The sequence below is a fragment of the Tachyglossus aculeatus genome, chromosome 2 (genome assembly GCF_015852505.1).
Source record: "Tachyglossus aculeatus isolate mTacAcu1 chromosome 2, mTacAcu1.pri, whole genome shotgun sequence".
Taxonomy (NCBI): domain Eukaryota; kingdom Metazoa; phylum Chordata; class Mammalia; order Monotremata; family Tachyglossidae; genus Tachyglossus; species Tachyglossus aculeatus.
Window position 1 is genome coordinate 106,534,468 of NC_052067.1, and position 118,220 is coordinate 106,652,687.

Genomic DNA, 118,220 nt, shown 5'->3' on the forward strand with positions numbered 1-118,220 from the left:
TACAGATGAGGGAACTAAGGCACAGAGAAGTGACTTGCCCAAAGTCACACAGCTGACAATTGGCAGAGCCAGGATTTGAACCCATGACCTCTGACTCCAAAGCCCCTGCTCTTTCCACTGAGCCACGCTGCTTCTAGTAGAGAAGCAGTATGGCCTAGTGGATAGAGCATAGGCTCCAGAGTCAGAAGGATGTGGGTTCTAATACTGGCTCCACCACTTGGCCGCTATGTGACCTTGGGCAAGTCACTTAACTTTTCTGGGCCTCAGCTGCCTCATTTGAAAAATGGGGATTACTACTGTGAGCTCCATGTGGGACTGGGATTGTGTCCAACTTGATTAGTTAGTAACTACCCTAGGGCTAGATACAGTGCCTGGCACATAGTAAGCACTTAACAAATACCACAGCCATTATTACTCTACACACAGTACGCATTCACTAAATACCGCTGATTGATTGATCTTTCACTAAATCACACAGCCTGGCCCAACTTTGCAATATTGATTCCACACCTAGAGAGTCCACCTGCTGAAAGTAGTGCTATCCTTCCGGGGTGATGACCGTTCTCATAATAATAATAATAATAATAATTGTGGCATTTGTTAAGCTCTTACTATGTGCCAAGCACTGTACTAAGCACTGGGGTGGATACAAACAAATTGGGTTGGACACAGTCCCTGTCCCACGTGGGGCTCAGTGTGTCAATCCCCATTTCACAGATGAGGTAACTGAGGCACATAGAAGTGAAATGACTTGCCCAGGGTCACACAGCAGACAAGTGACAGAGCCAGGATTAGAACCCATGACCTTCTGACTCCCACACCTGAGCTCTATCCACTATATCACCCAATGCCCCAGCTTCTCTCAGTAACCATTCCTATGTTTAACAGAGGGACAGTCTTCCTTGTAGTACCAAAGCCAACCCCTCTCCAAAAAATTTAACCTATTTTTTTTTGGCTTCGTTCTTGCTAAAGTAAAAAGAGAACCAGTCACCGGACTCTGGATAGATATGAAAGCTTTCACTAAATTCCCTGACAACTTCTTCCCTAAAACAAACGTTAGCTGCTCCTTCAGCCTTTCCTCCTTAATCTAACTTTATAACCCCCTCCTCTTCTAGGACCCAAGAGAGAGACAATCTGTTGAATAGATTCTTGTGTTCTACGGGGTCCAACATAATCTGCTTCGCAATTAGAGACTGCTCCCATTCGCCCTACCAGCCACCTTGCAATGACTGTTACTTTACAGGGGGGACTGGAAGAGAGTGTGGTTGACTCAGTGCATGCCATCACTACGACTACACAAACAATTCCAATGTGGGTTCTGCTGGAAGTAGTCCTTCCTTTCCCTTCTTAACGACCGATGTCTCAGTAATGCTCTCATGAATGGCCAGGAAACAGAGAAAGATACCTATAGTATTTTCATGGGCACAGTGTGCAAGAGATTAAATTAATGATTACAATCTTACAATCAGCAGCGGAATCTTCAAACTGAAAGCCAGTTCTATGCTTTGCTCTATGGCTGCCTAGACACAGAGATAAATAGAGCAGAGCTATTTCCTCAGAAACCAAATTCTCTCAGAAAGTGACCCAAGGGACTGGCTGTTTTGCAATCTCCTCAGTCACTTTTAGCCCTAGCCTGTACATAGCAAAATAATCATTTCCAGGTATCCCACTCATTACAGATGATTTTTCTGCCCCCCGACTGTGTCAAGGGGACACTCCATATCCACAACTTTGGTCATGGGGTACAGCCATAACCACACCCTGGGCATCACCCCTAACACGGGAAGAGAGAGCTTGTTTTCTGACAGCTGTGACTTCAGATGCTGGCAACAGTAAGAGAAAGAGAGACAGAGAGAGAGCCAGAGAGAGAGAGAAGGAGAGAGAGGAGAGAGAGAAGGAAAGAGAGAGAGAGAAGGAGAGAGAGAGAGAAAGAAAGAGAGAGAGAGAGTGATTAATCTGATCAGGCGCTACTCCATCCCTGACCAGCTGTCTATTTTCTAACCTATGACAGTCTGTTCCAATAGGCCTCAGCGTGGTAATGTCCTCCTCCTCCTACTTGGATTGTGAGCCACATGTGGGATAGGGACTGTGTCTGGCCTGACTGATTTGTATCGATCCCAGCACTTAGAATAGTGTTCAACATGTAGTAAGCACTTAACAAATACCATCAAAAAAATGATGGACCCCAAGGATGGAACTATCACAGAGACCAGCTCTGTGGCCAGCACATTGGGTGAGCATTATCCAGTCAATCAATCAATCTATCTATCATATTTAGTGAGTGCTTACTGTGTGCAGAGGACTGTACCCAGCTAGAGATCCTGCTTGGGGCTTTATCTTGGTACATATGGCACTTTTGGGGTGCTGATACTACTTAAATAGCTCATAATTGAAGAAGATAATGCGAGAGGAATTATTTCACATTTTTTAGGTTGCCAGCACAAGCCTACCAAGCCCAAAGGCATAATGGTAGTAAGATAGTAGGCTAGGTGCTTTACACAAATTATCAAAAAGACTCAGTCTCTCCCACTACAAGGATTCAATGGTCATATAAAATATCACTGAAAAGCAAACTGCCCAGAACTGATAAGTCCCAACATCCAAGTGTTCTCCAAGTCTGCAAGGCAATAGCAGAGGGGAGAAGACATTACCTCGCTCCTTCTGCCTGATCTACTCCAGGACAGGCTTCACTTCATACAAGGCCTCTACCTCAGTCAGGCTCTCCTTGGTTCTTTGTAGTGTATTGTCTGACTCATTTCTCCCTGCTCAAGTTTCATTCATTTTTGCCATTCTGAATGGAGTTCCCCTTCCATTTCCTGTGCTTGGGGATTTAGCCAAAACTCATTTCCTTTTACCTCTTCTAACCACTTGAAAGCCTTCATAGAACTACTTGTTCATTTAAAAGAGCTGTAGAGAAGTCTCCCCCTCATTCTGAAGTTTCCACGTTACCCTAGCCGAAATCACTTCCTCTCAAAGTGATGGCTGATTAAAAGTCTCCGCTTTCATGAATTTTCCAAGGAAGTAGCCATACCTCTTTCTTCCTAGCCCAGCTGCCCCCTACTTCTGCTTCTTCCTCACTCACCCCCTTTCCCCACCCTCTGAGTTCACTTGGCCTGCTTCTTCGGTGCACCTACTCATAATTTTATCCTATCTTATGACTTTCCACAGTTCCAAAGCTCTGGCCCTCATTGCTGCTGCCACTTCCAGTCAGTCAGTCAGTCAGTCAATCATATTTATCGAGCTCTTACTGTGTGCTTATTGTACAAAGCACTTGGGAGAGTACAATATAACAATATAATACATTCCCTGCCCACAACGACCTTACAGTCTAAAGCAGGAGACAGACATCAATATAAATAAATAAATTACAACTGTGTATGTGAGTGCTGCGGGGCTGGGAGGGGGGATGAGTAAAGGGAGCAAGTCAGGTTGATGCAGAAGGGAAGTGAAGAAAAGGAAAAGAGGGCTTAGTCAGGAAAGGTATCTTGGGCAGCAGAGTGAAGTTTTGACTGAAGTATGGAGAGACAAGAGGCTAGGAGGTTAGCAAGGAACTGATACAATAATCAAGGTGCTATGGGATGAGGGATTGGATTAATGTGGCAGCAGTTTGGATGGAGAGGAAAGGGTGAATTTTAGTGGCATTGTGAAGGCCTTACAGACAGGACTTAGTTATGGATTGAATATGTGGGTTGAATGAGAGAGAGGAGTATAAGATAATGCCAAGGTTATGGGCTCATGAGACAGTAAGGATGGTGGTACAGTCTACAGTGATGTGAAAGTCAGAGGGAGGGCAGGGTTTGGGTGGAAAAAAAAAGAAGTTCTGTTTTAAACGTGTTAAGTTTGAGGTGATGGGAGGACATCCAAGTAGGGATATCTTGAAAGCAGGAGAAAATGTGAGACTGCAGAGAGAGAGAGAGATCAGGGCTGGAGATGTATTTTTGGCTATCATCCACAAAGAGGTGGTAGTTAAAGCCATGTGAGTGAATGAGTTCTCCAAAGGAGTGGGTGTAGATGGCAAATAGAAGGGGATCCAGAACTGAACCTTGGGCTAGTTAGGAGGTGGGAAGGAGAGAAGGAGCATGTGAAAGAGACTGAGAATGAGCTGCCAGAGATCAGGGAGGAGATCCAGGAGAGGACAGTGTCAGTGAAGCCAAGGTTGGATAATGTTTCCAGGACCAGGGCATGGTCGACAGTGTTGAAGGCAGCTGAGAGGTAGAGGAGGATTAGGCTGCAGTAGAGGTGAATTTGGCAAGAAGGAGATAATCTGTGACCTTTGAGGGGGCTGTTTCTGTGGAATGAAGGGGACAGAAGCCAGATTGGAGGGGATCAAGGAGGTAATTGGAGGAGCAGAACTTGACAGCAGGTATAGACAACTCACTCAAGGAGTTTGGAGAGGAATGGTAGGAGGGAGATGGGACAATAACTGGAGGGAGCTATGGGGTCAAGGGAGGATTTATATAGGACAGTGGAAATGTTTGAAAGCAGTAGGGAAGAAGCCACTGGAGAGCAATCAGTTTAATATGGCAGTTGAGAAGGAAAGAAGGGAGGGAGCAAAAGTGTTTTGATAAGGTGTGAATGAATGGAGTTCTTTGTGCAGATAGAATAAATGGATTTTGAGAGAAGGCAGGAATTCTCCTAGAGTTACTGCCGGGAAGGATGGGAGAGTTGAAGAAGGGGCAGTAGGGGCAAGGGACTGGGGAGTGATGGAGGAGATTTTAGGGGGATCATGCCTGATAGTGTCAATTTTCTCATATAGGTGGCCCAGTAGGCCACTTACATTGAAGCAGGTAAATAAAGTAGGTGGCCAGGGGTAGGAGAGGTGGCAGGGAGTTTGAGGAGGGAGTTAAATGCTTGGAACAACTGGCCAGGGCAATGGACATGGGTGTCAATAACGATAGAGAAATAATTTTGCCAGGCAAAGGAGAGGGCAAAGTTAAATGATAATAATGGCATTTGTTAAGCACTTACTATGTGCCAAGCACTGTTCTAAGCACTGGGGAGGATACAAGGTGATCAGGTTGTCCCACGTGGGGCTCACAATCATAATCCCCATTTTACAGATGAGGTAACTGAGGCTCCGAGAAGTTAAGTGACTTGCCCAAGGTCACACAGCAGACATGTGGCAGAGCTGGGATTCAAACCCCTGACCTCTGACTCCAAAGCCCATGCTCTTTCCACTGAGCCACACTGCTTCTGTAAAAGTTAAAGCATGCAAGGATAAACTTGAAGTGATCAAAGTTGGCCTGCTATCTAGATTTCTGGCATCAGCGCTCTGCTCTGCCCTCCTCTACAGGCTAGCGCTCTTTGTCTTCTGGGAATGCAATTTCGGTGGGGCAAGGACTAGACAGGAAAGGATGCCAAGGGGGCACATGCACAGCAGCTGCAGAAAGGAGGAGGAGAATAAAATTATGAGAAGAAGGTGGAGGGAAGAAGATCTGAGGCTTTCCATTAGATTGCAAGCCCCCGGAGGGTATGAAACATGTACTTGTTCATAATTTACTTTGCCAAGTGCTTAGTATGGCATTCTTCACTCTATGGACACTCAATAAATATTATTGATTGTTTAAATGAATGATTTTGATGTAGACATCATACATGGTCCAAGACAACTCTATTGTACTCTCCCAAGCACTTAGTACAGTGCTTTGCACACAGTAAATGCCCAATAAATACTATTGAATGAATGAATGAAAACTAGATTCTCAGTTTCAAACTTTTTTTTGGAGGGGAATGGTTCTTCTGCTCTTTTCCTATATTCCCAACTGATGCAGCTTGCTCATTCTTACAGTCTCATGGAAAGTAGTTCCTCTCAGGCAGACTTTGCCAACATTTTCACAACTATTCTCTAAAAGTAATTTTTTTCTTTGAAAAATAGTGGTAATTCCTCCCCCATGAGTTCATTATACTTTGCATGCTGGATAGTATTTTGCTTTTCTCGTTCATCTATATCATTTGCAAACTTTAAATAAAAAACGAATCCAAAACATTTGCTAGTTTTCTAAAGGGAACTCTTTTCTCCTTCCCCCTTGGCTGACCAAAACTGATTTGTTAAACTGAGTCATGTGTATCAGGTTTGCTTTTCCATATCTTAAATTAATGATTTTTCCACAGAAAAAGCAGACTTTTTTCATCTTAATGATGAAGGCTTCGTATCATTTTTTAAACTGTACTATTTTTTTCCCCACAGTCAACAGGACCCAGCTTCATAGTTGCCCATATTCAGATTCTAAATGAAAACTTCAAATTTTCACTCTTCTTATAATCCCTAGTAACATTCCCCAGGCACCATTACAGCAGCAAGTAGGAGCATGACAACTGAGTCAGTGACTTTGGTGAGCAGACAGAGAGAGCCACTCCAGCTTTGCTCCTTGCTGCAGGAGAGAGAAAGCCGCCTAGATGTAAATGAGCTACTCAAGTCAGCCAAAATGTAGAAGCCGTTTTTTCTTCTTCAAAACAGGTTTGTGGCCCAGTTTTCAGCAGCTGGTCCTAAAACTGTTTCAAGTTGAACTAGTAAGCTCTTTGTAGGCTGGGATCACATGAACCAACTTACGGTAGTGTACTTTTCCAAGAACTAACACACTGCTCTGCACACAGTAATTACTCAGTAGATACCACTGATTGATTAGAAGAGATGTCCTTAGGCCTGGTAAACTATCACAGTAGGCACGCAGAACAGTGCTACACACACAACTGTCACTAAGTCAATCTTTTTGATAATGATGATGACAATGGTGCTGACAAAGATGACCAAATTTTGAGACAATAATAATAATGATGATAATAATAATAATATTTATGGTATTTTTTAAGCACTTACTATGTGCCCAACACTATTCTAAGTACTGGGGTAGATACAAGGTAATTAGGTTGGACACAGTCCCTGTCCCACATGGGACTCACAGTCTAAATTCCTATTTTACAGGTGAGGTAACTGAGGCACAGAGAAGTAAGTGACATCCAGACAGGTGGCAGAGCCGGGTTTAGAACCTACATCCTCTGGCTCCTAAACTCTTATTCTTTTCACTAGGCCATGCTGCTTCTCTCCTGGGGAAAGTTCTTCTTGGATAATCATGTGTACACTAGGAGCTTAGCACATTCATTTATTCAATCATATTTATTGAGCACTTCCTGTTTGCAGAGCACTGTACTAAGCTCTTGGAAAGTACAATATAGCAATGAAGAGAGAATCCCTGACCACAACGGGCTTGCAGTCTGGAGGAGGGGGAAACAGACATCAAAACAAGTAAACAGGCATCAATATAAATAAGTAGAATTACAGGTATATGCATATATACATAAGTGCTGTGGGGTGGGGAGGTGGGGGAAGAGCAAAGGGAGTGAGTTGAGGTGACACAGGAGGGAGGGGGAGCTGAGGAAAGGGGGGCTTAGTCTGGGAAGGTCTCTTGGAGGAGGTGCACCTTTAGTAGGGCTTTGAAGAGGGGAAGAGTGATTGGTGGATTTGAGGAGGGAGGACATTCCAAGCCAGAGGTACGACATGTGCCAGGGGTCAATGGCAAGACAGGAGAGATCGAGGCACAGTGAGAAGATTAGCACAAGAGGAGCGGAGTGTGTGGGCTGGGATGTAGAAGGAGAGAAGGGAGGTGAGCTCATGTTTATTGACAGGCTGGGATGATTAATTTAGTGACGGCACAGTGGTGCAATGGAATCAATACTTTGTCTTAACTGATCTCTCAAGACTCCCAGTCCCATGCTTCTTCCACAATGCCACATTGCCTCCCAAATTCCTCTCCTAACATAATGACTTTCTTCTCAACCACACAGCAGTAGCAAAACTAACAGCAGCCTCTTTCAATATGCGGGAAAGTTATCCACCTAGTTAATGGCTCAGATCAATGGATGGGTTTCAAAGCTGATTTCAGATTGGGTGGCAAACAAATTATTTTCACCTCTTTTGTTTTCCACCAAAGCAATGATGCAAGTGGAATATCATTTCTTGTGGTCTAAGTAAACTAATGGGTAATTTCACTTTGGTTTCTAGGTTCTCAGAATTCAGAGCATCAGAAAAAGTTATAAGACTTTCTCTACCTGTTATACTCATTTTTGCTCAGGCTGGCATTCTGTTCTGTGGAAACTAGAGCAAAATTTGGTATCTGCCAATGTGTAGCATAAGTGAAAGAATGATCCTGAATTGTTATTGGGAGAATAGTTAATTTCCCTAGGGTGCATGAGTGAGGTGGTCCTACATTTTCTGAAATGTGAGGGCCTATAAATGTATTTGTTAGGCTGAAAAATCCAAAATTGTAACAAGACCATTCCATATCATGTGCACAAAAAGGTTGTTTTTTGTAATGCTGATATGTGCACTCTCCCAAGTGCTTTGCGCAGTGTTCTGCACACAATAAGCATTAAATAAATGTGATTGATGGATTGATTGATTAATTGATTGATTAGCATTTGCCTGGCCTGTTGCTATTCCAAATTGGCCTCTTGGGCTCCTGATTATTCCCAAGCCTTTCTGATGGTTCCTTTCTCTCTGTTTTCAAACACATCAGCATGCCTCATATCCCAGCAAACCCCCTCTCCAGTTCCTATGCCATCTCACCATATCCCTCCTATTAGTCCTTTCCAAACTCCTCGTGCAATTTGTTTACACTCACTTTCTCCACTTTCTCTTCTCCAACTCATGCCTTGACCCTCTACAATCTCACTTCCTCTCTTCCATTCCACTGAAACTGCTTTCTCTTAGCACCAATGACATAAAGTGTTTAGTACAGTGCTCTGCACACAGTAAGCACTCAATAAAAACCACTAATTGACTGATTGACTAATTGCCAAATCTAATGGACTTGAGTTTGTCCTAATCCCATTTGACTTCTCTGCTGTCTCCGACATTGTGGATCATCCCAGTCTCCTGGAAAGACCATCTAATCTTAATTTCCCTGACACAATCTTTTCCTGATCTTCCTCCTAACTTTCTTAGTCTCTTTCACTGGTTCTTCCTCTGCTTCCCATCTCTTATCTGTGGGTGTCCTTCAAAGCTCAGTTCTCTGTCCCCTTCTATTCTCTATCTACACCCACTCCCTTGGGGAACTCATTGCTCCAAAGGCTTCAACTACCACCTTTATGTTAGTGACACCCAAACCTGTCTCAATAGCTCCAATTTCTCTCTGCAATCTTGCATCTTCTCCTAATTCCAAGACAAGACTTGGATGTCTTGTTGGCACATCAACCTCGACAGATCCAAAACTGAACTCTTCATCTTCTCTCCCATATCCTCGCCAAAGCCGCTCCTCCATCTAACTTTTCCATCGTTGTTGTCAACACCACCATCATCTGTATCTTTCAAACCTGCAACCTGGGTAGTATCCTCAGTATTCTGCACACAGTAAGCTCTCAATAAATACGATGGATTGACTCTTCTCTCTCTTTCAACCTCCATATTGAATATGTCACTAAACTATTTAAGTTCTCCTTTACATCTCCAGAAGAAATGCTTCTTCTCCCACCAAACTGCCACCATGCTTGTCCAAGCAATTATCATATCCTGACTCAATTAATGCATAAGCTTCCTCCCTGACTTTCCTGTCTTTGATACCTCTCTTCTCCAATCTAAATGTCACTCTTCTGTCCAGGCCATTTTTTAAATATATAATAATAATTACAGTACTTGTTAAGTGCTTACTATGTGCCAAGCACTGTTCTAAGCACTGGAGTAGATACAAGTTAATCAGGTTGGACACAGTCCCTGTCAGACATGGGGTTCACACTCCCCATTTTACAGATGAGGTAACTGAGACCCAAAGAAGTTAAGTGATTTGCCCAAGGCAGAGCCAGGATTAGAACCTAGGGCCTTCTGACTCCCAGGCCTGTGCTCTATTTACTAGGCCACAGCTCTTTATGTTACTTTTAACAACTAAAAATAAATATTATTATAATTTCAATGTTACTGCCAGAGAAAAAGCAAAAGAAAACTTTCAGATGAAAATAAGGCAGCATACAATACATAAACTTTAGCAAAATAGCAGAGCTGCTTTACTCCAAAGTAAATCAGGAGACTCGAAGTCTATAGCTAAAATGTTAGTCCGACAGGAACATGATGGTTCAGATAAAGGGAACTCGACCATTGTTTTCTTCCTGAAGACTTCTCTATTTTTTGTGGCATTCATTAAGTACTTGCTATGTGCCAAGCACTATGTTAAGCACTGGAATAGGTACAATACAATCGGATCAGACATAGGCTCTGTCCTACAAGGAGCTCACAGTCTAAGAGAAACATGAAGGAGAACTGGTATTTTATCCCCATTTTACAGATGAGAAAACTGAAGCACAGAGAAGTTAAGTGATGACTTGCCCAAAGTCACACAGCTGGTCTCCTGATTCCCAGTCCTATGCTCTTTCCCCAAGGCCATGCTACATCTCTGGAAGCTTTAGGCTCTTTTCTGAAAGATAGAACTACATGTTGTTGCCTGCCATACTTGTAGCAGGTTCCACTAAATGCAAAATTCACCTCTGATGTATTTGGGCCCAAAAAGACCATGTGGCACCCACAGTCTTGACCACACTAGGCATTGTGCACTCATGTGAGCACACGCACATACACACATAGACACCCAAAAACATACTGCCTTTTGCTGTGCTGGCAGGTTTGTTGCTTACAGTGCCAGCCACTGTTTCTCTAATGCCTTCTTTCTCATGATCAATACAAAGTCTTCTTAAGAACTGCTCCCTTCTTAACTGCAGTGCATCCTGGACTCCCTGGAAAAATTAACTCCCGATTTCAGCTTGGATGCAACAGTGTCTGGAGCTTTGATTTATTGTACCCTAAAATTGTTCCTTCCATTCTCCTCACATGTTTCAACCAAGTGTGGAGGAGAGAGTACCTTGAATTCTGAGATACTGTCTTCATTCTAAGACTTCGTTTATTGTCAGTTAATAATGCTTATTGAGCACTTATTGTGGGGAGAAACCTTTACTAAGAGCTTGGGAGAATACAAAAAATTAGTAATCAATCAATCAATGGTATTTATTGAGCACCCAAACACTGTCCTTCCCATCACTTTCCCATCACTGTAGACATTATTACCACCCTTCCTGTCTCACATGCCTGTAACCTTGACATTATCCTTGACTCCTCTTTTTCATTCAACCCACATATTCAATGAATCACTAAATCCTGTGGGTCTCACCTTCACAACATTGCTAAAATCCACCTTTCCTCTCCATCCAAACTGCTACCATGTTAATCCAAGCATATATCCTATCCCGCCTTGATTACTGTATCAGCCTCCTTGCTGAACTCCTTGCCTCCTGTCTCTCCCCACTCCAGTCCATACTTCACTCTGCTGCCCAGATCATTTTCCTACAAAAGTATTCCAGACCATGTTTCCCCCTTTCCCCAAGAAACACCAGTTGTTGCCCATCCACTCCTGCATGAAACAAAAAGTCCTCACCATTGGCTTTAATGCACACAATCGCCTTCACCCCTCCTACCTCACCTCACTATTCTCCTACTTCAGCCCAGTATCCAAACTTCGCTCCTCTAGTGCTAACCTTCTCACTGTGCCTCAATCTCACCTGTCTCCCCACTGACCCCTGGCCCTGGAAGCCCTCCCTCATATCTGACAGGAAATTATTCTCCCCCACTTCAAAGCCTTATTGAAGAAACACCTCCTTTAAGAGTCCTTCCCTGACTAAGGCCTCCTTTCCTCTACTTCCACTCCCTTTTGCATCATCCTGACTTGCTCCCTTTATTGATCCTCCCACCCAGGCCCACAGAACTTCTGTTTATATCTGTAATTTACTTATTTATCTATTTATATTAATGTTTGTCTGTCCCCAACCCCCAGGCTGTGAACTCGTTGTGGGCAGGGAATGTGCCTGTTTGTTGTTATTTAGTATTCTCCCAAGTGCTTAGTACAGTGTTTTGCACACAGTAAGTACTCAGGAAATATGATTGAGTGAATGAATGAATGAATGAACACAGTGTAGAAAACTGCACTAAGTGCTTTAGAGTGTACAATACAATAGAGCAATAACTATGGTATTTGCTAAGCACTCACTATGTGTTAAGCATTGTACTAAGCACTGGGGTTACAAGGTAATTGGATCAGATACAGTCCTTGTCCTAATGGAGCTCTAAGGAGGAGGGAGAACAGGTATTGAATCCCCATTTTAAAGTTAAGAAAACGGAAGCACAGAAAAGTTAAGTGACTTACCCAAGGTCCTGCAGCAGACAAGTGACAAATCTGGATTCCATGCCCACAAGGAATTTACAATCTAGAGGGGGAGACAGACATTAAGATAAATTACAGATAGGAGAAATGGCAGAGTATAAGGATATGTTTGAGGCTGAGGTGAAGATCAAGTGTTTAAGGGGATACAAATCCAAATGCATAGGCAAAACAAAGGAAGGGTGAGTAAGAGGAATGAGGGCTTTGTCAGAGAAGGCTTCTTGGAGGAGGTGTAATTTTAGAAGGGATTTAGAACATGGGGATTGAGGTGGCCTGTCAAATACAAATGGGAAGAAAGTTCCAGCCAAGAGGAAGAGCATGGGAAAGGGTCTACAGCGAGATAATTATGATGATGATAATGATATTTGTTAAGTGCTTACTATGTGTCAAGTACTGTTCTAAGCACTGGGGTAGATTACTGGGGTAGATTGGACACAGTCCCCATCCAACAGGGGCTCACAGGCTAAATCCCCAGTTTACAGATGAGGTAACTGAGGCACAAAGAAGCTAAGTGACTTACCTAAGGTCACACAGTTAGAGAAGCAGCATGGCTTAGTGGAAAGAGCAAGGGCTTGAAAGTCAGAGGTCATGGGTTCTATCCCAGCTCAGCCACTTGTCAGCTGTGTGACTTTGGGCAAGTCATTTCACTTCTCTGTGTCTCAGTGACGTCATCTGTAAAATGGGGATTAAGACTGTGAGCCCCACGTGGGACAACCAGATTAGCTTGTATCTACTCCAGCACTTAGAACAGTGATTGGCATATAGTAAGCATTTAACAAATGCTATTATTATTATTATTATTATTATTATTATTATTATTATTATTATTATTATTAGGTATGGCCAGAATTAGAACCCAGGTCCTTCTGACTTCCAGGCCCATGTTCTATCCATTAGGCCATACTGCTTTCCCTATGAGGTCAAGGTACAACGAATAGGTTAACATTACAGGAGTGACGTTTGTGGGCTGCATTGTAATAGATCAGCGAAATAAGGTTGGATGGGGAGAACTGATTGTGTACCTTGAATCATATGATAAAGAGTTTCTGTTTGATGTGGAGATGGGTGGGCAAAAATAGGAGGTTTTTTTGGAGAGGGGAGATATGGACTAAACTTATTTTTAGAAAACTTATCTGGGCAGCAGAGTGAAATATGGACTGAAGTGAGGGGAGTAAGGAAGTTCGGAGGTCAGCCAGGAGGCTGATGCAGTAATCGAGGCAGGATATGATAAGTGCTTAGGTCAGTGTAGTAGAATTGTGTGGAGGCAAAACTGACAGGACTTGGTGACAGATTGCCTATGTGGGTTAAATGAGAGAGATGAGTCCAGAATAATGTCAAGGGTACTGGCTTGTGAGACAGGGAGGATAACAGTCTTGTCAGTGATGGGAAAAATCTAAGGGAGGTTAGGTTTGGGTTAGAAAATGAGGAATTCTGTTTGGGACATGCTAAATTTGAAGTGTCAATGGCACATCCAGGTAGAGATGTTTTGCAGACAGGAGGAAATGTAGGACTGCAGAGAATCAGAGAAGTCAGGGCTGGAGAGGTAGAATGGTAGTTACATAGAGATGGGAGGGAAGCCATGGGAGCAAATGACTTCTTCCGGGAAATGGGTGTAGTTGGAGAAAATAATAATAATAATAATAATAATAATAATAATAATAATAATAATGGTATTTATTAAGCGCTTACTATGTGCAAGGCACTTTTCTAAGAATAATCCCTGTCCTCAAGAAATTTATAATCTAGTCTGTCAGTCAATCAGTCAATAGTATTTATTGAGTGCTTACTGTGTGCCAAGCACTGTACTAAGTGCTTGGTAGAGTACAGTAAAACAATGCAACAGACCTATTCCCTGCCCAAAAGGAATTTACCATCTATAATCTAGTAAGGAGACAGATACTACAATGAGTTTTAGATAGGAGGAAGCGATGAAGTATGAAGATATGCTTTTAAATCCTTAGGGAATGAAAGGTGGACAACACTACAGCTTCATAGATATGAAGCATGGTCTGAAGCCCAATACCATTTTACAATAACACTCTGTTTGACAGTCTCTTAAAGGTTGTGCTGGACTTTATTCAGTTAAAGTTGGTTTCAGATGATAACCAAGATAACTGGGCATTTCAGGACAAGGTGAAGGAGGTTGCATAGATCCAAATGCAGTTTGCCATCTGACCCTCCCAAAATGATCAACCCCTGGGTCATCCAAAATGACACCCATACCAGACGCCTCATCAAAATGGCCTCTAAAAATACTTAATGTCTCCACTGATCCCCTTCTCCTTACCAAATGTGCAAGAGTCATCTTTTGTTTTTTCTACTATAGGTTTCTCCAACTCCCTAACTACCCCTAACAACTGCCCCACTGTCTTCCAGCAAAGAAAGGGATCATCTGAAAGGGACCTTTGTATTTTCCTTATGTGTTTCCTTTTAATCTATTTAAGCCTTAGGGGGCCACAAAGAAGCAGAACACTTCTTGATTCAGGGAGTCCACACCTGCAAGTGGCTGAGTGCTACTGCTCTGGGCTCTAGTAGAGGCTGGGAGCCATTTTATGGGGAAGATTATGCGGGTGGTCAGGTCTGAGCTCAGATCTTCCCACCCCAGAGAAGGAGGTCAAGATGGCAGGTAATTAATTAATTAACTAATTAATGATGGTATTTCATAAGCGTTTACTATGTGCAAAGCACTGTTCTAAGCACTGGGGGGGATACAAGGTCATCAGGTTGTCCCATGTGGGGCTCACAGTCTTAATCCCCATTTTGCAGATGAGGTAACTGAGGCACAGACAAGTTAAGTGACTTGCCCAAAGTCACATATCTGACAAGTGGCAGAGAGGGGATTAGAACTCATGACCTCTGACTCCCAAGCCCGTGCTCTTTCCACTGAGCCACACTGTTTCTGAGCCATGCCAGATAAGCTGGCAGGAGTCTGAGGGAGGGCATTCCAGGCCAGGGGGAGGATGTGGGCTGGGGGTCGACGGCAGGACAGGTGAGAACAAGGCATAGTGAAGAGGTTAGCAGCAGAGGAGCAGAGGGTGCAGGCTGGGCTGTGGAAGGAAAGAAGGGAGGTGAGGTAGGAGGGGGCGAGGTGATGGAGAGCCTTGAAGCCAAGAGTGAGGAGTTTTTGCCCGATGCGTAGGTTGATTGGTAGCCACTGGAGATTTTTGAGGAGAGGAGTAACATGCCCAGAGTGTTTCTGCACAAACATGATCCGGGCAGCAGCGTGAAGTATAGATTGAAGTGGGAGAGACAGGAGAATGGGAGATCAGAGAAGAGGCTGATGCAGTAATCCAGTTGGGATAGGATGAGAGATTGAATGAGCAGGGTAGCAGTTTGGATGGAGAGGAAAGGGCGGATCCTGTCAATGTTGAGGAGGTGAGACCGGCAGGTTTTGGTGACAGATTGGATGTGAGGGATGAACGAGAGAGCAGAGTCGAGGATGACACCAAGTTTGCGGGCTTGTGAGATGGGAAGGATGGTAGTGTCGTCAACAGTGATGGGAAAGTCAGGGAGAGGGCAGGGTTTGGGAGGGAAGATAAGTTCAGTCTTGGACATATTGAGTTTTAGATGGCGGGCAGACATCCAGATGGAGATGTCTTGAAGACAGGAGGGGACACGAGCCTGAAGGGAGGGAGAGAGAGCAGCGGTAGAGATGTAGGTTTGGATGTCGTCAGCGTAGAGATGACAGTTGAACCCGTGGGAGCGAATGACTTCACCAAGGGAGTGAGTGTAGATAGAGAACAGAAGGGGACCAAGAACTGACCCTTGAGGAACCCCTACAGTAAGGGGATGGGAGGGGGAGGAGGAGCCCACAAAAGAGACTGAGAATGAACAGCCAAAGAGATAAGAGGAGAACCAGGAGAGGACAGAGTCTGTGAAGCCAAGGTTGGATAGCATGTTGAGGGGAAGGGGGTGGTCCACAGTGTCAAAGGCAGCTGAGAGGTCGAGGAGGATTAGGATATAGTAGGAGCCATTGGATTTGGCAAGGAGGAGGTCATTGGTGACCTTTGAAAGGGCAGTTTCTGTGGAATGTAGGGGATGGAAGCCAGATTGGACAGGATCGAGGAGAGAGTTGGCATTGAGGAATTCGAGGCAGCGCATGTAGACGACTTGTTCAAGGAGTTTGGAAAGGAATGGTAGGAGGGAGATAGGGTGATAACTAGAAGGTGAGGTGGGGTCAAGAGAGGGGTTTTTTTTAGGATGGGAGAGACATGGGCATGTTTGAAGGCAGAGGGGAAGGAACCAGTGATGATAATGAGGATGAGGATATCCACCCCTTTCAAATCCACCAGACCACAGCTCTTACCATTTTCAAATCCCTTCTGTAATCACCTCTCTCCAGAAGATCTTCCCCAATTATTTGTTTTTCCCCTAAATTTTATCCCCACACTACTTCAGCTTTTTGTACCTACTTACCTACTTTTTACGCCTTCTTACAGTCCACAGCATTTCTGTCCATATGGAATCAGGCAGAAACTCCTCACCCTGGGCTTCAAGGCTGTCCATCACCTCGCCCCCTCCTACCTCACCTCCCTTCTCTCCTTCTACAGCCCAGTCCGCACCCTCCGCTCCTCCACCGCTGATCTCCTCACCGTACTTCGCTCTCGCCTGTCCCGCCATCGACCCCCGGCCCACGTCATCCCCCGGGCCTGGAATGCCCTCCCTCTGCCCATCCGCCAAGCTAGCTCTCTTCCTCCCTTCAAGGCCCTGCTGAGAGCTCACCTCCTCCAGGAGGCCTTCCCAGACTGAGCCCCTTCCTTCCTCTCCCCCTCGTCCCCCTCTCCATTCCCCCATCTTACCTCCCTCCCTTCCCCACAGCACCTGTATATATGTATATATGTTTGTACATATTTTTTACTCTATTTATTTAATTTATTTGTACATATCTATTCTATTTATTTTATTTTGTTAGTATGTTTGGTTTTGTTCTCTGTCTCCACCTTTTAGACTGTGAGCCCACTGTTGGGTAGGGACTGTCTCTATATGTTGCCAATTTGTACTTCCCAAGCGCTTAGTACAGTGCTCTGCACATAGTAAGCGCTCAATAAATACAATTGATGATGATGATGATAATTATGTCAACTACTATTTAAGTAGTAACTCATTTACATATACCTTATTCTCTTCTTCTATCTGTAAGTTATTTTGCATCTATCTTCCTCATTAGACTGTAAACTACTTGAAGGCAGGGATAATGCCCACCAATTCCATTGCATTCTCCCAAGCGCTTAGTACAGTGTCCCCAGAGGGCTCTCAATAAATACTTTTGACCAACTGATAGATAGATAAGCTCCTAAATCAACTTCTTGTCCTTCCTAAGGGAGATAACAATAATAGTAATAATAATAATTGTGTATTTATTAAACCCTTATTATATGCTAAGCACTGTACTAAGTGCTGAGGTAGATATGAGATAATCAGGTTCCACATGGGGCTCACAGTCTAAGAAGGAGGGAGGATAGGCACTGAATCCCCATTTTGCAGTTCAGGAAACTGAGGCACAACTGCCTGAGGTTGCACAGCAGGTATGTGGTTTAGAATTAGAATCCATTTCCTCCGACTCCCAGGCCCACATTCTTTCCATTAGGCCATGCTGCTTCTTTATAATATTGATGACAATATTCTAAATAGAGGCACAGAAATAGTCCAAATTTCCACCGGACCTGTGTATTGTGTTTCTACACAAAATTTGTATTTGCAAATTTTCAGAAATTACCAGGTCTTAATTTCCAGAATCATACAAACCCTTATTTTTTAGAGCAGTAACTTGAAACAAAACTTTGAAATTACAGTTTTTTCAGTATTTATAAGATCAAATTAGATGTTATGGTATGTCATTGGGTTTTATTTAATGTGAAAATCTCACAACAAAAAGTGAATAATTGCACCTAACAATTTCTCATAGAGATCAGCTGAGTTGCTTGTTGTAACCACTTTTCCGTTTCTAACTTACCACTTTACTAGACAAGTGTTTTTTTAACACTATTTTCTGGTAAAGGAAGTGGCAGAAGCATAATTATTGAACGCTGTCTATGCATTGTTCTATTGTACAAATGAAACCTAGCTCATGTGGTTTGAAGATTCTAGCAGCAATTATGAAAAATGAAAAAAGAATTACAGGCACCACAACCTGCTATAAAATAAAGGTTTGGCTGTTTAGTTTTTTCATAATTCATATTCTTTTTAGGTCTTCCTTATTAATGTACTTAGGTTTGCAGAATTTTAATGAATAAACAAAATGACTCAAACAGCCTTTCCCTACCACTGAACAGCAAAACAGAAAGCGTATCAATATTTTACGTGGATGAACCTCAGAAATAGTGTATTGCGAGATGACCTAGAAGTCCCTTCCTGTCTGTTGCTTCTTCAGTGATCATAATGAGGATTAATAATAATAATACTGATGGCATTTATTAAGCGCTATGTGCAAAACACTGTTCTAAGCTTAGTGGGAAGATAATGTGTCTATCAATTCTGTTTATATTGTACTCTCCCAAGTGCTTAGTACAGTCCTCTGCACACAGTAAGCACTCATAAATATGATTAATTGGTTGGAACAAGAGCCGGAATTCCACCTTTGATGTTCCAGCTCCTCGAATGTACTATCCCTCGTTATTATATTCAATCGTATTTACTGAGCGCTCACTGTGTGCAGAGCACTGTACTAAGTGCTTGCACTGTACTAAGTGCTTAATTACATGAATTTTGCATTCATTTAAACAAAATGCCTAATAATAATAGTGATAATATTTATTTAACTCTTACTGTGTGCTGAGCACTGTACTAACTGCTGGGAGAGAATACCCAGGTGGGAATTAGACACTGTCCCTGTCCCTTGAGGGCTTCATAATTTAAGAGTGTAAATGGGGAGAAGGGATTGGAAACAGACACATCAGGAATGATGAAATATTGAAACACAACACAAAGAAATATACAGAATAGGCACAAAGTGTCCTCAGGAACAGAATGACCTGAGAGCCCGTGAGAAAGATTTTATCTCTGGCCTGAAGCGCCCAGGCCCTCAGTGTCAGAAGGGAAATGTGGTTGTTGCAACAATGCTTTTGTAAGCAGCAGTGGGCCGCAGGAGCAGCTTTAATCTGCAGCCCAGCATGCACGGGAGAAGACTAGTATAGGTGTTTGCTAAATTCATATGCTGCTGACACTTTCATATTTGACATAGGTTATTAACACTTCAGGAGACAGAAAACCAACAGTTAGGAATTTTAAATAATTAAGGCAATTGAATCATTTTAACTTATCTTGATTCCAAACCCTCTTCCTTATCATGTGAAATGTTTGAATTCACTTCTGGGTCTTGATAATATATTTTATTGTTTTTCAGACTTCTCCCTTTGGTGATTCCATTCTATCACTATAAGAAAGGGAGATGATTTGTACTTTTGGGTTCTAGCTCTGTACTAGGTAATTTTCCCATCACTGGAAACAGCATCTGAATCTCTTCGTCTAATCTCATATTTGTAATTTGGATTTGTCTTTCATTCATTCATTCATTCAATCGTATTTATTGAGCGCTTACTGTGTGCAGAGCACTGTACTAAGCACTTGGGAAGTACAAGTTGGCAACATATAGAGACGATCCCTACCCAACAGTGGGCTCACAGTCTAGAAGGGGGAGACAGAGAACAAAACAAAACATATTAACAAAGTAAAATAAATAGAATAAATATGTACAAATAAAATAAATAAATAAATAGAGCAATAAATACATACAAACATATATACATATATACAGGTGCTGTGGGGAGGGGAAGGAGGTAAGGCGGGGATGGGAAGGGGGAGGAGGGGGAGAGGAAGAAGGGAGCTCAGTCTGGGAAGGCCTCCTGGAGGAGGTGAGCTCTCAGTAGGCCTTTGAAGGGAGGAAGAGAGCTAGCTTGGCAGATGTGCGGAGGGAGGGCATTCCAGGCCAGGAGGATGACGTGCGCCGGGGGTCGATGGCGGGAAAGGCGTCTTTGAGACTTTACCACCTTTCACAACTTACATTTCCTTTGACCACAAGTTCTAGCATTTCTTCCTCTGCAAATACTCTAATTTGTATGTGTTTTAATGTCTGCTATCCCATTATAGTGTATTATAGTGTATAAACAAGAGAACATGTCACTTGTTTAGTGCTTTCCTGGTACTTAGTACAATGCATTTAAAAATGGTACTTAAGTGCTTTCTAAGTGCCAGGCACTGATCTAAGGACTAGATTAGAAACAAGATAGACTGGACACAGTTCATGTCCTACAGGGGGCTCAAAGTTTTAATCCCCATTTTACAGATGACATAACTGAAGCACAGAGAAGTTAAGTGATTTGCCCAAGGTTACATAGAAGACAAGTGGTGGAGGCAGGATTAGAACCCAGGTCATCTGACACCCAGACCAGTTCTCTTTCCATTAGGCCATGCTGCTTCTCAATCTGTAATTCATTTTCATGTCTGTATACCCACCTAGACTGTAAGCTCTGTGGAGGAAGAGTTCATGCCTGACAACTCTAACTGTACTCTCCCAAACATTTGGTACTGTGCTCTGCATACAGTAAGTGCTTAAAGAATATCAGTGACTGATTGGTTGCTTGATTGATTGAGACATTGTGGCATGTGGCTGTGTATCTAATGTAAATGTATAACGATAAGCAAACAAATTATACTTTCTCATAGGGATCAGCTGAAGTAGCTATTGTAACCACTTTTCTGTTTCTATCTGACCACTTTACTTGAAAAGTGATTTTTTTTAGCATCTCTGCTGGGAAAGGAAGTGGCAAAAGCATAACTGTTGAACACCATCTACATAGTGTTCTGTTGCTGTACACATCAAACCCACCTCACATGGTTTGAAGGACCTGGCAGCTATGTAAAATGAAAAAAGAATTTCAGGCACCACAGTTTATCACAAAATAAAGGTTTAGGTTTGTTTGTTTTCAAAATTCACATCATGTCTTCTTAGCCCTTCTGTGGTAATATATTTAACTTTTGCCAAATTTTTAAAAATAAACAAAATAATACTGACAATCCATTCTCCACTACTGAACACCAAAATAGAAAGTATCTTAGATATTTTAGGTGGATGAATGTGAGAAACTGCACAAATGGCTGCCTGGTAATTCTTTAATGAACATAACATCTTGTCTTGGCATTTCCTACTGCATATGGCCCAAAACGAAACTGATGGAATGCTTCAAGGAGCCAATGTGGTGCCTTTATGTGGTCCAGATCACTCAACCATGGAGAAGATTGGACAACCCTAGAAATCTGTAGACCTTTTGTTTGGTCCAGAGCCCAGTACTACATTCCTGTCCTGTATTTGACAGTTTCCCAAAAGTTGTTCTGGCCTTCTAGATTTTCTTTCCTATTTCCTAGTATATCATTGCGTCGTTGTTGAGTTTGCTGCCTAAGTGCCAGAATCTGTGACTTTTTAAACAGTATTTGTTAAGAGCTAAGAGTTAAGTGCCAGGCACTTTACTAAGCACTGAGATAGATACACAATAACCAGGTTAGATACAGTCCACATCCCACGTGGAGCTCAGTCTTAATCCCCATTTTACAGATGAGGCAATTGAGTTACAGAAAAGTTAAGTGACTTGCCCAAGATCACAAAGCAGACAAGTGGAGGAGCCAGGATTAGAACCCAGGTCCTTCGGACTCCCAGGCCCATTTTCTCTCCACTAGGCCCCGCTGCTTATTAGCTCTGTACTGACAATATAAATATTTGGCTGTGGGCTTGGCTTTTCAGGGCATGCTGATACAGCACCTCAATTTTCTTTAGACTTTTGTCTTCAACTCATACATCTGTGCATCTTCTTGGATGTGTGCCTCAAGGATGTGTCATCTGCTTACAGTGATGCTTGAATGACTGTTTCTAGGATTTTGGTCCATGTGAGAGTCTGTTGAGGTGGGAAAAGTTTCCCAGAGGCTCAAAAGCATATCATAACACCCACATCAAGATCTCTTGCTGCATCCTCCAGAATGGCTGAATAAAACAAATAGAACAGAGCTATCTCCACTGCACATCCCTGCTTTCTTCACTGGCAGTGGGGAATAACTCAGACACAGTAATCTCAGCTCTAACGCACCCAGCCATGTCATCATGAAGTCATCTCAGAATCTTGATGAACTTTCTAGGGCAGCCAAATTTGCTTAGTAATTTTTAGAACCCAGATCGACTTATGGTATGAAACGTTCTGGTAAGGTCTCTGAAGAGTGCGAAGAGGCCTTGGTAATATACTTCCTCTGTATCTGATGTGCAAGTAGAGATTGTGTCCCCTCTGCAACTGTAGCCTGAAATCATACTGCAAACCCCAGAATGTCTGGTGAATGTTATTCTTTAGCATCCATTCATTCAACCATATTTATTGAGTGCTTACTGTGTGCAGAGCACTGTACTAAGCACTTGGGAAGTACAAATAGGCAACATATAGAGATGGTCCCTATCCAACAACGGGCTCACAGCCTAGAGCAGCCAATCCAGGAGGACCCTAAGCTCTTACCGGCGATGGAAAACAGTGTAATACCTTGATAATTGCCGCAAGTCTGATCTTTCGCTTTCTTCTTGAGGATGGTGACAATGGTAGTAGCTTTGAGATATTGCAAGATTTTCCCAGTAGTCCATCTGTTGAGGAAGAGTTTGTGCAAAGTGCGCAAGTAGGCTCCTGAAGTGACTTCTCCAATAGCTGGGTAAAAGTTCCAGTTCCTCACAGAGTAGAAGGTTTTGTACAATTTATAGAGCCTTGGTAGAGCAAAACAAATGGTAATTAATAATAATGATAATAGTAATTGTGGTATTTGTTAAGCATTTACTATATGCCAGGCACTGTTTTAAGCACTGGGATAGATACAAGGTGATTGGGTGGACCCAGTCCCTGTCCCACTTGGGGCTCACAGCCTTAATCCCATTTTACAGATGAGGGGACTGAGGCACAGAGAAGTGAAGTGACTTGCCCAGTGACACACAGTAGACAAGTTGTGGAGTCTGGATTTGAACCCAGGTCCTTCGACTCCCAGGCCCATGCTCTATCCTCTGGGCCATGCTGCAGACTCACCTGGGTATTCTAGGCCCTTTCCCTCTGCAGCTGAGAAAACTACTTTCTTTCTGCACCACTGAGGGCCCCTGTTTCCAAAATGCTTTGTGCACAATGGGCCATGGGGATAAAAGCTATTGCTGCTACACACTCTTGGTTTCCTCCTGACACAGGACAGCCAGACACACTACCTTCCCAGGAGCTGGCACTCACTTTCCTCTGTGCCATCGAAGACACTCTGCCCCATCCTGCCTTCCACCACCCCGGTGGGAGGAAGAAAAACACTTGTAAACACCTGCAGAACACTGGAGGCTGCTCACGTGGTTGCCTTGGCTATGCCTGTGTCTGGGACTAAAATTCTGCTCCTCTAGCCATAACACCTCACTGATTTTCCCTTTTATTTTCTGTATTTGTCCTTGTCCTTTATGTATTTTAATGTTTTATTGTTTCATCACTCCGGATGTGTCTGTCTCCAGTTCCTCTTCTATTACCTACCTTCATAGATTGTGAGCCCCTGAGGGCCAGGGACCATGTCTAATTAGCACTTGTGCATTCTTTCACAGCTCTGCACACAGTAGGTAGTTAAGCTCTTCTGCTTTAGCATCCCACCACCAGTTGTGCTTGTTCATTAATTCAGTTTACAGTCATGGTATAAGTTTCTGAAGGCCTCACTTTTGTCTGAGGACTCAGGTGCTGAAAGATGTTGCTGGTACAATTGATATTTCTCAGCAAGTAGACCTTTTTTATTTTCCAAGTCATTTACATTCAACCAGTCTTGGGTCCTTTTCTTGGTCACATCCAGTATATTGTCAGTATAGCGTAGAACACATATATACACACATATATACAGTCCCCTTCTAGACTGTGTGACCGTTGTTGGGTAGAGACCATCTCTATATGTTGCCGATCTGCACTTCCCAAGGGCTCAGTACTGTGCTCTGCACACAGTAACCGCTCAATAAATACTATTGAATGAGTGAATGAATGAATGAATATACATAAAGTATAGCACACAGTAGGAGCTTAATAAATACTACTGATTGACTGGAGGATCTTGCCTTTCCCCACTACTCCTACAGTGGATAGAGCACAGGCCTGTGGGGCAAAAGGACCTGGATTCTAATCCCCACTCCACCACTTGTCTGCTGTGTGACCCTGGGGAAGTTATTTCACTTATCTAAACCTCAGTTACCTCATCTGTAAAAATGGGAATTAAGACTTTGAGCCCCATAAAAATAATAATGATGGCATTTGTTAAGCACTTACTATGTGTGCTGCGTAGAGGGGGATACAAGGTGATCAGGTTGTCCCATGTGAGGCTCACAGTCTTAATCCCCAGTTTACAGATGAGGTAACTGAGGCCCAGAGAAGTTAAGTGACTTGCCCAAAGTCACAAAGCTGATAAGTGGCAGAACTGGGATTAGAACCCATGACCTCTGGCTCCCAAGCCCGTACTCTTTCCACTGAGCCACGCCCATATGGGGCAGGAACTGTGTCCAACCTGATTTGCTTGTATTCTCCCCTGTGCTTAGTACACTGCCTGGTACATTGTAAGTGCTTAACAAATACCATGAAAAAAGTCCTTATATATCCCTTCAATTCTTGGAACAGTGTTTTGCATACTATATTACAAAATCTATGCTATTACCACTTGCTGCTACTGTGTCTGCTGCTCAGCCTCACTCTCAGGGTTTTTGCAGAGAACACAGCCGGAATTTAAAATTAAAATAATAAAAAAATACAGGGCCCGGAGTACTACCCAGTGGTAGAGCAGAGACCAGAGAAAGAATGTATGTATGCTTTCAAAGAAGCAAGGTGTTGAGATATTTACCTTGTGAGCAAATGTGGTTGAGAAGATTGATGTGTGTTTGCCCATTCACTGTTTAGTAGTAAGGGTAGATCTCTGAGACACTGATGTGTGTCTCTCTCACAGGTCCTGTCTGTTTTTGTTCATTTTTGTGAAGACTTTGCTCATGGAGAGTAGTTGTAGTAATAGTGTTTGAGCAGTCACTGGGTGTGATCCATGGCATATAAATGCTTGGGAAGCACAAAACAAGCAATAGTCATGGCCCATAAAGAGCTTACGCTCTAATAGAGTGACCTAAAATCATTAACAAATGGAGTAATCAAAATAAGTAACCCTGTACAATTGAAAAAAATGTATATAATGAGGGTGATGACAGGTAGGCATATAAGTGTTAGAGATAACCAATGAGTTTTCATTACTTGATATACTGGGAATTCACTGGGAATGGCATATTTGAGGAGGTGGATTTTCACGAGGACTTTTAACATGGGGAGGATTGACGTCTTGTGGATCTGGATAGGGCAGAGAAGACCAAGCCAGGGGAATAGCATGAGTCAGGGGATGGAAGTGGGAGCTGGAGAGTGAGATACAATTAGATGAGTTTGGGAGGACTGAAGAGAGCAGGTTGAGGCATAGCAGGTGGAGAGAGCAGCTATGTAATGTGGAATGAGTTGGCAGAGAGTTTTGAAGTTAATTGTGAGTTTTGGTTCATCTAGAGGGAATAATGGTTTTGAGGAGTGGAGAGGTGTGTGCTGTGTGACACATTAAGAAGATGATTCATACAACAGCATGTATTATATATCAGAGAGGAGATTGGCTGGTGGCAGGGAGACCAGTGAGGAGGGTGATGAACTGGTCTTGTCACTATATGACTAGAGCATCTATCAAAATGATAGATGTTTGGGTGGACAGATAGATGTTCAAGATAACATCAAAGCTAAAGGGTCCTTGGACAGAGAAGATGCCTGAGATAGGAAAGTTAAAAGGAGGAGTGGTTTAGGATACCCTCTCATGATTGCACCTGGAGAGTTTACAGAACTCTACCAGTCTTGGCTGCAGGAGGGAGAGATGAGCAGAGGCACACCCATTTCATTCCTAGCAGGGATAGTCAAGCAGAGGCATATTCACGTCATTCCTAGCTTGGGCAGTGGCTAGCTAGTGGAAGGCAATCTGCTTCAAGTTAAAACTCACCTGTGCTAGACACCCACAGCATGAGAGAGAGTCAAAATGGACACTCAAGTTTACTGCACGGAAGAAGGCAATGGTAAACCACTTCCATATTTTTACCAAGAAAACTCCATAGATACACTACCAGAATGATTGCAGATGGAGAGTGGGATGTCCTGGAAGAGATGTGTACGTAATAATAATAATAGTATTTATTAAGCTCTTACTCTGTGCAAAGCACTGTTCTAAGCACTGGGGAGGTTACAAGGTGATCAGGTTGTCCCACGGGGAGCTCACAGTCTTAATCCCCATTTTACAGTTGAGGTAACTGAGGCACAGAGAAGTTAAGTGACGTGCCCAAAGTCACACAGCTGACAGCTGGGATTTGAACCCATGACCCATGACCATGGGATATGACCCATGACCCATGTCATAGCAACATTAAGTTGCTATGGGTCAGAGATGACTCGACAGCATAAGAAGCAGTATAGAGAAGCAGTGTGGTTTAATGGAAAGAGCACGGGCTTGAGAGTCAGAAAGACATGGGCTCTAATCCCGCTCCGCCACTTATCAGCTGTGTGACCTTGAACAAGTCACTTAACTTCTCTGTGCCTCAGTTACCTCATCAGTAAAATGGGGATTGAGACTGTGAGCCCCATGTGGGACAACCTCATTACCTTGTATCTACCCCAGTTCTTAGAACAATGCTTGGCACATAGTAAGCAATTAACAAATACTATCATTATTATTATGACAAGGCAAGATTTAGGATAGAAGATTAGTTTGGTTTTATATTGAGGTACCAGCAAGACATCCAAGTGGAAAAGTCTTGGAGGCAAGTGGAGATGTGGGATTGCAGATGATAAGAGAGGGTAGAGAGGAAGATTTAGGTGTGCGATTATAGAGCAACCCCAATCATGATTGTGTCTAACAGACTGGTTGCTCCGCTGAAGTGGTCTCTAGCCTGTCCACTCCAGTGTTACATTGTTTGAGACTGTTTGTCACTTTGTCTTCAGTGATATCCAAATCTATCTCTCCAGCCCTGACCTCTGTTCTTCTCTGCAGTATTACATTTCCTCCTGCCTTCAGGACATCTTTATTTGTATCAATCTATCAATCATAGTTTTAGAGTGCTTACTGTGTGCAGCGCAATTCAGTTCAATTCAGTTGTATTTATTGATTGCTTACTGTGTGCAGAGCACTGTACTAAGCGCTTGGGAAAGTACACTACTGTAATAAAGAGAGACAATCCCTGCCCACAGCGAGCTCACAGTTTTTGTGGGGAGGGGAGAGAGACAGACATCAATACAAGGAAAAAGACATCAATATAAATAAATAAAATTACAGATATATACATAAGTGCTGTGGGGTGGGGAGAGGGGGGAAAAGCAAAGGGAACGAATCAGGGTGATGCGGAAGGGAGAAGAAGATGAGGAAAAGTGGGGCTTAATCTGGGAAAGCCTCCTCGAGGAGATGTGCTTTCATTAAAGCTTTGAATGGGAGGGAGAGTAATTGTCTAGCAGATTTGAGGAGGGAGGGATTTCCAGGCCAGAGGTAGGATGTGGACCAGGTGTCGGAGACAGGAGAGATCGAGGCACACGGAGATAGTGAGCACCAGAGGAACGAAGTGCACAGGCTGGGTTGTAGAAGGAGAGAAGGGAGGTGAGGTAATAGAGGCCAAGGTGATGGAGAGCTTTAAAGCAAATGGTGAAAAGTTTTTGCTTGATACGAAGGTGGATAGACAACCACTGGAGATTTTTGAGGAGTGGGGTGACATGCCCTGAATGTTTCTACAGAAAGATAATCCAGGCAGCAGAGTGAAGTATGGACTAGAGAAGGGAGAGGCAGGAGGTTGGGTGTCAGAAAGGAGGCTGATGCAGTAATCTGAGTGGGATAGGATGAGTGACTGTACTACTGTGGTGGTGGTTTGGATGGAGAGAAAAGGGCAGATTTTAGCGATGTTGTGAAGATGAGACTGACAGGAATTGATGATGAATTGTATATGTGGGTAGTAAGCACTTGGAAGAGTACAGTATAACAGAGATGGCAAACATGTTCCCTGCCCACAACTAGCTTATGGTATAGGGGGGGAGACAGGCATCAAAATAAATAAATACATAAATAAATAAATAAATGATGGCTATGTACATAAGTGCTATGGGATTGAGGGAGAGGTGAATAGGGGGTGAAAATCCAAACGCAAGGGCCATTCAGAAGGGAGTGGAAGAAAAGGAAATGAGAGCTTAGTTGGGAATGGCCTCTTGGAGGAGCTGTGCTTTTAATAATGCTTTGAAGGTGGGGAGAGTGATTGTCTGTCAGATATGAAGAGGGAGGGCATTCCAGACCAGAGGCAGGATGTGGGCAAGAGGGCAGTGGCAACTTGGATGACATCAGTGTACAGTAAATAGGATGGCATTAGAAGAGCAAAGTGTGCAGTCTGGGTTTTAGTAGGAAATTAGGGAGGTAGGAGGGGTCAAAATGATTGAGTGCTTTAAAGCCGTTGGTGAGGAGTTTCTGTTTTAATGCTGAGGTGAATGGGCAACCTTTGGAGGTTCTTGAGGAGTAGGGAAACATGGAAACTTGGATGTCCAGCCAATACCTGAAACTTAGCATGTCCAAAGCAGAGCTCCTCATCTTCCCATCCAAACCCTGTTCTCCCTCTAACTTTCCCATCACTATACACAACACTACTATCCTCCGTCTCACAAACCTATAACCTTAACACTATCCTCAATTCATCTTTCTCATTCGACCTACATACTTAATCTACCTCCAAAGCCAGTTGGTTCTACCTTCACAATATCTCTATAATCCACCCTCTCCTGGTCATGTAAGCTATTACTATTCCTATACAAATACTCAGTCTGCCCCACTTTTAAAATGCATCGGGTTCCTTGTTGACCTCCCTGCCTCCTTCTCTCCGAACTCCAGTCCTTAGTTCAGTCCATGTCTCCACACTTTTCAAGATCCATCTACCTTTGTATCAAACAGAATCTCTTTACCACTTGTTTTATACCACTCAATCTGTTCACTCCCTCCTATTTTACATCACTGATTTCCCAGTACAACCCAGGCTGCACACTTTGCTCCTCCAATGCCACTGTACCTCAATTTCACCTATCTTGTCACAAACCCCTTACCCACATCTTCTTTCTGATTTGGAATCTTTCTGACCTGTAACTCCCTTCCCCTTCATATAAGAATAGACCCCTACTCTCCCCACGGTCAAGGCCTTAATGAAATTGCGTCTCTTCCAAGAGGTCTTCCCCAACTAACCCCTCATTTCCCCTACTCCAGCTCCTTTCTGCATCACCTATGCATTTTGATCTGTACCCTTTAAGCACTTGATATTTACATCATCCTCAGTCCCACATCACTTTGGTACATATCTGTAGTTCATATTAATGTCTGCCACTTCTAGCTACTGGTGAGCAGGGAATTTATCTATCAATCCTTTGTGTTGTACTCTCCCAAGTACAGTGTTCTGCACACAGTAATCGCTCAATAAATACCACTGACTGATAGTATCCTCTGCCTCCCTGGCTTGCATGTGACCCTATTCAATTAACCATACAGCAGCTGCTTGGATTTGCTGCTGTCAACCATTCTCCTCACATGACCTTCCCAGGAAAGCTGCGCTGATATGAGCATTGATGCAGTGCTATTGAGCTAACGGAGATCCGGGACCTGATTGTTGGCAATCTTGTCCTGTTCAGTACACTTTATAGTTACCAGTTTTTTTAGTAGATTCAGGGGGTGGACATACTACAGTGGCCTTTTAGCCCTTCAATTTGGTATAATTAGTGATGCCTTGTTACTACATTCTGTCTTGCAATTGGCCATGCTGATGTTTTTAAGGTAGGTTGTTCGGTATTTTTTTCTGTTCTACCTCATAGCATATCCATATCATTCAGTAGGGTACTGCCTAGGTAGCTGAATTATTTGACAGGCTCAAGTTCTACATCACTTGTGAAGATCCTCATTCGTGTGAAAAGTTTCCCTTATTTTCAGTCTCCAATAAGTGGACTGTACTGAACCTGCAATATGTCAGAATTATTCGATATCTTCTGTTGTGTGTGCCTCCAAAGCACAGTACTAAGCTTACAGCAGTTCTTGAACCACTGTCTTAGACTTTTGATGATGTTCATCAAGGAATATGTCCTCTGAAGCAAGGGGCTTACAAGAGTACATTGCAAAAAAAATCCCAAAATATTGAAGGCAAAAATCTCTTTGTCCTCGTGGAAGTACCCAGAGGTACAGGGGGTCTGGCTTTTCCAGTTTTTCATGTGGGAAGGTAGTGGAAAGGTAAATTTTTGTTGGGTTTCCCATGGCTGAGGGCAAGATATAATCATCTCCCAGAGATCAACAGGGCATGAATTGTCAGGTCTTTTATTCTACAGAGAAGTACTGCAAGAGAACATGTGATTTTCACCACTAGCAGCTGTAGTATGTGGAAAACAGGGGTGGAAAGAGGCAGAGGAGGGGAGAAGGGAGACCAGTCAAGAGCCTTCTCTCATGGTTTTAGGAGGACAGAGCTAATTAGCAAGGTGGCTTGGTGCTTCTCTATTACTTGTTTGCATATTTTTATACCCTGTAACTTGGGTACCAACTCAGGCTCATATCCCTTTTCTTCCTCTTCTCTGCAACAATAGTAATAATAATAACAATAATATTGATTATATTTGGCAAGCACTGTATGTACTAAGTGCTGAGGTAGATACAAGATAATCAGGTTAGATAGAGTCTGTACCCCAAATGGGACTGTGATAGTCCTCGAGACTGTAAACTCATAGTGGACAAGGAACCTGTCTAATAATAATAATAACGATGGCATTTGTTAAGCACTTACTATGTGCCAAACACTGTTCTAAGCACTGGGGTAGATACAAGGTAATCAGGTTGTCCCACGTGAGGCTCACGGTCTCAATCCCCATTTTACAGATGAGGCAACTGAGGCAAAGAGAAGTTAAGTGACTTGCCCAAAGTCCCACAGCTGATAAGTGGCAGAGCAGGAATTAGAACCCATGACCTCTGACTCCCAAGCCCTGGCTCTTTCCACTAAACCACACTGCTTATATTACACTCTCCCAAGTGCTTAGTATGGTGCTTTGTACACAGTTAAGCATGCAATAAATACCATTGATTGATTAATAGATTGACATTCCTGAAGTTTTTCAGCCCTAAATCCTGACTAAAGGAGCCCTGAAAATCACTTTAGGAGCACTGGGGCTGTGTCAGTTCTATTTTTCTAATGCAGGTTTGGGGACCTTTTCTCAGTGTATTCCAACTAGCTGCACCCTTATTACTGCCATCCCGTTTTGACTGGATCTCAGTTGTCTTTCCCAGAGGCATAGAGGTCACTGAGGTTAACGTACCACCCCCAATCTGGGGCTCATGGAGAAAGCACACCCTCTGACTCCCATGACTTCCTAGAATCCACATGTCTCCCCGGCAGCCAGAGCCTATCTTAGGCAGGCACCAAGATCGGAGATCTCAATAATGTTTAAGTCTTCTGAAATAACAAAACAAAAACAAAAAAATAATTATGGTTCAAACTGTCTTTCCCTAGCCCTGATATTCTCACCCCAGGACCCAGTGTATTTCCCTGTAATAATAATAATAATAATGGCATTTGTTTAGCACTTGTTTTATGCCAGGCTCTGTACTAAATGCTGGGATGGATACAAGCATATCAAGTTGGACACAGTCCCTGTCCCACACAGGGCTCACAGTCTTCATCCCCATTTTACAGATGTGGTAACTGAGGGAGAGAGAAGTAAAGTGGCTTGCCCAAGGCCACACAGCAGACAAGTGGCAGAGCTGGGAATAGAACCCATGACCTTCTCACTCCCAGGCCCGTGCTCCATATTTATCTGGCCCTTTCCCGTCTTCTAGCTAGGCTTTCTATGTTCCAGCCTCACCTTTCTAACTCTTCAGAAACAGGTTCTCTCAGTGCTTTTTCTCCCCTTCAGAGGCAGAAGCCTCACTCCTCCAGAGTCCTAACACTGGACCGCAAACCTCAAGGAACTCCAATCCTCACCTGGGGTTTTCCTCATTCCCTCCTTGTGTCTGACATCCGTCCGGGGTCCACAGCATGAACTTGTCCTGTGCCTTGCTCTCCCAGGCACATAGTTCACAACCTCTTCAACTCAAATGTGGCTTAAGGTCTTCTTCTCCAACAATTTGACCCCTTATTCCTCCCCCAGTCATTCTCTCTGATTGGCTCAGTTAATCAGAAACTAATCAGAAGTATTTGCATTTTCATCAGGAACAGGAACCACAGAGTAATTCTCCTGGATTTCTTCTCCCTCTCCTTAGTATGGGTGTCAGTGAAACTGGACATCAAAGAGATTCACAGTTTAAAAGGGAGGGAAAACAGATATTGAATCCTCCATTTTAGAGACAGTAAACTGAGGCAAGGAGAAATTAGACTGTGAGCCTACTGTTGGGTAGGGACTGTCTCTATATGTTGCCAACTTGTACTTCCCAAGCGCTTAGTACAGTGCTCTGCACACAGTAAGCGCTCAATAAATACGATTGATGATGATGATGAAATTAAGCACTTGCCCAAGATCACACAGAGGTTAGTGGTGACATTAGGAGTAGAAACAATCAATGGTATTTATTGAGGGTTTACTGTGTGTTCTATGGGGCTGAATGTGGGGTGATTTTCAAGTGCTTAAAAGGTACAGATCCAAGTGCATAGACAACACAGAAGAGAGGGGGTAAGGGAAAAGAAGGCTTAGTTGGGGAATACCTCTTGGAGGAGATATGATCTTAAGAAGTCTTTGAAGGTGGGGAGATTGGTGGTCTTTCTCATATGATGGGGGAGGAAGATCCAGGTCAGAGGGAGGATAATAATAATAATTAATAATTATGGTATTTGTTAAGCTTTTACTATGTGCCAAGCACTATTCTAAGCATTGGATTAGATGCAAGGTAATCAGGTTATCCCATGTGGAGCTCACAGTCTTCAACCCCATTTTACAGATGGGGGAATTGAGGCACAGAGGACTTAAGTGACTTGCCTAAGGTCACACAGCTAAGTGGCAGAGCCAGAATTAGAACTCATGACCTCTGACTCCAAAGCCCGTGCTCTTTCCACTAAGCCATGCTGGTGGTGTAAAGATGGATGGGCAACCTTTTTTAGAAAAATGATCAGGTCAGAAGATTGAAGTATGGACTGGTGTGAGACAGACAGGAGGCAGGGAGGTAAACAAGGAGGCAGATGCAGTAGTCAAGGCAGGATATGGTAAGTGTTTACGTGAGCATAGTAGCAATTTGGAAGGAATGGAAAGGGTGGATTTTAGCAGTGTTGTGGAGGTAGAACTGACAGGATTTGGGGATAGACTGAATATATGGGTTGAATGAAAGAGGTGATTCAAGGATAATGGCAAGGTAATAGGGTGGTTAGATAGGGAGGGTGGAGGTGTTTTCTACAGGAAAAGACATAAGAAAGACAGGTTTTGGGTGTTGCAGATAAGGAGTTCTGAATTGGACTTGTTTAGTTTGAAGTGTTGTCTGGATATCCAAGTAGAGATGTCCTGAGGGTCTCCATCATCCAGACCAGTGTTCTTTCCATTAGGCCACATAAACTCCTTGAGGACAGGGATCATGTCATGCCTACTTACTGTATTATACTCTTTCGAGCACTTAGTATAGTGATCTGCATACAACAGGTGCTCAGTAAATATTATTAATGGTTGATTAATGCTAGACTTGCAGGAAATATTACTGATTGATGTGTGCCCCTCCCTTACTCCCCTGCACCAAGTCCCAGGGGTGTAGGCCCTAAGCGACCTGCAGCAATTTCCCTCCCCCATCTTGCTCGGTCACTGTGCCTCAGAAGGTAAATTACCATCAGATGAATTACTCATACTGTAGATACCTGGGTTTCCCCCACTCAACCCTGGATCAGCAATAGCACATTATGTAGCATGTGAGGCTCACAGCAGCATGAACCAATCTGACAGAAATTACCTAACCGCAAAACCAAAGGCAAGAATTAAGAGTTTCCGTGCTGTTTTAAGACCAGAACGATTTGACATCTGTTCCCCAACTCAAGTGATTTTTCTCTAAAAGGCAGAAATACATGACCTGGCACATCTGGTTTCTCAAGCAGTTTTTCAGCATTGTCTGCGAGACATACTTGATAGTAGCTTGGACTAATAGATAGAGCCCGGGCCTGGGAGTCGGAAGGACCTGGGTTCTAATCCCAGCTCTGCCATTTGTCTACTCTGTGACCCCTGGGCAAGTCACTTCCTCTCTATATCTCAGCCTGGCAGACCACAAGTAATGTAAAGGAACTGCTCTCCTTGAGTGGGGGATTCTGGGAGATTGAGAGGCCAAGAAACATGTTCCCAAATAGCAACAAATGCTGCAAATGACAAATGAAGAAGCGCAGCAAGGAATTGCCCCTACCCCCACTGTTGGGTAGGGACCGTCTCTACATGTTGCCAACTTGTACTTCCCAAGCGCTTAGTACAGTGCTCTGCACACAGTAAGCGCTCAATAAATACGATCGAATGAATGAATGAATACCCCGACACAGTGAGGAATGACTGTGCTTCGTTCTCTTCTCTCCCACGGCTGAGTTCTTGCTCACACCCTGCCCACTACGTAGAACTCTGCTCCCCTTTCATATCCACCCTGCTCTCCCCATCTTCAAAGCCCTTTTGAGATCATATCTCCTCCAGGAGGCCTTCTGTAATCAATCCCTAAGCTCCCCAGTTTAGAGTCTCCAACTGCCACTTCAGCAATTCTGCGGCTCCTAAACATTTATTTCCTACAACCCAGTAGCACCTATTTACTTATGTTAAACTATAACAGTTTATTTATTAAGTTACTAAAGTCTAGGTGGAAAAGCGTATTCAGTTTGAATAGGAAAAGGAAATAGTATAAACTCTCACCAAAAGGTGAATTTGGGAAAATAGGCCCACTGTATCTCTCCTCCCACCCACACTCTATGTTGGCAGTAGTAATGGAAGATTTGTTTGCCTGGTTCTCCTTGCTGACCCCTAGATGAGTCCCAGTTCCCTTCTTCCTCAGGTCAGAAAATGTGATCCAGGCTTTCTCTTCTGAAATGGGGGCTGCCTCAGCCCCTTAATTATGGTACTTGTTGAGCACTTACTATGTGCCAAGCACTGTCCTAAGTACTGGGGCAAATTAATTGGTTGTACATAGTCTTTGTGCCATATGGGGCTCACACTTTTAATCCCATTAAGATGAGGTAACTGAGGCCCAGAGAAGTTAAGTGACTTGCCCAAGGTCACACTGCAGACATGCGGCTGAGATAGAATTAGAACCCAGGACCATTCTCTATCCATTAAGCCAGTCCCTTCCAGTCCAGATAATAATAATAATAATAATGGTGACATTTGTTAAGCACTTACTATGTGCAAAGCACTGTTCTAAGCACTAGGGAAGATTCCTCCAGGACTAGAGAGTGAGGAACATGGGTCTTCATTTGGTAAATCAGACTCCATCACGCTCTCCACAGGTGGGGAACAATTTCCCCTCCAAATTCCCAGAGCCCATGACTTTCTTCTCCTCTTGATTTTGCTCTTTCAACATATTTTATCATTCTTTTTATGTACTTACTAGGCGCTAAGCCCTGTACTAAGGCTTGTGTGCTGGGGTAAACACAAGAAAAGTAGGTGGGACACAGTCTCTGTCCCACATGGAGCTCACAGTCAAAGTGGGAGGGAGGAGGACTTAATCCCCATTTAACAGTTGAGGTAATTGAGGCACAGAGAAGTGAAGTGACTCACCAGAGGTCACATGGCAGACAAGTGGCAGAGCCGTGATTAAGACCCAGAACTGCTGACTCCCAGGTTCGTGCTCTTTCCACTGGGACACCGCTTTCAACCTTGTGAAGTGATGTGTATATCATTGTCCTCTAGCGCATTAATTAGGGGATCTACTAGAAAAAAGAAAAAGTATAGTAAAGGATTATCTGCACATGCGCATCTAAGCACTCATGGAAAAAAACCCTAAAATCCACTGATGAAACAAATTAGATATTTTCCTGGCTTATTTTACAACTCCTCCTCAAGAATGACACATTATTATCATTACCTCATTACCAACTTAACCTATAAGTATCATGTCCAGTTCCAAATCTCAGGTGGCCCCTCACTGTTTCAATGAGTCAATCAATCAAATTTGTTTTTGTTTTTGTTCCCATGTTGCTACACCGTTTTGTTTCATTCCCTCCTTATGTGTCGTTAGGCAGTTCCCACTCTTCCCCCTTTTAATTTTTAGATTCTGAACCTCTCCTCCATCTCCCCCTCAATCTCAGGGACAATGACTTTGTCTAATTCCCAACTGTGTATTCTATCCCAGTGCTTAGTACAGTGCAGAGCACACAGTATCCTAAAAAAAACTATCCCTTAACCTCATGGCACCCTCCAGTTATCACCCTATCTCCCTCCTACCATTCCTCTCCAAACTCCTTGAGCAAGTTGTCTACACTCACTGCCTCCACGTCCTCTTCAACTCTCTCCTTAACCCCTGAAAACCCTCTTCACTCCACAGAAACAGCTATTTCTAAGGTCACAAATGACCTCCTTCTTGAAAAATCCAATAGTTTCTACTCCATCCTAATTTTCTCCAACCTTGATGCTGCCTTAGATACTCTGGGCCATCCGTTTCCCCTGAAAACATTATCCAATTTTGCTGTCACTGACACTGTCCTCTCCTGATTCACCTTCTGTATCTCTAACCACTCCTGCTGCTGATGATGATGGTATTTAAGTGCTTACTATGTACCAAGCACTGTTCTAAGCATTGAGAAAGATGCAAGGTGATCAGGTTGTCCCACGTGAGGCTCACAGTATTAATCCCTAGTTTACAGAGGTAACTGAGGCACAGAGAAGTTAAATGACTTTCCCAAAGTCACACAGCTGACAAGTGGCAGAGCAGGATTAGAACCCATGACCTCTGAATCCCAAGCCAGTGTTCTTTCCACTAAATCACTCTGCTTCTCTGTCTCTTTTGCAGGCTCCCTTTGCTTCCCCCCTCTAATTGTGGGGGTGTCTCAAGGCTCAGTTCTGGGTCCCCTTTTCTTCATTTACACCCATTCCCTTGGATAACTGATCTGCTCCCACAGCTTTAACTACCAACTCTATGTGAATGTTTTTCAAATACATGTCCCCAGTTCTGACCTCCCTCCTTCTCTGCAGTTTCATATTTCCTCCTGTCTTTAGGACATCTCTACTTGGATATCCTGCCAATACCTCAAACTTAACACCTCATCTTCCCACCCAAATATGTCCTCCCACAACTTTCCCATCACTGAGGACAACACCACGATCCTCCCTATCTCACCAGCCCATAATCTTGGCATTATCAACCACTCATCTCTCTCATTCAATCCACGTGCTCAATCCAACATGAAGTTCTTTTGGTTCCACCTTAACATCTGTAGAATCTACCCTTTATTCTCCACCCAAACTGCTGTCAAACTGCTCCAAGCACTTACCATCTTCTGCCTTGATTACTATACATCTTCCCCCCGACCTCCCTGACTCCAGTCTCTTCCCAGCAGTTTATACTTTGCTTTGCTGCCCAGATGATTTATCTAAAAAAAATCATTCCATGTCCACACACTTCTCAAGAACCTCCAGCAGTTGCCCATAAGCTCACTGATCTACTACAACCCAATCTGCAAACTTCACTCCTCTAACACCAATCTACTCTCTGTACTTCAATCTCATCAATCTCCCTTTGCTCATGTCCTCCCTTAGTCCTGGGACTCCCTCCCCCTTCATATCCTACAATTCACCACTTTCCCCACCTTCTAAACCCTCCTAAAATCACATTTCCAAGAGTCCTTCCCTGACGAAGCTCTCATTTCCTCTACCCACCTTCCCTCTGCATCATTCATGTACTTGACTGTGTACCCCATTACTAAGCACTAGGAGAGATACAGGATAATCAGGTAGGACATGGTCCATGTCCCACATTGGAGCCCCAGGTATCCAAGGCACAGAGAAGTTAAGTGGCTTGTCCAGGGTCACGAATAAGGCAAGTGGCGAAGCTGGAATTAGAACCAAGGTCTTTCTGACTTCAGGCCCGTGCTCTATCCACTAGGCAGCACTGTTTCTCAATCACCTGTATACTTGCCTCAGCCCCACAGCACTTATTTACACATCCTACCCTACTATCTCCCCTTTCTGTGATTTATTTTAATATCTGTCTCCTCCTGTAGACCGTAAACTCCTGTAGGCTGGGATTGTGTCTACCGACTCTATTGTACTATGTGCGAGGTGATGGTTATTATTCTAGATTGTGAACCCATTGTGGGATTGTCTCTGTTGCTGAATATAATTCATGCCGCTGCCCAGATTGTCTTTGTCCAGAAACACTCTGGGCATGTTGCTCCCCTGCTCAAAAATCTCCAGTGGCTACCAATCAACCTATGCATCAGGCAGAAACTCCTCACTCTCGGCTTCAAGGCTCTCCATCACCTCGCCCCCTCCTACCTCACCTCCCTTCTCTCCTTCTACAGCCCAGCCCGCAACCTCCACTCCTCCTCTGCTAATCTCCTCACTGTGCCTCGTTCTCGCCTGTCCCACCGTCGACCCCTGACCCACGTCATCCCCCGGGCCTGGAATGCCCTCCCTCCGCACATCCACCAAGCTAGCTCTCTTCCTCTCTTCAAGGCCCTACTGAGAGCTCACCTCCTCCAGGAGACCTTCCCAGACTGAGCCCCCTTCCTTCCTCTCCCCCTCCTCTCCCTCTCCATCCCCCCCGCCTAACCTCCTTCCCCTCCCCACAGCGCCTGTATATATGTATATATGTTTGTATGTATTTATTACTCTACTGATTTATTTTATTTGTACATATTTATTCTATTTATTTTATTTTGTTAATATGTTTTGTTTTGTTCTCTGTCTCACCCTTCTAGACTGTGAGCCCACTGTTGGGTAGGGACCACCTATATATGTTGGGTAGGGACTGTCTATATATGTTGCCAACTTGTACTTCCCAAGCGCTTAGTACAGTGTTCTGCACAAAGTGCTTAATAAATATGATTGAATGAATGAGTGAATTATACTTCCCAAGTGCTTAGTACAGTGCTCTGCACATAGTAAGTGCTCAATAAATACAATTGAATGAATGAATGGAAAGGCCACAAGTCTTGAGAGTCAGAGGATCTGGGTGACTTCGCCACTTGTCTACTGTGTGATCTTGGTCAAGTAACAACTTCTCTCTGCCTCAGTTATCTCATCTGTAAAATAGGCATTAAGACTCTGAGCCCTCTGTGGGACACTGACTGTGTCCAATCTGATCTTCTTGTATCTATCCCAGTGCTACATACAATGCCTGGCACATAGTAACTAACAAATATAATTTTTTCAAAAGAGCTTAGTACAGTGCTTAGTTCTTTTAGACTGTGAGCCCACTGTTGGGTAGGAACTGTCTCTCTATGTTGCCAACTTGTACTTCCCAAGCGCTTAGTACAGTGCGCTGCACACAGTAAGCACTCAATAGATACGATTGATTGATTGATTGATTAGTACACTAAGCACTCAATAAATACCATTGATTGATTCCCAAATCTTTATGTCTGGCCTTAACCTTCACTTCTACCTTAAATTCCTTTCAATAGGCTTCAAAGTTCTCTACCATCTTTCTCTGTTTTGCACTTTGGTTTTCTCCACCCACTATTTCCTATTTGGCACCCTTTGTTCCTTCACCCTCTATTATTCATTGTACCCTCTGTCAACTTCTCCCCCTATTCTGACACTCCCTCCTGCCATGAATACCCCATAATCACAGTTCATCCATCTTCATAACCATTTTCAAAGCCTACCTCCTCCTGGAAGCCTTTCCTAATTATTTCACAACATTCCAGGCACATCAGCCCAACACCCACTTTGAGCACTCATAAATGAACAGTACACTTTATTTATTCATATATTAATTGCATATTTATCTGTGCTTTCAAATTCGTTTTGCTGTTTCATTCTGGAGTGTTTGCACCAATTCCTGCTTTATTTTTCCTCTTCCTCCATAGTTCACAATCTGTGAACAATTGTTGTCTGTCTCCCCATTGAACTGTAAATTCCTTGAAGGTAGAATACATGACTTGCTCTTGTTGTACTGTACCACACACTTAGAACAGTGACTAGCATGCAAAAAACATCCAATAAATGCCATTGACTGATGGATCTGCATCCTGAAAAGTGGCCTTTTACTACTCCATTTTTTCCTTTCAGCCATCTATGAACAAACAATTCCTCCAATCCTGATTAATCAGAAAAAAAGCCTACAATATGGAACTTAGTCAAAGGCCCCCAAATAATCAACTGGTTCCCCTACTTCAACATGCTTGTTGGCCCCTTCAGCAGATTAGAGACATGATTTTGCCTTATTAGATTGTTTTTCCCCACGTGGTCAGTGATCCTAAATTTCAATTCTATTGGAGTAATTACCAAGATTACCTCAAATGTCATACTGGCCTTTTGCACGGTGACCATATGTAGCAGTAAATGAAACCCTCTCCCTGGAGCTTTGCACTCCTCCACACCTTCCCCTCTGCACAAGCTCCTTCATACCTGATCCCAGTAGTGGATTTACCAATTTGTGAAAATATACTGGATGATCATTACAATTTGCTCCAGTTGCTCTGACCTAACAGCTTTAAAAAACAGTTTATGGGTGAGTATTTCTATAACAACAATAACTGTGTTAATTGTTAAGCACTTACTTTGTGCCAGGCAGTGTATTAAGCAAAGCGGCATGGCCTAGAGGAAACAGCACAGGTTTGGGAATCAGAGGAACTGGATTCTAATCCCTCCTCTGCCATATGTCTACTGAGTGACTTTAGGCAAGTCACTTAACTCCCCTGTGGCTCAGTCACCTCATCTATAAAATGGGGATGGAGACTGTGAGCCCTGCGGGATACAGGGACTGTATCCAACCCAATTATCTTGTACCTATCCTGGTGCTTAGCACAGTGCTTAACAAATACCATTATTATTATTACATGGGGCTCAAAGTCTAAATAGGAGGGAGGATAGGCACTGAATCCCCCTTTTGCAGATGAGGGAACTGAGACATAGAGAAGTTAAGTAATTTGCCCAAGGTCACCCAACAGACAAGTGGTAGAGCTGGGACTAGAACTCAGATCTTCTGACTCACAGGTTGGTGCTCTTTCTACTAGGGAAACTGCTCCAATAATCTCTAATATCTTTCTTAAAAAAATGGAATTTGATCACCCTGAAGTACACCTTTAATTTGTCTTACACTTATTTTGTAAATGATTCCCAGGCTCTCGCCTGTAAACTCATTGTGGGCAAGGAATGTGTCCGTTATACTGTGCTCTCCTAAGCACTTAGTACAGTACTTTGCACACAATAAGTGCTCAATAAATATCACTGATTGATGGTGGCTCACTGCTTCACACAAGGAGGCATCTTATAGATGCTATTACCTTTTCCAGAAATAAAAACAAACCAAAACCAACTCAAAGAGATCGATACATGTTTCTGCAATCTTTGTACACAACATGAACAATTTGAATGATTTGTGTTCCATGTTGCCTTTGACTGGAAGCTCCTAAAGCACAGTGGCCCTGTTGGGGTTTTTTTTATGGTATTTGTTAAGCCTTCTGTACCAGGCACTGTAATGAAGTTTGACAGAGTCCCAGTCCCACATGGGGCTCACAGTCTTAATCTGCATTTTACAGGGGAGATAACTGAGGCAGAGAGAAGTTAAGTGACTTTCTCAAGGTCACAGCTGATAAGTGGAAGAGCTGAGTTGAGAATCCAGATCATCTGACTTCTAGGCCCATGCTTTTTTCATTAGGCCTTATCTGTTATGCATAAATTATTCAAAGCACCAAGCATTCTGTGAATGCTTATCATAGAAAAACAACTGATACTAAGAATGGAAGATAGCTCTGAACTTCAGTTCAGCTATTAAGATACTGGGGCCTTGTGATGTGCAGTCATTCCCAGACTAAGCCCCCCTTTTCTTCAGCTCCCTCTCCCCTCCCCATTGCCCCAACTTGCTCTCTTTGCTCTAACCCCCCTCCTCATCCCACAGCACTTGTGTATATATGTACATATCTATAATTCTATTTATTTATATTTTTGCTTGTTTAGTTGTTTTGATGTGTATATATCTATAATTCTATTTATTTATATTGACACCTGTTTACTTGTTTTGATGTCTGTCTCCCCCTTTCTATACTGCAAGTCCAGTATGGGAGGGACTTTCTTCATTGCTGAATTGTACTTTCCAAGGGCTTAGTGCAGTGCTCTGCATACAGTAGGTCTCAATAGATACGAATGAATAAATGAATGAATGAGTGAATGAATGAATGAATGAGTGAATGAATGAATGAATGAATGAATGAATGAATGAATGAATGAAAGAAAAACTATCCTTACCCGTTAGTGGTAGATAATATAGACAAGTAAGTTCCTTGGGGGCAGGGATAGTGTCTAACAAGTTCACTGAATTGTAATCTCATAAACATTTAGTATAGCATTCTACACACAGTAAATGCTCAATAAATATCACTGATTGACTGAAGGAAGAAAATATGTCTACCAACTTTGTACTCAAGTGTTCTATAAGCAGTAAGAGCTCAATAATTGCCTGTGATTGATTGAGAATAATAATGATGATGATAATAATAGTTAAGCACTTACTATTTGTCAAGCACTGTACTAAATGCTGGGGTAGACCCCAAATAATTAAGTCCAACACAGAGTTCACAGTTTAAATAAGAGGGAGAACATTTAAATTCCCATTTTACAAAGGAAACTAAGGTCCAGGAAAGTTAAGTGACTTGCCCAAGTTAACACAGCAGGCAAGAGACAGAGCTAAGATTATAAACCATATCCTCCAACTCCCAGGCCTGTGTTCTTTCCACTAGCCCGCCCTGTTCTCACAAGTAAATGAAGGAATCTACCTTAACTTGAGGAAGCTTTTAATTCCATCCCTTATGCGACCCTCAGGTTCTACTCAACAACTCTACTGATTCCCCTAATGAGGCTTTCCTGGATTTAAAGGGACAAGTAATCAGGAGTTTCTTGATCGCTAAAAAAAATCAATCAGTAGTATTTTTTGAGGGCTTACTATGTGCAGAGCACTGTACTGAGCACTTGGAAGAGTACAATGGAGTTGGTAGACACATTCTCTGCCCCACAATGCAAGTGTTGATTCTGCCCTTTGCAGACAAGCCCTCTGACTTCTTCAGGTTGGTCCAACATTAGCCCAATCAATCAATGGCATTTATTGAGTGCTCACTGCATGCAGAGTACTAAACTAGACACTTGAGAGAGTACAATACAGTAGAGTTGGTAGACATGATCGCTGTTGAGAGAGTACAATACAGTAGAGTTGGTCGAAGTGATCCCTGCCCACAAGGAGCTTGTAGACTGGTGGTAAAGACATTAAAAAGAAATGTAGGAAGGGGAACAACAGAATATAAGGATATGTACCTAAGTGCTGGGTTGGGGGTGAGAATCAAAATGCTGAATAGGTACAGATCCAAGTTGTCTCAAAGAAGTATAATCACTTGCACTCAGGAGATCTGTTGAAGTAGAGGGCCCGAAGGAACCAGGCTACATCCTGAGGATTGGGGTGAGAAGAAGAGGCAGACAGTGGTGTTACATGAGAAGCAGCGTGGCTCAGTGGAAAAAGCCCGGGCTTGGGAGTCAAAGGTCATATGTTCTAATCCCTGCTCCGCCGCTTGTCAGCTGTGTGACCTTGGGTAAGTCACTTAACTTCTCTGTGCCTCAGTTACTTCATCTGTAAAATGGGGATTTAGACTGTGAGCCCATATGGAACAACCTGATTACCTTGTATCTACCCCAGTGCTTAAAACAATGCTTGGCACATAGTAAGCACCTAACAAATGCCAACATTATTATTATTATTATACTTAAAGGGAGACAAAAACTAATTTTTAAAAAGGCTCTGGGAGACCAAGAGCACTACTTTCTTCGCTGCTTAGATATTTTCTTTCTTTTCCTGGAAGCAGTGTTGCCTAGTAGAAAAAGCATGGGCCTGGGAGCCAAAGACCTGGGTTCTAATCCTGGCTTGGCCATTTGTCTGCCATGTGACCTTGGGCAAGTCACTCGACTTCTCTGTGCTTCAGTTCTTTCACCTGCAAAACGGGGATTCAAAACTTGTTCTCCCTCCCACTTGGATTGTGAGCCTCATATAGGGCCTGATAATTTTGTATGAATCTCAGCACTCAGTACTCTCAGCACTTTAGTATCTCAGCACTTAGTATAGTGCTTAACATGTAAAATTTAACAAACACCACAATTACTATTCTGCTTGTCTTAAACAAGCTCATTGTTAATAATGTACCAAGAGAAGCAGCATGGCTTAGTGGAAAGAGCATGGGCTTGGGAGTCAGACGTCATGGATTCTAATCCCAGCTCTGCCACTTGGGTCAGCTGTTGACTTTGGACAAGTCACTTAACTACTCTGTGCCTCAGTTCCCTCAAATGTAACATGGGAATTAAGACTGTGAGCCCCACATGGGACAACCTGATTACCTTGTATCTACCCCAGTGCTTAAAACAGTGCTTGTCACACAGAAAGCGTTTAACAAATACCATCCTTATTATTATTATTACGACTGTACTAAACTCACAGTTTTGTTCTCCGAAGACATGAAACATATTAGCTATATTCTTCACAACTCCTCTGTGCTATTTTTACAAATGCTGTGCCCTTACCTCTATCTCATAAAATCACATTCAATGCCATTCCTGGCAAAATCCATAGTCAATAGTCCATCCACCTCAGAATTCTGTCTCTGACAAGATGCTTGCATCCTTCTACCCCTTCCTCTGAAATTTTCCTCTACCAACCCATCATGGGATTTTCTTCAATCTATGTATTTGACCAGACTTTCTTCAACTACTTGAAGTTGTCGATTGTTTGTTGTCGATTGTCGATTTGTTTCCTGTGGATAATTTCCTGTGGAAACAAATTCTACATTCTTTCGCCATCTACTGGTTAAAAAGGTTTTCCAGTTGTTTGCTTTGGTCCTACTGCATGGGCTAGGTTCTCTGAAACTGATCAGCAAAAAGTATCTGAGGGTAAGAAAATTTGCAGTTACTCCACCAATAATCTCCACTAGTATACCAGTATCTCCACAATTATTGTGTTAATAAAGCACGATTCCTAAAGATGATTGCCTGCTCAAAGGAGCTCAAAAGGTAGCAAAAAAAGCTTAACCATCTGTACAAACTAATAGCCCACAAACATATCCGAGTCCTTGGACCTTGGAGAAGTCATTGGAGAAGGACACCCCTCCAGAGTGACTAGGCTGGAGGGCAGGGAAGGCCTGATGAAAGATGACTTGGAGGATGGTGGGTATTTTTTTGGTGGCATGTGGTATCTCACTTTTTTCCAAAATTTAGTCTTTGCTGATTGGGATTCCTTTGTGAAGTTTCCCGTCCATTGCACTGCTCCGTGCTTCTGTTTAATGAACTTAATGGATTCTGGCAAGCCTGTGTAGTCCTTGATTTTCTCCAGTTCAATCAGAATGACTTTAATTCCATCCTGAATAAGGGCATTATAGACTGCTATCTGTTGTTCCGACGTGTGTTCAAAGAAGCTGTAACTTGATGACTCAGGAACTATAATAATGATTAATCTTCTGCTCAGCTTAATGTTTTCATCAGCAACACTGACCACAGCTGAAAATAATGGGAGAAAAGGTCAACTGTCAGCTAGGGGGTTTCATTATTTAAAATATATATTGTTCTTAATCTCAGTCATTGAAATAATTGGAGTGGGAACGAATGAGAGATCTTAAAGAGCTCATTTTTTAATGAAAATGATACCCACAAATTATTAAAACTTGGTGTGTGGCAGATTTGCATCTGGCCAAGAATAAGATATTAGCTTTATGCTGTATTCCATTTTCAGAGTTAACTAAAGGTGTGCACTTTCACATCTCTTACCCATAACAAGTAACATAGTTTATATCAGTTAGTAATTGAAAACAGTGTTTAACCTCCAAATTAAAGCTTCACTGAAGCTAGAATATATATGCAAGCTTGTATATACACACATATATATGTATATAATATATATATATATATATCATAATGAAGTGAGTCTAATAAACACTATATTAAGCATCTACTTCAACCAGAATGAGATTGCAGATAAAGGCCCTCCAGAAAGCATGCATTTATGGACTTTTTTTATTGGTATTTGTTCAGCGTTTACTATGTGCCAAGCACTGTACTAAGTGCTGGGGTAGATACAAGATAATCAGGTTGGATTCAGTCCCTGTCTCACATGGGGCTCACAGTCTTAATCCCCATTTTACAGATGAGGTGACTGAGTAACAGGGAAGTTAAGTGACTTTTCTAAGGTCACTCACCAGACATATGGCAGATCCAGGATTAGAACCCAGTTCCTTTGACTCCCAGTCCCGGGCTCTTTCTACTAGGTCACACTGCTTCTTAGCAGCATTTGGAAAAATACTCAAAGTACTCTGCAACAGCTTTAAGATTGCCTTGAAGAAAGCTAGTCATCTTACTATCAATCCACCAATGGTATTTATTGAGCACTTACTGTGTGCAGAGCACTTTACTACGTGTTGGGAGAGTACAATACAGCAAAGTTAGTGGATACATTCCTTCCCACAATGAGTTTACAGTCTAGAGGGAGAACAGACATTAATACCAATCAATAGTTTAATATATAATTTATAAATCTGTACATAAATATGGTGAGGTGAATACCAAGTGTTTAGAGTCACATATCCAAGTACATAGAAAATGCAGAAGGGAGAGGAAGCTGGGGAAAAGATAGCTTAATCAGGGAAGGTCTCTTGGAAGAGATGTGACCTTAATAAATATTCCTACCCAGGCTTTGTGACCATTTGGTCCAGTTGTGCAGGAATGGTTAATGATTTCTTTCATTGTGCAACCAATTATCTTTCCTGGGGAAGGGCAGGCTAGTTAAAATGGAAAAGCTGGGAAATGCTCCTTGATTAATGAATTTACAAGACGGCATTAAAGTAAAATTGGCTTTCAATATCAGAACTGTAATTCTGACCTAAATCAATTAGCGAATAGAGTAATAAGGGACACTTGAAGATAAATGTCCTACGAAGAGCTAGGGCCCTTTCTTTTTTAATGAATTCTTAAATTATTGCCTTTTCTCCACTCTGCAATTAGCAGTCAGCAAGGGAGGGATCTTTCCTCTCTTCTATCTTTAGTAAATCTGACATTAAACTAGCTTCATTTCCCAATGCTAATCTCCACGTAAACTTGAAAGGCATTTTTCTTCAATCCTGACTTTCAGGTAGTCATCAAGATGTTGGGCAAGACTAGGAGGAGCCTCCAGGCAGGTTTGATTCAGAGATAAAAACTACTAAAGCAAAACAGTAACCCACTGACAACAAGCAGTGTATGGCCTAGTGGAAAGAGCAGGGCCTGGGAATCAGAGAACCTGGGTTCAAATCCCAACTCTGTTTGCTGGGTGACCCTGACCAAGTCACTTAGCTTCTCTGTGCCTCAGTTTCTTCATCTATAAAAAGGGGATGAAATATCTATTCTTCCTCCTTAAGATGTGAGCTCCATGTGGGACAGGGACTGTGTCCAAACTTGTATCTACCCCAGCACTTAATACAGTGGGGTTTTTTATGGTATTTGTTATTTTCTTGGTATGTAGTAAGTACCTAACAAACACAGTGCTTTGCACATAGTAAGCGCTCCCTTCCTCAAAAATCTCCAGTGGCTACCAATCAACCTACACATCGGGCAAAAACTCCTCACTCTCGGCTTCAAGGCCCTCCATCACCTCGCCCCCTCCTACCTCACCTCCCTTCTTTCTTTCTACAGCCCAGCCAACACCCTCTGCTCCTCTGCCGCTAACCTCCTCACTGTGACTCATTCTCACCTGTCCCGCCTTCGACCCCCGGCCCATGTCCTCCCCCTGGCCTGGAATGCCCTCCCTCCGCAAATCCACCAAGCTAGCTCTCTTCCTCCCTTCAAAGCCCTACTGAGAGCTCACCTCCTCCAGGAGGCCTTCCCAGACTGAGCCCCCCATTCCTCCCCCCCCTCCCCATCCCCCCCACCCTACCTCCTTCCCCTCCCCACAGCACCTTTATATATGTTTGTACAGATTTATTACTCTATTTTACTTGTACATATTTACTATTCTATTTATTTTATTTTGTTAATATGTTTTGTTTTGTTGTCTGTCTCCCCCTTCTAGACTGTGAGTCCGCTGTTGGGTAGGGACTGTCTGTATATGTTGCCAACTTGTACTTATCAAGTGCTAAGTACAGTGCTCTGCATACAGTAAGCGCTCAATAAATACGATTGAATGAATGAATGAATAGTAGTAGTAGTAGTAGTAGTAGTAGTTGCAGTAGTAATACTAGGTAGTAGCTAATTAGGTTGGCCACAGTCTATGTCCCATGTGAAGCTCACATTCTTAATCTCCATTTTATAGATGAGGTCACACTGAGGCACAGAGCAGTTAACTGAGTTGGATAAGTGGCACAGCCAGGAATAAAACCCAGGCCCTTCTGACTACCAGGCCTGTTCTTTATAATAATAATAATAATAATGGCATTTATTAAGCGCTTACTATGTGCAAAGCACTGTTCTAAGCACTGGGGAGGATACAAGTTGATCAGGTTGTCCCACGAGGGGCTCACAGTTTTAATCCCCATTTTACAGATGAGGTAACTGAGGCACAGAGAAGTTAAGTGACTTGCCTAGAGTCACATAGCTGACAAGCGGCAGAGCAGGGATTTGAACCCATGACCTCTGACTTCCAAGCCCGTGCTCTTTCCACTGATCCACGCTGCTTCTTTATCCACTAGGCATGCTGCTTCTCAATAGCCTGGTTCATGTAAAGCAGGGCTGCATATCAGGCCTGGTCCTGTTTGATATAGATACACAGCTACACTGGGAGACATTTAGTAACAATGGATCTAGAATACATTTGTGATTCTCTAGGAAACTCATCTAGTCTCCAGCACCTTTGACTGTCCTTGAGACAGTCATTCAAGGGTTGATGCATGTGGATGACTACATTCTAGCAGGACAGAAAGAAAACAATCAATGGATTGTAAAGCACTTTGCAGAGTCAGTCCAATGTTAGGGATGGATGATCAGTCTGAAGAAATCTGCGGAATTATCCCACCATGGAAATACAAAGATCTGCATTGGCAACACTGAACTGAATGTGGTCACAGAACTGGGTTATGTAGACATGATGTTTGATAACAAAAAGATGGAAAATAGAATCAAGAAACCAGCATATCCCTTGGGAGACTCTCAGTGTGGCAACAATGGAGCATCAGAGAGAACTGAAGGGATCAAAGCTGTAGTACTGCCCAGCACCTACTATATAACTGGGAGATCAGAATGCACAGATCATGCCAACTTCAGATCCCTGAAGAGATTCATCTGCATCACTGATGGGCCATATTCATCGCCAAGGAAAGACAGGATCACACAAAGCCCTGGAACCAAGTTGGTCTACTAATCTGGAAGTTGTATGGGACATGTGAAGAGAATGGATGACAGAAAGATACCAAATAAGTTATCCAACACCTGAAGGACTCTGAAGGACTCCAACACCTGAAGGAGTCTGAAGGACTCATCTCCCTTTCCAAATCTGCATTTCTGTGAGGGCAAGAGGAAAGGTGCTATTGCAGTGAAGAGGAAAGTCTGAGCCTAATGAAGTAGATTTGGGAATCATCCACATAGAGGTAGCTGTTGGAATGTCAAAGGAGGAGAAAGGGGCTCAGAACAGAGCACTGAGGGATAGGGAAGAAGTTCAGGACAATCAAAATGTTGAAACACTGACTTGAGGCTTTAAAGGAGGTTGTGGAGAGTTTTAAGGAAACAATCTGTCCTGGATCAGTCAATAATTTATTTTTAATTAAGCGGCTACTGTGGACAGAGCAATGTACTAAGTGTTTGGGAAAGTACAATATAACAGAGTTGGTAGATACCATCCCTGCCTTCAAGGAACTTACACTCTACAGGGGTGAGACAGATATTAAAATAGATTAGGGAGAGGGGAAATAGTAGAGTATAAGGATATTCACATAAGTATTATGGAGCTGGAGTGAGTATCAAAGTGCTTAAGGGGTTCACAGCCAAGTGCATAATTGACACAGAAGCAAGGGTGGATAGGGAAAATAAAAGACTGAATCTGGGAAGGTCTCTTGAAGGAGATATGATTTTAGGAGAATTTTGAAGGTGGAGAAGAGTAGTAAGTAGCCTGTCAGACAACTGAAAGCTCACCTCCTCCAGGAGGCCTTCCCAGACTGAGCCCCCCTTTTCCTCTGTTCCTCCTTCCCTCTCCATCACCCCTACTTTCTCCCTCTGTTCTACCCCCTCTCCATCCCACAGCACTTGGGTATATTTGTACATATTTATTATTCTATTTATTTTATTACGGATGTATATATGTCTATAATTCTATTTATCTATTTTGATGCTATTGATGCCTGTCTGCTTGTTTTGTTGTCTGTCTCCCCCGCTTCTAGACTGTGAGACCATTGTTGGGTAGTGATTGTCTCTGTTGCTGAACTGTACTTTCCAAACACTTAGTACAGTGCTCTGCATATATTAAGTGCTCAATAACTATGATTTAATGAATTAATGAATAGGAAGGGGGAAGGAGTTCTAGCTTCTGGAGAGAACATGGGCAAGGGGCCAGCTGGGATAGATGAGATTGAAGTACAGAAACTATTCATTCATTCATTCAATCATATTTTTTGAGCACTTACTGTATGCAGAGCACTATACTAAGCGCTTGGGAAGTACAAATCGGCAACTTATAATGCTAGGGAAGCAGAGTGTGCAGGTACAGGGGGAAAGCCAACTTAGTGCCTTAAAATCTGTGGTAAGGAATTTCTATTTAATGTGGAGATGAATGGGAAACTACTGGAGGATTTTGAGGAGTAGGGAGACAAGGACTGAATATTTTTTTCAGAAAAATGATACAGGCAGCAGATTGAAATATGGACTGGAGAGAGATTTCAGGGGGTTCAGCAAAAAGACTGATGCAGTAGTCAGACAAGAAATGATGAATACCTGAATCAGTGTGGTAGCAGTTTGGATGGAGAAGAAAGGGAAAATTCTACAAATGTGACAATAGACCCGACAAGATTTTGTAACAGATTTAATGTGTAGGTTGAATGAGAGAGATAAATTGAGGATAATATCAAGGTTATGAGCTTGTGAGGCAGAGAGGATGGTGGTGCTGTCTACAGTGATAAGAAAGTCACGGAGAGGGCCAGATCTGGGTGTTAAATTGAGGAGGTCTGTTTTGGACATGTTAAGTCCTGAATGGCTGAATTGTTAAACTGCTTTGAGGCAGGGACCTAGAACGGATGTTCTCGAGACCCCTTCCAAAATGATTATCAGTTGCTCAGATTTCTTTGGTAAGACTTTTTAGTTGGCCACCACAATCTGATAAATAAATCTGTTTTTTTTTCCCTCCAAGTTTAGAAGTCAAGCATTGCAGTTTAAGTTCCTTGCTATTTCTCTTTTGATCATTCTATTGCTCTGACCAGAGACATGCTATTTGGTGTCAACATGTAAAAGGAAAACCATCAATAAGCCAGGTTAGTTAACCTAGGGAGAAAATTATATAAAAAAGTAATAACAGTAATAATTGTGCTACTTGCTAAGCACTTAGATTCCAAGCATTGATACAAGGTAGTCAAGTCAGACGTCATCTGCCCCGCAGGGGACTTGAAGAGGGAGGAAGAACAGATATTTGATCCTCATTTTACAGATGAAGAAACTGAGACACAGAGAAGTTAAGTAACATGCTCGAGATTACCAAGCAGGGTCAGTGGGGAAGTCAGAATTAGAACCTAGTCCCACAGAGTACCAGGCCCACGCTTTTTCCATCAGGCCATACTAGACATACCTTGTCCTGGAAAATCATCCCTTCCAAATATAAATAACTTGTATCCACACTGCTTCTCCAAGACACCTGGGAGAATCTGCATCACCAACATATTCAAAGCATGGCTTTGACTTTCTTTATTGGGTTTCGAGTACAGGACATATGCATCATAGAGTTTTCCATCTAAAATAAAACATAACATTCTGAATTACTTTAAATATTAAGAACAATGAAAGGCACTTGCCAGTGACTTTCAACTTTAGTTCATTAACTTCAAAGATGACTCCACATTTGTGAGGGATGAGGGAAGAAACAGAGAAAGTGTGAGGCATCAAGGAAATAATTAGCTTTCTCCCTATGCATCTCAGCTGTGCGTTCAAAGAAAAAAACTTGATAAAAAAATCAATCAATTAATGGTCTTTAATAAGCACTTAACAGTTTGCAGAGAGGGCTGTACTAAACACTTGTGAGAATACAATATAATGGAGTTGGTAGACACATTCCCTGCCTGCAACAAAGTTAACATCTAGAGGAAAAAGGTCAAATGTACTAAGCATTAATCCCAAAGTCAAATTGGTAGAATTGGTACAATTTTGATTTCATCTAGTGTTTACGCTGTTTAAACTTCAATATACAACGTCCACCAAATATCACTATTGTTATTTTTCATATTCTCCCCTATTCACGTTCCAGTTCTAATCTTTTCAGGGGAGGGATGGCAGCTAACCAGAATTTACTCCGTCCTCTTCATGCAAACAACTACCACACTGGTCCAAGCACCCATCACAACCCATCTCAACTGCTGCATGAGCCTCCTCGCTGACCTCCCTGCCTCCAGCATCTCCCCACTCCAGTCCCTACATCACTCTGTTGCCCAGATCATTTTTTCTCAAAAATAATTCTGCACATATCTCCCCACTCCTCAAGTAACTCCAATGTCTACACATCCATCTTTGCACCAAACAGAAACTCCTCGCCCCCAGATTCAGGTCCTTGATCAGCTTTCTCTCCCATAATTATCTATTATCTATTCTACCACAACTCAAAAACCAATTCAACTGTTTCCTCTAATACCAACCTACTCACTGTCAAACCCTAACTCACATCTTCCTTCCTGCTTGGAACTCCCTCCCCTTACATATCTGACAGACCGGCATTCCCCCCGTCTTCAAAGCCCTACTGAAATCGCATCTCCTCCAGGAAGCCTTCTTTGACGAAGCTCTCATTCCTCCCCATCCTATTTTCCTTCCCTCCTTTTTCTCCTATGTACTTGGGTCCTTACCTCTAAGCACTTAAGTAGTCACCCTAAACCCACAGCACTTATTTACATAGCCTTAAACTTGGTTGCTTTTCTAACCCGCAATTTATTTTAATTTCTGTCTCCCCCACTAGACTGCATGCTCCTTGAGAACAGAGGTCCTTCCTACTGACAGCACTGTACTTTTCAAATGCTTAGTGTAGTGCTCTGCACAAGAGCTCAATCAATACCATTGATTGATCTGTTAATATTATGTGATTAAACAGTTCATTTTCTTGGTTTAGGGAATAACTCAGTGATCCTTGGAATGCAAATGCTTATGACAGATGTTTTAGATTACTCAGCATGTAAAGACTTAGAAGAGACATTACTGAAGTCTACACTATCATGAAGTTTGTGGACATAGCAAACCTGGAATTTCATTCACCAAATCTCACAACCCAGGTTTGAGGAGACCCTACTGAATCTTGAGGGTGTATATAGTTGTACTTGTTAATTGAAGATAACATTGCTGAAGGTGAAAATCACTATGAAGGTGTGTGTAGCTGAAAAGGTCAAGGTGAGATTTTATAGCACTAGCCACACTGTACACATAAAAATTTTGCTTCTTGCATAAGGAGATAGAAATCTGGCATTTTAGCCACCAGCTTAGAAAATATTGTATTACCTGTTTTTTCACACGAGTGTAGAGCCCATAAGTTTAAGAAATAGAAGTAGTAATTAATGATTTAAACTTCTAGAGCATGCTTATAATTCAACTCGCTGTATAGTTGCACTGAGGGTTTCCCTTCTCTAGTCCCTTCAATTCAGCAGAGACAGAAAAGGATTGATGTTTCTGGGATTTGATTGCCAATCTTGGGAAGGTGTTGTTTCTTTTCTTGTTTTTTTATACCATGTCATTTCATAGCAATACTAGTCTTTGATTAAAAAAAAATCAATTCCAGTGCCCAAGTGCATTTTTGGGTGTCAATTCTAGAATGTGAGCCAATTGTTGGGTAGGGACCGTCTCTATATGTTGCAGATTTGTACTTCCCAAGTGCTTAGTACAGTGCTCTGCACATAATAAGTGCTCAATAAATATGATTGAATGAATGAAGTTTTCAATGCCTGGTGCTGTTTCCTCTTTTGCCTCCTTGCCTCTGTTTCCCTATGAGGCTTTTGCTAAGAAAGAGCCACTCCCTTCTTGATGGCCATGCACAATGTAGGTCTAGTCTCAGCAATTGACTTCCACTTTATATCTGGGGTGCAGCACTGTCTAAGGTTTCTGTTTTACTGTTCCCTTGAAACACTTCCTCTGCCCTCCTTACTTTGATTTCCCAGTTTTGCCCTCCTTACTTTGATTTCCCAGTTTTGGCTCTCCAAATTGAGTCTTCTTGGGTATCCTGCTGTCATTCCATCTCACATGTCCAACCCAACGTAGCTGTGCTCAGCTTCAATGCTAGGAGAATGACTTGTGCCAGAACTTCATCATTTGTGATCCTGTCCTGACATTTGATGGTGAGTATGGCCCGCAGGTGACACTGAAGGAGCTGCTCAAGGAATGAGTGTGTGTGTGTGTGTGTGTGTGTGTGTGTGTGTGTGTGTGTGTGTGTGAAAGAAAGAGAGAGAGGGGGAGAGAGAGAGAGAGAGGGAGAGAGGGAGGGAGAGATTGAGAGAAAGAGAGGGAGGGAGAGAAAGAGAGGGAGAGAGAGCGAAATCCAGGTGTCAGAGCCACAAAGAAGGTTGGCATACACTATAAATCTGTAGTTTATTCTGGAGCCTGATACAACATTGCTGCCACACTCTGTTCAACAATCTTTTTTCTCAATGGTATTTGTTAAGCACTTAACTATATGCCAGGTACTGTCTTCCAAAAGATGCGCTGGCCTTCTTGATTCTGTTTGCTATGTACCAGTCTAGTATTGCATTGTTGATCAGTGTGATGCCTAGAGACCAGATTTAGGTTTCACTCTGTGTTGACAATATGAATTTTTGATTGTGTGTTTGACTTTTCCAGTGCAGGCTAAACATCATCTCAGTTTTCTTTAGATGTGTTGTCAGAACTTAGCACCAGGCTGATTTGGTGAAGTGGTTTACAAACCCATTGCATATCTTCCTGGGTGAAGGCTTCTAGGCTGCAGTTGTCTCACATAAAGTAATCCTTGAATGACTATTTCTAGGACTTTGGATGATGCTTAAAGTCCATTACAATGGAAGAGGTTCCCAGAGATTCAAAAGTGTGTTCTAACAGTTCCACAACAGATTGTTTTACTTTGCCCTAAGAATGGTTAATGAAGCTTAATTCTTCAAGATATCCTAGTCAGTGCTGTTTATAGAAATTGCCAAACCAGCTTTCTGCAAACTTTGTATGACAAAGTCATCAGACTTTCCGAGCAGGGGCCAGTGGTATTGGTGAGAGGGAGGAGGGCTTTGACCATAAAGTTATGTATGAGATCCAGACCTTCCCAGGTCCAGGAAGGTCTCTTTACCTGCCTTTCATAAAGTCCTGTCTGCAGCCCAGATTGAGCAGTGTGGAGACTGGTGTGTGTTAGTCGTATTTATAGAGCACTTACTGTGTGCAGAACACTGTACTAAGTGTTTGTGAGATGAACCAGGACCCTGGAGGAAGAATTTTACTTTGAAGATGAGATGGAGGTGGAGAAAGGGGAGTGGGGGCAGATGGAAAGGGAAGAGTATTTTCAAATATTTGGGAATTAATAGGGAGACTCCTGCTTTTGACTCTACCTTTCATTTCTTTCTGAAGCATGAGTCAGTCAGTCATCAGTCCGTGCTGAATACTGTCAGGGGCGCTGGAGAAGATGGCTGTTAATTGTCACATTCTAATTAAACAGTATGAATTAAAGTAGTCCTTTTTTTATTCACTTGTTCATTATTCTGTCATCCACTATCATCCAGACCTTCATCTGTATTTTAGGCCAATTCTGGCAACTACAAATAGAGTTGTTTCCTTTAAACCCTTGATATTCACCCTACCCTCAGCATTTATGTACGTATCTGTAATTAATTTTATTATCTGTTTCCTACAGACTGCTCATAGGCAGGTAATGGGTCTACCAACTCTGTTGTATTATATTTTTCCTAAGCCTTTAGTACAGTGTTCTGCATAGAGTAGGCAGTCAATAAATACCATTGATCATTTGATATGAAAGTCAGTGACTGTTTTATCAACTGTTGGGTTATCATGAGGAAACTTAGGCACTGAAAGGTGACTTGGTCCTTGCTTCTCACTACACCCCAGTTGCAATCCCACTCCCACCCAATGCACTTTCCCAAGCACTTAATGCAGTGCTCTGCCCTCAGGAAGTTCTCATTAAATACCACTCATTTACTGATTGAACTGAGTGGCTCTAAAACTTTGAGCAGGAAGCTGAAGAGTATTAAGGCAGCGGGGGGGGGCGTGGGTGTAGAAAGGAGGTGGAAGTATTAGTTCTGGGTTTTTTCTCCAGCTATATAGATGCCCTTCTCTCCCAATGTAGTTGTGCTTCAGACCCCATGCCAGGGTGGGTGGGCACTATAATTTCCGTGATTATCAACCTTCCCTGCCTCCTCCCACAACTCTGACTCAACTATTAATTGTAAACTGGGACAACTTTATTTGTATTCCACAGTTCTCCCCAAAACCTCAAAATAACTTTCAAAAAGTTGAGAGAGTGCATACAATGTTGTCTCTCAATTTCTGACACCCATAGCTTCAGGGTAGTAAATGCAAAATAAACAAAAATAAACGTGTTCAAGCAGTGGGTGGTAGACGTATGAAATTTGCTATTAGAGGAAGTTGTGCAGGCTGAAAACATTAATAGCTTCAAGGGGGGTTTTCACAAATGCATAGATTTGTGATCCCTAAATAGGGTCCTAGAGAAAAATTTGGGTGTTTAGCTGAACCATCCCTAAACACTATGATGCTGTTAAGAAAGATAACAATCATTTGGTTCCTTTAAACATTGTATTGGCCTTACTGGAGATAGAATTCTGGACTAGATGGCATTGCCTGTGGTCCTGAGTACTTATGAAGCATCTTCTACCACCATCTGGTAGTTGTGGTTTGAATTTCGACTTCATACTACATTTTGAAAATGAGACAACATAAACCGAAGAGAATCATCCAGAGTGCCCTCCCTCAGCCTATCCTCAACCTCCCCACTCTTCACTTACTAATCTGAAGATCCACCGTGCAGACCTTTAAAAAGCAATGCTATTTATTGAGCCCTTACTGTGTACAGAGCACTGTACTAAGTGCTTGGGGGAATATAATACAACAGAGTTGGTTGACATTTTCTTCCCTTCAGGCTCGGGTCTCCTCCTGCCTTCAGAACATCTCCATCTGGATATCTGCCCACCATCTAAAACTCAATGTGTCCAAGACTGAACTCCTCATCTTCCCTCCCATACCCTGCCCTCTCCCTGACTTTCCCATCACTGTAGACAGCACTACCATCCTTACCGTCTCAGAAGCCTGCAAACTCGGTGTCATCTCCAACTCTGCTCTCTTGTTCACCCCTCACATCCAATCCATCACCAAAACCTGCCGGTCTCACCTCCGCAACATCACCAAGATCCACTCTTTCCTCTCCATCCAAACTGCTACCCTGCTCGTTCAATCTCTCATCCTATCCTGACTGGATTACTGCATCAGCCTCCACTCTGATTTCCCATCCTCCTGTCTCTCCCCACTCAATCTATACTTCACACTGCTGCCTGGATTCTCTTTGTGCAGAAGCGCTCTGGGCATGTTACTCCCCTCCTCAAAAATCTCCAGTGGCTACCAGTAAAGCTATGCATCAGGCAAAAACTCCTCACTCTCGGCTTCAAGGCTCTCCATCACCTCCGCCCCGTCCTACCTCACCTCCCTTCTCTCCTTCTACAGTCCAGCCCGCACCCTCCGCTCCTCTGCCGCTAACCTCCTCACTGTGCCTCATTCTCACCTGTCCTGCCGTCGACCCCCGGCCCATGTCCTCCCCCTGGCCTGGAATGCCCTCCCTCCGCACATCCACCAAGATAGCTCTCTTCTTCCCTTCAAAGCCCTTGAGAGCTCATCTCCTCCAAGAGGCCTTCCAAGACTGAGCCCCCATTTTCCTCTCCCCCTCCCCATCCCCCTGCTCTACCTCCTTCCCCTCCCAACAGCACCTGTATATACATTTGTACATATTTATAACTGTTTATTTTACTTGTACATATTCACTATTCTATTTTGTCAATGATGTCCAGCACTTAGAACAGTGCTTTGCACATAGTAAGTGCTCAATATCATCATTATTATTATTATTATCTAGCTTTACCTCTGTTTATTCTGATGACTTGACACCTGACCACATGTTTTGTTTTGTTGTCTGTCTCCCCTTTCTAGACTGTGAGCCCATTGTTGGGTAGGGACTATCTCTATATGTTGCCAACTTGTACTTCCCAAGTGCTTAGTGTAGTGCTCTGCACACAGTAAGTGCTCAATAAATACGACTGAATGAATGAATTTTCCCTGCCCAGAAACTGACTTTTCTGAAAGAATGTGCATTTTCATCATCGAGAGTATTTATTCATTCAATCATATTTATTGAGCGCTTACTGTGTGCAGAGCACTGTACTAAGCATTGAGGTCCTAATAGCTGAAGAGATTTGGAACATGAAAAAGACCATTTTCTCTCTCATTGTGTGTGCATATGACAAGGCTGACATTAATGGTGACATCATCAACTCTGACTATTTCATCCCTGTGGGTATGATTAGTGTATTCCACATATATTCTTGAAAAGATGCTAGAATATCAGCTTTAGTTACTTGCCTAATCCAAGTAAGCAGTGTTCCTGATTAGTAGAATGGTCCTTTTGTTCAGAGAGGACAATGCCAAAGGTGAAACTTTATTCATTAGGGTGAGTGTCTTTTGAATAATGATAATAATAATAATAGAATCTCTTCCACATTTTATTCATTTTTCTGTCCCTGCTAATCAGGGGAGTATTGCTCAGACAATAGCGATCAAGAAGGGAAAGGTATGCCCTAGGGCCAGTAGGACGAGCACTTTAATAGTTTTTGCAGTAGTGGTGATGGCTCATACTGTGTCATTCACTCTCTGTCACCTGGTCCCCCTGTGCTCAGGGGTATACATTGCAAGATAACTGGTTGGGAGATAGAGTGCAGTTTGTAGTTTGTAGTTACAGAAGTGTTCTTAACAATTACTTAAGATACCAAAGAGCTGCCTAAAGACACCACTGTCTGCCTCTTCAGCAATCATTCATTCATTCAATCATATTTATTGAGCGCTTACTGTGTGCAGAGCACTGTACTAAGAAGACATGGAGCTGCTCATTTATAAAAGACTCTTGCTTATGGTTAGGTATGGGGAGGGGAAAGGGATATGTTTTGATTTGCATTTCCAGTAGGGATGATGGGTTTTGTTGAGCCATCCACACTCCTGTGCCCAATTCCATGTGAGCCACAACATGTAAGTTGGATGTGAGCCCACTGTTGGGTAGGGACTGTCTCTATATGTTGCCAATTTGTACTTCCCAAGCGCTTATTACGGTGCTCTGCACATAGTAAGCGCTCAATAAATACGATTGATGATGATGATGATGATGTCAGGGATGCCTGGGCTCACAGAAAAGCTAATCTCTAGGAAATTCTTCAGCATTTGACAATATGTCTGCTTCAGTGTTGAGTAAAACTCATATCAGCCATATTGAAGACTGGGATCTTTGGAAAAAAAATACAAAAAACAACCCACCCAAAACAACCTGCAACTTGAGTCATTAAATGGGGCAGATGTTTATTGACCCCAAAACTGAAATGTGTTTCAGTAGTCTCTGGAGAGTTCAAGAAGTGGATGAAGACCCAAAAAGGGGAAAAAAAGATGTGAGTCAGGCAAGCTTTCCTCACATGATAACAGCCACATTGAATTTTGTCTTTAACAAAAATACCATCTGGTCTTCAACAAAAATAACATCTCCCTCCCCTCTCCCAATCCATTCTGTGCTCACCTCCTTTGCCCACTAAGTGGATAATAAGTGTCACACAAGCAAGCAATGGCCCATGTGTTGTGACAGCGATGGAACTGAGAAGTGGGGTTGAGTCCAATGTGATTAAGGGCTGAACAGAATTTAGGTTATTTACATTGGTGCCAGGTTCTACCACATTCCTTTTTATCATTTCTGTCTCCTGGACTTCTTTACCCGACTAGTCTTTCTTGATGAGGCATCTAGTTGAGATGCTTCCATAGATAAGCTTACGGGTAAGCTTTCCAGGTATCACTTCCGGAAAGTCAATTCATCTTCCCCAACCCCTCCTAGAGCCCAAAAGTGGCACCTCATCAATCAATGGTATTTATTGAATGCTTAGGAGAGTACAATATAACAAAGGTGGTAGACATGTCCCCTACCCACAAGGAGCTTACAAAGCACTGTACTAAGCAACTGGTAGATTACAATACAACAGAGTTGGTAGACACATTCTCTGACCAGAGAAAAGGTTTACCTACACATGCCTCCTGTGACAGAAAAGGTAAATCCAAACACCAAGCAGATGAACTAATTCTTTGACAATGAGCCCATTGTGTTACTGGGTCTGATCTGCTTTTATTGCAACTACTCCAAGTCTTGGCACATTGTAAGCCCTTAACAAATACCATTCATTCATCATATTTATTGAGCATTTACTGTGGGCAGAGCACTGTACTAAGCACTTGGGAGAGTACAATGCAACAATCAAACAGGCATTCCCTGCCCATCACAAGCTGGCAGTCTAGATGGGGGGAAGACAGACATTAATATAAAAAATAAATAAAGTACAGCTATATACATTAGTGCTTGTGGGGCTGGGGGAAAGAACAAAAGGAGCAAGTCACTTACCTTGATAATGCCACTATATCCAATGATACCACTATAATAATGATAATGCCACTATAATCATTATGGAGAAGAATAAAGTTCACAGGGGCATGCAACATACCTTCTTTACTCACAATAGTTTGAAAGGTGCTCCGATACCACAGTACAATGTCAATCTTAAAGATCTTATAGATGAATGAGATGGACACCACCATTAACAACATCCCAAAAAGTCCACCCATCATGTATCCCTGTAAATCTGGAGCTGCATAAGACAGAGAAAGAATGACGTACCAAAGTTGATGCTTTTATTAAATTCGGACCAATTCAAGGAAAACATATAGACCCTCAAAGTCTGTAGACTGTTAAAGATACTCTAGAAGTTGATTGGTTTTTGTACATTTTAATGGCAATGCTGAAAGACCCAAGGTAGCCAAAAAGGGAAGAAATGATGGACGGTGGGCCATAGCAGAAGGTGCGTGCCAAATTTGGGCACCTTCAGCTTCTTCCCCAGTAACTCAAAACCATTAGGCAGAGAGTAGCCTTCCACATTCTCTAGCCAGCAGATACCTTCTCCTCCTCCACCTACCAGCCTGGCTGTCTGGGGTATGCTCCAAACCATGAGGGCAGACACCAAAACTAGTGCCATGTCTCCCTTCCACTGAAGAGCCTAAGCTGCTATTAAGATGAACATTTCCAAACACCTTTGTCATTTCACCATGGTGGGAAGGGAACAAGAATGAAATGGAAGAGAGCCTATCACCAGCAGTCCAGGACTAGTCCACTCTACAATTATAATGCCACCTTGTGTATACACTCATTGCCCATCCTTCAGAGGATCACAAGGGCACTTGTGTTTTTCATTAAATATTTCTAAGATGATTAGGCCAGATATATTATCCTTCCCAACTTAGAGATGGGGAAACAGACACAGAAAAGGTGTGCAATGTGCCCAAGTCCACAGGATAAATCAGAGAAAGTCACTGACTGGACCGCAGTAGCAACCCATTATCTCCTTAACCCTAAATCAATCAATCAATCAATCAATCGTCTTTATTGAGCGCTTACTATGTGCAGAGCACTGTACTAAGCACTTGGGAAGTACAAATTGGCATCACATAGAGACAGTCCCTGCCCAACAGTGGGCTCACAGTCTAAAAGGGGGAGACAGAGAACAGAACCAAACATACCAACAAAATAAAATAAGTAGGCTAGAAATGTACAAGTAAAATAAATAAATAAATAAATAAATAGAGTAATAAATATGTACAACCATATATACATATATACAGGTGCTGTGGGGAAGGGAAGGAGGTAAGATGGGGGGATGGAGAGGGGGACGAGGGGGACAGGAAAGAAGGGGCTCAGTCTGGGAAGGCCTCCTGGAGGAGGTGAGCTCTCAGTAGGGCCTTGAAGGGAGGAAGAGAGCAAGCTTGGCGGATGGGCAGAGGGAGGGCATTCCAGGCCCGGGGAATGACGTGGGCCGGGGGTCGATGGCGGGACAGGCGAGAGCGAGGTACAGTGAGGAGATTAGTGGTGGAGGAGCGGAGGGTGCGGGCTGGGCAGTAGAAGGAGAGAAGGGAGGTGAGGTAGGAGGGGGCGAGGTGATGGAGAGCCTTGAAGCCCAGGGTGAGGAGTTTCTGCCTGATGCGCAGATTGATCGGTAGCCATTGGAGGTTTTTGAGAAGGGGAGTAATATGTCCAGAGCGTTTCTGGACAAAGATAATCCGGGCAGCAGCATGAAGTATGGATTGAAGTGGAGAGAGATACGAGGATGGGAGATCAGAGAGAAGGCTAGTGCAGTAGTCCAGACGGGATAGGATGAGAGCTTGAAATCTTCTATTCCTCTCATTTTTCCCTCCCCCAATTACCAGCCCACCCAGTACAAGTGTTTGTACAGTATCTTTGGAAGCAGAGTACTCTGTAAAATACATTTTAATAATGTGTACCGTGAGCCTTCAGTAAATACTGAAGGAGGGAAGGACTGAACCAATAGCCTGAGAGAAGAGCCTCCGGATTAGAAAAATTTTCACCCTTGTAAAAAGCTGCCCATGCTAAGGAATAGAGTAGCTGAGAGACAAAAATAAATCATATTTGCAGTGGCAGTTAGTTACTATTCCTCTCAACACAGCTATAGCATGCCCTTGTGGAAAGAACACAAGCCTGGGAGTCAGAGGACCTAGGTTCTAATCCCAGCTCTGCCTCTTGCCTGCAGTGTGACCATGGTCAAGTCACCTAACTTCTGTGCCTCAGTTTCTCCATTTGTAAAATGGGCCTTAAGTACCCATTCTCTCTCCTACTCAGACTGTGAGTCCCATGTCCAGTAGAGACTGTGTCCAGCCTAATTACCTTCTGTTTACCACCCCAGGTTTAGCACATAGAAAGGACTTAAACACAACACTGGTCACCACTCATTATTATTATCATCATGAGGTAAAAGACTCATTCCATTAAGTACCCAAATAGTTCAATTACCTCTGTGCATCTGTCTGGCCAGAGAGTTGAACAGTCAGCATTACCAAAAATCATCATTAACCAATGACAGTTCGTTCCTACAAGTCCCCAGTTATCTTCGTCTCCCATTTAGAAATCTGTCAAGAATGACCTCCAAATTCTAGGACAGACTTCACAGTCACAATTAATTTTATGCCTTGTCTCTTCCAACATTCTAAAATAAATGATGAATTTCCATTTCTGGTTACCAAGTATTTCTTTCATGAAAATAGTGTACATTCAAAAATGCTGACATGAAATAATTTAGGGAATACTATTATGGTAAAACCAACTGTATCTTCAGCCTAGTATCCAATTTCAGACAGTGGGAATAGAATGTTTGGAAGGATAGTGGTTTCTGCCTTCCTTACATCCATTTGACGGTTTTAAATTGAAGCAATCAATCATATTTATTGAATGCTGAGTGCAGACACTGCATCAAAGGATTGGGAGAGAACAATATAACAGAGTTGTTAGACATATACCCTGTCCAAGTGAAAGGTTTCCTATTCCCTACAGCCTTGCCATTTGGTCTAAATTGTAACCACTTAACTACTCATCCATCCTACCTAGGCTACTGCATCAGCCTAGGAGAAGCAGGATGGCTTAGTGGAAAGAGCACAGGCTCGGGAGTCAGAGGTCATGAGTTCTAATTCCTGCTCCACCACTTATTAGCTGTGTGACTTTGGGCAAGTCACTTAACTTCCCTGTACTTCAGTGACCTCATCTGAAAAATGGGGATTAAGGCTGTGAGCCCCACATGGGACAACCTGATTACCTTATATCTACCCCGGCACTTAGAAAAGTGCTTGGCACATAGTAAGCGCTTAATACCATAATTATTGTTAATTATTATTATTATTATTATCAGCCTCCTTGCTGACCACCCAACCTCCTGTCTATCCCTGGTCCAGTCCATACTTCACTCCGCTGCCTGGATCATCTTTCTGCAGAAATGTTGAGGACATGTCACCTGCCTCCTCAAAAATCCCCAGTGGTTGCCCATCCACCTCTGTATCAAACAGAAACTCTTCACCATTGGCTTTAAAGCACTCCATTAGCTTGCACCCTTCTTCCTCATCTCACTTCTCTCCTTCTACATCCCAGCCAACATACTTTGCTCCTCTACTGCTAACCTTCTCACTGTGCCTCGATTTTGCCTGTCTCACCACCAACTCCTGGCCATGGAACACCATCCTTCCTCAAATCCGACAGACAATTACTCTCCCCACCATTAAACCCTTATTGAAGGCACATATCCTCCAAAAGACCTTACCAGACTAAACTCCATTTTTCCTCATCTCCCAACCCCTTCTGCATCACCCTTTCTCTCTTTGCTCTTCCTCCCCACTCCCTGCCCCATAGCACTTATGTATATATCTGTAATTTTATTTATTTGCATTGATGTCTATCATCCCCTCTAGAGTGTGAACTCATTGTGGGCAGGGAATGTCACTGTTAATTGTTGTACTGTATTTTCCCATGTACTTAGTATGGTGCTCTGCACATGATAAGCACTTAAGCGACTGAATGAATGAATGCATGAATTTTCCCTCTTTGCCCCAACTTTCCCTCCAGCAACCCACTTGGGAGCTTCCATCCCCAGAGGAATCTAAACTTCCTTTAAACTAATGATATTTCTGGTCTATAATTTCCTGTGGTAACAATTTCCATATGCTTATCAACCATTACATTCATTTACTTTCATTTACTTTGAATCTATTACCCTCAATGGGCATCCCTTCAATTTAGTGGAAAATCCAATGTTTGCCTGGTGCACACCCTTCAGGATTGTTGACTTCAAGAATTCTCAGCAAATAGGAAGGGAGGAAAGAGGTGCAGATAATTGGTGACAGCAGGAACAAGACAAGTGAGAGGGAACCTAAGGCAAGCAGTATGGTCTAGTGGAAAGATCATGGGCCTGTGAGTGAGAGGACCTGGGTTCTAATCCCGGCTCTGCTATGTGACCTTGGGCAAGTCACAACTTCTCTATGCCTCAGTTTCCTCATCTGTAGAGTAACGATTAAATCATACTCCCTCCTAGACTGTGAGCCCTAGACTGTGGAACAAGGTCTTTGTCTAACCTGATTAAGTTTGTATTCATCACATCACATAAAACACTGCTTGGCACATAGTATATGGTTAATGAATATCATAAAAAAGAGATGACGAGCAACATTGACAGAATGAGGAGAAGGAATACATAATTGTGGATGTGTACACAACAGCAACATTGAAAAGATTAAAAAGCTCTAGAAAAGGAATAGTTAGGGTCATGGCATTACACTTCCTAGAGCCCAGTGTTCCTATCTGTGCTCTGTAATGGTTTGAGAGAAATGTCTTTCGCATTTTTGTTGACCTAAGTTCTTCTCAAACTCCAGAAATCAAAATCAGCCTGTTCCCAGATGTTTGCTCTTAAATGAATCCTAAATTGAGGGGAATCTCAAGAAAGTACCACGTCCCATTCACAGTCCACAGGTACAGACATAACTAAGACAGCCAGGGTAAAGGAGGGTCTTTTCTTTCATAATGATCTCCAAAGATGCTCACTCATCAGCCTCTCCCAACTCCTCTCAGAACCATCTCATAGTCAAACAAAACCTCTCTTATTGCAGTTTCATCCCATTGTTTTCTCATTTTTGTCCTCTAGACTGTAAGATCCTTGTGAGCAGGGCTCATGCCTGCTGCACTGCATTTTCCCAAATGCTTAGAAAAGTGTTCTGTCCAATAAAAGTCATGGATTGACTATCCAATCACCTGTGGAAAGGGATACCCAACTGGTCATAAACTACTGTATCAAAAGCTTTGAACAGAGAAGCAACATTGCCTAGTGGATAGAGAACAGGCCTGGGAGTCGGAAGGACATGGATTCTAATCCCAGCTCCGCCTCTTCTCTATTATGTGATCTTGGGCATGTCAGTCACTTAACTTCTCTGTGCCTCAGTTACCTCATTTGTAAAATGGTAATCAATACTGTGAGCCCCACAAGGGACATGAACTGTGTACAATGATGTACAACCATGTGCCTGGCACATAAAAAGTGCTTAAATACTATTTTAAAAAGTTTTCACACTTGATTGTTTTAAAATCATCTTGTCATCACCTCTCCTACCTCAGCCCAAACATCCCCTTAATTCTTTTGACGTTTTTTCAGACAACCTAATTTGCACTCCTTAAATCAATTTGGAGCTCTCCTCTGGACCCCCTCTAGTTTCTTCACATCCATTTTAAAATGTTAACAAAATACTCAGGTTATTCACATTACATGACACATCACCATCCTAAATTTAGCCCTAATTTCTATTTTCCTCAGGTGATAGTTTTTTAATAACAATAATAATGATAGTATTTGTTAAGCACTTACTATGTGCCAAGCACGGTTCTAAGCACTGGGGTAGATACAAGGTAATAATAATAATAATAATGATAATGGTGGCATTTGTTAAGCTCCTACTATGTGCAAAGCACTGTTCTAAGCACTGGGGGGTGTACAAGGTGATCAGGCTGTCCCCCATGGGGCTCACAGTCTTCATCTCCATTTTACAGATGAGGGAACTGAGGCTCAGAGAAGTTCAGTGACTTGCCCAAAGTCACACAGCTGACAAGTGACAGAGCTGGGATTAGAACCCACGGCCTCTGACTCCCCAGCCTGTACTCTTGCCACTGAGCCACGCTTTTTCAATAAACACCTTATCACAAAACACATTCCAAACTGAATAGGTCAAGCATTTGATTTCCTTACCTGGAGGTCTTAACATAATGTATGCTGCAGATATTCCAGACAAATGACAGACAAATGGACGGTAATAATCTTCACTTCTCACTTCAGTAAAACTGAGATTCACTGTGTAAAGGCAATACTTCTCACCCTGTGAAGATTTTGTTCTGAGGAAGGAGAGAGAAAATTATTGAGATAGTATATACTCCTCCCACCTTGAAAACCTTATTAAAATCCTATCTCCTCCAAGAGGCCTTCCCCAGCGAAGCCTTTATTCCCCCTAATCACTCTCCCCTCAGCATCACCCTTGCATTTTAAAAACTTGAGATTCACCACCCTCAGCACTTATATACAATTATGTATTTTTTTTTAATGTCCATCTCCCCCTCTAGGCTATAAGTGACTTGTGGGCAGGGAATGTCAACTCTGTTGTAGTCTTCCAAGTGCTTAATACGGTGCTCTGTGCACTGAAAACACAATAAATATGATTGAGTGATGTGCGTATCGGGTTATGAGTTTCCATACATACTCTGAAAGGACAAGGACAGTCCTCCCAAACCCAAGGCAGCAATCACCACCAGACTCAATTTAAGGATGGAAAATTACTTTATGTACCCCATGTGGATTGAAACAAGATTCAGGAAGCTGTCGTGGATTCAGAATCAGAAGACTAGTGTTCTGTCCACAACTCTGCCACTTACCTACTGTATGATCTTTGGTAAGTGACTTAACTTCTCTGTGCCCAGTTCCCTTGTTTGCAAAATGGGGATAAAATATCTGTCCTCCCTCTTAGACTGTAAGCCTCATGTGGTACAGGGACAGTGTCTTATTTGATTGTCCAGTAGCTATTATTATTAGTAGTAATAATAATAATGAGATTTGTTAAGCATGCACTATGCTCCAAGCACTGTACAAGACGCTGGGGTAAATTCAAGATAAGCAGATCCCACATGAAGTTCACAATTTATGTAGGAGGCAGAACAGTGCTTAGAACAGTGCTTTACACATAGTAAGCGCTTAACACATGCCATCATTATTATTACTGTTAACAGGCATCGAATTCCCATTTTGCTGATGAGGTAACTGAAGCACAGAGAAAAGTGACAACTTAAATTAAGGTCACACCAGACATGTGGCAGAGCTGGAATTAGAACCCAGGTCCTGACTCCCAGATCTGTCCTCTTCTCCATAATCCACACTGCTTCCCATTACACTACTAAGAAGTGTTATGTTTGGCATATATTAAGCACTCAATACTATCATTATTCTATAAAGCTAGGCCTTGCCCTCTGCAAGAATGAACAAAACTCCTATAGCTCTTCTGATCCTCCTTAGAAGTCCATAACCATGACTGATTTCAAGCCAAAGTGTGTAAGACAGAAAGTAAAGTCAGCTAGATGGATGGAAAACCCTGGAAGTTTTCCAAGAAGGGCAGGAAGAATAATGTCAGTAGGTCTGCAATAAATGTAAGGAGAGTCAAGAAAGCAACATTAATAAAATACTCTAATAACAGAGCCCTGAATAAGCTCAGGGTATTCCCTTAATGATTCTGAAGGTAGGAAAAGTCAGGATTTGGAGGAGCTGACTAGGAAGGGAGTTCCATGCAGTGGGAAAAGCATGAATAATAGGGGAGAGACAAGAGAGTTAGGAGGAAGGTTCTGAAAGAAAGTCAGCTTGGAAAGAACAAAGTGCAGTGGTGAAGGGTGTTTAATGTGGAGAGATACTGGGCCCTTAAGAAGTCTGGGAGTAGGCAAGTCTCAAAATTGTGCAAGCTTGGCTAACTTCGTTATGGGTCTCTGAACACCCTTGTATATCAATCAATCAATCGTATTTATTGAGCACTTACTGTGTGCAGAGCACTGTACTAAGTGCTTCGGAAGTATAAGTTGGCAACATATAGAGATGATCCCTACCCAACAGTGGGCTCACAGTCTAGAAGGGGGAGACAGAGAACAAAACCAAACATATTAACAAAATAAAATAAATAGAATAGATATGTACAAGTAAAATAGAGTAATAAATATGTACAAACATATATACATATATACAGGTGCTGTGGGGAAGGGAAAGAGGTAGATGGGGGGATGGAGGGGGGATGGGGGGAGAGAAAAGAGGGGGCTTAGTCTGGGAAGGCTTCCTGGAGGAGGTTAGCTCTCAGTAGGGCCTTGAAGGGAGGAAGAGAGATAGGTTGGCAGATGTTGGGAGGGAGGGCATTCCAGGCCAGGGGGATGACATGGGCTGGGGGGTCGACGGCGGGACAGGCGAGAATGAGGCACAGTGAGGAGATTAGCGGGAGAGGAGCGGAGGGTGCGGGCTGGGCTGTAGAAGGAGAGAAGGAAGGTGAGGTAGGAGGGGGCGAGGTGATGGAGAGCCTTGAAGCTGAGGGTGAGGAGTTTCTGCCTGATGCACAGATTGATTGGTAGCCACTGGAGATTTTTAAGGAGGGGAGTAACATGCCCAGAGCGTTTCTGGACAAAGACAATCCAGGCAGTGGCGTGAAGTATGGATTGAAGTGAGGAGAGACATGAGGATCGGAGATCAGAGAGGAGGCTGATACAGTAGTCCAGACGGGATAGGATGAGAGCTTGAAGGAGCAGGGTAGTGGTTTGGATGGAGAGGAAAGGGCGGATCTTGGCAATGTTGAGGAGCTGAGACCGGCAGGTTTTGGTGACGGCTTGGATGTGAGGGGTGAACGAGAGAGCGGAGTCGAGGATGACACCAAGGTTGCGGGCCTGTGAGACGGGAAGGATGGTAGTGCCGTCAACAGTAATGGGAAAGTGAGGGAGAGGGCGAGGTTTGGGAGGGAAGACAAGGAGTTCAGTCTTGGAAATGTTGAGTTTTAGGTGGTGGGCAGACATCCAGATGGAGATGTCCTGAAGGCAGGAGGAGATGTGAGCCTGGAGGGAGGGAGAGAGAGCAGGGGCAGAGACGTAGATTTGGGTGTCATCAGTGTAGAGATGATAGTTGAAGCTGTGGGAGCGAATGAGGTCACCAAGGGAGTGAGTGTAGATCGAGAACAGAAGGGGACCAAGAACTGAACCTTAAGGAACCCCCACAGTAAGGGGATGGGAGGGGGAGGGGGAACCTGCAAAAGAGACTGAGAATGAACGACCGGAGAGATAAGAGGAGAACCAGGAGAGGATGGAGTCTGTGAAGCCAAGGTTGGATAGCGTGTTGAGGAGAAGGGGGTGGTCCACAGTGTCAAAGGCAGTTGAGAGGTCGAGGAGGATTAGGATAGAGTATGAGCCGTTGGATTTGGCAAGCAGGAGGTCATTGGTGACCTTTGAGAGGGCAGTTTCCGTGGAATGTAGGGGACGGAAGCCAGACTGGAGGGGGTCAAGGAGAGAGATGGTAATGAGGAATTCGAGGCAGCGCGTGTAGACGACTCATTCAAGGAGTTTGGAAACGAATGGTAGGAGGGAGATGGGACGATAACTAGAAGGTGAGGTGGGGTCAAGAGAGGTTTTTTTTTAGGATGAGAGAGACATCGGCATGTTTGAAGGCAGAGGGGAAGAAACCAGTGGAGAGTGAGCAGTTGAAGATGGAAGTTAAGGAGGGGAGAAGGGACGGAGCGAGAGATTTCATGAGATGAGATGAGGTGGCCGGAGTAGCACTTGAGAGGAGGGAGGAGAGCGCCTCTGAGGATACTGCTGGGAAGGATGGGACAGTAGCAGAGAGTGTTGAGAGCCGGGGGGTTGGAGAAGGGGGGGGGAGTGACTTTGGGGAGGTCGGACCTGATGGATTTAATTTTATTAATGAAGTAGGAGGCCAGATTGTTGGGGGTGAGGGAAGGAGGAGGGGGAGGAACCGGGGGCCTGAGAAGGGAGTTGAATGTACAGAAGGTTGATCAGCATGGGTGTCAATAAGGGAGGAGAAATAGTTTTGTCTGGCAGAGGAGAGGGCTGATTTAAGGCAGGGAAGGATAAACTTGAAGTGAACGAGGTTGGCATGGTGTTTAGACATTCGCCAGCAGTGTTCGGCAGCTCGAGCGAAGGAGGCGGACAGTGGCAGTGATCCAGGGCTGTGGGTTAGTGGTGCGAGAGCGGCGAAGGGAAAGGGGAGCAAGTGAGTCTAGCTAAGTAGAAAGGGTAGAGTTGAGAGCAGTAATCTGATCATCAAGATTGGGTAGAGAGGACAGGGAGGCGAGGTGGGGTGTGAGGTGCTCAGAAAGATGGATGGGGTCAAGAGAGCGGAGATCTCTGTGAGGGAGTAATATGGATTTACAGGGGAAAGGAGTGTGAGTGAGGAGGCAGGTGAGAAGATTATGATCAGAGAGAGGGATTTCAGAGTTGGTGAGGGTGGACACAGTGCAGCGGTAGGAGATGATGAGGTCGAGGGTATGACCAAGTTGTTGAGTGGGCCAGGTGGGGTGGAGGAAGAGGTTGGCAGCATCAAGGAGAGATAGAAGGCGGGAGGCAGAGGAGTCACCAGGGATATCCATGTGGATGTTGAAGTCTCCGAGGATCAGAGTGGGCACGGAAAAGGAGAGAAGGAAGGTGAGGAAGGGGTCAAAATCTTTAAAGAAGTTGGAGGTGGGGCGGGGGGGGGGGTGGTAGATGACGGCTACAAGAATCTGGAGGGGGTGGTAGAGCTGAATAATGTGGGCTTCAAAGGAAGGGAAGGAAAGGGAAGGGGGAGGAGGGATAGTGCGAAAGTGACACTGGGGGGTGAGAAGGAAACCGACACCTCCTCCTTTTCCGGTGAGTCTGGGGGAGTGGGAGAAGAAGAGGCCTCCACTGGAGAGAGCAGCAGAAGAGACTGTGTCGTTCGGCGACAACCATGTTTCAGTTAGGGCGAGGAGGAGTAGAGAGCTGGAAAGGAATAGGTCCAGGATGAAAGGAATCTTATAACGGAGCGGGGGTTGGTTCCAGAGGCCACACTTGGCAGTAGCTGTCGAGGGAGGGGAGGGAGGGGGAAGAGTGAGAGGGGTGGGGAAGGTTTGGATTGGGATGAGTTGGTGGGGGCCTAGGTGGGGAGAGTGGGAAGAGGGGTGGCAATGGGAAAGGATAACTGGGATGGGGTGGAGGCGGGGAGGAGGGGAGGGAGGGGGCTGGGAGAGAGGAGTGGAGGATTGGTGCTGGTACAGAGGGATCCTGGGTAGGGGGTGAGGGGGAGTGGTCTTGGTGGGGGTGAGGGAGGGAAAAAGCTGGGTGGGAGAGGGGAAGGGGAAGGTGAGGAAAGGGAATGGCAGTTGGGAGCGAAGGAACTGAAAGTTCATGGTGAGGTCAGCAGGGCGAGTGACAGTACAGCGGGAGGTACACACACACACACGCACACACACACACACACACACACACACACACACACACGGTTCTAATCTGCTGTGTGTTCTGTATGACCTGGGGCAAGTTATTCACTTCTCTCTGCCTCAATTACCTCATCTGTAAAATGGAGGTTCAGACTGTGAGCCCCATGTGGGACACAATCTGATTGAACACAATATGGTACTTGGTACAGTGCCTGGCACAAAGTAAATGTTTAAATACCATTTTAAATATATATATATAGAGAGAGATATCTATATTTATATGGGTACAGAACCACTGCTTCTCATGGTCACATCCTTCTTGCCAAATTCAACTGCCTCTACTCCATCCTAATCTTTCTCGACCTCTCAGCTGCCTTCGAAACTGTTGACCACCCCCTTCTCTTGGAAACATTATCCAACCTCGGCTTCACTGACACTGTCATCTTCTGGTTCTGCTATCTCTCTAGCCACTCAATCTCTTTCACAGGCTCCTCCTCTCCCTCCCACCCCCTAACTGTGGGTGTCTTTCAAGGTTCAGTTCTGGGTTTCCTTCTCTTCTCCATCTACACCCACTCCTTTGGAGAACTCATTTGCTTACATGGTTTCAACTACCATCTCTATGCAGATGATACTCTAATCTACAACTCCAGCCCTGATCTCTCCCCTCTCTCCCATCTCACATTTCCTCCTGCCTTCAAGACATCTCTATTTGGGTGCTCTGCCATCACTCACATTTAACATGTCAGAAACAGAACTCCTCATTTTCTCATCCAAACCCTGTCCTTCCCCTGACTTTCCCATCACTGTAGACAGCACTATCATCCTTCCTGACCCCCAAGTCCTTAACCTTGGCATTATCCTTGACTCCTCTCTCTCATTCAATCCACATACTAAATTTGTCACTAAATTCTGTCAATTCAACCTCCACATGACTGAAATCCATCCTTCACTCTCCATCAAAACAGCTACCATGTTAATCCAAGCACTTACCCCACCTTGATTACTGTATCAGCCTCCTTGCTGACCACCCTGCCTCCTGTCTCTCCCTTTCCAGTCCATACTTCACCCTGCTGCCCCAATCATTTTTTCTAAAAAAAATTCAGTCCACGTTTCTCCACTCCTCAAGAACCTCCAGTGGTTGCCCATCCACTTCTGCAAAAAAATTCCTTACCATCTGCTTTAAAGCACTTAATTACCTTGACCCCTCCTACCTTACCTCATTACTCTCCTACTACAACCCAACCAACACATTTCACTCTTCTAATGACAACCTACTCACTGTACCTCATTCTTGTCTACCTTGCCGCCAAACTCCTTCCTATGTTTTACCTCTGTCCTGGAATGCCCTCCCTCTTCGTATCCAATAGACAATGCCTCTCCCCCACTTCAAAGCCTTTTTGCAGGCAAATCTCCTCCAAGAGACCTTCCCTGACTAACCCCATCTTTTCTGTTTCTTCCATTACTTTCTGCATCACCCTGATTTTCTCCCTTTACTCATCCCCCCTCCCAGCCCCACAGCACTTATGTACATATCTGTAATTTTGTTTATTTATATTTATGCCTGTCTCACCCTCTAGACTGTAAGATCATTGTGGACAGGGAATGTGTCTGTTATATTGTACTCACCCAAGCATTTAGTACAGTGCTCTGCAAAGAGTAAGCACTCAATAACACGATTGATTGATTGCTCAAAAAGCTTACAGTCTAGAGGGAAAGGCAGACATTAAAATAAATTACAGAGAAGGGAAATGGTAGAGTATAAGGATATGAACATAAGTGCTGTAGGGATAGGGGAGGGGTGAGTATCAAGGTGCTTAAGGGGAACAGACCCAAGTGCACAGGCAACATAGAGTGGAGGGTAAATAAGGTGGGGAAATGAGGAGTTAGTTAAGAAAGGCCTCTACACATCACACTGTTCTCCGAAGCATTCTTTGGTGTCACTGTCAAGGACAGAAAAGTGTATAACCAACTGAGAGTGGAAAGGAGGAGCAGACATCCAGTTCCACACAGTAAGTGCACAATAAATACGATCGAATGAACTGGAAGTCAAAGAGATTAGGGAGGAAAAGATTACTAATGATAAGGTGGTTGAAAGGCCCAGCAGGATGAAGATGGAGAAGACCATGACTTTTGATGGATACCTACTCAAACCCTTCATGAATCCGGTTTGAATTATAATATTGATTCACCAAAGTACCATTGACTTTCCAACACTTGTCACTGGTACTATCTTCAGTATCATATATATTGCAATCCACGAGGAGTGGGGAACCTGTAAAAAGGTAAGAAAAGAGAAAATGAAAATCCAGCAACAACAAACATGTCAGGCAGGTGGTGGTGTTGTAGCTTCTACTAGCCTTAATGTTTCATTTCCATTTTCCATAGGATTTTTAGTGAATCAAATACCCATAAACTGAGAATTTTAAAAAGGACAAATGATGGAAATCATCAACCCTGGTAGGTTGGTTTGCCTAGGAGGATGGAGAAAAGAAACAGTGTACGGGTCTATTTTACACTCTCCAAGTTTTAGTACAAAGCTCAGCACAGTAAATGAATACCACTATTAATTGATCAAGTAAGAATAAAACTGATAGATTGATGCCAACATACCAGAGCTCAGGAAAGCTGTACTTGGCAGTGAGAGTTTGCTTCTCTTGATTCAGTTGTTAGGAATAAGATATAGCCATAATTAGCACATCCATCACTATGAGTGATCGCAGGAAGGGGAGGGAAGGGATAAAGACCCTAGACAATGGACAGAAAGAGAATCTCTGACTAGTGACTTATAAAGACAAGGATAGCTGAATCAAGGGCTGAGGTGTTGTAAGGTAAGCTATGCTGGAACTGCCATCAGACTGGTGAAGACCAATGTCATCACACTAGTGATTCCCCAAGGCAGAGAAGGATAGAATGGGTTTGTTGGTTCATAATGGAACAAAATTAGAAAAAGTCATGAAACTTGAACAAAGAAATCAGAGCCAAGAGAAAAAAAGAGATCCTAAAACCTCCTAAAGCATGCTTCCCTGTCTCCACTGCCAAGTCCCTAGTGCTGAGTCTTATTTCCCAGAAAAATGGATTCTCCCCACCTCTTCCTCTCCCTAGTGTACATATGTACAACATATGTTCAAACATATGTACAACGTATGTTTAAACCCCGGCTCTGCCAATTGTCAGCTGTGTGACTCATCTGTAAAATAGGGATAAAGACTGTGAGCCCCCCATGGGACAACCTGATCACCTTGTAACCTCCCCAGCACTTAGAACAGTGCTTTGCACAAAGTAAGTGCTTAATAAATGTCATCATTATGTCATCTTCAATCGAGTGTATATCAGCTCTCACCTAAAGTCTCTCTCAAAGACCTTCCCTGACTAATCCCATCTTTTCTGTTTCTTCCACTACTTTCTGCATCACCTTGACTTGCTCCCTTTTCTCATCCCCCCTTCCAGCCCAACAACTTAGGTACATATCTGTAATTTTGTTTATTTATATTTATGCCTGTCTCCCCCTCTAGACTGTAAGCTCATTGTGGGCAGGGAATGTGTCTGTTATATTGTACTCACCCATGGTTCTCTTCTCCCTCCATACTGAGATGCAGCACTGAGGATTTTCTGCATCCTCTTTTTCTCCTGTCCACTCCTCATCTCCTCTGATCTGTTCCATCAATCTTTTTATCTAGGCTTAAGACCAAACCTTCTTTCAGGTTGCTCCAAAAACTGGATTACCTCACTTGATGACGATGATGATTATGGTATTTGTTAAGTGCTTATTATGTGCTAAGCACTTCCCCTCCTAAAATCCCCTCTCTTCAGCAAAGCTCTCCTTAAGTACAAAGAGAGGCATTTGCCCTTATTCCCCTTCCCAAGTCCAAGTTGAACCATGTGATCTGCACACCATAACACTAAGCCTGCTCTTCAGTCAATAGTATTTGAGTGCTTACTGTGTTCAGAGCACCATACTAAGCACTTGGAAGAGTAAAATATAATAGAGATGATAGAGATGTTCCCTGCCCACAAGGAACTTACAGTTGGCAGAAAAGGAGAGAGACATTAGAATAAATTGCATATATGTACATAAGTGCTGTGGGGCTGAGGGAGGGATGAATAAAAGTTGCAAGTGCAGGGGTGGCACAAAAGGGTATGAGAGAAGAGGAAACGAGGTTGTGGTCCGGTCAGATCTCTTTGAGGACATGTGCTTTCAATAAGGCTTTGAAGATGGGGAGGGTGATCATCTGTCGTATATGAATGGGGAGGGAGTTCCAGGAGAGAGGCAAGGAGTCTACAGCCAGTTAGACAAGTTTGAGATAGTGAGTAGGTTGGCATTAGAGGAGTGAAGTGTGCGGGATAATAATAATAATTATTATGATATTTGTTAAGCTCTCACTATGTGCCAAGCACTGTTCTAAGTGCTGGATGTGTTGTAGTAGGAAATCAGAGAAGTAGGATTGAAGGGGCGAGATGATGGATGGAATTCTTTAAAGCCAATGGTAAGGAGTTTCTGTTTCATGTGGAGCTGGAAGGGTAACCACTGGAGGTTCCTGAGGAGTGGGGAAACGGACTGAACGGTCTTTTGGAAAAATGATCCAGGTGGCAGAGAAGTATGAACTGAAGAAGGAAGAGACAGGAAGCAGGGAGGTCAGCAAGAAGGCTGATGCAGTAATCAAGGTGGGATAGGATAACAGGGTAGCAGTTGGGATGGAGAAGAAGGGTTGATTTTTAGCAATGTTGTGACATTTCACCATTCATGATCACAGTGTCTATGCTTTGAGTTTCGTTCTTCAGAGTCAACCTCTCCTGTTTTAACCAAGAAGCTCCTAGAGGGTAGGATTTTTCTCAGCATCACATTGTACTCTGATCTTGGTTTGATGGGAGGCCTGCCAACACCCTGGGCCTGGAGCTCGTGCTCCAGGCACGGATCCTCTGGAGCAGGGATGCACCTGTGAAAAACTAGTTAGAGAAGCAGCATGGTGTAGTTGATAGAGCAAGGGCCTGGGAGTCAGAAGGTCATGGGTTCTAATCCCAACTCTACCACTTGTCTCCTATTTCACCTTGAGCAAGTCACTTCACTTCTCTGGACCTCAGTAACCCCATCTTTAAAATGAGGATTGCGACTGTGAGCCCCACGTGGGGCAGGGTCTGTGTCCAACCAGATTTGTTTACATCCACCCCAGTGCTTAGTACAGTGACTGACACATAGTAAGAGCTTAACAAATACCACAGTTATTATGAATATTATTATTACTACCAGGAATACAGAGGCAAGAATGAGCCAGATTCTGCCATGAGGAAAAAGTTACATACTAAAAGTTACAGCCTCAGTTTCCTCAACTTTAAAATGGTGATAACTGTTCTCTGTCTCCCCCTTCTAGACTGTGAGCCCACTGTTGGGTAGGGACTGTCTCTATAGGTTGCCAACTTGTACTTCCCAAGTGCTTAGTACAGTGCTCTGAACACAGTAAGCACTCAATAAATGCAATTGATTGATTGATTCTCCCTCCTTCCTAGACTGTGAGCCCCATGCAGAACAAGGACTGTGTCCTACCTAATTGCCTTGAACCTACCCAAACACTTAGAACATGGTTTAATCTTCATTACATTTCCAGACTGTAGGTGAAACTGCTAATAAAGGAGTATTCAAGATTTCCCTTCAGGGCCAGTTGCCTGGAGACTCTGGAGTAATGTCCACAACATACCCTACCCAGGGGCTGCCCAGGACCCTCTCCTTTCTGGAATGCTGAAGTATGGAAAGCACACAAGAAGCAAAGTCATGTTGGTGGGAGCGATCTTCACCCACCCGCCCCTCTCCTGTATAACTCTATTTTGGTTATTCACTGTGAAGTCACATAGGTCATCTCGTCACCCCGACACCACTTACAGAGAGAATAATAATAATGATTATGGAACTTGTTAAGCATTTACTATGGGCCAAGCACTGTTCTAAGAACTGGAATGGAGACAAGTGAATCAGGTTGGACACAGTTCCAGTCCCACATGGGACTCACACTCTTAATCCCCATTTTCACAGATGAAATAACTGAAGCCCAGAGGAGTGAAGTAACTTGCCCAAGGTCACACAGCAGACACGTGGCAGAGCCAGGATTAGAACCCAAGTCCATCTTACTCCCTGGTCCGTACTCTGAAAAACAATGGTAATAGTGAACCATCACTGGCATAAAGCTAGTCTTGCCTGTGGGGAAAAATGCCACCCAATAATGGATAAAATGCCCTGACCCCTTCATTTTCTTAAATCCATAACAAGACTTAGTCCATTCATCTGGAAGAATAAGACATTTTGCCAGCTCTTCGCCTTTGGTTGTAACCATTTTCTATATAATTGTGCCTCTCATCTGGAATGATTGTAAGCACCTTAGGGGTTGGGATAATGTCTACCAAATCTATGGTCTGTACCCCCCAAGAGCTTGGTATAGTGCTTTGCACCCCATAAGTGCTCTGTAATAATAATAATGGTATTTGTTGAGTGTTTACCAAGTTCCAGGTAGAGAAGCTGAGTGGCTTAGTGGAAAGAGCTCGGGCTTTGGAGTCAGAGGTCATGGGTTCAAATCCAGGCTCCGGCACTTGTCAGGTGTGTGACTTTGGGCAAGTCATTCACTTCTCTGTGCCTCAGTTACCTCATCTGTAAAATGGGGATTAAGACTGTGAGCCCCCCGTGAGACAACCTGATCACCTTGTAACCTCCCCAGCGCTTAGAACAGTGCTTTGCACATAGTAAGCACTTAATAAATGCCATCATTATTATTATTATTATTACTAAGCACTGGGGTGGATACAAGCAAATCGGGTTGGACACAGTCCCTGCCCTGTCCCACATGGGGCTCACAGTCTGAATCCTCATTTTACAGATGAGGTAACTGAGGCCCAGAGAAGTGACTTGTCCAAGGTCACACAGCAGACAAGTGGTGGAGCTGGAATTAGAATCCATAACCTTGTGGCTCCCAGGCCCATACTCGATCCACTATGCCATGCTGCTTCTCAATAATACCACTGAATGAAGATAGGTTTAACAGTTATTACTGCATGTCGCTACAGGAGTTCTTTATCTCTGTTTCCTGAATCTTATTGATTTGTTACGCTACTTACCAAGTTTTACCTCAATTGAATTGTTTTGGGGGTAGAGGATCTCGGGTCGTTTTCCTGCAGTACCTTCTGGTTCCTCACTCTTTTCTGCTGAGACAATACACACATTTCTTATTAGAGACAAAAATTATCCATCTGTACTGCAAGATAACTGATCACATTGAAATATTATTCTGTACATATTTATTTACGTTTTCCACTCATACTAAAATGGCCAGACAGGCTTTATTTTAGAGACTATTTAACCCCACCTCATCCATCTTCAGAAGTTGTAAGTGTGCCAAATGTCTGCCAAACTTCAGGAAACCCCATGGTCCACCCCATAAAAGATAGGGGCAAGACAGATCTCAACTTTCAAATCTCAATATGGGATTTAGTAATGGGGAGGGGCACTTTCCATTTATAATTTGGGGAAGGGATCATTCTCCCCTCCCCCCCGAAAAGAAAACAAAAAAAACACTCAGTCCACATATCCCCTTTCTTCAAAAACCTCCAGGGGTTGCTCATCCATCTCTGCATTGAACAGAAACTTCTTACCTGGGATTTTTATGGCACTTAATTAGTTCTCCCCCTCCTACCCTATCTTGTTAATTTCCCATTACACTCACCCCACATTTTTTGTTCCTCCAGCGACAACTTACCTCAATCTTCTCTATAGTGCCACCAACTCCTTGATCATTTCCTCTGAACTGAAATTCCCTCTCCCTTGACATGACAAACCACACTTTTCCCATGTGTTAAAACAAAATCACATCTCATCCGACAGGCCTTTTCTAACTAAGCCCTCACTTCCCCTATCTGCTCTACCTTCTGCATTGCCTATGCACTTGAAAGAGCACTTTGAAAGAGCATAGGCCTGGGTGTCAGAAGACTTGTCAATTCTCTGCTTTGGTACTTGGTGCAAGTAGCTTAACTTCTCTGTACCTCAGTTGCCTCAACCATAAAATGGGGGTTAAGACTATGAGCCCCATGTGGCACCTTATTAGCCTATACCTACACCAGGGCTTAGTACAGTGCCTGGCCCATAGTGAGCACTTAACAAATACCATTTTTAAAAAAGCAAAAGAGTAAGGCATAGATCCAAATGGTGAATCACAAATAGACAATGTGATATAGCAGTAGACATGTAAAGACAAAACAGACATTAGTTCTTAGGCATTGAAGCAGTGCCAGAAAGGTGGGGACTAAACAAACAAAAAGGTGGGGATTAATTTTGGAGGCTTTTAAGAGGATTTTGAATACAGGGAGGGACATGGTTTGTGGAGAAAGAATTCTACAAAAGGCCATTATAGGGATACAGAGCTCATCCAAAAAATCAGGCCTCATTCCCCAAACAATGCCACCTTATATTGGTTAGCGTTTTCATTTTTCCAAATCATTTTCACATCAGTTTTTCATTTAATCCTCATACCATCCCTGTTGTGTAAGGAGTGGCAGGTATTATATCCATTTGCAAATGAGGAAATGGAAGACCAGAGAGATTAGGTGATTTTCCTAAGGTTACACAGCACACCATCAACAGTTAGGATTAGAACCCAGGTCTCCTGATTACCAGCCTCCTCCACTTTCCACCAGACCACGCCACATAATAGAGCACTAGTACTGAGCACTGGAAAAATGCTCCAGTCGAATACAGTTAACACACTTACCTAGAAAGCCTAGTATATTACGTGAAATGCTGTAATGCTTTCCCATGAACGAGAACGTTGCGTTGCATCTATATAATCCTGCATTCTGGGCAGACACACTGGCTATAACAAGATTCTGCATCGTGAGGCGGAATTCTTTGTTGCTCTGAATCTGTTTGCAGTCCTAAATCCCACAGAAGAAGATATAGAGCTGTCTTTCAGGTTTGACGGTGAGATTTTCTAAGTTTGGAGGTGGTTGACAAGACATGGGTGACTAACAATTCTTCCCATGCTATGTGCATGTAAAGGTCACCCTTCCTGCACTGTTGCATTTATCAACAGCATACATTCATGTACCTATAATTCATACATTATGAATTATTCATTTATATTTATGTCTGTCTCCCCCTTTAGAATGTAAGTTTGTTGAGGGTAGGGAACGTATCTATCAAATCTGTTGTATTGTACTCTGCCAAAAGGTTAGAAGCAGCATCATCTAGTGGAAAGAGCACAGGCCTGGGAGTCAAAAGGACCTGGGTTCTAATCCCGACGCCACCACGTGTCATCTGTGTGACCTTGGGCAAGTCACTTCACTTCTCTGTGCCTTAGTTACTACATCTGTAAAATGGGCATTAAGACGGGGAGCACCATGTGAGATAAGAACTATGTCCAACCTGATTAGCTTGTTTCTACCCTAGCACTTAGTACACTGCCTGGCGCATAGTAACGACTTAATACCATAAAAAATAGCTTATTAAAGTGCTCTTCACACAGTAAGCACTCAAATACCATTGATAATAATGGAGGAGAGAAAAAAATCAGTGATTAAATATACTTAACTTATGCCATTCTACTGAATTAAAAGTAATGTTTGCTGGAAATTTAGGCAGAGGGCATGTAATCATCTTTAACTTTCCCAAGGGCAGTGGAATATATATTAACAACTTCTGAAGATCCTCCTTTTGATTATCACACCAATTCTCACTGCTTTTGAAAACAGTCAAGTTGATAGTCACTCTGGTACATTTCAATGAATTCCTGTAAATGAGACATCAGAAGTAGGACTCAGAAGTATAAATTCCCAGGCTTCCATAATTAAAGACTTTGACAAATCATTAATTCTTCTGTATTGTACTTTCCCAGGCACTTAGTACAGTGCTTTGCACATAGTAAGTGTTCTATAAATACTACTGATTGTTTGAAGTCATTAGGTACCTTCCCCCTGCTCCCAAACAGAACCATCCACAAATTCTCCTAAAGACAAATAGACATCTATTCTTCCGGCTCTCTATGAGCCTGTTCTCATTTTAATTTCTTCATTAATGGGGATTCATCTTTAAATGAGGGAGGAAGAATCATTCAGGCAGGATCAGGACTAGGCCATGGGGAACTCTAGAGATCTCTCTTGCTCAGTGCAGTCTTCCCCTCCCAAATGACCCAGTGAGCGTCCATGCTGGAGCAGCCTGCCCTTTCCCAACTGTTAGAACACTGGGAAGTGAAACAGCTTGGAAGCAAAGACAGAAGAACATCAGTACTGCTCTCTCCAAACATTCATTCATCTATGTTGCCTTTTCTCTCATTTATAAATGCTCAGATTTTCTGTAATGTATTTCTCTTTTCTACATGTTTGTCCTCCCGGCCACCTAAAAGGTAAGTCCTGTGGAGGGCGCGGAGCAGTGTGGCCTAGTGGAAAGAGCAGAGGCCTGAGAGTCAGAGGCCTTGGCTTCTAATCTCAGCTCTGCCACTTGTCTGCTGTGTGACCTTGGGTAAATCACTTCACTCTTCTGTGCCTTGGTTTCCTTATCTGTAAAATGAGTATTAAGACTGTGAGCCCCACATGGTATATGGATTGTACCCAACCTGATTAGATTGCATCTAAATCAAACGTTATCCAAACCCTTGCCCATGTCCTCTCTGGCCTGGAACGTCCTCCCTCCTCAAATCCGACAAACTATTACTCTCCCACCCTTCAAAGCCTTACTGAAGGTACATCTCCAAGAGGCCTTCCCAGCCAAGTCCCTGCTTTTCCTCATCTCCCACTCCCTTCTGCATTGACCTGACTTGCTCCCTTTTCTCTTCCCCATCCATCCCCACAGCACTTATGTACATGTCTGTAATTTTATTTGTATTGAAGTCTGCCTCCCCCACTCTAGACTGTAAGCCCTTTGTGGGCAGGAAATATGACTGTTTATTGTGGCTCAGTGGAAAGAGCACGGGCTTTGGAGTCAGAGATCATGGGTTCGAATTCTGGCTCCGCCACATGTCTGCTGTGTGACCTTGGGCAAGTCACTTAACTTCTCTGAGCCTCAGTTACCTCATCTGTAAAACGGGGATTAAGACTGTGAGCCGCACGTGGGACAACCTGATCACTTTGTATCCCCCCATGCGCTTAGAACAGTGCTTTGCACATAGTAAGCGCTTAACAAATACCATTATTATTATTATTTTATTGTACTCTCCCAAGTGCTCAGTACAGTGCTCTGCACTGTAAGTGATTGAATACAATTGAAAGAATGAATGAATAGAGCACAGGCCGGGAAGTCATAAGGACCTGGGATCTAATCCCAGCTCTGCCAAATGTCTGCTTTGTGACCTTGGGCAAGTTACTTAACTTCTCTGTTCCTCAATTCCCTCATCTGTAAAATGGGGATTATGAGTGTGAGCCCCATGTTGGACAGGGACTGTGTCCAACCTGAAAGACATATCTACTCCAGCACTTGGAACAGTGCCTGGCTCATAGTAAGTGCTTTTCAAGTACCATATTTATTATTTTTATTGGATTAGAAATAAAATAAATGTGTCCTCCACAACTATCACTCCCAATACTTATCAATGCTCTGTTGTACCTGGTCCTATGTGTAGGCTACTTATGGAAAGTCTCTGTATTTTTTTTAAAAACCCAAAGTCATATATTATAGGCCCTGGCCCCATGGACCCCATTTTTTTGCAGGACTGGTGCAGTAATCTAAATACAAGACCAGAGTCAGAAGCCAGCACAACCTTGAAGCAGCCAAAAAGCCAAAATGCCTTCTGGTTTCTTTAGTTCCTGTCAGAGACCAATATCTGTCCACAATATTTCTGGATACCTGGATAAATCTGATACCTTTCTGGAAATGGGGACTAGAGAGTGGCCTAAACTTAGAGATTCGGATCCCTGAAGGAGTCCTAAACCTAGGTAAGAATTGATCCATCAATCCTGAGTTCTATGTCAACCTCCACTATTCACCTTATGGATTAAATATTGGTTATTATTATTACTAACAATAATAGCAGCACTTATTAAGCACTTACTATGTGCTAAACACCGTTAACGCTGGGGATGATTCAAGTTAATCAGGTTGGACACAGTCCCTGTCTCATATAGGGCTCACACTTTCATCCCCATTATATAGATAAGGTAACTGGGGTACAGAGAAGTTAAATGACTTTTCCAAGGTTACACAGCAGACTTGTGGCAGATCTGGGATTAGAACCCAGGTCCTTCTGACTCCCAAGCCTGAACTCTATCCACTAAACTGTGCTGCTTCCTCTGCATAGCATGGCCTAGTGGAAAGAGCACAGTCCTGAGAGCCAGAGGACTGTCCATTTAATTATCTCATATCTATCCCAGTGTTCACTTAGAACAGTGCCTGGCACATGGTAAATGCTTAACAATTACCCTTAAAAAAAGGTGCCAGTATAGTGCTAAATCCTGGTCCAAAAGGATGATAATGCCAAAGGGCATCTAAGTCACCCTAATTCCCAAGCCTATTCAACCTGACTCTCAGATCACCATGCCTCCTGAAGGAAATGCTAGGAGGGAAGGCCCCACAACTCTTCAGGGGAGAAGAGATTTACCTTGTCGGAATCTTCCTGCTGGGATCCTCTCCCAGTGTTCCACTTCCTGCCACTTGGTAACTAGAAAAATCAAGTGCTCCAATCAGTATTACTGCATTAGATGGACTAATTACACCTGCTAATGTAACCAAATACAGCTCAAGTGAGTCAGTGATTGGTGCTGGCAAATAGGTATACCAAGAAGTGCTGGGCAAGAAGGTATGGCCAGGTGGAAAGTGGGAGTCAGGAAACCTGAGATCAAGTTCTGGCTCTTTCACTGACTGGGTGAACTTAATCAAGTAATTGAACTCCTCAATATCCCCAGATGTCAAGCAGGAGAGTAATGACTGCCTACCTTGTATCATACAAATATAATACAACAAAAACAGAGGTAAAATCTTGGTAAGGTACCATGCAAGACTCAGTCGACTACAAATCAGAGAATACTAAGCTACTAGAGCAAAACTATATTGCTTTCTGGGACTTTCACTTGATTGTAAGCTCCTTGAAGGCAGGACATCATATCTATACATGTTCTACATATAGTAAACACTCAATAAGTAACATTGATTGATTGATTGATTCAACTCTTATGGTGTTCTAGCAGTTCTTTTAAAATGTGCACTTGAGAGGGACTATTTCAATAATAATATCCACCTTGAACTCCCAAGAGCTTTCCTAACAGTTATCTCATTTTACCCTCACATCATACCTGGGAGATAATGACATATGACAAACTTGAGACACAAAGAATTTAAGTAACTTTCACCAGGTTACACAGCAAGTGACAGAGAAGGGGACCAGAACTCAGGCCTTTTGACTCCCAGACCTGTACACTCTCAGGTCACGCTACCTTAAATAAATTTTCAATGCATTAAAAAGTAATTTTGATCATAGTTTATAAATTCAACTCCTTAAGCATGCATTTATTCACCTATCCAACTTTCCATTCTTCTTTTTTTCTCTTATCATTAATTAGTTCTTTATGTCTCCCATTAGATTACTCCTCCTTAAGAAGGAGTGATAATTCTATTTATTGAGAGGGTCAATAAGCTGTAATAAGTGTTTGAAAAATGCAAAGTTCAAAAGATGTTCTCCACTCTGTCTATTGCACTTTCCCAAGCACTCAGTTAAGTGCTTTGCATACTTTAAGTGCTCAGTAAATACTATCGATTATTGATGCTTTCCAAACATTTATAAAATGCTCTGAGCACACACAGAAATTTTAAAATTATGCATGTTAGTGGACAAGGTGAAGTTTCTCAGTAAATTGATGGAAGAGTAGGGAAGAGGAGGAGGGTGGCCTACTGGAAAGAGCACAGACCCGGGTGTCCGAGGACCTGGGTTCTAATCCCAGATCTGCCACTTGCCTGCTGTGTGACCTTGGGCAAATCACTTCACTTCTCTGTGCTTAGGTTTCCTCATCTGTAAAATGGGGTACTTAATACCTGTTCTCTCTTCTACTTAGACTATGAGTACCATGTGGGACAGGGATTTTGTCAGACCTGATTAAATTGTATCAACATGAGCACTTAGAATGGTGACACATAGTGAAGGCCTTACAAATACCATAAAAAGGAAGAATTGAGATATCTTATTCCCAGCACAACCACACAGCAAATGAGAGGCTCTGAATCTCAATACATACATTCCAATAACAAAAATAGTATAGCAACCACAATGGTATTGTGCAGATCATACTTCTATCTTCATCAGAACACTTCTACAGTCTGGCAAATATTCTACTTAAATTTTCTCTTGGGAATGAGTGTACCTCAGGGCGTGGGTGGCAATAAAGTCTCCTTTGCTTCCTGCCCCTAGAGGAAAGACTCTGTGTCCTTGGTGGCAGGGAGAAGAAGGAAGCCTTTCACACTACCACATGGCATATGGAGAAGAGAGAGCAATTAGTCACAACACCCCTTTTTCAGGGTGTGTTAAGGCACCCTGATGCTTGGGTATGAGCTTTTAGGGAGGAGACACACATGCAAAAGAGAGCTTTCAGCTAAGAACTTACCTTATAATGCACTGATAAATCCCTGTGTCTTCTAATGTTAGGGGAAGAAACCAAATCCAGTCTTGATGCTGATAGATTCTTGAATTTTTTCCTGATAACAACGAGGTTTTGCTGGAGTTTTTATACCAATTCACACTGTAGGGGATTATTTCACTTCTGTAACCTACCGCAGCATGGCACTGGAGAGGAAAAGGTTGCCCTGCTATTGAGCTTTTCTTTAAACTGCTGACTTTGCAGTTATCTAGGGAAAGAGAGAAAGTCATGAGCATGAATCTAAAGGCAGATCCCACTCAACATTTCTTCCTCAGATGGGTCAAAGTGATACTCAGCGGGTTAAATTACTCAGAAAAGTAATTTCATCAATACCATTTACTGAGCGCTAACTCTGTGCAGAGCCCTGTAGTAAACACTTGGATGAGTAAAACCGAGCAGAGGAGGGCCCTGCCTTCAAGGCTGGGGAGGCAGGCACTAAAAGTATGCAATGAATAGTAATTCTAATTTTAAAAAAATGTATTTGTGTAGGCTGAACAGGTGATCAGGTCATCTCCCACTCCCTCCCATGTCAGCCTGACTTGATCCCTTTGCTCTTTCCCCCTCTCCCAGCCCCTCAGCTCTTATGTATATATCTGTAGTTTTATTTATTTATATTGATGTCTGTTTACTTGTATTGATGTCTGTCTTCCCCCGCTCTAGACTGTGAACTACTTGTGGGCAGGGATTGTCTCTCTTTATCGCTGTATTGTACTTTCCCCAGCACTTAGTACAGTGCTTTACACACAATAAGCTCTCAGTAAATAAGACTGAATGAACGAATGAATGAAAGAGAAGCATCCGCTCACTCACCTGTTCTAGCCGAAAAAAGAAAGGCCATCTGCAGACTGCAAAATAACCACGAAGGAGCTGTCATTATAACTAAAGATAAAGAAAATAAGAAAGTGTAAAGCGAGGAGGAGAGTGGAGGGCAGGGGTACGGCAGCATCCCATCCCAGGGAACTTTTATGGGGAGCCCGGCCCCCTCCTCTGGAGGAAAATGTCTTTAGCCCGAGCCACAAGGGGGACGATGAAAAGGATGATTTGGGGGGGGGGGGGGTCCAACCAGGACGAGGGGACATCCCGCCAGACCAGACATCCAGGTCAGAGTAGTTTCCAAGACCCAGGGGTCGGGGGTAGGGGGTGAAGTGGAGGGAAGAGAGAGAAAAGGCGGGGGGGGGGGGGCCAGGGGAGGGGGTGAAGGTGGAAGGGAAAAGGGGGGAAGGGGGAGGGAGAGAAGAAAGAGGGGAGGGGGGAAACGGGAGAGTAAAGAGGGAAGGAGGAAATGGGAGAGTAAAGAGGAAAGGGGGAAAGGGTAGAAGACGGAGGGAGAAGGGCAGAAGAGGGAGGGAGGAAAGGGAGTACGTAAAAAGGGGAGAAGAGGGAGGGGAGAAGGAGGGAGGGGAGAAGGGGGGAAGAGAAGGGGGAAGGGGAGGAAAGGGGGGAAGAGAAGGGGAAGGGGAAGAGAAGGGGAAGGGGAAGAGAAGGGGAAGGGGAAGAGAAGGGGAAGGGGAGGAAAGGGGGGAAGAGAAGGGGAAAGGGGAGGAAAGGGAAGAAGAGGGGAGGGGGAAAGGGAAGAAAAGGGGAGGGGGAAAGGGAAAAGGGAGGAAAGGGGAAGGAGAGAGGGAGGAAAGAGGGGAGGGGGAAAGAGAGGGGGAACGGGGGAAGGGAGGAGGGAAGGGGAAAGGGAGGGGCGAGTAAAGAGGGAATGGGAAATCAATCAATCAATCAATCGTATTTATTGAGGCTTACTGTGTGCAGAGCACTGTACTAAGCGCTTGGGAAGTACAAGTTGGCAACATATAGAGACAGTCCCTACCCAACAGTGGGCTCACAGTCTAGAAGGGGGAGACAGAGAACAAAACCAAACATACTAACAAAATAAAATAAATAGAATAGATATGTACAAGTTAAATAAATAAATAGAGTAATAAATATGTACAACATATATACATATATACAGGTGCTGTGGGGAAGGGAAGGAGGTAAGATGAGGGGAATGGAGAGGGGGACGAGGGGGAGGGGGGAAGAGGGAGGGGGAAAATGGGGAGGTGAAGGGGGGGAAGGGGAGAAGAGGGAGGGGGGAAAGGAGGGAGGTGAAAAGGGGCGAAGAGGGAAGGGGGAAACTTGTACTTCCCAAGCGCGTAGTACAGTGCTCTGCACACAGTAAGCGCTCAATAAATACGATTGAATGAATGAATGAAAGGGGGGAAAGAGGGAGGGGAAAAGCAGTGTTGCTCAGTGGAAAGAGCACGGGTTTGGGAGTCAGAGGTCATGGGTTAGAATCCCGACTCCGCCACTTGTCAGCTGTATGACCTTGGCCAAGCCATTTAACTTCTCTGGGCCTCAGTTACCTCATCTGTAAAATGGGGATTAAGACTGTGAGGGCCACGTGGGACAACCTGATCACCTTGTATCCCCCCCCAGCGCTTAGAACAGTGCTTTGCACCTAGTGAGCGCTTAACAAATACCATTATTATTATTATTACTAAAAGGGGGGAAGAGGGAGGGGAAAGGGGGGAAGAGGGAGGGGGAAAGGGGGAAGAAGGGAGGGAGAGGAGAGGGGACCCACCCCTGCCCCAGTCCCATTATCAGTGTCAGTCCCTTCCTCCCGAGCACTCACGTGCCTGGGGCAACGATGGCAGCGACCCTGCTCACACATTGCCCGGCTCCAGCTGCCGCTCCACCGGCGGCCCCGGCTGTGCCCGGCCGGGGAGCCGGGCAGGGTCTCGCCCCGGCTCTAGGTTGGCGACCAGCTAGCAGCAGCTCCCGGCTGCTCCTGGGCGTCTCCCCGCCCGCTCCTCCTCCTCCTCATCCTCCTCCTCCTCCTCATCCTCCTCCTCCTCCTCCTCCCTGCCCTCCGGCCCGGGCAGGCGGCGAACCGGAGCTGGAACGTGGGAAGAAAGCAGAGCCCGACACCCAGCAGAAAACACTGTGCCCCAGCTGGAGTGAGTCCAAGAGCACCGAAAAAAAGTGAAAATGACATCTCACACGGTCCCTTCCCTAGATTTGCCTCTCTCCCTTCCTCCGCCACCCAGCCGGAGTGAGTCCAAGAGCACCAAAAAAAAGTGAACATGACATCTCACGCAGTCCCTTCCCTAGATTTGCCTCTCTCCCTTCCTCCGCCACCCAGCCGGAGTGAGTCCAAGAGCACCGAAAAAAAGTGAAAATGACATCTCACACAGTCCCTTCCCTAGATTTGCCTCTCTCCCTTCCTCCGCCACCCAGCCGGAGTGAGTCCAAGAGCACCGAAAAAAAGTGAAAATGACATCTCACACAGTCCCTTCCCTAGATTTGCCTCTCTCCCTTCCTCCGCCACTCAGTGGGATCTGTCGAGGATTAGAGCGGTGCTTTGCACATAATAATAATTGCATTTATTAAGTGCTATGTGCAAAGCACTGTTCTAAGCGCTGGGGAGGTTACAATCAATCAATCAATCGTATTTATTGAGCGCTTACTGTGTGCAGAGCACTGTACTAAGCGCTTGGGAAGTACAAGTTGGCAACATATAGAGACAGTCCCTACCCAACAGTGGGCTCACAGTCTAAAAGGGGGAGACAGAACAAAACCAAACATACTAACAAAATAAAATAAATAGAATAGATATGTACAAGTAAAATAAATAAATAAATAGAGTAATAAATATGTACAAACATATATACATATATACAGGTGCTGTGGGGAAGGGAAGGAGGTAAGATGGGGGGATGGAGAGGGGGACGAGGGGGAGAGGAAGGAAAGGGCTCAGTCTGGGAAGGCCTCCTGGAGGAGGCCTCCTGCAGATGAGGTCACTGAGGCTCAGAGAAGTGAAGTGACTTGCCCAAAGTCACACAGCTGACAAGTGGCGGAGTGGGGATTTGAACCCATGGCCTCTGACTCCCAAGCTCAGGCTCTTTCCACTCAGACACACTGCTTCACTTAACAAATACTATCATTATTATTATTATTATTATTATTATTACATGCTGAGCGCGAACCATACTAAAGTGCTTGTAAATTCGTCCTCAGACTGGAAGCTTGTTGAAGGCATGGGATAGGTCGGTTTATTATTTATATGGTACTCTCCCACGCGCTTAGCATGATGGTCAGCATACAGTAAATGCTCAATAAATACGACTGACTGACTTGGGAAAGTTCACCAGAGGCAAAATACACTGCCCCTGCCCTTCAAAGTGCCAGTTAGTCAAGGGGGCAGAGAGCCAGTGTTGCCTAGTGGGCAGAGCAGGGGACTCAGAAGACAGAAGTCCTTGCCCCACCTCTGCCACTGGCCTGCTGTGTGACCTGGGGCAAGTCACTTTACTTAGAGAAGCAGCGCGGCTTAGTGGAAAGAGCATGGGTTTGGGAATAAGAGGTCGTGGGTTCTAATGCTGCCTCTGCCACTTAGCTGTGTGACTTTGGGCAAGTCACTTAACTTCTCTGTACCTCGGTTACCTCATCTGCAAAATGGGGATTAAGACTGGGAGCCCCACGTGGGACAAACTGATAACCTTGTATATAGCCCAGCGCTTAGAACAGTGCTTGGCACATAGTAAGTGCTTAACAAATACCATTATTATTATTATTATTTTCTAGCCTTAACTCTTTAAAAAAGGGGCTAAGATAGATTGTGCTCATTCAATTGGAAATGCCCAATACCAGTCCATTTCAGTTTGCTTAATCCTAGAATGTCGATCTTCAATTGGTCCATTTCATTTTTGACTATTTCCAACTTTCCCTGGTTCATACTTCACACATTCCATGTTCCAATAAAAAGGGTATCTTTACAGCTTCAGATACCCATTTCTCATATGACAACATCAGCAACTGGAGGATCCTGAAGGCTTTATTCCGGCGACATCATAAACACCCGCAATACTCTGAGACATCGTCTGCACTTCCCCAGTAGCTGATTGAGTGCCTTGCAACCTGAGGGGCTCATCTGCCAGCACTATATCTACAGTCATTCTTAGATATGTACATAAGGTGCAGAGTCACGTGTTCTGAATGTCATCTTAGGAAGCAGCATGGTCCAGTAGAAAGAGCATGGGCTTTGGAGTTTTGGAGTCTGAGGACCTGGGTTCTAATTTCTGGCTGTGTGATCTTGAGCAAGTCACTTCATTTTTCTGTGCCTCAGTTCCATCATCTGTATATAAGCACTATGTGGCTGGGGTGGGGGTGGGGGTGAGTAAAGGGAGCAAATCAGGGTGATGTGGAAGGGAGTGGGAGAAGAGGAAAGAAGTCTACCCCAGGACTTATTACAGTGCCTGGCATATAATAAGCACTTAAAGTATACTAAAAACAAAACAAAACAAGATCCATCAGCAAATACAAACATTTTCAATAGATTTGCCCCAGTTCAATGACTGAATTAGAGAAGAAAGTGTGGGTACAAAATGTGCAGTAGCTTTTGATTTGATTGTGCAATTCCAACAAACCCATTCATTCAATCAGTCATTTTTATTGAGTGCTTACTGAGTGTAAAGCACTGCACTAAGTGCTTGGAAGAACCTAGCGAAAACACAATGCATCCTCACTAGATTTGAAGACTATTACAGGTTCCCAAAGTCATCCAAAACAGAACAGAGCAGGACAGTTACCGAAAAACCCATTTGATGGCACTAGCCCACTCACTGGTTTTCCAGTGTTCTTCCAGGGCCAGATTAGCCCACCAAAATATCAGGAAGTCTTAGTGGACTCATGCAGATTGGGAGCACTGTGGGCTAGTCTTGGTTGCTTCTAGCCCTGAGCTGCTCTTTTCACTTGCATGAAGCTTGGAATAAGAAAGGAATCATTCACAGTTCCATCTGCCCACCTAGGTTTCAAATGTTCATACATGCCAGGATTCCCCAGAATGTCAAATAATCTATTGAGCACTTACTGAGTGCTTCAGCCATGATCCCTCGTCCACATCCTGCTTCTCACCATCTTCAAAGCCTTATTAAAAGCACAGCTCCTCCTCCTCTGCCAGCCCAAGGGAGGAAAAGGATGAGGCCTGGGAGGGAAGGCCCCCTTCAAACTGGTGGCCCTGGGGTAATGGATGGCCCACTTCACCCCTACAACCATTTTAGTGCCAGGCTAAATCCTGCCATGCGGAGGCAGCCCGAGGGCCAGTGCAAGCCCCCGGCACTTCTGATAGAGCCCGAGCAGCAGCGACACCCATTCTCAGGTATTTTCAGAGTCTGGAGCCACACTGTATGGAAACTAGAAGACCTCCCACTTCTCAACACCCAACCAGCCCCTCAGGCCCATCCTTATCAATGCCAGTCGGGGGACAGAGATGCAACGTGAGGGTTACTGGGCACCTCTCTCTTCTAGCACCAATCCAGCACTGATTTTTTTAAAATGGTATTTATTAAATGCTTACTATATGCCAGGCACTGAATCTAGCTCCTGGATAGATACAAGCTAGTGAGGTTGGACACAGTCCCTTCTGGACATGAGACTCACAGTCTTGATCCCCATTTTATATGTGAGGGAACTGAGGCTCAGTGAAGTGAAGTGACATCACCAAGTTCACAGAGCAGACAAGTGGTGGAGCTGGGATTAGAACCCAAGTTCTTCTGACTCGCTGGCCTGTGTTCTATCCAATAGGCCACGCTGATTAAAAGAGAAGATTCAAATCAAGCAAAGCCCATTTGAATGAATGGAATTGGATTCCTCTCCCTTCCCCTGTCTGCCTTATGCTTCAGTTTCCCAGGGCCCCAGATGTCTTGGAATACCAGTCCTGTTCTTCCACCTGTGTTACATGTTAGTCTTTGGCTACTTGGGTGATCTATATCCTTGGAAAGATTAATAATAATAATAATAATAATAATAGCATTTATTTTTCTGCTCTGGGACATTGGGTAAGTCACTGTGCCTCAATTTCCATATCTGTAAAATGGAAGTAATAATAATAACAATAGTAACAATAATAATTATGGTACTAATTAATTGCTTACTATGTGCCAAGCACTGTTCTAATCACTAAGATTAATACAAGTTAATTGGTTGGATACACTCTTTATCTCCCTTTTGCAGGTGAGGTAACTGAAGCTCAGAAAAGTTAAGTCACTTGCCCAAGGTCACACAGCTGACACATGGTAGAGCCAGACTTAGAACTCAAGTACTTCTGACTCGCAGGCCCATGCTCTATCCACTAAGCCATGCTGCTCCTCTATATGTATAAATATACTTGCTCTTCCTCCCTCTAAGACTGTATCCGCACTGATTACCTTTTAACTAAGTGCATAATAAATGCTAAAATTGTTACAAATAGAGCAAGTTTAGATAAATAAAATCTACTGTTTGGCTTGGTTATAATAATAATAATAATAATAATAATAATAATAGTAGTAGTACTGGTATTCATTACTAAGTGCCAAGCACTGTACTAAATGTTGTGGTAGATACGAGATAATCAGGTTGGACATAGTTCCTCTCCCATTTGGGGCTCACAGTCTTAAGTAGGAAAGAGAACAGGTATTGAATCCCCATTTTACATTTGAGAAAACAGAAGTGAAGTGACTTGCCCAAGGTCACACAGTAGACAATGGCAGAGTTGGGATTGGACTCCAAGGCCTTGGAATTACAGACCCATGCTCTTTCCACTAGGCCATGCTGCTTTTCCAACCTACCCCAGTGCTTAGCGCAGAGTTTGGGGTTTATAATAAACACTTAATAAATACCACAATAAAGTCATAAAGTTAAACCTCTTTTGCCTATGGGAACTTCTCCCTCTCCTACTACTATCCAATTTAAATAGAGCAGTATCTCATTAAAACTTTTGGTGAAATTGTGAGAAGGAACAGCATGGCCTAGTGGATAGAGCACTGGCCTGAAAGTCAGAATAACCTTGGTTCTAATCTCATCTCCACCATTTGTCAGCTGCATGACCTTGGGCAAGTCACTCAGCTTCTCTGTGCCTCTGTTTCCTCATTTGTAAAGTGGAGATTAAGACTGTGAGTTCCATATGGGACCTGGAATGCCTCCAACCTGACTACCTTGTATCTACCCCTTTGCTTAGCAGAGTGCCTGCCACACAGTAAGCATTTAACAAATACAACAACGAAAAAAAAACCTCGTGCATTGTCCCCTTTTTGTTAACCAGATTCTCCTGTAGCTCCTCCCCTAGTTCAAACAATGCCTGTGGTAATTGGTCCAAAACTGAATACAATCAAGTTGATTCTTGTCTCCAAAAAATCCTCCCCTAACTCATCAGCAAAAGAAATCTGTGGGCTTTCTTGTTTGGGTTTTTATGGTATTTATTAAGAGTTTACTATTGCCCAACACTGTTCTAAGCACTAGGGTATGTGCAAGTTAATTTAAGTTTCGACCCAGTCCCTGTCCCACATGCGGCTCATGGTCTCAGTAGGAGAGAGAACAGATATTTAATACTCATTTGGCAGTTGAGGAATCTGAGGCTCAGTGAAGTTAAGTGACTTGCCCAAGCAGTGGGCAGAGCCGGGATTAGAACACAGGTCCTCTGACTCTCAGGACTGTGATCTCTCCAGTAGGCCCTGCTGCTTCTCAATCCATTGAGTGACAGAGCTGAGAGAATTGCCAGGGTCCCTCTGCACACCTCTGTCCTGCAGCTGGGCTCACAGTCTTTCTGCCCACAGTCTATGTGAGTGCCATCCTGAAGGTCGAGTGATGTTGGTCACTTCCCCTCCCATTCAGGCTGTCTTAATGTGTACTCTCATGTTAAATATGCTTGGCATGTCCATTCAAATGACTCTGTAGTCCCTTAAAAGGCATGTTCTGCTCATATTTGTCTTAGCGAGGCCACAGATCAACTTTTAGATAGTCCATTTCACCTAAATTTCCAAGGGGCTTTTAGTCCTCCCAGGTGGCTCCAACCAGTTTCTTCCTGCTTTGTTTCACTGCATCCTTAGTCTCTTGCACACCATCCACTCTTTATTTGGGGGAAGTAGCTTCCTTGGGAATGCAATCCCCCACCCACCACCAGGGCCGCCCATTGCCTTAATCCTTTCATTCAAGCACTTAGTACAGTGCTCTGCACATAGTAAGCGCTCAATATATACAATTGAATGAATTCCCCAACACTTTTTAATGGGCGGAACAAGAAGGAGCAAATTCTCTAATCCTGTGCTTTGGGGTGAGTCCTAAGATAAGGCGAGCTGAGGCCAACACTTCTTGAGGGTGTTGAGCCATAAAGTAGTACATTGATACTACAGCAACCCACCTGGTGGCAGTCAAAGAAAAGATTATGGTTGGGAAGGGAGAGTGAGTTAAGGCAGAGGAAGGTAATTTGGTGTTTACTTACCCCATTTTAGCAAACTACCTAATCACTCTCCCTTCCATTCCATTAGAAAACATTCTTTCATACATAAATCCTTCTATAACTGAATTTCAACAAAGTGCCAGGGATTAGAAAGAAGAGGAAAATAGAGAGTGAGAGGGAAAAAAATCAATCACTAGAATTCATTTAGTGCCTCCTATGTACAGAGCCCTGAACTGAGATTCTGGGGAAGTACAATAGAGGTACAAGGCATGATTTCCTACAGTCTGGTCTGGAAAGAATAAGAAAAGAGGAAAGAGGAAAAGAGTGTTGGAAAGGAAAATAATGGGTGTCCATCAATTCTTGGGAGATGGCAAAAGAAAGTAACAAGGAAGGGGAAAGGAAGACATGACTAGGTAGTAAAAAGTGATCCTGCAAAAATAGATCTTTACGACTGAAAAGACCTTGATCAACATGTACAGAATTTTTGCTGAAAGGAAGGAAAAACAAGGAAAGAGAGAGGGGAAATGCTGCCAGAACTGGCTATTTTCCAACCAAATGGATGTTTAAAATTCTCAGGAACCAAAATCCAGACAAAGAATCCTGATGTCAAAATCTTAGTTGAATCTGGGACTTGAATTGTCCCAAAAATCCAGGCTTCTCCCTAATCTTTCCCTTCTGTGTCATTTTTAGTGATCTGCAGGAAGCATCAGATCCTGTCCTAAGTAGTACTGAACAGTTCTCAGGCACACAATACTAATAGTGATAATAATAATAATAATAATGGCATTTATTAAGCACTTACTATGTGCAAAGCACTATTCTAAGTGCTGGGGAGGTTACAAGGTGATCAGGTTGTCCCACAGGGGGCGCACAGTCTTAATCCCCATTTTACAGATGAGGTAACTGAGGCCCAGAGAAGTTAAGTGACTTGCCCAGAGTCACATAGCTGACAATTGGTGGAGCCGGAATTTGAACTCATGACCTCTGACTCGCAAGCCCGGGCTCTTTCCACTGAGCCACTCTACTAGAACCTATGTCCTCTGAGTGAAAAAGGTTTCCGGCTACCTGTAGACTTGCCATGCGAGGTGATCATTTCTCACACATCAGTGACTACGAGGGAAAAGATATGTCCTTCTGCCAGCAGGACTAGTGCTTCAGTAATTTTGGCAGTAGTAGTGACAGATTGTAATGAGTCAAACACACTCTCTCACACTGTCAGTCTCCCTCTGCCCATCTGCCCCTGCACAGCAACAGGTAGTGTGAGTTGGCCTGTACCAAGAACGTATGCAAACAGTGGTATTCATTGAGCACTTTCTATGTGCAGAGCACTGAGCGCTTGAGAGAGAACAACACAATGGAGTTGATATATATGATCCCTGCCTACAAGGAGCAACTGCAGCAGATACAGAAAAAGCAGTTCTTTTTATGGCATTTGTTAAAGACTTCCTATATGTCAATCCCTGTTCTAAGCACTGGGCTAAATAAACGTTTTATTCATTCATTCATTCATTCAATCGTATTTATTGAGCACTTACTGTGTGCAGAGCACTGTAGTAAGAGCTTGGGTAGTACAAGTTGGCAACATAAAGAGACGGTCCCTACCCAACAGCAGGCTCACAGTCTAGAAGGGGGAGACAGACAACAAAACAGAACATATTAACAAAATAAAATCAGGGTGGACATAGTTCCTTGTCCCACATGGGGCTCACACTAAGTAGGAGGAATACCCATTTTGTAAGCCATAGTTGAGAATAATAATAATAATAATAATAATAATAACAATAATAACAGTATTTATTAAGCACTTGCTATGTGCCTAGCACTGTTCTAAGCTCTGAGGTAGATACAAGGTAATCAGATTGGACATGGTCCTTGTCTCACATGGGGCTCACAGTCTTAATCTCCATTTTACAGATGAGGTCACTGAAGCACAGAAGTTAAGTGACTTGCCTAAGGTCGTACAACAGACAAGTGGTGAAGTCGGAATTAGAACCCATATCCTCTGGCTCCCAGGCCCATGCTTCCACCATCTACTTTCAGCATTAATGTGTATACATATTCAATTTTTCATCTGGTCACTTCACCCCAATACACTGATGCTAATAACCTACATCCTTGTTCATTCTCCCGCTATACCTACACGATTGACATCCGCTGCCCTGCTATGCCCACAGCAGGGATCATGGTTTTTGGCACATGGCCGTGTTTACCAGAACAGTAAGCACTGAAATACCATCGACTGATTTGACTTACAATTAAACTCAGTACAGACCAGTGCAGCCAGAAAGTCCTGTCTGGTTAGAATGTGGTTTATATATGTAATCTTTAAGAAATGTGACCTAGATAATACTGTAGCATAACTTACAGCTATAGCTGATTTTCTCTTGACCAAAGAGGTCATTTCCTAGCACCAAATCCCCAGTGTTCTCTTCAACTAATAGTGTAGTTCAATAAAAGCTTTGAACGAGTCCCAAGTTTAATAGTCCTTATATTCAAAATAACATCCTAGTCAATCACCTAATGAAAATTGGATTCTCATGAAGAGACTTAGACCTCCCATTTATGAAGCCCACTATGTTCAGCTCTTGTGTTTTATGCAGATAGTATGATGGAGCCTCAGAACTGATCTAAACTCCAGGTGTCTGCTGCAGTAAGCATCTTCATGATTAAGAAGGACCAGTATGTAGCTTCTGATGACGGGAGTTTTATTTGAAACAGTCATCCAACAGTTACCAGAAACAGCCTTCTAACTTGGCTACAAAATTCCCATCACCTTTCAACAGGAGCATGATGACCTGCTGAAATAGCATGCAACTGCTTGGAGGGAAGAGATCCCTGGCAGCAGATGAGAGCAGATCAGACACTGACAACTTTTCTACTTGTGTTGAGCTCATCTTCCTTCATTTTGAGGACACCCAGAGATTGCTGAGTTGGCTCCAGAAAACCTCTTCTTCCTAAATTCCAATGAAACAAGGGACCCCAGCATGGCTTAGTGGAAAGAGCACGGGCTTGGGAGTCAGAGAATGTGGGTTCTAATCCTCTCTCTGCCACTTGCCTGCTGCGTGACCTTGGCCAAACCACTTTACTTCTCTGTGCCTCAGTTATCTCATCTATAAAATAGGGAATAAGACCGTGAGCAACCTGGGACTTGGGACAACCTGATTATCTTGTATCTACCCCAGAGCTTAGAACAGTGTTTGGTGCATAGTAAGTGCTTAACAAATACCATTATTATTATTATTATTGTTATTACCATTGTCTGGAGCTGGTTCTCAATCACTCAATAAATGACCCAGGCTGGTGGCCTGATGCAGCTATTTGATGGCTCTGGGGAGTTGGCAAGATTCTACACATCTCAACATATGAGAAAATAAATTTCTCCCGAAGTGCAATGTAGTCTGGCAACTAATGCAGTAGTGACACTGACAAACATCAACAGTCATTATGACTAGTGTACACAACTTTACACTAATCCAAACAACAAACAAAATGCAGTAACTGATATTGACAAATACCAGCAGTCATTATGATTAGTGTAGGCAACTTTACACTAACTCAAACAAAAACATGCAAAAACCCACAGATGTTATCTATGCCTGGATTGAAGATCTAGCCTAAAATCTAATACCCAAAAGTAGTTGGGTTAAATTGAGTTATCTACCACAACATAACAGAACTAACAGTGGAACTTGGGAAGCAAAATGACTTCGCTTTTTAGAGATAGATAATGGACTTCTTCATAATATATTTTATTGAAACTACAGCGTCTTCCACAGGGCCTCATAATTACATTTAAGCCATGCAAGATATGGCCTGCCCCTCAAAAGAAGTACAGTTTATTTCAGATAAGGGCATGTTAGGAAGATCAACTGGTTTCCCAGCATATTTCACCTCTGGTGTGAAAGCATTTTTGGGTTGCTATTACTACTACTAATAATTATGGTACTTTTATTGTACCATATGTTATTTACCAAGTCCTTACTGTATTCAGAGCTGGGGTAGATACAAGATAACTTGGTTAAACACATTCCTTTGTCCCACATGAGGGCTCACAGTCTAAGTAGAAGAGAATAGGATTTAAATAATAATAATGGTATCTGTTAAGCGTTTACTATGTGCAAGGCACTGTATGTATTAGGATTGGATGCAGTCCCTGTCCCACGTGGGGCTCACAATCTCAATGCTGGTTTTGCAGATGAGGTAGATGAGTCCCAGAGAAGTGACTTGCCCATGGTCACTCGGCAGACAATAATAATAATAATGATGTCATTTGTTTAGCACTTACTATGTGCCAAGCACTGCTCTAAGCGCTGGGGGGGAAACAAGGTAATCAGATTGTCCCACATGGGGCTCACAGTCTTAATCTTCTAGACTGTGAGCCCACTGCTGGGTAGGGACCGTCTCTATATGTTGCCAACTTGTACTTCCCAAGCGCTTAGTACAGTGCTCTGCACACAGTAAGCGCTCGATAAATACGATTGAATGAATGAATGAATGACTTCCCATTTTACAGATGCAGTAACTGAGGCACAGAGAAGTTAAGTGACTTGCCCAAAGTCACACATCTGACAAGTGGAGGAGCTGGGATTAGAACCCATGACCTCTGACTCATAAGCCCATACTCTTTCCACTGAGCCACTTCTCCTAAGCCATACTGCTTCTCCTGACAAGTGGCGGAGTTGGGATTAGAACCCATGACCTTCTGACTCCCAGGCCCAAGCTCTATTCATTCATTCATTCATTCATTCATTCATTCATTCAATCGTATTTATTAAGCACCTACTGGGTGCAGAGCACTGTACTAAGCACTTGGGAGAGTGCGATACCACAATAAACAGACACATTCCTTGTCCACAACGAGCTTACAGTCTAGAAGAGGGGAGGCAGACATCAATACAAGTAAATAAATTATAGGTAATGTTCATAAATGCTGTGGGGCTGGGAAGGGGAAGAGCAAAGGGAGCAGGTCAGAGTGACCCAGAAGGGAGTGAGAGCTGAGGAAAGGTGGGGCTTAGTCTGGGAAGGCCTCTTGGAGGAGATGTGCCTTCAATAAGGCTTTGAAGGAGGGGAGGAGAGTAATTGTCGTATTTGAGGAGGGCAGGTGTCCAGGCCGGAGGCAGTACATGGGCTAGGAGTCGGTGGCGAAATAGGTGAGATCAAGGCACATTGAGAAGGTTAACACTAGAGGAGCAGTGTGGGCTGTGTAGTAGAAGGAGAGAAGTGAGATGAGGTAGGAGAGGGCAAGGTGGTAGAGTGCTTTAAAGCCAATGGTGAGGAGCTTTTGTTTGATGCAGAGGTGGATGGGCAACCACTGGAGTTTTTTGACGAGTGGGGTGATACATCTTGAATGTTGCTCTATGCTGCTTCTGTAAAAAGTCCACTATGCTCTCTATAAAAAGTCCATTTTACAGATGAGGAAACTGAGGCCCAGAAGTTAAGTGACTTGCCCAAGATCCAACAGTAGACAAGTAACAGAGCTGGGATTAGAACCCACAACCTATGAGTTCCAGGACTGTACTCTTGAGAGTCAATGCCAAACAAAGGGGACTCAACCTACAGGGAATAAGGACATCGGCTATTGCTCCACTTCCCTAGAGAATTTAACTACAGAATTAGCTTCCTCAATTACCTGACATATTTTAACATCTTTTGGTACAATCCCCAGAATGATACTTGGAATAACTTCATCTTGTAGAAATCTTTCCCACTTCCTCATCATCTCCTACCGCTGCACTGTGTCCACCCTCACCAACTCTGTAATCCCTCTCTCTGATCATAATCTTCTCACCTGCCTCCTCACTCACACTCCTTTCCCCTGTAAATCCGTATTACTCCCTCACAGAGATCTCCGCTCTCTGGACCCCACCCATCTTTCGGAGCGCCTCACACCCCACCTCGCCGCCCTCTCCTCTCTACCCAGTCTTGATGATCAGATTACTGCTCTCAACTCTACCCTTTCTACTCAGCTAGACTCACTCGCTCCCCTTTCCCTTCGCCGCTCTCGCACCACTAACCCACAGCCCTGGATCACTGCCACTGTCCGCCTCCTTCGCTCTTATGCTCGAGCTGCCGAACGCTGCTGGCGAAAGTCTAAACACCATGCCAACCTCGTTCACTTCAAGTTTATCCTTTCCTGCCTTAACTCAGCCCTCTCTTCTGCCAGACAAAACTATTTCTCCTCCCTTATTGACACCCATGCCCATCACCCCCGCCAGCTCTTCCGTACAGTCAACTCCCTTCTCAGGCCCCCGGTTCCTCCCCCTCCTCCTTCCCTCACCCTCAACGATCTGGCCTCCTACTTCATTAACAAAATTAAATCCATCAGGTCCGACCTCCCCAAAGTCTCTTCCCCCCTTTCAATCAATCAATCAATCAATCGTATTTATTGAGTGCTTACTATGTGCAGAGCACTGTACTAAGCGCTTGGGAAGTACAAATTGGCATCACATAGAGACAGTCCCTACCCGATAGTGGGCTCACAGTCTAAAAGGGGGAGACAGAGAACAGAACCAAACATACCAACAAAATAAAATAAGTAGGATAGAAATGTACAAGTAAAATAAATAAATAAATAAATAAACAGAGTAATAAATATGTACAACCATATATACATATATACAGGTGCTGTGGGGAGGGGAAGGCGGTAAGGCGGGGGGATGGAGAGGGGGACGAGGGGGAGAGGAAAGAAGGGGCTCAATCTGGGAAGGCCTCCTGGAGGAGGTGAGCTCTCAGCAGGGCCTTGAAGGGAGGAAGAGAGCTAGCTTGGCGGATGGGCAGAGGGCGGGCAGTCCAGGCCCGGGGGATGACGTGGGCCGGGGGTCGATGGCGGGACAGGCGAGAGCGAGGTACAGTGAGGAGATTAGTGGTGGAGGAGCGGAGGGTGCGGGCTGGGCAGTAGAAGGAGAGAAGGGAGGTGAGGTAGGAGGGGGCGAGGTGATGGAGAGCCTTGAAGCCCAGGGTGAGGAGTTTCTGCCTGATGCGCAGATTGATCGGTAGCCATTGGAGGTTTTTGAGGAGGGGAGTGATATGTCCAGAGCGTTTCTGGACAAAGATAATCCGGGCAGCAGCATGAAGTATGGATTGAAGTGGAGAGAGACACGAGGATGGGAGATCAGAGAGAAGGCTAGTGCAGTAGTCCAGACGGGATAGGATGAGAGCTTGAATTAGCAGGGTAGCGGTTTGGATGGAGAGGAAAGGGCGGATCTTGGCAATGTTGCGGAGCTGAGACCGGCAGGTTTTGGTGACGGCTTGGATGTGAGGGGTGAATGAGAGAGCGGAGTCGAGGATGACACCAAGGTTGCGGGCTTGTGAGACGGGAAGGATGGTAGTGCCGTCAACAGAGATGGGAAAGTCAGGGAGAGGACAAGGTTTGGGAGGGAAGACAAGGAGCTCAGTCTTCGACATGTTGAGCTTTAGGTGGCGGGCGGACATCCAGATGGAGATGTCCTGAAGGCAGGAGGAGATGCGAGCCTGGAGGGAGGGGGAGAGAGCAGGGGCAGAGATGTAGATCTGGGTGTCATCAGCGTAGAGGTGATAGTTGAAGCCGTGGGAGCGAATGAGGTCACCAAGGGAGTGAGTGTAGATTGAGAACAGAAGGGGACCAAGCACTGAACCTTGGGGAACTCCCACAGTAAGAGGATGGGAGGGGGAGGAGGAGCCTGCAAAAGAGACTGAGAAAGAACGACCGGAGAGATAAGAGGAGAACCAGGAGAGGACGGAGTCTGTGAAGCCAAGGTCAGATAACGTGTTGAGGAGAAGGGGGTGGTTCTCTCCCCCCGGCTCTCAACACTCTCTGCTACTCTCCCATCCTTCCCAGTGGTATCCTCAGAGGAACTCTCCTCCCTCCTCTCAAGTGCTACTCCGGCCACCTGTGCTTCTGACCCCATTCCCTCTCATCTTATGAAATCTCTCACTCCATCCCTTCTCCCCTCCTTAACTACCATCTTCAACTGCTCACTCTCCACTGGTTCCTTCCCCTCTGCCTTCAAACATGCCCACGTCTCTCCCATCCTAAAAAAACCCTCTCTTGACCCCACCTCATCTTCTAGTTATCGTCCCATATCCCTCCTACCATTCCTTTCCAAACTCCTTGAACGAGTTGTCTACACGCGCTGCCTAGAATTCCTCAACAACAACTCTCTCCTCGACCCCCTCCAGTCTGGCTTCCGTCCCCTTCATTCCACGGAAACTGCCCTCTCAAAGGTCACCAATGACCTCCTGCTTGCCAAATCCAACGGCTCATATTCTGTCCTAATCCTCCTCGACCTCTCAGCTGCCTTTGACATTGTGGACCACCCCCTTCTCCTCAACACACTATCTGACCTTGGCTTCACAGACTCCGTCCTCTCCTGGTTCTCCTCTTATCTCTCCGGTCGTTCTTTCTCAGTCTCTTTTGCAGGCTCCTCCTCCCCCTCCCATCCTCTTACTGTGGGGGTTCCCCAAGGTTCAGTGCTTGGTCCCCTTCTGTTCTCAATCTACACTCACTCCCTTGGTGACCTCATTCGCTCCCACGGCTTCAACTATCATCTCTACGCTGATGACACCCAGATCTACATCTCTGCCCCTGCTCCCTCCCCCTCCCTCCAGGCTCGCATCTCCTCCTGCCTTCAGGACATCTCCATCTGGATGTCTGCCCACCACCTAAAGCTCAACATGTCGAAGACTGAGCTCCTTGTCTTCCCTCCCAAACCTTGTCCTCTCCCTGACTTTCCCATCTCTGTTGACGGCACTACCATCCTTCCCGTCTCACAAGCCCGCAACCTTGGTGTCATCCTCGACTCCGCTCTCTCATTCACCCCTCACATCCAAGCCGTCACCAAAACCTGCCGGTCTCAGCTCCGCAACATTGCCAAGATCCGCCCTTTCCTCTCCATCCAAACCGCTACCCTGCTCATTCAAGCTTTCATCCTATCCCGTCTGGACTACTGCACTAGCCTTCTCTCTGATCTCCCATCCTCGTGTCTCTCTCCACTTCAATCCATACTTCATGCTGCTGCCCAGATTATCTTTGTCCAGAAACGCTCTGGACATATTACTCCCCTCCTCAAAAACCTCCAATGGCTACCGATCAATCTGCGCATCAGGCAGAAACTCCTCACCCTGGGCTTCAAGGCTCTCCATCACCTCGCCCCCTCCTACCTCACCTCCCTTCTCTCCTTCTACTGCCCAGCCCGTACCCTCCGCTCCTCCACCGCTAATCTCCTCACTGTACCTCGCTCTCGCCTGTCCCGCCATCGACCCCCGGCCCACGTCATCCCCCGGGCCTGGAATGCCCTCCCTCTGCCCCTCCACCAAGCTAGCTCTCTTCCTCCCTTCAAGGCCCTGCTGAGAGCTCACCTCCTCCAGGAGGCCTTCCCAGACTGAGCCCCTTCCCTCCTCTCCCCCTCGTCCCCCTCTCCATCCCCCCATCTTACCTCCTTCCCTTCCCCACAGCACCTGTATATATGTATATATGGTTGTACATATTTATTATTCTGTTTATTTATTTATTTATTTATTTTACTTGTACATTTCTATCCTATTTATTTTATTTTGTTGGTATGTTTGGTTCTGTTCTCTGTCTCCCCCTTTTAGACTGTGAGCCCACTGTTGGGTAGGGACTGTCTCTATGTGTTGCCAATTTGTACTTCCCAAGAGCTTAGTACAGTGCTCTGCACATAGTAAGCGCTCAATAAATACGATTGATTGATTGATTGATTGATTGATTGATTGATTCCTTGCAAAAACCAGGGGAAAAGCACAAACAAGAAATGCAAACCAAAAACCAGCAACAACAAAAGTTAGTTGTCCACTCAAAATCTACTAAACCACGGTTCTCCCCATCTTCAAAGCCCTAAGCATGGCCTAATGCTTAGGGCATAGGTCTGGGAATCAGAAGGATCTGGTTCTAATCCCAGCTCTGCTACTTGTCCATTGTGCCTCAGTTACCTCATCTGTAAAATGGGGAATAGGACTATGATCCCCTTGTAGGTCAGGGACTCTGTCTAATTCCATTTTCTTGTATCCGCCCCAGCTCTTAGTATAATGCCTGGCACATAGTTAGTACTTGACAATTACCACAGTTACTATTAAAAAATCCCACCTTCTCCAAGAAGGCTTACCTAATTAATTCACAGCAAGATTGTAGATTATTTGATGGTAGGGAAGGATCTATTTACTATATATGCTTTGATTGATTGATTGACTGCTCCATGGCTCAGTGGAAAGAGCACAGTCCTGGGAGTCAGAGGTTGTGGGTTCTAATCCCTGCTCTGCCACTTGTCAGCTGTGTGACTTTGGACAACTCACTTCACTTCTCTGTTCCTCAGTTGTCTCATCTGTAAAATGGGGATTAAGACTGTGAGCCCCACGTGAGACAAGCTGATTACCTTGTATCTCCCCCAGCGCTTAGAACAGTGCTTGGAAAATAGTTAATAGAACATTGCCAAGATCCGCCTTTTCCTCTCCATCCAAACCGCTACCCTGCTCGTTCAAGCTCTCATCCTATCCCATCTGGACTACTGCATCAACCTTCTCTCTGATCTCCCATCCTCGTGTCTCTCCCCACTTCAATCCATACTTCATGCCGCTGTCCAGATTGTCTTTGTCCAGAAACGCTCTGGGCATGTTACTCCCCTCCTCAAAAATCTCCAGTGGCTACCAATCAATCTGCGCATCAGGCAGAAACTCCTCACCCTGGGCTTCAAGGCTCTCCATCACCTCGCCCCCTCCTACCTCACCTCCCTTCTCTCCTTCTACAGCCCAGCCCGCACCCTCCACTCCTCTGCTGCTAATCTCCTCACCGTGCCTCGTTCTCGCCTGTCCCGCCGTCGACCCCCGGCCCACGTCATCCCCCGGGCCTGGAATGTCCTCTCTCCCCACATCCGCCAAGCTAGCTCTCTTCCTCCCTTCAAGGCCCTACTGAGAGCTCACCTCCTCCAGGAGGCCTTCCCAGACTGAGCCCCCTCCTTCCTCTCCCCTTCGTCCCCCTCTCCATCCCCCTGTCTTACCTCCTTCCCTTCCCCACAGCACCTGTATATATGTATATATGTTTGTACATATTTATTACTCTATTTATTTATTTATTTTACTTGTACATATCTATTCTATTTATTTTATTTTGTTAATATGTTTGGTTTTGTTCTCTGTCTCCCCCTTCTAGATTGTGAGCCCACTGTTGGGTAGGGACTGTCTCTATATGTTGCCAACTTGTACTTCCCAAGCGCTTAGTACAGTGCTCTGCACACAGTAAGCGCTCAATAAATACGATTGATGATTGATTGATTGATAGTTAGCGCTTAACAAATACCGTCTTAATTAATCAACCAATCAGTGGTATTTATTGAGTGGTATTTATAGTTTGCAGAGCACAGAGTATTAAGTGCTTGGGAGAGTATGGTAGAGCAGAATTGGTAGAAATGTTCCCTGCCCACAAAGAGTAAAAAACCAAATACATTGCCAGACAGATAGGAGGGTAAAAATGTGCAGTCTGCAGACACAGAACAGAAACTCTCTGAGATCACAGAGGTTGCAGGCACCACCCATTTGGTAAACCATGGCTAAGTATTTATAGCCCACGTCATTCCAGGAAACAAATGCACCTCGATGAGCTGTGATCCTGCTATTTGGTGAATTCCTCAGTGATTGTATTTCATGAGGACACTACAAGGGCAAATCTACCCTTTCCCTATCATTTTAAGCTTCTATTTCCACAGAAGTAACAATACTAATAATAATTATACTTCTTAAGCATTTACTGTGTGCCAAGCACTCTTTTAAGTGCTGGGGTAGATATAGAGTAATCAGGTTGGGCACAGTCTTTATCCCACACGGGGTTCACACTTTTTATCTCCATTTTACAGATGAGGTAGCCGAGGACCAAAGAAGCTAAGTGAGTTGCCCAAGGTCACATAATAGACATATGGCAGAGCTGGCATTAGAACCCAGGGCCTTCTGGCTCCCAGGCTCATTTTATATTTACTGAGCCGCATTGCTTCCAGAGATAGCAAAGAGTGGGTGGGGTGGGAGAAGGATGCAGGTTGGGATCTTCCACTGGCCTCCTGCTACCTGTTCCCCTCCTCTGGCAGTCCTAGCCAGCCCACCCGCCTGGCATTTGCTGGGGGATTCACAGGAAAGTGTCAGGTATCAGGGCTCAACACCCCACCCCTTGTGCCCTGTGAAAACACTAGAAAAAAACACAGCCACAGGCAAGTCAGAGGTGGGCTGGAGTGAGCTTAAATCTTAACCGTGACTGGACAATACCAGAAGGAAGCTCCATTCTCCCACTTGGCTCCTGCCATTTCTTTTGCAGCTCCAAAAATAGGTAGGAGGAGGTGGTTTCAGTGCAATGGAGAGCATGAATGTCAGGGAGAAGTGAGGAGAGCATGGCAAGAAAGGAAGAGGAGTTAGTGATTGTCCATGCTACCCAGAAGCCTCTCTCTGCCTTTCCCAGGTTAAGCTAGTAAAGGGAAATGGAGGACAAATGAAAAGAAAATAAAGTCGAGACTATTCAACAGTCCTCAGATGATTAGACATAATTGCTAAGAAATTCTATTAGATTGGTGCAACTTAGGAAAGTCGAGCTTAATAAGGAATGGCTCATTCATTCATTCATTCGTGTTTACTGAGCACTTACTGTGTGTGCATAGCACTGTACTAAGCACTTGGGAGAAATATAGGCAATGGCCTCATGGAAGAACATTGTACACACAATTCATGTAACACTTTGATTGATGGCCTTATACAAAGGCACTAAGCAGTGCTGCAAGCAGTTAAATGGACCCAGGACAGAAAGCAATTGATAAGAGGTAATGGGAGGTTACAGGCCGATAAGCCTCAGAAGCCCAGCTGCTCATCTAAGCTGGACAGCCAGTAATAACAATAATAATAATAATAATGGCATTTGTTAAGCACTTACTATGTTCCAGGCACTGTTCTAAGCACTGGGGTGGATACAAGCAAGTCAGGTTGAGCACAGTCCCATGTGGGGCTCATAGTCTCATTCCCCCTTTTAAAGATGAGGTAACTGAAGCACAGAAAAGTGAAGTGATTTGCCCAAGGTCACACAGCAGGCAAGTGGCAGAACCAGGTTTAGAACCAAATAATAATAATAATAATAATGGCATTTATTAAGCGCTTACTATGTGCAAAGCACTGTTCTAAGCGCTGGGGAGGTTACAAAGTGATCAGGTTGTCCCACTTGGGGCTCACAGTCCTAATCCCCATTTTACAGATGAGGTAACTGAGGCACAGAGAAGTTAAGTGACTTACCCAAAGTCACACAGCTGACAATTGGTGGAGCTGGGATTTGAACCCATGACCTCTGACTCCAAAAGCCTGTGCTTTTTCCACTGAGCCACACTAATGATGTAGCCAAAAGATATAGCCAAATGGTGTATAAGACCTTGGGAAGATCTAGGAAGTTGAGCCTTAGCCTTGGTCCAGAAATGCTGTAGCTGATAATAATAATAATAATGATGGCATTTATTAAGTGCTTACTATGTGCAAAGCACTGTTCTAAGTGCTGGGGAGATTACAAGATGATCAGGTTGTCCCACAGGTGACTCACAGTCTTCATCCCCATTTTACAGAAGAGGTAACTGAGGCACAGAGAAGTTGAGTGATTTGCCCAAAGTCACAAAGCTGACAATTGGCAGAGCTGGGATTTGAATCCATGACCTCTGACTCCAAAGCCAGTGCTCTTTCCACTGAGCCACGCTGCTTATCTGATGCCAGGAAACCCCTAACAATGTGAGAGCAGAAGTTCTGCTTGAGAACCTGGAGCTCCCTCAAGCCAGAAGGGTGCTGCTATTTTGTTATTCCTCTTTCTACTTATCTCAGTATTGACTTAGTCTCCTATATGTATTCAAATTGACTGCAATTATCCTAGTGAATCTCTCTTGCATCCTTGTAACAGTTATATTATACAGTCAAATGCTTTCTTAACCTTATTGATGTATTATGATCTTTGGGTTTCCATCTCACAAATACAGTACTTCAGAATCCAAGTAATCCAGGGTCTTGTGACCCCTATTTCAAGGCAGGGGAGTATAATATAACAATAAACAGACATATTCCCTGCCCACAATGAGCTCACAGTCTAAAAGTGACTCTGAAGATGTGGTGAGACATGGTCTTTGTAATTTTGTAATTTGTAATGGTTAGGAGTTCCAAGCAGGAGGAAAGGTATGGGCATGGTGCAAGGATGGGTATGAGATGGAAGAGGTGAGGATATTGTGAGAAGGTTTGCTTGGAAGGAATGAAGAATGGAAGAAGAGTAGTGATAATTGTAGTTATTAGATGCCTGTGATGCTGGTGGGGTGCTTTAAAGATGATAGGAGATTCTCCATCATGTTAAGAGTTTTTGAGGAATGAGGAGGTGTGTGTAGAATGACATTCGAGAAAAATAATCCAAACATCATGATAAAGTATGGACTGGTTGGGGAGGAACTGGAGGCAGCAAGGCCAGTGGAGAGGTGGTACAGTATTTTTTCTCCTGGAGATAATACTGTACTCTACTGAGCTCTCATTTCCACTGCTTCCTTTCCCTTCTGTGTCATCTATGGTGTAATGGATAGAGTGAGGTCCTAAGAGTCAGAAGATTGTGGATTCGAATGCCAGCTCCACCACTTGTCCACTGTGTGACCCTGAGCAAGTCACTTTATTTCTGTTCCTCAGTTACTGCATCTGTAATATGGGCATTGAGACTGTGAAACCCACAAGGGACAGGGACTGTGTCCAACCCGATTTACTTGTATCTACCCTAGTGCTTAGTACAGTGCTTGGCCCATAGTAAATGCTTAACAAATACCATTATTATTATTATCATTATTATCGTTATTATCTATGCTCTGGCATCTGAACCCTTTAAGCACTTGATAATCAACCCACCCTTAGCCCCACAGCACCTATGTACATACCCATAATTTATTTTAATTGCTATTCCCCCTCTAGACTGTAAGCTCCTAGTGGACAGGAACCATGTCTATCAACCCTGTTGCATTGTACTCTCCCAAATGCTTAGTACAGTGCTCTGCACACAGTAAGCACTCAATAATACTATTAATTTGCAAACTGATGGACTGATACAGTGGCATATTACAGGCCCCTAGACTGGAGTGATTCAATGGAGAGGAAGTAGTAGTATTGGAAAATGTCACAGAGGGTAGAACTGGAAGTTTCAACAAAAGACTGAAAGTAAGAGTTGAAAGCCAGCAAAAAGTGTCCAAAAAGTACTTATATTGTGGGATTCTGGGATCTCCCTCCCCCCACAACTTTCAAAGCTTTATTGAAGGCACATCTCCTCCAAGAGGCCTTTCCAGACTAAGTCCCACTTTTACTCATCTACCACCCCTTTCTGCATCGCCCTTAACTGTTCCTTTTGCTCTGTCCCCATCCCAGCCCTACAGTACTTATGCACATATCTGTATTTTTATTTATTAGTATTGATGTATATCTCCCCCTCTCCAAACTGTAAGCTCTTGTGGGCAGGGAATTTGCTGCCATTGTTTATTGTTGTATTGTACTTTCCCAAGCTCTTCGCACAGTGCTCTGCACACAGTAAGTGCTCAATAATTATGATTGAATGAATGAATGAATACTAAGTGTTGGGGTAGATACAAGTTAGTCAGGTTGGACACAGTCCCTGTCCCACATGGGGCTCACAGTCTTAATCACCAATTTACAGATGAGGTAACTGAAGCACAGAGAAGTTAAGTGCCTTGCCCAGTGTCACACAGGAGACAAGTGGCAGAGCTGGGATTAGAACCTGATTTCCAGGCCCATGCTCCATCCACTAGACGTGTTGCTTCTTAGTTTTCAAAATGCTTGCTTGTTTTTCCCTGTCCAGATGTAGCAAATAGGTGTTCTATCAACAGTTAAAGGCCAACAGCAACAAACAGGCTCATAAAGTAGAAAGAGTTAAGTGAAGGAGGAATTTTTTAAAAGTTTCAACTTGCCCCTGCTACCTACAGCTTTTCAGAGTCTTTTATCCAAAGTTGGCCTAGGGCCAGCTCTGGTTGGTAGTGTAATTGTGAAAGGGTGGGGGTAGGACCACAGAAAAGGACAATTAGCTGGGAGAGGTTATGTTGATGAAGGAAGATAATGAAAGAGTGAGGAGGAGTTTCCAAGGAAAGGGAAATTTAACAGGCCTCAAAGTCATTTCATGACCAACCTGAATTGAAGAAAGTCCCCCATTTAAAGCACTTGGTATTCACCCCACCCTCAGTCCCAAACCATTTATGCGTATATCTGCAATTTATTTATTTATATTAATGTTTGTTCCCCCTCTAAATCATAAATCCCTTAAGGGCAGGGAATAATACTAATAATTATATTGTCATTTGTTAAGTGCTTACTATGTGCCAAGCACTGTTCTAAGCGCTGGGGGAGATACAAGGTAATGAGGTTGTCCCACGTGAGGCTCACAGTCTTCATCCCCATTTTACAATGAGGTAGCTGTGGCACAGAGAAGTTAAGTGACTTGCCTAAGGTCACACAGCTGATAAGTGGCGGAGCTGGGATTAGAACCCACGACCTCTGACTCCCAAGCCCCTGCTCTTTCCACTAAGCCACGCTTTGTCTTTCAATGCTGTTGTATTAAATTCTAATCTCTCAAGTGCTTTGAGCATTGCTCTGCACACAGTAAGTGCTCAATCAATACCATTGAATAATTGACTAATACCTGTGGTCCCTGGGAACAATATTATTTAAGAATCTTAATGCCCTACAACTTTAAACCAACTGAGGAGGCTCGGGCCTATAATCTGACCATTCCGAGAATCTTTGCTACTATTCCCAAAATAAACCATCATATTCTGTCATCTTTTTTTAAAAAAATGGGTTACTAGGAGGCTGAAACTAGATCTGAATAGAGAATCGAAATCAGGGTCTGTCCATTTCAATGTCTTCTCAGCCACCTTCAGTACTACTATGCAGTTTCAAAATACAGAGCTCATTGGAAGCATCAGCAGATCATCCAATCTCCTCAGTCAAGCAAGATCGGGGCCCAGCCTGGGGCCTAGCTGCAGCCCCTAATGCTCCCATGTTAGTCCAGTTCTGAGGGTGAGTGGGTTTCATATGAAAGAGTGTGGAGGGGAAATAGGGTGACTGTGCTCTTCTCCTTAGCATCAAGAAAATGTCTTTGTGACCTTGGGTACTTCTACCCAGAAAAAGGCTCTAAGGTGATTTGCATATATTTGCAAATTTGGGTTCTTACTTTTCTTCTTGTGCATTACAACTCGCTGGTTGACCCTGTGTTTCATATACCGTAAAAAAAAAAAATGTTTCTTTGTGTGTGAATTTGGGTTTGGAGAATCTTGTTTCCCCTTCCAGGTTGTAAAGTGACCTTCAGCATGACTGTTGATAGGTTTTCAGGGCAGGTAATGTATGGTTTAATGTGATGAATGAGTATTGTGTGAATGATGGTAGTTTGTCTTTTTTAGAACTGAGAAACAGCACAAGGAAAGATGCGGCCTAATTTGTACAAATGGGATTTAAGTTGAATTTTAGGAGGAATTTCCTTGCTGCCTGTGTTCTAAGATATTAACAGTGGTTAATCCCATTGTTTCTGGAGATATTTAGAGAGCACCAGCTCTCTGCAATCATTTAAAGTCACTCAGCCCTGCCTGATAAGGCAGATTGAACCAGATAATTTTCTGAGGCCCCTTCCATCTGCTTCTTTGTAAATCTTTTGCAGTGACTCTCTTTAGAATGGAAAGTGTGGATGATTCAGTTTCACAACCATGTGAGTCATGATCTGTGATCACCTCTGTCCTCTAATGGCACACACTGGACCAGTTTAACTGCTTCAGCAGCTACAAACTGGGAGGTTGTGTCTGCTTCGTACAGGGCTGAGATGAACATGCATAATGTGTTGAGTTAAATCACGTTGACCTGGCCAGCAGGTTTCTTTGACTTGCAAAATCAGCAGGGTGACCAGTTGACCCTTTATTAGCCTTGGTCCCAAGCAGCACTTGAGGGACAAGGAGGGGATAGGTTTAGAAAGCTTCCTCTCACCTACCCTGGAATGAATGGGTCTGCATGACTCCTGGTTGGGAAAGTAGGTAAGGTGGTGGGGTAATTGAGACAGGATCTACCTCTGGTCTCATGCTAGCAGATGGCTCACCTTAGTGACATCATCCTGTTTCCACCTCGTTTGCTCTCATGTTCCCAAATATCTCATATAGCAGCCACATTCATTCATTTGATCGTATTTATTGAGCACTTACTGTGTGCAGAGCACTATCCTAAGTGCTTGGGAGGGTATAATACAACAATAAACAGACACATTCCCTGCCCATAATGAGTTTACAGTCTAGAAGAGTGGAGAAACAGACATTAATAGAACAGACATTAATAGAAATAAATTATTATTAATAATAATAACAATGACATTTATTAAGCACTTACAATATGCAAAGCACTGTTCTAAGCGCTGGGGAGTTTACAAGGTGATCAGGTTATCCCACGGGGGGCTCACAGTCTTAATCCCCATTTTACAGATGAGATAAGTGAGGCACAGAGAAGTGAAGTGACTTGCCCAAAGTCACACAGCTGACAATTGGAGGGATCAGGATTTGAACCCATGACCTCTGACTCCAAAGCCCGGGCTCTTTCCACTGAGCCATGCTGCTTCTCTACAGATAATAAATTACAGATATGTACGTAAGTGCTGTGAGACTGGGAGAGGGGATGAATATAGGGAGCAAGTCAGGGAGATGCAGAAGGAAGTTGAAGAAAAAGAAAAGAAAGCTTAGTCAGGGAAGATCTCTTGGAGGAAATGTGCCTTCAATAAGGTTTTGAAGGTGGGGAACATAATTATCTGTCAGATATGAGGAGGGTCTCTTAGAGACCCAGAATGGCTCTCTAGCTGCCGAAACCCCAACCTCCATGACTGCACATATAACTCAGGTGACTAACAAGGACAATCCCCATTTGGACTTTCCCAATATCCCAGTGGACTAATTCAGCCCTGCTGACAACTGTTCAGGGACCCTTCTGGAGTGGCAGGGAGAGGTTGGAAGAGCAGAGATTAATTTCTCAACTTTCCCTATGCCAGCCAGATGAATAACCAGACCTCTCCAAACTACTATGAGAGGAATATGTTCCATTGGAAATGTCATGTCTTTAGGAGTCAGGAGACCTGGGTTCAAGTTTTAACTCAACCAATAACTTTCTGTTCTTGTGGACCCATTGCTTTCCCTCTCTCTCTTCCTCTCTCTTTTTATTTAGTATTTGTTAAGTGTTTGCTATGTGCCAAGCACCGTACTAGGCACTGGAGTAGATACCAACTAATATTTGCACAAACACCACGTCCCACACGGGTTCACAGTCTTAATCCCTATTTTACAGATAAGAAACTGAGGCCCAGAGAAATTAAGTGACTTACCCAAGGTTGAGCAGCAGGGAAATGGCAGAACCAGGATTAGAACTCAGGGCCTCTGGCTCCCAGGACCCTGCTCTTACCACTAGGCAACACTTCCCTGGTCCCTCTCTGTGACCAAGTTTCCTCATCTGTAAAATGAGGATAAGATACCTGTTCTCGCTCCCTCAGACTGCGAACCCAGTGTGGGGCAGGGACTGTTTCCAATCCGCTTAACTTCTATCTATCCCAGAGTTTAGCTCAGTGTTTGGTACATAGTAAAACCTTAATGATACCATTATTAACTACAGTGTCATCCTGCACTCCTGGCCCTCTTGGATCTTTGCTAGGCAGCTGCACAGGTGCCAGGAGAAAAGGAAAGAATGTGAGTCTGGTTGAGTAGCCAACTGCTTCTGCCCTTCCTCCTCTGCTCTCTGCTGCAGTTGCTGACTAGTGTCCCTTTCACTGGGAAAAGACCCACTGGGACCTGCATCACTTGGCACAGTGGACTGTGGGTGAGTTACCCTAGCTTGGAGCATTTCCCAAATCCTAGACAGGTCACCCAAAGGGACAAAATTTCTGGGGCATTTGGTCATGCTAAAAATAAAAAGCAAACCAATCATCAACCCTACTGTGATTTTCTTTTTTCCTTTTTCCCCCCCCTTTTTTTTTCCTTTTTCCCAGACGGAGCCCCCTCCTTCCTCTTCCCCTCCTCCCCCTCTCCATCCCCCCCGCCTTACCTCCTTCCCTTCCCCACAGCACCTGTATTTATGTATATATGTTTGTACGTATTTATTACCCTATTTATTTATTTATTTTACTTGTACATATCTATTCTATTTATTTTATTTTGTTAATATGTTTTGTTTTGTTCTCTGTCTCCCCCTTCTAGACTGTGAGCCCACTGTTGGGTAGGGACTGTCTCTATATGTTGCCAACTTGTACTTCCCAAGTGCTTAGTACAGTGCTTTGCACACAGTAAGTGCTCAATAAATACGATTGATTGATTGATTTAATGGTATCTGTTAAATGCATACTACGTGTCAAACGCTGTTCTAAGTAGTGGTGTATATACAAGTTAATTAGGTCAGAAATAGTCCCAGTTTCACATGGGGCTGACAGTCTAAGTAGGAGGGAGAACAGGTAAGGAATCCCCATTTTTCAGTTGAGGAAATTGAGGTACAGAGAAGTTAAGTGACTTGCCTAAGCAAGCAATGGACAGAGCCGGAATTAGAACCCAGGTCCTCTTACTCCCAGCCCCATGCTCTTTCCACTAGGCCATGCTCCTCCTACCCATCCTCCTTGCCCTACCTCCTTCCCCTCCCCATAGCACTTGTATGTATTTGTACAGATTTATTACTCTATTTATTTTACTTGTACATATTTACTATTCTATTTTGTTAATGATGTGCATATAGCTTTAATTCTATTTGTTCTGATGATTTTGACACCTGTCTACATGTTTTGTTTTCTGTCTCCCCCTTCTAGACTGTGAGCCCGTTGTTGGGTAGGGACCATCTCTATATGTTGCCGACTTGTACTTCCCAAGCACTTAGTACAGTGCTCTGCAGATAGTAAGCGCTCAGTAAATACGATTGAATGAATGAATGAATGAATGAATGCTGCTTCCCCCTCAACTTCTGAAAAAAGTTATCTGGAGGCACAAAGAACAAAAAAGAACATCAGAAATAGTTTTTATGACATATAAACATTTGAATTTATATTAGAAAAAGTTCAACTTCTAACTTGGATTTAATGAGAAATCAGTCAAAATTGACAAGAAATGCCTTCCCCATATTATAAATTAGTGGATGAATGACCACCATCATTATGTGAATAAGCAAAGGGCAGGAGAATGCTTTGCTATTATGAAAAGTTCTTGAGAGTCAGTTCACACACAAGGTCACTCAAATTTCAGCTTCTCATGTCAATTGTGTTGTAAGCTTTTCAAGAGAGGCCTGGGTCTTTTACTTTTATTATCTAGTAGTAGATGATACATCCTCTCAGGGTCACACCTGGATAATTTCCAGTACTCTACCAGTTTTGACTATGGGAGGGAGAGTCAAGCAAGGCATATCCATTTTATTTTTAGCTTGGGCGGTGGCTAGCAAGTGGAAGGCAACTTGCTACAAGTCAAAACTCACCTGTGCTGGGCAGCAGGGGCATGGGAGAGAGTCAAGGGTGGAGACTCATTTACCTTGAGGAAGGAGGCAATGGTAAACCCTTCCTTATTTTCACCAAGAAGACTCTATGGATATACTATCAGAATGATTGGAGATAGAGGTGGGGCATCATGCCAGGAGAGATGTGTCCATGGTGTCGCTAATGGGTCAGAGATGACTCGACAGCATAAGACAAGATGAGCAGATGATACTATAATAATATCAATAATTGTGGTATTTTTTAAGTGCTTACTATATGCCAAGCACTGTACTAGGAGCTAGGGTAGATACAAGATAACTAAGTTGAATGCTTTCCCTGACCCTCATGGAACT

The 118,220-nt window shown here is 43.7% G+C and overlaps 1 protein-coding gene across 1 annotated transcript; it reads right to left on the bottom strand.

Moving 5' to 3' along the window:
- Window positions 1-45,213: 45,213 nt before the first annotated feature.
- On the bottom strand, window positions 45,214-88,061 carry IL1RL2 (interleukin 1 receptor like 2). The gene is made up of 12 exons (XM_038740887.1): window positions 87,998-88,061; window positions 87,155-87,395; window positions 85,162-85,221; window positions 82,165-82,362; window position 82,018; window positions 81,346-81,508; window positions 79,700-79,783; window positions 74,750-74,876; window positions 67,381-67,523; window positions 61,267-61,410; window positions 52,095-52,256; window positions 45,214-45,865 (listed from the first exon to the last, which is right to left on the bottom strand). Exons 1-12 carry the CDS (start codon window positions 88,059-88,061, stop codon window positions 45,414-45,416), a joined length of 1,839 nt encoding a protein of 612 aa, XP_038596815.1. The 3' UTR covers window positions 45,214-45,413.
- Window positions 88,062-118,220: the final 30,159 nt, after the last annotated feature.

What these genes read in the sequence shown, in the direction of transcription:
- IL1RL2 (XM_038740887.1), bottom strand. Translation starts at nt 88,061, where the DNA reads ATGACAGCTCCTTCGTGGTTATTTTGCAGTCTGCAGATGGCCTTTCTT. An exon ending in AGCAGGAAGATTCCGACAAG is followed by an intron (nt 82,363 to 85,161) that starts GTAAATCTCTTC and finishes TCTCATTTACAG; the next exon opens with GAATTCATTGAAATGTACCA. An exon ending in CATTATGTTAAGACCTCCAG is followed by an intron (nt 61,411 to 67,380) that starts GTAAGGAAATCA and finishes TGTCTTATGCAG; the next exon opens with CTCCAGATTTACAGGGATAC.